Source organism: Salminus brasiliensis, chromosome 20 (genome assembly GCF_030463535.1).
Source record: "Salminus brasiliensis chromosome 20, fSalBra1.hap2, whole genome shotgun sequence".
NCBI classification, from domain to species: Eukaryota; Metazoa; Chordata; class Actinopteri; order Characiformes; family Bryconidae; genus Salminus; species Salminus brasiliensis.
Genome location: NC_132897.1, coordinates 6,011,764 through 6,149,820, shown reverse-complemented (window position 1 = coordinate 6,149,820; position 138,057 = coordinate 6,011,764). Strand labels below are relative to the sequence as shown.

At 41.2% G+C, this 138,057-nt stretch overlaps 7 protein-coding genes across 8 annotated transcripts in view; 4 read left to right on the top strand and 3 right to left on the bottom strand.

The window, feature by feature from the left end:
• Positions 1-9,975, bottom strand: part of gal3st1a (galactose-3-O-sulfotransferase 1a) — a 10,028-nt gene extending 53 nt beyond the window's left edge. The window contains exons 1-3 of the mRNA XM_072664369.1: positions 9,888-9,975; positions 2,360-2,492; positions 1-1,715 (exon numbers count right to left, since the gene is read on the bottom strand). The exon at positions 1-1,715 is cut by the window's left edge and continues 53 nt beyond it. Coding sequence (XP_072520470.1) covers positions 560-1,715; positions 2,360-2,487 — 1,284 coding nt within the window. The 5' untranslated portion in view covers positions 2,488-2,492; positions 9,888-9,975 and the 3' untranslated portion in view covers positions 1-559. The remainder of the gene's footprint in view (positions 1,716-2,359; positions 2,493-9,887) is intronic.
• A 6,469-nt stretch (positions 9,976-16,444) lies between these two features.
• Positions 16,445-33,991, bottom strand: pes (pescadillo). Its single transcript, XM_072665012.1, has 15 exons — positions 33,808-33,991; positions 32,354-32,433; positions 30,779-30,932; positions 30,204-30,313; positions 29,440-29,611; positions 28,226-28,315; positions 26,703-26,819; positions 25,858-25,935; positions 25,669-25,758; positions 24,836-24,966; positions 23,491-23,616; positions 21,039-21,223; positions 20,714-20,850; positions 17,242-17,409; positions 16,445-16,760 (listed from the first exon to the last, which is right to left on the bottom strand). The coding sequence occupies exons 1-15, from the start codon at positions 33,829-33,831 to the stop codon at positions 16,677-16,679; spliced, it is 1,746 nt and encodes a 581-aa protein (XP_072521113.1). The 5' UTR covers positions 33,832-33,991; the 3' UTR covers positions 16,445-16,676.
• A 1,745-nt stretch (positions 33,992-35,736) lies between these two features.
• Positions 35,737-47,659, top strand: p2rx2 (purinergic receptor P2X, ligand-gated ion channel, 2). The gene is made up of 12 exons (XM_072664831.1): positions 35,737-35,876; positions 40,323-40,458; positions 42,003-42,074; positions 42,240-42,315; positions 42,450-42,546; positions 42,655-42,735; positions 43,664-43,802; positions 44,651-44,781; positions 45,592-45,682; positions 45,793-45,858; positions 46,124-46,201; positions 47,564-47,659. The coding sequence occupies exons 1-12, from the start codon at positions 35,737-35,739 to the stop codon at positions 47,657-47,659; spliced, it is 1,203 nt and encodes a 400-aa protein (XP_072520932.1).
• Positions 47,660-53,206: 5,547 nt separating this feature from the next.
• On the bottom strand, positions 53,207-77,310 carry pole (polymerase (DNA directed), epsilon). The gene is made up of 49 exons (XM_072664494.1): positions 76,820-77,310; positions 75,870-76,005; positions 75,202-75,282; positions 75,067-75,111; positions 74,710-74,802; positions 74,017-74,171; positions 73,724-73,868; positions 73,058-73,138; positions 72,728-72,835; positions 71,923-72,033; positions 71,760-71,845; positions 71,515-71,634; positions 71,228-71,360; positions 70,924-71,037; positions 70,294-70,506; positions 69,991-70,098; positions 69,761-69,889; positions 69,408-69,510; positions 69,059-69,205; positions 68,064-68,209; positions 67,749-67,897; positions 66,836-66,928; positions 66,596-66,740; positions 66,338-66,495; positions 66,001-66,196; positions 65,657-65,871; positions 65,465-65,567; positions 65,286-65,366; positions 65,034-65,156; positions 64,575-64,778; positions 64,058-64,270; positions 63,784-63,927; positions 63,517-63,657; positions 62,728-62,881; positions 62,521-62,627; positions 61,554-61,730; positions 61,181-61,404; positions 60,241-60,461; positions 59,886-60,090; positions 59,131-59,304; positions 58,760-58,885; positions 57,770-57,902; positions 57,371-57,575; positions 56,579-56,710; positions 56,073-56,266; positions 55,733-55,933; positions 54,752-54,877; positions 54,361-54,450; positions 53,207-53,612 (listed from the first exon to the last, which is right to left on the bottom strand). Exons 1-49 carry the CDS (start codon positions 76,882-76,884, stop codon positions 53,511-53,513), a joined length of 6,855 nt encoding a protein of 2,284 aa, XP_072520595.1. The 5' UTR covers positions 76,885-77,310; the 3' UTR covers positions 53,207-53,510.
• Positions 77,311-79,348: 2,038 nt separating this feature from the next.
• lztr1 (leucine zipper like post translational regulator 1) lies at positions 79,349-89,987 on the top strand. Its single transcript, XM_072665051.1, has 20 exons — positions 79,349-80,003; positions 81,289-81,351; positions 81,437-81,493; positions 81,595-81,674; positions 83,185-83,293; positions 83,397-83,477; positions 83,586-83,643; positions 84,050-84,189; positions 84,384-84,585; positions 84,981-85,091; positions 85,293-85,385; positions 85,514-85,609; positions 85,775-85,964; positions 86,709-86,878; positions 87,030-87,186; positions 87,283-87,409; positions 87,608-87,757; positions 88,150-88,255; positions 88,454-88,534; positions 89,038-89,987. The coding sequence occupies exons 1-20, from the start codon at positions 79,834-79,836 to the stop codon at positions 89,152-89,154; spliced, it is 2,358 nt and encodes a 785-aa protein (XP_072521152.1). The 5' UTR covers positions 79,349-79,833; the 3' UTR covers positions 89,155-89,987.
• Positions 89,988-96,276: 6,289 nt separating this feature from the next.
• cldn26 (claudin 26) lies at positions 96,277-96,939 on the top strand. The gene has a single exon (XM_072665177.1). It carries the CDS (start codon positions 96,277-96,279, stop codon positions 96,937-96,939), a length of 663 nt encoding a protein of 220 aa, XP_072521278.1.
• An 8,405-nt stretch (positions 96,940-105,344) lies between these two features.
• The window catches only part of aifm3 (AIF family member 3), a 37,044-nt gene continuing 4,331 nt past the window's right edge, over positions 105,345-138,057 (top strand). For both annotated transcript variants that reach the window (XM_072664493.1, XM_072664492.1), the window contains exons 1-16: positions 105,345-105,883; positions 120,742-120,939; positions 123,838-124,051; positions 125,642-125,751; positions 126,193-126,302; positions 127,019-127,063; positions 127,165-127,261; positions 128,703-128,815; positions 129,457-129,543; positions 130,208-130,299; positions 130,767-130,897; positions 131,831-131,946; positions 135,187-135,258; positions 136,498-136,561; positions 136,651-136,727; positions 137,290-137,407. In XM_072664493.1, the coding sequence (XP_072520594.1) occupies positions 120,909-120,939; positions 123,838-124,051; positions 125,642-125,751; positions 126,193-126,302; positions 127,019-127,063; positions 127,165-127,261; positions 128,703-128,815; positions 129,457-129,543; positions 130,208-130,299; positions 130,767-130,897; positions 131,831-131,946; positions 135,187-135,258; positions 136,498-136,561; positions 136,651-136,727; positions 137,290-137,407 (1,477 nt within the window). In that variant the 5' untranslated portion in view covers positions 105,345-105,883; positions 120,742-120,908. The remainder of the gene's footprint in view (positions 105,884-120,741; positions 120,940-123,837; positions 124,052-125,641; positions 125,752-126,192; positions 126,303-127,018; positions 127,064-127,164; positions 127,262-128,702; positions 128,816-129,456; positions 129,544-130,207; positions 130,300-130,766; positions 130,898-131,830; positions 131,947-135,186; positions 135,259-136,497; positions 136,562-136,650; positions 136,728-137,289; positions 137,408-138,057) is intronic.

Here is a 138,057-nt window from a genome sequence, read left to right as displayed (position 1 = left end):
TGTGCCTCCTAAGAACATGTGACTCCTCATTCCCTCTGCTCAGAGCTCTACTGCACCTTCTACAGACTTCAGTGCAGCTTTGCTCTTTGGGTGTAATCACTGAGTATACTAACAATGGCTGCTGATACGACCAACACAACAGGAATACACGGTATCCCAGTGCCCCCACAGTCCACTTTCAGCCCAGCCAATGAGAGTCAGTGAGAGAACTTTACTGATACGGTATTGGCAGCGTGCAAAAAAGAAGGCCAGGAAAAGGAACAGACTTCAGATAAGAACATGAGGTCGTGTAGCAAGTGTCACTGATTTGGTTTTCATGATTGACTCGAGCACCAGTTCACAATTCCGTCCACACTGCTGTGCTGTGGCTTTATGAAGGCCAAACCTGACCATCTGAAACGACAGCTACAGCAGCTGGACTGTGACATTAAAGATGCTTAACCACTCAAATCCCCTTTCAGTGAAGTCTCTGCCCTTTTCGAACTCAGGAAGAGGTTTCAGTTTGAGGTCAGTGGTCATCTCTAGTGTCTAGTTTACATCGGAGGTCAAAGGTCTTCCTCTACCAGTGAAGAATGTCCCTCACATGACCCCACAGTCTAGTGATCCACAGGTTGACCCCTAAGTCCGTTAAGTACTGCAGCTCTGGCGTCAGCATCTTTCTGCACAGTTTCCTGTGCGCTTTGTCCACGTTATTTTTAAGATTGTATCCCATAATAGACTTCTCGCCTATGGGTTGCCACGGCTGCATGGCAGTCTCGTGGATGCTGCCAGCATCCACAGCATGGCCCCCTTCGATGCAGATGGTGGCCATTTCCTCATTTCTGCGCTGCAGCTCAGCAACGTCCTTTGCCATTCGCTCCAGGCCGTAGGCTTCCACCTTCTTCCAGAAGGTGGCGTTGAAGTGCTGGTAAAGCTTCCAGTCAATGGAGTTCCACTCTAAGGCTTTGGCCCTGAGCTCCGGGGTCAGTTTGGAGACAGTGGAGCCCTTCCGGGCGTTGAGCTTGAAGAACAGCAGGTCCTCCATGTCCCAGCAAAGGGCGTCCTTGAGCAGGATCAGCGACTCCTCGAAGTGCTCAACGAGCATGACCAGCTCGAAGCGCTGGGCGATCGCCCGGATGCCCTCTTCCACCCTCGGGTCGTCTGCCGGGAAATTGTTATCCTGCCCAAAGTCGAAGAAAAGCAAATTCTTGAGGTAGAAGGAATTGAAGCCCTCAGGGTCGTAATAAAGCTCAGGCTCTCTCAGGAACTCTCCCAGCTTGTCGTCCCCAGAGATCTTCCACGTGAAGGGCACCAGGCGGCCGAAATAGTGGAAAGAAGACTCAAAAAGCTCTGCTGGGTCTCGCAGGATGGTGATGTAGCTTGTGTCTGCTGGAAGCACCTTGGCCACCTCGGCCTCGTTGAAGCGCATGTGATTGCAGATGATGTTGAAGCACACGCCGGGCCTGTAGTCCTTGACCTGAGAGCGGTGGAAAGGAGAAGGGTAGAAGAAGTCGTTTCGGCTGCTGGGGAAGGCGAACTTCAGGCGATGCTTCTCCCCGAAGCGGAACAAGATGTTGAGGATGGTGCTGCTGGCTGTTTTGTGGGTTTTTAAGAACACAATGTCGACCTTCGGCGTGCAGCTTGGCTCCTGCCCTGAGCTTCGATGGGCGTGGTTGGGGGCAGCATTAGAGTGGACAGGAGGTGGACGATGGGCACATGAGTAAGGCACAGGAACACTAGGAGGGAAACAGCAAAATATGAGCAAGGAGCCATGCCATGAAAACAGAGCTGAAGACCAGAAGAAATTTATCATTTTTATTACCCACTATATGTCCAAATGTTTGTGGACACCCCTTCTAATGAATGCTCATTCAGCTACTTTAAGTTGCACCCATTGCTGACACAGATGTGCAAATGCGCACACAGCCTGTCTAGTCCCTGTAGGCAAGTATTGCTAATAGAACAGGACCTTCTGGAGCAGATAAGCATTAAACTTTTGGCACAATGCTGCCTTATTCCAGATGTGGGCTAGAGGGGTATAAAGCCCCCCAGCACTGAGCTGTGGAGCAGTGGAGAAACTATGTTCCATTAAATGACGGTTAATGCTCCATCTAATACTTTTGGGATGAGTTGGGGTGGTGATCATCATCCAACATCCTGACCTCACTAACACTCTTGTTGCTAAATCCTTTCCTGGTCAGTAGGTACAGTTACTCAGGATCAGATATTTTTTTTAAAATACCCTTAACTTCAAAATAACCAATGAATGAGCAGGTGTCCCAATACTTTTGTCCATTTAGTGTACATGCTGTGGTTTTTGAGAAAAAAGCAGTGCAACCAATGTCTTCAGTACTGAAACATAGGGTGTGGTAAGACTCACTCTGGCAGGCTGAACTGCACCTCTGGAGCAGACAGGCAGTAAAGCAGAATCATGCAGCTGGTCAGGAGGGTCCCCAGAATCAGGCCCTTACACACGGACCTCCACTGCTTCCCCTGCTTCCCAACCATCCTACCTGCAAAAGACAGCAGTCAGACAACAGTCAGAATTCAACATCTGTAGTGTTCTGGCAAAACTGATATACAGGTACTGTTGGCGTTCTTCGGCGTTATTGCCGCACCTCAACTTAAAGTAGCTGAATGCATTCATTTGACAAAAATATTTGGACATATAGTGCATGTCATGGTCGCAAGTCTCAATACTTCGGTCTCTCAGTATCAGTCGGCCCACCTCTAATCATTACAGCTTTAGTTTATCAGTCCCACAGTGAAGTATGTCCTTTTCTGTTCTTCGTCATTGTCTTCGTCCTGCTCAGAGAGATGTTCGTCATCATTCCCCTCCTGTGTACAATTAATTAAGAGACGTTTCCTGACGTTCATTCAATCATCATTCCCTCGGGAGCCCTTAGACACAGCAGGGGGTAATTAGACCCAGCCAGGACTCAGAAAACTGTTGGTAAAGCAGATCTCACACAGTTCTGGGATGTTAGCAAGTTCTGCGGTGTTGCTGAACATCGATAGCTAATGTTTTGTGTCTAATGCATTCAGGCCACCATGTCCCTTTTCTATTGTGCTAGAATAAGTCAAGCTGAAAACATCACGTTATGAGGAGACAATACAAGGCTGAAGAGACAGAGAGAGAGAGTAAAATGATACACAAAACAGACATGTTCTCGCCAAACCCTTTATCAGTGATCTAGCCAAGTTCTCCTTTTAGTAGAAGCACACCAGTGAGTCTGAGGCAGTGAGTTTACACCCTAAATGCAGGCCGGTCCTCTGTGCTCAGTCCTATTACAGAAGAATAACTGACAGTGTATAAATGGATGAATGAATGAATGAATAAATGTGATAATTGCAGCAAATCAGATTTTGTCAGTAATCTGATCAATGCATTTATATGCAACTGAGTAATCAGATAGTGGCGAGCTCTGGGCCACCTGAGCCAGGCAGTAATGTGAGTTCTGCCTTGCAACCAGCCAATAGTCTAACAGAATAAGATGTTACGTAAGCGTAAACGTCACGTAAAACCAAAACTTCAAGCTGTGGCTTTTTTTTTTATACACAATGAGCCACAATATGAACAAACATCACCCAGAAGATTCAATTTTGCTGCTTTCTTCTGGTATCACAACTGAGAAATCCAAAAGAACTCCAATTTAAGAGTAAACAAGCACCGAAATAAAAACCAGATCTCTGGGCCCTCAGTGGCTCAGCAGACTAAGACGCTGACACTACAGCCGAGGATCACAGGATCACAAGTCCTGGATCATGCTGCTGAAGCCAGCAGCAGCTTTGCTATCAGCAGACGGAGCCTGAGAGAGCACAACTGACGTAGGGATGAGAGCTGGGGTTCCCAGTGTCCAGTGATGCTGCATTGGCGGCAGTTCGAAAAGAGGTGGTGACTGACTTCACAGCTGTGTGTGTAGAGACGTATTACCAATAGAATAGGACTCTCTGGACCAGATAAACATGAATCTGTTGGCACCATGCCTAATGGTGTAGGCTAAAGGGGTGTAAAGCCCCCCAGCATTGAGCTGTGGAGCAGTGGAACTAACTGTGTTCTCTGGAATGAAGGTTGGTGCTCCATCCAGTACTTTTGAGATGAGGTGGGGTAGTGATCTCCAACATCCCGACCTCTCGTCACTGAATGCAATCAAATCCTCACAGCATCGCTCCTCCAAAGTCTAGTAGACAGCCTTCTTCCCTGGACAGTAGAGGAGTAGAGTTACTCCAACAAAAGCAGGATAAACTCTTTTTTTTTTCATTCTCATGGATTTCGGAAGAAACAATGCATGAGCAGGTGTCCCAATACTTTTGTCCATATAGTGTATCTTGTATGTAACAGATTTTAAAGTGAAGTCTTAAGTAAAAATATTGCACATAAAGCCTGAGTCTAAAGCTAAACGCCAGACTGTAGCACATGTAGCTTCTGCATTATGTCTGTCCAGACCAGACCACTGAACTAAATGGTCTTATTTCTGTCTACCTATTTAATAAAATATAAAATAGCCTACAAAATATAGGCTAAAACTCAAAATCTGTTTTCAACAAAAGCCTAAAACTATGACTACATTAAAAAGACACAAAAACATTAACGCTAGTTACTGAATCCCGAGCCTTTAAGAGGTTAATAAGACCCAAAATACTCACAGTGCAAGCAGCTGAACAATGCTCACCTGTTCCTGCAGTCTGCACATGCTACTGTGAGACTGCACCATGAGACTCAGTGTAAGCCCCCACCCCCACCCCACCCCCTCCATCCAGTCACCTGCTCTCTGGATAAATTATGCATTCAGATAGAAAGTGATCCTGCGTAGATCAGGGCATCTGTCTCACCACCACACACTGAAATCAGATATCTACTGCCCGGCTCTGCAGCTCTGCGTAACAGTACAATGCTGCTGTACCGCTATGCTAGCACCAAGCATCTGACAAAAGGTCGCCAGAGGTCAATGTGGAAGATCAGTGACAGAGACCAAACCCTCAAGGCTTGAAGGAGCTCATTGTGTTGGCTTTTTCTTTCTGGGCTGCAAAACCTACCCCTACATTTTTCGTATTCGTGAACAACAACGGCATTGTTGCGCCACGGCAACACAAAGTTTATCTAAGTGGCCGTACATCTAGAGCAGTGTATTGGCAAGCCCTGTTGGCTTTTCTTGCTTGGACCTTTTCTCACCTTGTGAACCCAGTTGCCATCTGTGCTTCCATAAAGAACTGTTCTTCACACACATCTTTTCATCTAAAATGGTTCTTTATGGCATCCCTGAAAGCACCTATTGTAGCACCTTCATTTTTAAAGAGTGTAGTGTAGTGAATTAATGGCTGTGTCTCCATCCAGCATTTGAATTGGTCTTGGTTATTGGTCTCGAGTGCAACTTTGGCCTGAGGGTCGCGGGTACGAATCCCAAACCATGCTGCTTTGCCATCAGCGACCGGAGTCAGAGAGAGCACAATCGGCACTCTCTCCGCTGGCACGCCGGCACAATCCTTTATTAGCTGGTGCGGTGGAGTTAGGGCAGAGTCGGTTTATGGAGAGTCTGGCCACTTCCTGTTTCCCCCAGTTGTATTGGACAATGACAGCAAAACACCAGAGGGAGCCCATGAGTGAAAGGGGGCGAAAACTTAATGGCCGACAACTAAAATAAGTTATATGTGTCCATTAAACTTCTTTAATTTTGGAAAGTAGAATAATAACTTACTCGAGAGTTGGCGGTTGGTGCGATGCAACAGATAACAGATAAAACCACAACCTGCCAGTGCGCCACCACACCATGTGGGAGACCAGGGTTCGATTCCTGGTCTGGGTGACTATGCAGTGCTACACCAATACGAGTCCTTGGGCAAGGCTCCTGACATTATACTTGCCCACCTCTGTAATACGAGTAACCTTGTAAGTTGCTCTGAATAAGGGTGTCAGCTAATGGCCATCAATGTAAATAAGCGTGTCGGCTGCTGAGCGATGCCACAACAGCGGTAGTTTGAAAAGAGGCGGAGTCTGGCTTTGCTTACCCTGTTAGTGTTGGGAACATTGCTAGCATTGCTAATGCTAGTTCTGAACAGGTGGGTTAACTGGCAATACCAAATTGGGCAGAAAAAAAGGGAAAAATCTTGGTTGTTACCTTTAAATTTCATTCCAGAACAAATGCCTCTACTGTATGTGTGTTTATGTGTGTATGCTGTTTGTACAGCAAATGTACAGTACTGGGACAGAGGTCAGAGATCACTCTGGGTTTCATTTCCAGTCCAAATAGTACTTAAAGTAAAGAAGATTACTCATAAGATAACAGAACAATGGCCTGGCCTCCCTAGTTGAGTCCAGACCTCGATATCATTTAATGTTTGACGTAATCTGAATCTGGCAGCTGAGCTTCGCATTTTGTCCAAAGTTTCATAAAGACCAACAGAAATGCTCCAGCATGACTAGGAACGAAATCTTTGACGCTGACTTCCACTTTGAAGATTATGAAGGTTTTTGAAGTCCAGATTTCACTTGCCCATTTTTCCCGGCTTGTGCTTCATTAGTGAGACCTCTCACCTGAGCAGCATTTGCGAGACGAGCTGTATACCCACAGAGACCAATCATTAACTACAGATTATTTCCTCAGGCATTCGATTCAATGGCATGGTTTAATGCATGGTAGGCAGCTGCTTACTTTAAATGGATTCTCTTTTTAAGAGCATGCACACCTTTGCTGGCTTTGCTCTTCCTGTTGTCATTTTCCCATTACATTTACATTTACATTTACATTTACGGCATTTAGCAGACGCTCTTATCCAGAGCGACTTACAAAGTGCTTTGCTATTTACCCAAGAAAGAAACCTTAGCTAGTTAGAATAGACTAATAATTCAAAGATCCCTCTAAGCTTTAGACATTACTAAACACAAGACAATATGAAGACCATAGTACTCTATTCGCCCAAGTACTCTCGGAAGAGGTGGGTCTTCAGTCTGCGTTTGAAGACAGCGAGCGACTCTGCCGTTCGGACACCCAGGGGAAGCTAGTTCCACCACTTTGGTGCCAGGACAGAAAAGAGCCTGGATGCTTGTCTTCCGTGGATTTTGAGGGATGGCGGGTCGAGCCCATTGATTTATCATACATGATCATATTAACCCATGAGGCATTAATGATGTTCTGGGGTGTAGTCTCACATGTAATCAGTTTAATGTATTAACTCATTACTGCAGCAGCTAATAAATAAATCCTTGCTTGAATTCTAACTGTGGTCATTGCTTAACAGCAGCCTTGCTGTCTCTGCCATGCCAGACTCACCTGCAGAATCAGACTTTGGCTACTACTTTATACTACAGGCTGATTTTGGCACATGTGGGCTCATATTTGTTATTCTGCCAAATTCTTTACAATTGTTATTGTAATTATTATCCTTTAGTTACCAAGATCTCCCTGTTTCATAGACTTGGCTTCATCTCCTTTACATGGTTGTTTACATGCTGGCCACAGTAGAATGGATCAGCAGCTCTATTTCTGTCACTGGATAAAAGAAGCTCCTTGCTGCCTTTATTGTTGGATGCACTGTCATAGCGTATGTGGCACTGGGCCACACGGCTAGAACACACTTCACTACAGCTCTATCACTATGGAAAATGTATTGTTGGTTATTTGGCCACAGTTAGTTCCAACCTTGCAATATGATTGACCTAGCCTTTAACCTAGCAACAACCAGGATGTCATCTAATGTCAAAAAGTAGTGGTCAATTTTAGTTCATTCAGATTGAAGCCAGTTCGAAGCCCGGTAACTAACTGGTCAGTGCACTAAATGGGGGTAATATCAATCTGCTCTGTTAGATGAGCCTCAGGACTGCTTTGCTGTTGCTCACACCTCTCATTTTGGAGCTTAGCTTTTTATTATAGACTAAAGAGGTCCCAAAAAAGCAGAAAACAGCATCCTTATGCTAATAGATGCTGCATGTACTAAGTTACACTGCAGTTCTTTAAGTTACTCAGTAGCTAAATCATTTTTTGGCCCGATGCTTTTGTCCTTATTTGTAACTGAACTAACACTAATCACTTTTAGTTGAGAATAGGTTTAAGCTCCAGGACTGTATGTACTGGCCACACAAGGGCAGTCATGAGTAGTCATGAGAATCTCCACCATTAATACAGTACACTGGAAATGGGGATATCTGATACCATTACTGACACCGTAGGAAGAGAGGACCTCCAGTAATTGCCACTCTCATCCACATATTTGAAGCAACATGCCATACACAAGCATCAGAGCTTTAAAAGAGACTAAATTAAAGTTCAGGTCAGATTAGAGATGGTAGAAGATCAAACACACCTATTGTCCCATCAACTTTAGTATTTTGGTCAATTTAGTAAAGTATTTGGACACTTTATCCAAACAGTCTACCCACTGGTAAACTTTAGTGAAGATCTTCTGAAGCTAAAATGCACCAGCTGTCTTACGCAATGAACTTACGGTAATATACAGCACAACATGCCCAGATTCTAGCAATAATTAATGTAGACACCCTGACACACCTTGTCTCAATTACAAGGTGTCTATACTGACATACATAACATGGATAGTATTATTATCGTGGAAAATTGACAAGTATTGATACATTATATATGGTAAAAAGTTTGTAGACATCTGCCCATCTGATGTTTCTTCCAAAGTCCCCCACACCCCCCTCTTCTGCTGGAGTATCAGCCTCTTTTTTCTAAAAGGCTTTCTATAAGCTGTGAGTATCTGATAGCATTCAGCCATGATGGGACTCATCTCAAAGGTATTGGATGGAGCTCCATCACTTCAGAGAACCAAACCACCTCAATCCAGCTGAATTTACTAATGTCCACAAATTTTTGGACATGTAGCGTATTCAGACATTCTGATCCTTCAACCTTATTTTCAGGTTGAGTTGCATCCTAATCCAACTTGTGACTCTAAGTAGACTGTAACACCACCTTCCCATGGCAGACTAGGGTTCAGTTCCTGGCTGGGCAAGCACACCAAGTTACACCAACATGCTCTGAGTGGCCCAGTGGACTAAGGCGCTGCCACTATGACCCAAGGATCGCTGGTTTGAATCCTGGGAATCCCAGATCATGCTGCCTGCCATCAGCAGCCTGAGCCTGAGTGAGCACAATTGGCCTGCTGGCTGGCGTCTGCTAGCTGCTCTCATTGGGTGCTGGCATCTGGGTACCCAGCACAGCAATGGCCTTGAGCTTGTTGGCTGCCTGGTGGCGTTGCATCAGCGGCAGTTTAAAAAGGTGGTGGCTGGTTGCACGTGTTGGAGGAGGCATGTGTTAGAAGCATGTGTCAGGGGCATTACATGAGATGGGGAAAGGGTACTAATGAGTGGGTTGGGTAGTTGGCTAAAATCTAAAATTGGGGAGGAAAACTGGGTAAAATTGTATATATAATATAGTACAGAAAAAAGAGTCCTTAGGCAAGACACCTACCTCTGCATTCTCCTACCTGTAACATAACTTTATCCTTTATCCTTTTATAACTCAAATGTAAGTCGCTCCAGATAAGCGCATCCACCAAATGCTCGAGGCCTCTTTTGAATAGTTCATGACTTGGATGGTTCATAAATACGGCTATGGATCAAATTCCAGAACCATCAGCTTTAAAACAGTCAGCTTTAGAGAGTCCTCCACTCTCCTACGGATCTCCTACGTCTTCGTTCCAATGAACCCTTTCAGAAAGTATCATTTTTTAGAGAAAGCAAACCTAATCCACCAACATGAAGCGGCTCTAATATCAAGACCTCTGTTTGTGTTCATATCAGCCGCCTCCTCAGCCTATCACTAACCCCGAGCTTATCTTAACTAAACTGAAAGTCTGATTCATGGCTTGAACAACAGCAGAACAGTCTCCAGAAAGCACCAGTATCAGCTCTCAGCGCTCACTCACAGCAAAGAGCAGAAAGACTGTAGTACCTCAGTGAGTGGACATTTTCATCCCAGCTGGACAGGCGGGTGGAAGAGGGACTCTGCAGAGGGTGAAGTTCAGAGGCATGGACTCGCATCACACACTCAGAACCACAGCTGGACCTTCCGAACCACAGCCGGACCTTCAGAATCACAGCTGGCTCTTCTGCTCATGCAGGGGAGCCCACGGTAGCCTCTATGGACACTTCGATGGTCAGTCATGCTCTCCTCTGCGGTGCAGTTAGAAGCCCGGCTGTGCACTCACTTCTCTCTCTCTCCAGCGTCTCTCTCTGAGCACCTGATGTGCTTTAAACTCCACCCCCTCTCTCTCTCTCTCTCTCTCTCTCTCTCTGAGGGTGTGTATGAAAAGAACAGAGGAGACTTAACCGCCCTCTCCCTGTGGCGGAAATTGCACTTGTCAGGCTTTGTGTGTGTATGTGTATGTGTGTGTGAGTAAGTGAGAGAGAGAGAGAGAGAGAGAGAGATGTTTCCAATAAATGCATGCATTCACACACACTCAGGGCTTGTCTAGTCCCCACAGAAAAGTATTGCCAAAAGATTAGGACTCTCTGGAGCAGATAAACATGAGCCTATTGGCACAGTGCCTCATGCCAGGCATGCACCGAGCTGTGGAGCAGTGGCACTGTGTTCTAGGATGAACTAGGGAGTTTGGGATGAGGTGGGATTGGGTGTTGTGGGGGGGGATCATCAAACCGCCAGACCTCACTAACACTCTTGTTGCATAAAACCTGAACATTACCTGATAAACTGCTCATTCAGGAGTTATTATATTATTCAGACACTAGTCTTAGACATAGAAATGGAGAGAGAGTAAGAGAGAGAGAGAGTCAGTGAAAGAAAGAGGGAGAGGGAGAAAGAAAAGAGGGAGGAGGGCCTGGGATCTATTCAGTTCTCATACAGAGCGCTATTGAGAGCCCAGTGCGGAGTCGCAGTCGGAGCTGAAAGTTGATAGATGGGCTTGTAGGCCACATGGGAGGATAAACGCAGGACGGCCGAGCAGGACCTGAACAAAGCTCTGAATTGTGTCGGATCGCTCGCTGCTACGTTTCTTTTGCTCCAGCCAAACAAGCAGAGCTCTGACTGCTTTAAACAGTGCGCTGAGAGACAGAGGTTAACCTTTTCAACAGGAGCACAAAGGAGCTGCCTGTGGGAACTCAGCAGCTCCGGTTCAAACACCTTGTGATGGTGATACTTTGTGGGAAACTGTAGCTCAGGTGACATTACTGAGCTACCTGGGTGAGATCCCCAGACTCATCTGACATGGTGCAAACTTTTGGGAGGCTGTAAAGGTGGATAATGTGAAAAAAAGGTTATTATTACACTGGTATTATCCATAACATTAATACCAGAGTGAAGTGAAAAACATTGATTATCTGACTACCTTCAATCTGTCAAGGGAGCAAACGAACAGTCCGTTCTTGAAGGTGATTAAGTGAAGTGTAAAAGCAGGAAAAAGCAGGTGGTGGCTGGACGACTGTGTCAGAACATCTCCAAATCTTCAGGCAGGTTTTGTGAGGTTTTTCTGGTACCTACCAAAAGTGCTCCCAAAAAGGACAGGGTCACGGGCACCTGCTTACTGATGTAATCCACAGAGGCCCCATCTCACAACTTCCAGAGCTTAAAGGATCTGCTGCTAACGTCTTGGTGCCAACGTCCCACAGGATGCCTTTGGAGGTCTTGAATGGTCAGATCTGTTGTGGTGGGACCTTGGGGAACCTACTCATTATTAGGCAGGCGGTGTTAAAGTTTTGGCTAGTTGGTATACAGTGATAATACCATCAAAGTATACTTAGATTATATCATGGGGTCTCTTCAGGTATCTTCTAGAGCATTAAATAAATGCCTTTCAGAAAGAGCACAAAGTGCATAGCAACAAGCATCTGATTGGATTTCAATTATTATATTATTATATTATTATATTATTAGGACTATTATTTAGATTTTTTTGAATTGTTAAAATGATCTTTTTAAGGATGTCATAGAAGGCATTTATTGAGGATTTTAAGGTTTTTTTTTAAAGTATTTTAATGATAAGTAGTAAGCATGTGACTGACTGGGGTGAAAATGCTCAGATGTCATTAAACAAGCCTGTTTACCACCCTGTTATTTGGCCTCCGAATGAAACATGGTGATTTTCCTTTTACAAAGAGGCCATTTGGCGTATCCCAGCTAGGCCTAGCATGGCTCAGAACTCTAACAAGAGTACAAACATATATTTTATAATTATTCATATTTTTATTTGCCGTACATTGCGGGACAGTGTGCGGTCAGCTAGTCAAAGAGATTGTAGCTGGTGGGCCGGTGTTAGCTTTTAGCCACTCCAAAAGCCAAAGGCTTGTAACATGTATCAGTCAGCATCAGTCAGCCCAATGTTAGCTTTTGGGCCTTTTTTAGGCTCACTTCCATATTCTCCCAAAGTAGCCACTGCGTTTAGCCACTAGCCAGCTAGTGGGCTAGGCGTAAGCAAATTTGGGGTGTAAATAAAAGGAGCCATGTTTATGCACTATGCTCCTCAGCAGTGGTCTCAAAATGAGGTGTGTTCAGGTACATTGCTATCTTGGCAGTGGAAAACAACCTAGGCAGACGTCCACAGTCAGACGTTTGTTGCTATTTTGCAGTTTGGTTTGGTGACTTTTATCAATAAATCATTTATAACTATTTCTGATCAGAGGAGAATGGGTGTCACCCTTCTGTGAGTCTTGGCTTTGGAGTTTTTCCTTGCCACTGTGGTCTTTGGCTGCTCACAGGTGGTCTTAGGTTTTTGTGTCTTGTTGATCTCTTGTCCTCTTACTGATTACTGATTCTGTAAAGCTGCTGTTTTTTATATTTATCAGATTTTTCACCCATTTCCTTCCCAATTTGGACCACCAACCCTTACGTAACCCCCCCCCCACACACACACACACACACACACCACCCCCATTGCACATGATTGCCCCGACACTAGTGAGGGCAGCGGACCAACACATCAATGGGGAACCAACATGCCTGGAGGGAAGCACTACATACCCTGGACCAACACACCAGCCTGCAGACGCCCGTGACAGTCCACTTGGGGCCTGTAAAGCTGCTTTGTGACTTTAAAAAGCGTTATTCAAATAAATCTGATTTGATTTAAATAATAAAACTGTTATTTACTTTACATATCTAATAAGCTTTCAATAATTCTGTGCAGAAAAAACACCAAAACTACTTACAAAAATTACTGAATGCAAAAAGAAAGAGTGTTATGTCTGTTACAGAGCACATAAGCTGTCAGCAGACACGGACGATGTCCCTATGGAGAAAGCCTCTCCCCACTACCACCCTAACACTGAGATGCCACTGAATGCTTAACCCAATCACTGTATCCTTCATTTGGCTGGACTGGAACACTAAGCCCATTGTCAGAGCGACCCCATGCACACGCGCACACACACACAAACACAAACACACACAAAGGGCCACCCCTGTGCCAGGCAGGGCGAGAGCGAGAGGCAGGGAGCATGGCTGGAATGTAGAAGGGGCAAACTGGCGAGTGAGAGTGTGTATGTGTGTGTGTGTGTGTGAGAGAGCAGGGGACTGGGTGTGTGTGATGGAGTGATAAAAAAAAAAAAGTAGAGAAGGCATAATTCGCCTGGCCCTCGGCCCACCGGGGTTACGCAGCTTGTTGAGGGTCAGGAGGTGAAGAATGACGTCATTACTGCCCACTACTGATGCAGTATGATTTGCACGCACGCACACGCACACACAGTTCTCTAACAGAAAGCTGACCACAGCTTTGGAACCTCATTATAAGCACAAAATACTTGACAGTACATTTGCATAAACACACAGAGCCTTTAGTGGCCACTTTAGTAGAAACACTTACTTTTACACAACTGCAGCTGAAGACACCCCCCCCCCCCTTTATAGTTTTACAATACAGGTGTGCATATAATATACATATGATCCCCCTCGTGCCATCAAAACAGCTCTGACATACTGAGGCATGGCCTTCAAAAGGCATCCCAGGCGTTAGCAGCAGACCCTTTATAGCAGTCTTGGGTCCTCTACGGATTGCATCCATGACCCAGAATACCAGACAGACCCCACAAGGCCAGCCTGATTCCTACACATCACCTCACCTTCAGGAACTGACTGTTCGCTCACTGCCTAATATGTAGATCCCGCCCCCTGACAAGTGTCACTAAACCAGATCAGTGCTTTTAATGTTAGGGCTGATGGGTGTATTAAAGTGAGGGGATGCAGAAGTTGCTTTATTATGGTTGTAGGGGGGTGACCTGCTGTTACACCACCCAAAAGAGCCTCGCTCACCACAAAAACAGGTATTTTTTACAGTGGAGAAACAGTGTGTCCCAAAATCCAATCCAATTGGGCATGACCTGTTTCCAAATCTAGCTCAAGTGTGCAAGTACTTGCAGTTTGTGGTTTTGCTCAAGTGCAAACAGTAGACAAGACAAGACGAGACGACCTTATTCACCATTACTGTTGGACACAGATATAATCAGGCCTCCACCTTTAACCCATCTGTGCACATACACACTAGTAAAACACAGTGACACAGTGTGAGTACACACACCCAGAGCGGTGGGCAGCTTTGGCATTGCTCAATCTGGGGCCTTTGCTGAAGGTCCCAACAGTGACAGCTTGCCGAGCCCGGGTATCGAACCCACAACCCAGGTCATCAACAGCCCAGAGCTCTAACTGCTGAACCACCACTGCCCCAAACACTTCACCAAATACCAGCATGACCTTCAGCTGTTGCAGACTTTCAGTCTCTAAGCCGAACTTGTGCATCCTGAGCTGATTTCTGCTCAGAGCGTTTATCTGAGTTACTGTAGCATTTCTGTCAGCTCTGGTCAGTCTGGTCATTATCTGTTGACCTCTCTCAACAACAAGGCCTTCCCATCTGCAGGAACGTGTTTCTTCATTACGCCATTCTGAGGAACTCTAGCTCTGACCTGTGTCAGTATGAGTTTATGCATCGCTCGACTGCTTTGTGGTTGGCTGATTAGATAATTGCATGAATAAGCAGGTGCACTGGTCTTCCTAATAAAGTGCTCGCTGAGTGTATACTTAGCCAAAACTGCTTAAATAATATACTTGATATGGTAATTAGAAACGTGTGTTCAGTGTGTGTTTTGGGTGGTCTTGATGAGACAAAGGAGATCTGATAGCATACGAGCCAGCATACAAAAACAGAGTGAACTTCGGGACAGGCCAAATGGATCCCAACCAATTCAGAAAATCCAGTAACAGACAGATTATAATTAATGCATCTTATAATGTGTTGCAGGCCCAGAAAACCCACCTCGCACTGTTCTGTTCTACTCAAGCAAACCCCTGTGGCATTCTTGACTCGCTAATGCAGCATAGGAGACCCTGGTCAATACTGTAAGTTTAACAATTCTCAGAGTTTGGACCGAGTTCATTTTCTTTTTTTCGTTTTGAGGCTTCATGTTGATTCCACGTCATGAAAAATCCATGACATTGAGTTTGCCTTAGTTCACGACCCAAAACGGCTCACGTTCTTCATTAAAGACTGAAATGGACACTGAGCAGCTCAACTGATCAATTATTTAGACAGATGGCCGAAACCTGGACAATCTGACTCCGTGCGCTCATGAGTAATGAGGCAACGAGGAATTCATTACAAACTCGAAACCCCCGCTGAACGATCAACGCTATCTGCACCTCTCCCACAAAGAAGAGTGAAACTCGAGTGTGTGAAATTCAATACGGTCTAATTATTAAATATGACCTACTGGTAAGTTGGTCCTAAGTTCTAAGTCATGGTAAGTGAAGGCACTCCAATAACCTGTGTTTTCATTGTCAGTAATAAAACTTTATTAGGTCATTTATTTAATGAGTTCCTTTATTAGTTCAGACTTTTTAGTATCAGTTATATATATATATTTAACTTTAACTTAATTGATCTGACACTTCTGTTGTTTTGTTGCTTAAATCTTATTTTAAACAATGAAAGCTTATTTAAGCTATTTTTTTAAATTAGGTTTTCATACTTTTTACCTTTTAAACTTATATTTATTTATTTTTTGTTTATTTATTTTAATTTCTTCTTATTGTATTGTATATTGTATTATTTGTGAAAAGAAAGGTTGATTGGTAAAGTCATTTTTAATAAATTCATAACTCTGGTGACAAAATTGGGTTGTTTTAATATTATACAGAGTAAAAGTAATTCATATTTTACATGACAGCTTATTTATTTTAAAGTTAATTAATTCACTTAAACTTTTCTGATTTACTTTTGTTTTATTTATTTCAATGTCCGCTTATTTTGTTCTCTTTCTTACTAATTAAACCATAATTTATACTCTTTTAATCCTTTATTATTGGGATTGTTTCCTCTTCTTTTTTTAAAGTTCTTCATTTCCCTTCACTGATTTTACTTTAATTAAAGTTTTTAATTTAAATACCATTTACACCCCCTCCCATCCCTATGTATTGTAAACACTCAGCTACACTGAAAATCTGTCATTCTTCATAAAAATAAAGGTTGATTGGTAATAAAGTCATTATTAATAAATTCATAACTCTGGTGACTAATACTGGTTGTTTTAATATTACAGTGAGTAAAAGTAAAATACACTGAATCCCAAACACTAAATCTGACATTGAGAAGATATATTTTTACATTCATTCACGCCAAAAAAAAAATCACTCATTTGCATAAACATTAGACAAAAGACCCACGGTTGGAGAGAATCAACAGATCATTTTTTATATAAAAAAGAAAAAGAAAAAGAAAAAGAAGGTTCTGCATTTCTGCCTCTACTGTTTCTTCTGCTTCTTCTTCTTTTTGTCAGCTTTGCTGGCCTCGTCCAGAGCTTTTCTCTTGGCTACCATTTTGTTAGCCTGAGGAGAGAGAGAGGGAGCGAGAGAGAGAGGGATGCATTAGGTTAATGAACAGTAGAAGCGTGTTGTGGGCACTGAAGCTTCAATGATGAGTTCAGTACGGGTCAAGAGCCCTAAAGGGACTCCATCAGCAACTCCACATACTTCCAGTGGAAAAGAAAACACAGGTCTTCAATCATTAACCTGACGACACTGAACAGATCTCAAAAGAATGAATTTTCACTCTCTGCTCGATTTTAAACATTGATTTCATTAAAAGCAGCATACAATTTACAGATCCATAAAAGTAACCGACCCTGACGGAAAAGCAAATAAAGCCCGGCTGGGTCTCTTAAATTCTGTTTATCTTGGCTAACGAACGAGTACAAAACACAATGTGTCACTGTATAGGACAGGCACATAAATGTCATCCATTATTAATAATCAGCCATTCTAACTAGTCAGAAGGCGCGAGAGAACTGATGTGAAGGGTTGCGCTTACCTCTCGGACGTGTCTCTTCTTGCCGAACATGATCTTGTCGTACAGGTATTTGTCCTTCTTCTTCATCATCATGATGGCCAGCCTCTTCTCCTCAGCCTTCTCCTCCTGCTCCAGTCTCTGGCGGTTATCCGCCTTGGCCTTTCCAGGGGTCACCTTCGCTGATAAGGCCTGAAGGAGACAAATCAGACACCACGCCCCAATCAGACAAACAGCTAGCATTTCCTCTTTCCTGACTGTGGGTAAATATGCTCCCACACTTACACACGTTTACAAACACGCCTCTACATTAGTGCTCGCATGTGGAATCAATGGGCCTTCCTAAGAAGTAACAGCTTCTTAAAAGGCCACTTCTGACCTTCTGCAGCGGTCTCTTACTCAGGATTTGATCCATCATTTTAAGAGCATGTAGACAAACGTTTTTCTGAAGAACAAATTCTTAGGAAGAAATTGGTGAATGAGACTCACTGTTTAACACAATAAGTCAATTAGGTTGAGGATAACTGTAGAAACATGGTTGTAATACGCTCTTCTAGCCCAAACGTACACATCCTCCGCTGTTCTGCATCACTGCACACTGCGGTTGCCGTAAAGGGGATCCAGAACGGCATACTGTGTTTATCTTGGCATAGTTGAATGATGAAAGTTCGGCACATGGAAGCGATACAAACCGTGAACTTAACACTGTTGTTCCTCCTCTAAGAGCAAATATAGATAAACAAAAGCAGAGCTGGAAATTTTGAAAACTTTAAATAAACAACTAGAGAAAGCCTAGATTCCTACAGGGAGAATGATCGCAGGTGCATCAGAGGAGGAAGGACGGCTGACAGAGGCCAGAAGCTAACACAAGCAGGGAGAATAGCTGATCAAGGGGAAAAGCTAATGCTATGCAGACCGGAAGACTAGAAGCTAACCTCCTGGAGCACCAAAGAAGGGAGACCAGAGGCTAACAGCTAAAGCTAGGTGCATCGGAGGAGGGAGGACGGCTGACCGAGGCCAGAAGTTAACACTAGCAGGGAGAATGGAAGGTCAAGGCTAAAAGCTAATGCTGTTATGCAGACCGGAGGAGACTAGACTGGATGCAGACTGAAAGACTAGAAGCTAACCTCCTGGAGCACCAAAGACGGAAGAATGGCTGACCAGAGGCTAACAGCTAAAGTTAGGTGCATCAGAGGAGGGTGGACAGCTGACAGAGGCTGGATGCTAACCCTACGCAGACAAGAGAGGGGAGAATATCTGAACGAGGCGGAACTGGAGGAGGGGAAATTGTTGCTAAAAACTAAAGCAAGGTGCATCAAATGAAAGAGAATGGCAGACTGAGGCTAAAAGCCAACGCTGGGCAGACCGGAGAAGGGAGGATCTTTGACCAGAGGCTAAAAGCTAACACTGGAATGAGTGGAGCAAGCATTACGTTCAGCTCTACATGCAGATCTTCACTCCTCACAAAGACCTTGTCTATCAAAAATGGAAACTTTACAGGAGGAGGAAAAACCTTCCTTAGTCTCAATGGAAGTCAATGGAAAAAGGAGAATTTCTATTGGTCTATTAATCATGAAATTTCTAGTTCTGATACAATGTAATGAACAACAGCCGGATTCACATTACATCAGTGAAAAATATATATAAAAAAATAAATAAAATGGAGATGTAAATGTTACTTTAGCTACTTTTTCAAGTACATTGTCAGTTGAGGTCCTACCACCTGTGTCCCAATAATGACCCACCTTTAAAACCACGTAGGTCTTCTCATCTTAATGCAGAATCACAGTTAAGCAGGTCTGCTCAGCATCGTCAGTTCACTGTATTATTAAGTATCTGCTTGGAAGCATCTGCACTCCTTAATAGTGTTTGTTTTTTTTATCTAATGATTTCTTAATATATTTACAGTCTCACATAGTGCACTTTATCTGGCTAACAGCGTCTGATATCTCAGCTGCAGGGTATTTCCTCCTCTGCTTAGTCAGGCCATCTGTTCTGATATGCAAGTGCCTTTATATTACATAACTTAAATAATCTGTTATACTAAATGATGCAGATTCTTCTTTATATAGGCACCAGATCACAACATACATACATGCACATTACGGTCACAGACCCTAAATGTGTCCCTTCATCTGGAAGTGTGGCTAATTAATTCACCTTTACCAACAAGAGGCCAATGGTTAACCCTAAAACAAACACAGTCTTGCAGGCTTGCCAAATAAGAGGCTTCATATACACTTGGCAACCTCAGGGCCTGGAGACCTAGCGCTCCGGACAGAAGAACTGACCATCTGTGACCATTTAATGGCGGTCAAACACTTGAAGGCCATTAAAGGTCTGTTTAAGTCTAGCTAAGAGCAGAGTGTGCACTAAACCGTGTGCAAGTCACAGGCCAGTCTCATGTCTTCACCTTCAAGTCTCAAGTCATGGCTCGAATAACAGTTCCCAGAACCGAGCAAGTCGAGCCAGAGCGCACAATCAGGCTGTAAAGACCAAAAAGTAATAAGACAAACACACTATATGACTATGGACAAAAGTATTGGGACATCTGTTCATTTTGTGTCTCTTTTAAAATCAAGGTTATATATATCTCTCTCTCTCTCTATATATATATATATATATATATATATATAAAATAATAATTAAAAATAAATGAGAGTAACTGTATTATCCAGGGAAGAAGGCTTTTCACTTGATTTTGAAGGAGCATTGCTGTAAGGATTTGGTTGCATTGAGCAACAAGAGTGTCATCAATCATTCCAGTGAACATAGTTCCACTGCTCCACATATTAATGCTTGGGGGGGGCGTTATACACCTCATGGCATTAGGTATGGTGCCAATAGATTCCTAATTATCTGCCTCAGAGGGTCCTATTCTATTGGCATTGTCTACAGGTGCTTAAACACTCTTATTTAAATAGCTTTATTGATTAAGGGGTTGTTGGTCACTTTAAGAGAAATCACACACACACACACACCTATAACAAACCGTATCTGCCACACCGTACATGACTGACAACAAACAAACGCAGCAAATTTGTGAACCACAACAAATCCTATGACTCCAGTCACCCCACTGTAGTCTTTATGGTGTGTAAACTGGCCTTGCACCCTCATACAGGACTGATAAGGTGTTGCCAAAGTCTAAAGGAAACTTTTGCTCTTAAATGAAAAACACTGCTGCATTACTGATACTGATCTATAATAAAATCAAATCATGACACCACCCACAACCAGTCTCCACCTTCACAGATCAGCTTGTATTTAAACGTGAAGGACTGAGGGAGACAGAGAGAGGGGTCAGCCCGTCTGATCACTTTCTATCCATAGCATTTAAGAACAGCTCAGCCATACAAGTAATGTTGGCAGAAATGAATGGACTATTAGTCCTCTAGTAGGCGACTCTTCACCTTCACCGATTGTTAGCAACACTGACTGCACCAGTCTTTTAACACACACCTGGTCTCATTCTACTCGGTTTAACACCTCTTACCTTGCCCTGAGTTTTCTTCTCTTCCATTTCCTTCAGCTTAGCCTCTTCCTCTGCCTCCTCATCCTCCTCATCTTCCTCCTCATCTTCTTCTTCCTCCTCCTCCTCTTCATCTTCCTCATCTTCTTCTTGCTCTGTGACTGGAAAAAGGAGGTTTATCACATAACTGAGTCACAGGGACACAATCTAATGGAATTACATAAGTATCATATTTGATATGAAATAAATGATATTATATTGCGTATATATATAAGAATACAGTGTGTATGTACCATTAACTTGAGCTTACAACCATCAGGCAAACCATAGCCCCATTATCGCAACTCACCAGGTCTCTCTCCTCTCTGGAGAGCGAGGAGTTTCTGCTTCTCTGGAGGAACGTAATCGCCCTCCTTCTCCTCCACAAATGGTGACAAGTGAGGGGGCAGCGTCACCCCTAGGAAGTAATCCTCCACAGGCAGAAGGATCTTTGCGTTCACCGAGTCGTACACCCACTGAGGCTGAATGTAGTACCTGCAGGACCCGAGGAATCAGTTAGTGACTAGTGCCAGAAATACAATCAATCAATTACATCAAATTAACATTACATGTGAATGTTGTGTGTAAACTAGGGTGCCCCTATTTTGATAGACACTGGGCACACAGGTAAGGATGCTGTGGCTGGTGGGCTTCAAATAGGCCAAATGTGTGTGAGAGGGTGGGAGGCAGTTAAATGCCTCTGAAACCATGCGGCTATGATCCTGAACATTAATAATTAGCAATAATAATTAACATTTACTCATTTACCAACACTAAAACAGCCTAAATGACCACACCACCTCCTTTCATATCATCTACAGTACAGTTGCGACACTTACTCAGAAGTAAAATTAATAATAAAAAAAGTTAAAATAATAAATAAATAAAAACTTACTGACCAACAGCACATCCTGACTGCAGTACTTGTGTTTACTTTATAATTATTAGATTTATTTTATACAGTTATGGTATTATACAGTGTAAAGAGGTATTATACAATGTAAAACCACCCTCTGTACCCATAGACACAGTAATGTGCATACCTTTGTGTGCGTGCGTGTAATAGACAAATCATTTTTGGTCCATTAATCATTCATTATTATGCTGTGAACAGTGGCAGTTACTGTAACAGTAACGCACTGTCCATACAGGAGGTTGCTGTACATGCATGAATGTGTGTAGGCGTGTATACTGTGTATATACTGTGACCATCTGCAGATCATGTGAATTCAAAAGCAGACATCCCACCAGACTGGCTCTGCTGAGCCGGACACATACACAGGAAACGGATAAAAGAGGGGCATTGAGAGGCAGAGGGGGAGCACGGCCTGAAAGAACGGCATTGTGCAACTCCCATCTTCGAGACTGACTCAAGGATGGGAGGGCGGACACAGGCACATACACGCACATTCAAATTTGAGCTACATTTTTACAGCCTGTATTAAAGTAGCACTTTGTTACCGGGATGCTCCTGGACAACTGCAAACTGCTGCAAGGCTCTCTGATTGGTTTGGCAATTTCAGTCCAATTGAAATCGTTTGTTAAGTATATTAATGTTAATACGCCCTTGTTTTAACTATTGGGGACCAGTAGATTTATCTAGGTTAAGAGAGAGCACGGTATTATGGAAACCAGTTTAAATGTTACTGTAATGTACACAAAGAAAACAGAAGAAATTGTGTTTAGCCCAAAACCAATAGTTGTTACCCCACCATTATCAATAATGAAATTATTAAACAGGTGCAGTCTTATAAATATCTTGGTGTAATGACTGATGCCATCTGATCATGGAAACACCACATCGACTACATCTGTAAAAGATCTATATTTTTTTTTTCTCCATCGTCTCCGATCTTTTGGAGCTACTGTGCAGATCCTCTTACTGTTTCATACGGCTGATATGCTGAGTGTTATTCACAGTTCTGCTGTATTGTAACTGGTGTGCGGTGCAGCTGCTTGTCCACATCTGTAAAGTCTAGTTTGAAACACTTGATCAAAATATGTTCAAAGATTGTGAGTCAGCCTTTAGAGGGCCTGTATGAGACCGCTTATAACACCACAGTGTGTCTGGACGACACTATAGTGTTCCAAAGTTCCTAAAGTCAGACTGAAGCGATCTTTTGTACATCAGTCAATCCTTAAATTAAACCAGCAGCTTAATCCATTAAGTATCAAAGGTGGTATAATGCAAGTAATTATATGTTGTATGGATTGTATAATGTTGTATTTATATGTGTTGTGTTCTAACAGAGCTGCTGTTCTTGCGCAAGAAATTTCAGGTCTTTGATCTGATAATAAATGATTATCTATCTCTCTATCTAAACTCGACAAATCTTTTTTGGTCTAGTAATCATTAATTATTCCCACAGAGAGAAGTTAACCGTCTCTGAAAGGACACACAGAACACAAGGAGCACAGACAGTTACTGTAACAGTAGCACACTGTCCATACAGGAGGTAGCTGTACAGTACTGTGTGTGGTTTGCAGAAGCATGCTTGTGTGTAGGCGTTTATACTGTGTATATACTGTGACCATCTGCAGATCATGTGAATTCAAAAGCAGACATCCCACCAGACTGGCTCTGCTGAGCCGGACACATACACAGGAAACGGACAAAAAAAGGGGGTACTTCTTTTATCAGAGCTGCCGTTCTTGTGCAAGACAAATTTCAGGTCTTTGATCTGATAATAAATTATTCGCTATTTCTCTATCTATTCTTCCTTGTGTTCTTTGTCTTCTTATAACTATACTGAATGACTCACCTGTTCATGTACTGTTTTTCCATGCTGGGTCTGTCCACTATGTGGTGTGTGATGGTTTCGTCGTTGGCATCATACGTGCTTCCTATACAGAGAGATTTGTCCCAGGAAACCTGTGCACCAAAACACCTGCCAGGATGTACAGAAAGAGCTTCATTCAAACAAACATGCGTTACAAGGCCTCATTTATTAATACACACACACACACACACACACACACACACACACACACACACACACGATAAACAGCACAACCCAGTACGGCTGTCATTAGAGATGTCCCGATCAGAGCCAGGCTATTTTAATAGATTGGGTATTGGCTTTTAAAGTTCTGACCCACTTCTGATCCTTATGTTTGCTGTAGTTTTGCTTTTTTTTTTTTTTTTTTTTTTTTTTTACAATTTTATTTAGGAAACCTACCCTCATCTGTGACCTTTATGCACTGAGCAAAACTAAACTGCTAACTCTCCATTCCACCTTAAATAGTGCCGCAGTTACAGCGTGTACATTCCAACAGCAGAGTGGAACTGCTGCAGTACTTAAGGTGGAACGGAGAGTTCAGTGGAGAGGAAAACTTTAGCTTACATTAAGCTCAAAGTCTTGCTGTAAACGAGACGCAGCAACAGCAGACAGCTCCCAGAGCAGCAGGTAAAGAAAGAGTTAGTTAATCTGTCTGAAGAGGAGGATCTAAACTCTTCAATCTTCCAGAAAATGTTCTGTGGTCTATTTTCAGCTGTTTTTGTCCACGCTGCCAAAAAAACCCCATCAAGTTTGGTTGTAGTTGTGCAACAGCAAAGCTATTTTAGTGTTGGAACCATTTGGGAAGCGTTCCTCTCATCCTCGTCTTTACTTAGGAATGTCGCATGTTTAAAAACCAAACTACGGTGGAAATGCTCTGTTCTACCAGCAAGAGACACACACTACTTTCTTTGGTTCTGATCCAGCTCTGAACGACTCAGTCAGAACCGAGGAGGAGGTTAATGCTAATGCTAAGGCACATTACAATGAGTTGTAAAGGAACTGGGAGCTGAATGGTCAGTCAGACTGGACTGGAAGATAGTAAACACTACAGAGTTTAAAACAGTCGTTAAAAGAAAGTTGCACCAAGCAAAGTGAATCAGTTTAGAATTTAGTCTGATTATAAAAACTGAAACCTAAGTTGAGGGGCTGTACTGTTTATAGAAACACAAAGATCGGATCAGATCGGTCGACAGTCAACATGGCGATCCTCGTATTAGATCAGGGGGTAAAAAACCTTGATCAGGACATCCCTAGATGTCACAATATTTTGAATATATTAATATATATATTTATACATTAAAGTTTTTTCTTAGCTGACGCCCCCCACCTCAGAATGAAGGCCAGTGATTCTCTGGGCACTTCTCTATTCAGGAAGAACTTCAGGCCTTCAAAGAGCTTCTTCTGTTTGTCCTGTTCGTGCTGAACCTTCACCCTCGCCTCCATCTTCTCCATATCCTCCTGAGGATAACAAACAGACAACAGTAAAGAGGAGCACCAGACTGTATTAGATAACTATGATATAGATCAGAGCCATTATGCTGTTTGTTAATAACCTGACGGGGTAACCGTGGCGACAGGTCCCCAGTGCAACACCCGTAAGTGCGGGTGTGAAATTGAGGAGAGTCCGTGAGCAATTAGCACCTGCGAGCTCTCGTTCAAAACAAAGATCTGACCCATCACTTTTGAAAGTACTGGGGTGACGCTTCACTGCGATACCCCGACTTACAGGTATGAGCAGACTGTCAAACTCTGTGGCAGAGCCGATAAAAATGAGCAGGCATTCGCTCAAGTCCGTAAAGGTGTGTGTCGCATATCTGTCGCAGCTCCCCAGTGCCAAGAGAACCACAGGGGATCAAGACATGTGTTGGGAGTATATCATAGCACTGACCTAGGATAGTTAGCAGGTGCGAGACAGTGGCTTGATGCCGTTCCACACCGTTTTACTGTTGCCTCTATACAATTATGATAGTCAGTGATTATAATAACAAAAAAAAAAATTAATAAATCTAATACTATCCTGTGTATGATTCTCCATGATGAAGATTGTGTACTTGGTTCTTTAAATAATGCATTTAGTTATTAGCAATAACTGAACTACAAGAAATGACATGATCATATTTGGTACCAAAACCATTTTCACTAAGAGTGTAATTTCCTCACTCCTTCAACAGGAAAGTAGTCCAGCTCTGCTTCCTCTTCTTCCACTGAAGAGACGACACGGGCGAGACTGGCACTCAATGCAGACAATTTCTACGAGACAACATTTCAAATGTTATTGGTGTAAATAATCAGTAAATGACAGTAATCTGTAATCAAAACAGCAGTGGACATTTGTGAAAAAGGAAGAACCTCCAAATAGCTTTCAGAGTCCAAGGCATAGTCTTCTTCGAATTCAGCTTTGAGCTCGGTCTCTCCTTTCGAGTCAAGCTACAACAAAGAGAGGGAAAACACATGATTGTGGTAGCTGAACAGATACGGCAAATAAATAAAATAAAATAAAGAAAGGGAGAAAAAGAGGTAAATAATTAAAAAAAAAATAAATAAGGCTATAAAACAAATAATGCATTACAAGACAATACATTTCAATGACCAAATGACATTTGCTTTGGATTAGAGCTTTAACTAAATAAGAAAATGTAAAAAAAAATACATATAGATTTATTTGTGGCCTGAATTTAAAAACAAGGTTTTTAATTAAAGTTTTTTTTTAATAAAATGTATTAATTGTTTAAAAAATGTATATAGCGATGATCTGTAAACAGTTTCTTCAGCAAGTCCCATTTGTTGATTCAGTGTATTTAGCTAATTAGGACTTTTTCCCCCAATTCAGTCACTGTAATTTTCTACACTCTAACCAGGACCCACCCCCGGCCCTCAAATCACAGGGTGGGTGAAATCCAGCATGGTTTTCCCCCCAAAATGTGTAAAGCCAGCTGAACAGTTGAAGAAAAACATACCATTTCTGTTTTTCTGTCAATTACGCTTTCATAGACTTCCAGATATGGATAATCAACATGAATTAATATTATTAAAAACTCCACCAAAATACCTCAATGAAATCATGGGAAACTTCAATGTTCTGTTTGTTAAAGAATTGGACAACAGTTGTAAAATAAAAAAAAAATCAATCAAATCTATATTAAATCTGCAGCCACAAGACGCATATAGAAAGTGTGTGTGGACGCAGGAGTCACCTTGGGTGGGTAGGTAAGGTTTAGGGTCTGGTAGAGTCGGAAGTTGACGAAGCCGAGCAGCGTGGTGTAGAACTCTGTAAAAGTGGCCATAACTCTGTAGTCCACGTCTGTGGGGTGCTGAACAGAAAGAAAAGAAAGTAGCAGTGTGTTTCTATAAATAGTGTGCTGGTATTAGAGACAACACCACTACTGATCCAAAATAGTCTCTTAAAAAACTAAACAAAAATATATAAAATGCATTATTGTTAAATAAAGTACTTCACTTTAAGCCATCATCCTCCTCACCACACGTATCTGGATATTTTTAAAAAGGGAGATTTCACGCTTGAATGTGCATGCTAGCTCTGTATAGGGTGACCGTACCTCATAAAGAGAGACATCAAAACACCACGATGAAGGAAGAAACCACAGCGGTTTAAACCCAAATTTCACACTAGCCCCTAAGTAGTGTACTACGCAGATCACAAAATTACAGATTCTAAATCTGAGGAGTTATATATCCCTAATAGGACAGTATTTACATTTATTTATATGCTGAAATCTGAAATCTAGTGCTACCTGCATGTATACGCTGTTTTATGCCTTATGTGGCTCACTATATAGGGAGTATAGTGATATTTGAGATTTAGCCAGAAACGTGTGTTGTGACTTCAGCGTTTCCAAAATGCTCCGTTTTCAGTTAACAAACAGGAGGCTGAAACTCAGACAAACCCTCAAAACCCAATTTGGTACATCCAATAAACTAACCCACCCGCTCGTAACTCCCCTTTGAACTAGGAATGGTCCCAACACTAGGAGGATAAGGGCTTAACACAGGTCTCCTCCGACATACGCGAAGCCAGTCACCGCAAACTGTTGCTGATGCCAGGCAGCCGACACTCTCAGAGGAAAGAGCAGTCCCCAGCTCCACCAGCTAACAGACTTCTGTGTCAGTCAACATTGCTTAATGAAGGGCGAGAGCAATGCCAATCTGATGGCAAAGCAGCATTTTTTGTATTTATTTAAATATCCAGGTACGTGTGGATGGGGCCTCAGCCTTATCCACCCGTCCTCGAAAGTCAGGCCTTCATAGTTCAAGGTGAAGATAATAAGCTGCCAGCCTCTAGATTCGACTGATTGTGGTTCACAACCCTGCCAATATTTTTTAGGCAAGACTCCTTATCTTCACTTTTAAGATAACCCTTCTCATAAAGCCTGGAGAGCAGTAAATGACCACAGCCCAAAAGCATGAGCAAGAGATGCACAGGCAATAGTAGCTATAATAACAGTATTCTTATCCAGGCCAACTCAATCTTAAATGCATTTGACAGCAACGTAAAGAGTGAACAAGGTCTCTGTGCCAGCACGTTAAATCTTTCACCAGCAACCATGCAAATATGTCACACCTTGACAAAGACTTCTCTAAAGCTGTTTTTAATAATGCGAATTACTGCTGAACATTTACCACAGACCTAAAGAACGCATGGTGTATCACAAAACCAAACACAGGCCAACAGCATCCCTCCGTACCTCTCCATACTTACGTCATGAGCAAACTGATATGGCACGAGCCAGGTGATGGTCTGTCCCAGCACTTCTGCCTGATAATAAATTCCCTTGATGGACAGAAAGACCTGCGGAAAGAAGACGAGATGGATATTAGAGGACTGACTGTTTCAGCAGCCGCAATTCCACACTCCACACTGACGGTAATGGAGAGTAAGCTCTACTAAAGCTGCTCTATGAAAGATTGTAACTCACTCAATGTAACTCACTCAAATCCCTGCGTACAGTCCAGACTGCACAATCGAAGGCCAGACGTGTACGTCAGGGTTACGCTTGGGCACGGTCAACAATGAAAACACAGCACACATGGCATCTCCATTACCAGGTTTCTTTGTTACATAAGCGTGAGATGGACTGAATAGGAATACTATCACTGCAAGGTTAGCTACATACAGAAGACCATTCAGGCATTCATACTCAGCCAGTGCCGCCAGACCGTGGTACACGGACACACTTTCAGGTTCAGTGCGATTTCCCGCAGAGACGAGATTCAAGAGTCCATTGAGATTCCATTCAATATTGAAGGTGTCCTGAGTCTACAGAGCTCGAGGTATTTATTCCACAGCTCAATCTAGCTCAGAAATTGACACATTTATTAGAAAAAGAGTACAGGGCAAACTCGTGATCTTAAGAAGTGCAACTGAGCGATAAACTACAGACAGACCGGTCAGTGTTCTCAGGAACTTTCTCGGGCAAACTTGGTAATGCATCTTCGTGCAGGGCTTCTGTAAAGAAATCGAGCACATTTCAAAATCTGAGCACTACGAGCACTTGCTGTCACAGCCGTGAATTCCCGTATTCCAAACTGCACACAGTGTGTCGGTACTCACGGATACTCGTGAACTGGGCTGACTCCCGAGAGCGGTATCAGGTTAGTAGTGTTACGCCTTAGCTTTACACAGTGTACACACATGCAAGTTCGAGATGTAGAAAAATAAATCAATAAAGAAACAAACAAACAAACAAACAAAGCCAGACTCACACACACACACACACACACACACACACACACACACAGGACTTCTACACTGCCTTTAATGGGGTTCCGCATTGCAGCTGAACTGATGAACTGCAGTCTCTTCGGACTTTACATATATATGTGTGTGTGTGTGTGTGTGTGTGTGTGTGTGTGTGTGTGTGTGTGTGTGTGTGCGCGCGCTTCACAGAGAGGTAGCATCTGGTCCTGGGTTACCTTCCTGAGTGAGCGAGAGGAGATGATATAGTTCATCCACTCCACACTGAGTCTACGGCACAGATGGATGGTCTGAACGTGGCACTTTCCTGTCCGGGCAAACGTAGAGAACAGGAAACACATGGACAGAGCGTCGTCAACATCTCGGAGAGCATCAGTGAATGTTGGATACCTGTGAGAAATGTTGACAATTATTCATCAGGTCATCAACCAGCTTTTTTGTGTTATTTTCCGAGCTGAAAACATCATTTAACAAAGCGCATTTCAGAAATGTCTAAATTGTCACTTCTGTGTTTACTACGTGGACAAAAGTATTGGGACACCTCATTCGCTCATTCATGGTTTCTTATGAAATCATGGGTAATAAAAATAATGAGTTTATCCAGCTGTAACTGTCTCTACTGTCCAGGGAAGACTTTTTTACTTGATTTTGGAGCATTTTGGACTCAGATTTCACCTTAACACTTTCTGGTCATCTGCTGACTGTGATTGTGCAAAGTTTGGGTACAAGCGATAAACACTTAAAATTAATGGTTGGAGTTATTGGCCATATTTTCCAGGTCGATAATAATAATTACGCTATGTTCTGTTTGCCTGCAAATAACATACTGGCCGCCGATGTATCAAGCATTCCTAGCTGCAATTTATGTCCATATCATGCAGCTCTACCCTGAAGAGCTGCGTTTTTCCAAAAATCTGGCACCCAGGTATTGAAGGCAAGTTCACCCTCTACTGTTTCGAGAAGGTACTGCAGATTGCCTCACCTCTCCTTCACGATGTGGTCCACTTTGTAGGCAGGCTTGTTTTCTCTCAGCCTCTCCACTCCCCCCCACTCAGCCTTACCGTAGGCTTTCCGCAGCTTACGCACAAATATCTGTAAGAGAAACACAATAACCACAAAACACTCAGTATTTTCACAAAATCCTGCTTTTGTTGGGGTAACTGTCTCTACTGCCCAGAGAAGAAGGCTTTCTAATACATTTTAAACAAGCATTGCTGTGGGGATTTGATTGCATTCAGCAACAAGTACATTAAAAAGCTCAGGATGTTGGATGATCAACCCCCACCTCATCCCCAATTCCCCAACTCATCCCAACAGTACTGGATGGAGCGCCATCATCATTCCTGAGAACACTGTTAGTTGCACTGCTCCATAGCTCAATGCTGGGGGCGTCATATCCCCCTAGCTCACACCTGGCATTAGGCACGGTGCCAATAGGTTGATGTTAATCTACTCCAGACTAAAGTATGAAACGATTCAGCTCACAACTAAGACACTCTCTTAATCCAGGCAAAAACTGATGTCCATTACAATGCTATTACATGTCTACACACTTACCTTGTACTCCCTGAACTTGCCGACAATGGGCTCGTGCAACAGGAAGCGGATGTCTTTTAGTAAGTAGAAGGTCCTTTGGGCAGTGGAGCCCTTATTGACCTTCTTTTTGTGCTTGGGTTCATGTGGGTATACTCCTTTCAATATGCACAATCGCCTGCAATGAGAAGAGACGGGGTTTATAGCTACTGCGCTCTACAGTGCCAGCACAGCAAAACAATAACAGATATCAAGGGTCTCATTCACACAGGCCTAAAGGAACAGCCTGAAGCTCTGAAAGCAATGAAATGTGGTTTTCTAAAGTAACTCATAGGACAAAATAAGATGTGATCCCACTGGCTTGACTAAACAGTTTAGGTCCTCAAGCTACTGTGGGGAAATAATTATGAGTTCCATAAGCAAAACACTTCAGCATTAATGTAAATCTCCAAGTACGTAAAAGATTCAACCTAGGAGTCCTATAAGGGTAGTAAGAGCCCTGGTCATTCTTCAAGCGTTCTTTAGCATTGGTAAAGGTTCTATATTAAACCATGAGAAATTAAAGAACTGTTTGAAGGCATAAATAGTCCTCTGCCTGTTAAATATTGTTTCTATACACAAGGAAAAGTCCTTGGTTCTACATTACGTCATACCTGAGTCTTTTTGCCTTAAATAGAATTTGAGTATTAAAAGTATGCTATAATGACTAGGGATGCAGCGATCCGATACTAGGATCGGATATCGGTCCCGATACTAACAAAATTAACTGGATCGGGTCTCGGATAATCAGTCTGATCCAAGGGACCGATCTAGGCTTCATAACTCAGGATCAGAGTAACTTACAGATGTGATACACAGATTACAGCAAACAGCAAGTGAGACAGTGAGAAGGGAGGAGCTGCTAGCTCCTCTTTAGTCTCACAGACTTATTATATTTATATTTTAGTGACAAATAAATAGAAATTGGGTTCATTTATATCTGTGTTATTTGTTATATTTTGTTCAACCATGGAATTGGCTCAGTATCGGATATCAGCCGATGGGCAGAAAGCTTCCTTAACATTCAAATGTCTCATTATGGGAATGTCTGTAACATCTGTTAGAGAACAGTGTGTTGCTGCTTCAATGGTATTTCTCAGGATCTAAAAGTAACACAAACATTCTGAAAGCTTGTGGATGTCTATACGAAGCATTTTGCTTAAAATCATGAACTGTAAAAAAAAACAAACAGTACTCTGGAATCCCTTATATTTCAATATTTCTTCTTCAATATGTTCTCTGCGTTTGTGTGAACAGAAGTCTGAAAACTATTTGGCTAAAACGTGATATTACATCACTTATTACATTAAATTTCAGTATTTTGATCACACTTCTTGTATGAATAAATAAAGTATGAATAAATGTGTGTAAATTACAAGCAATCAAATAAATGAAGATGCTAATTATTTGTACATCCAAGGTTTAACTACAGAAACTTCCACACCAATCAGAATGATGTATCAGTATTCTTATCGCTCTATAACTAGTTGTTAGATATGACCAGGTAAACGTATGGCAGCCAGGTAGCATCAGAAGGTGTGATCCTTGTCCAGTACTGACCTGAAATCGGCCAAGCTCAGGCAGAGCTTCTTGCGAGCCTTATTTCTGCTGATGTAGTTGGTCGCTGACCCACTTTCATACTGCAGAGAGAGAGAGAGAGAGAGAGAGAGGTTATGAACATCCACCTACTGGCCACAACGACTAACCAGATAGAACACAATATATGACAGAAATATTGGGACACCTGCTTATTTATTGTTTCTTTTGAAATCAAAGATTATATATATATATATATATATATATATATATATATATATATATATATATATAAATAAATAAATCTGCTTTTGTTGGAGTAACTGTCTCTCCAAATTGTGCTTGGTGTGGCGCAACAGAGATAACACCACTACTTCACTACATCACACCTTGTGGGACACTGGGGTTCGATTCCCGGTCTGGGTGACTATACTGCTCTACACCAATAAGAGTCCTTGGGCCAGACTCCTAACACTACCCTGACCCTCCTCTGTAACACGAGTAACCTTGTAAGTCGCTCTGGATAAGAGCGTCAGCTAAATGCCATAAATGTAAATGCTGTCCAGAGAAGAAGGCTTTCTACAAGACTTTGGAGGAACATTGCTGTGATGATTTGATTGATGCATTCAGTGACAAGAATATTAAACAACCAACTATCATTCTAGAGAACACAGTTTTCACTGCTCTGCAGCTCAATGCTGGGGGGCTTTCTACCCCTCTAGCCAATGCCATTAAGCATGGCACCAATAGGTTAATGTGCATCTGTTGCCAATATTTCTCTACAGGGACTAGGCAAGCTGTGTGAGCAATGGGTGCAACTTAGAAGGGTGTCCACAAACATTTGGAGATACAGTGCATGTACTACAGTAAGACCAGTTAACAACAGTACAACTAGCTTCTACTGTGAAAGTGTAGGTACAGTTAAAGCTCATTTACATATTTGAATTGCATATATTATTTGATTTGAAGCATTGTTCACAGTTGTGATGCTGAAGGCAGTTGTGTCATGCATTGCACCGGTCTGCACAGAGGGAGTTGGAGCTGGCATTAGTAATAAGCTTATGGCTGGTAACTTAAACAGCAAAAACCTCCAAACAGCCCTTAATGGTCCTGCAGTACTTTAACAACTAGTACCCATGTTCTCAACTCCCTTCATACTCCTAAAGCACTCTCTGACAGTGATCTAGAACCATCCTGTAGGAACATGCTGCACTGCTGCAGTTTCTGCAGCTCAGATCTTTTCCACAAGGGCCAGCTCGTGCATGTGCTCAGGCAGACCCACGCAGGGGGCTGTTAGCTGCCAGCAGGCTGGGCTAGATAAGATCCCAGGTAATTATTTCAGTGTTAAAGAAACCTAGGAAATCCAAAACCAGTCGTTAACGGGGGTTCAGTGAACTGCCTGTTGGATTGTCAGTCAGTCAGTCAGTCTGTCCGGGTCCAGTCTGAGTTTAAAGGCCGAAACAGCGCGAGCTCCTCACCTTCTTCTTCTGTAAGCCTCCCATCGCGGCACGGAGCCGAGCTGCAGAGAAGACCGCGGCTGTAAACTAGGCTAAGCCCTCAGGGCTGAGCTGGTTCTGGGTTCTGGGCTCGGGGTTCGGGTTGTTGTGGGTTTCTGGGCTTCTGGGTTTCGAGCTGCTGTGTCTCCGCTCCGCTCTCCCCACACGTGTGCAGCTGCGTGACGTCAGTCAACGGAGACTGGGGGCCTTCGTCTCTGACTGCGCGGCCGGAGCAAATGCCTGATTAAAAATCCCATTTATTTAGATTATTTCTTTCTTTAGTTTTTTTGTTCTTTTTTCATTCACTCCTACCCCCTTTTTATTTTCTTTACCTTTACCTAATAGTGTATCCTTCTTTATTTTGTTCTTTATTATTTTCTCTCTCTTTCTTTTTTTTTTACTTCCTATTTTTATTTCTCTCCGTATTTCTGTCTTCATTTATTTATTTTTTTATTCTCAGTATTTATTTCTGTCTTATTCCCCTTCTTCGCTTCTTTCTTTCTTTCTTTCTCTTTTTCTCTGTATTTATTTATTTTTATTTTTCTCTGTATTTATTTATTTTTATTTTTCTCTGTATTTATTTATTTTTATTTTTCTCTGCATTTCTTTTTTCCTCTTTTTCTCTGTATTTATTTCTTTTTTTCTCTGTATTTATTTCTTTTTATTTTTCTCTGTATTTATTTCTTTTTATTTTTCTCTGTATTCCTTTCTCCTTTACTCTGTATTTCTTTTTTCCTCTTTTTCTCTGTATTTCTTTATATTTTTCTCTGTATTTCTTTCTTCCTTCCTTCCTTTCTGTCTTACTCGTTTTCTCTGTATTTCTTATAGTTTCCCACATGAAAAGGAAATATTGACATGCATTTCTTTATATGTGAGATACATTTCAAATATATTGCACTTGCATTTGCACATATTTGTATTTGTATATTTCTGTATTCACTGCCTTGTGTCCATAGTCCTTGCACTATTCAGGTCAAATCAGGGTTATTGTCACATCACATTACACAGGTGTAAAAACTGCGTAGTCCTTATGCTGGTTGAAACACAGACATTTACAAAATAGAAATCCAGAACATACTCAGAGCATATACACATTAGCTCTATACACACACTGTACATACTCCCTGTGTATCAAGTGCTGCCTATTCTGCACCGGAAACTTGTGCAGCCTGACAGTGTTTTATTGTACTGTACAAGCCTGTGTTAGTATAAGGACAATTAAGTTGAGCTGAATGGAACTGAAAAAAAAAAACATTTTATGCCCATTTTATACACTTTCATACATTTCTTTTCTTTTCTTCTTACTTTTGTTTCAGTTTTTCTTTACATTCTTTTTCTTTTTATTATTTAAATTAATAAACATAAACATTGAAGTTATTTCTAAGTTTCTACACATGCAGATTTCTAAAAATCTCTCTGTTTGATATCAGATAATTTTATTCATCCTCATTCATTCCTCTGATGTGTCTGTCAGCATAAACACTTAATACATAAATACAAAATGCAGATTAGACAAAATCCTCTATAGCTACACACCCCAAAAGATGCACAGTGTTATATAGACATTGTGTACAGTTATAAAGTAAAGCTTGAGTACACTGTGTGTGTGTGTGTGTGTGTGTGTGTGTGTATTCAGAGCAAATGAAATAATATGGAAGGAGATCTTCATAATTTTATTTTAAGTCTCTTGTGTTGACTGTCCCACAGTTGTTTCCTGAGTATGGCATTAATGACCAACACGGATGTGCAGAGGAACCGCATAATGAGATGAAGGGTTTCATGGGAGCTGGAGAGAGAGAGAGAGACAGACGGGAGCCTTTCAGCAGCCTTCCAGATCAGCTACTTGAGGTGCGCAAGAAGATAAAGGAGATCAGTATCTGCTGTGTAGGAATATTGGCGTCTGTGTTCAATATGGGACTGAAGGAGTTCTTCAGGGAGTTTTTCCTGGGTTTCTGGGACTATGAGACTCCAAAGATAATGGTAGTGAAGAACAGGACACTGGGCGTCATTTACAGAATTGTACAGTTTCTGGTAATTACGTATTTCATTTGGTAGGTATTTGCATGTCTATCTATTAAACTGTTAACAAGCTGTTACTAGCTGTAATTACTATTCATTGGAAATACTGCTGTATATCTATATTGCTGTAGTATGTTGTATAAATATTACTATTGACAAGGAAATTATGACTTTTAGTGAAAGTATTTGGATACATTACAGTAGAAACTACCAGCAGAACCAAAAAATTGTCTATAATGATGTGTAATATTTCTATAATAGCTACAAACAGTGATTCTATAGTAAGATGCTGTATTGCTGAATTGTATAGAAATTGCTGTAGCACTACTATACATCTTTTTTAGTTGTTAAATTTCTATTTTTTTGGTTCTATCCCTCAGAAAACAATGCCTATGAGCAGAATGCCAGCTTGAGGGCATTTACATTTACGTTGAGTGAATTGTGTAGAAACCACAACCTTTCTTACTTGTATCTTATTTACATTTGGGAGGAAAATGTAATTGGACAACAGACACTTCTGTTGTTTTTTAGATGGTGGTGGTGGTGCTGGAGCTGCTCATGGTTTAAAGCAATTCTATGAAATGTGGTGGTGTAGGAAGTTGCTGGTGTGCCTGCAGTTTAACAGAATCACTTGTCCTCTAACTTGTTGTTAGGGATGAAACTGCGTCATCCGTCTTTACATGATGATGCCGTCGGATCATGATGAAGTCATTGCTGAAAAGATGAATTCAGGAGTGAACATAGATATCGGATCTGCTCATATCCAGTCTAACACCTCAAAATCCAGTGAGCACTGCTTCACTTTGAGGCAGTACAATGACCCAAAAGCAACCATGGCTTTTTTTTCCAGAGCCTGAACATGAGCCTGAGAGTGTTTTTGACTGGAAAAGTCATAAGGGGGTTTCCTAAAGTCCATCCTGAGGACACAGACACTATTTATCAAGTGGAAAATAGATGCAATTACACAAATTACAGGCCTAGCAGGCAACCTCAAGAAAGATACCCAACATATAGTGATGATTATTATTCTTAGGCTTTAGGAATCCACTGACTGCAAATAATTAAAATCCCTAAACTAGAATTGCCCAATTATTTACATTCTCCAGAAATGGGGGACCAGATTTATTATATATCGTCACTATCATGCAAAAACCTTGTATATTATAAATTGCCTTTATGACAAATTTTTAAAACATTATTCTTAACAATGTGTCCAAATTTCATAATGAATGGACCAATAGAAATGCACCAAAATGGCTTGGAATAAAACCTTTTCCCACTGACTTCCATTAAAAGTTAAGAAGGTCTTTCCATCCTCCTGTAAAGTCGCCATTTCGGACATCATTCGATCTACAGAATCTTTTTTCAGCCAAATTACCCATCCCACTTGTTAGTACTCTGCCCTATCACATGTAATGCTCCTCACACTGAGAGGGTGACGACTGACACAAGCCTCCTCCATCACATGCGTAACCAGCCACTGCCTCTTTCCCAACTCATCATCATGCATCCAATGCACTCGGAGGAAAGTCCCGGATGCCCAGATGCCCGGATGCCCGATGCAGCATCTTAGTCCAGGATTCGAACCAGCGATCCTCAAGTTAAAGTGGCAGCACCTTAGTCCAGGATTCGAACCAGCGATCCTCAAGTTAAAGTGGCAGCACCTTAGTCCAGGATTCGAACCAGCGATCCTCAAGTTAAAGTGGCAGCACCTTAGTCCAGGATTCGAACCAGCGATCCTCAAGTTAAAATGGCAGCACCTTAGTCCAGGATTTGAACCAGCGATCCTCAAGTTAAAGTCGCAGCATTTTAGTCCAGGATTCGAACCAGCGATCCTCAAGTTAAAGTGTCAGCACCTTAGTCCAGGATTTGAACCAGCGATCCTCGGGTTAAAGTGTCAGCACCTTAGTCCAGGATTCGAACCAGCGATCCTCAAGTTAAAGTGTCAGCACCTTAGTCCAGGATTCAAACCAGCGATCCTTGGGATTTCAACCAGTGATCCCTGGGTCAAAGTGGCAAATTGACCACACCAAGCCTACGATATACAGACTAACAAGTTATAATGTAGCCCATCATTACTCCTAACCTGCATCTATGTAGATCTGGATCTCCAAGTAAAAGCTACTTGGAAAATGGATCAAGCTGATGTCTGAATACTCTGACTAGACTGAGACGTTGCCAGTGAAACCATGATTGGCTACGCTGAGTATAAGATCATACAATGAGACAAATTAGTTGAATTTACAATAAAATTGTGCTACTTTTTAAAATAATTGTAGCATTTCATTAAGGCTGTATACTGTACAGTAACCATGACTGCCATAATACCACTGAAATACCATAAGAGGGCATATACTTATTACTTATTTCAAGCTGAAACGATTAAGGTCACCCAAGGACAGCCTCGCTTGTTAAGTACTGTCATCCAAACGTACTCTAAAAGAGCACTGATATATTAAAGTCTGGCAGTGCTTTAAATAGGAGTTCAGACAATGTTCAGTGCTGCTGTGATGGATGAAGGAAAGGGGTTCTGGGAGAGCAATTTGATGGATTAATTCAGTTACAGTGGAGATCTTCTGACAGCCATTAGTCTGAGAGTAAGTGAGCTTATATAGCTCAGCTCTGGCTCTAAAGTGTCTCAAATGCATTGATATGTGTAAAGTTCCTTGGGTTAAAGATGTACATCGATTAGCCATAACATTAAAACCACCCGCCTAGTGTTGTGTAGGTCCCCTTTATACTGCCAAGACAGCTCTGACTCCACCAGACCTCTGAAGGCATCCTCTGGAATCTGGCACCAATATAGACCACATCTATATCTCTATGATGTAGTCACCAGTTCACCAGTTATCCTTCATTGGACCACTTTTGGTAGTCAGGAAGACCTGACAAGACCTGCCTGATGTTCTGGAGATGCTCTGACACAGTCCTCTAGCCATCGCAAGGCCTTGGGCCTGGTCAAAGTGGCTCAGATCCTTATACTTTAAGAACTGATGGCAAATGTAGAGCTTATCCTCTATTGCTGGGGTCTCGTCGCTTCTTGGGAAGCCTTTATGTTAAAAGCATTGTGACAGAGGTTTGCCTCCTTTAAGCCACAAGAGCATCAGTGAGGTCAGGAATTCATTAGACAGGTTTGAGGTCAGAGCTCCATGCAGGCCAGTCTAGTTCTTCCTCATTAACTATGTTGTATGGGTCATGTTTTGTGGACAATAAACAGTTACCACAAAGTAAAAGGACCATCATTCCCTAGGACAGTGGTCACCAATGCCTGCTCTTGGAGATCTACTTTCCTGCAGATGTTAGGTCCATCGCTAACCAACCCTACCTTTACCTAACCCCAATCATTTACAGACGCCATAATAACGAGATGAATGATTATCTGCACACATGGTGCAGTAGTGTCTGTGCCTGCTAACTGACCTCCATCTCAACCTGTGGGCTCCTCTGCAGAGCAAACACACATTTCCTACATTTTAGAAGAACATGGCGTAGAACTAACACTCCCTTTATTGGAACTAAGGGCCCAAACCATGAAAACACCTCTAGATCATTACTCCTCCTCCATTAAGCATTCAGTCGTGGTAATATTCTCCTGGCATCCGGCAAACCCAGAACACGCCTTCGCTGCTGTGGATTCCACTGGGAAGTGTGCTTTACACCACTCAAGCCAAAGCTTGATATTGGTGATGTTAGGCCTGCATGCAGCTACTTGACCATGGAAACCTAATCCAATGAGCTCCTGATGAACGTTGCCTCCAGAGGCAGTTTAGAACTCAGTAATGAGGATAGATGATTTTTACTAGTACTAGCAGCCCCACTTGGTAAGCTTCTGTGACCAATAACCGTGTAAAAAGGGTTATTTGAACCCCTTTAAAAGGTTCTGCATAGAACCATCTACAATATACAGGGGCTTTCAACAATGGGAAGGACCATTGTTAGCATTTAAGAGGTTCTTTGAGTTGTCATGGTTCTATACAGCACCAAGGCCTTTGCTACAGAACCCTTAAAGAGCAGTTGTTGTTGCCTCTAGATGCTTCCACTTCACAATAAAAGGATTTGGATTGGGCAAGTCAGTTCATTGATGACCCGTGGCTATGAACTTGATTTTATGCACCCCTTAGCAATGGAAGTGTTTGAAATAGCCTAAACCACCAGTTAGAAGGGTTGTCCACATTTGCATGCGCTTTATAAGTGTCACTATTAGAACTATCAACAGACACTATTAGACCAGCCCAACTAGACTAGCTGTTTTTTGCAAATACATAGCAAACCTCTGAACTTTTGACTACTGATATCTTTATTACAACAGTTGCATTAGAAATTTGAACCTTATAAGACATCTGTCATTAGAGGTTCTTGTGTAATTTATTCACAATGGCAGACTGGCACTGTTCTCCTAGTATAAGATGCACATGCCCTACTGTGTGTTAACATTACTTCAGGATCATCTGATTTGATATGTCTTTCCTCTCGGGTAGGTATGTGTTTATCAGTCAGAAGGCGTATCAGGACATCGAGACACGGCCAGAGAGTTCGATCTACACCGAGATGAGAGGGGTGGGCATTCTGGGGGACAGCATACGGGACACCACAGAGTATGTCAGACCATCTGAGGTGAGAAAGGAGGAAACTCACTAAATACAGCACTGTGAAATAAACTGTAAAAGAAGCAATATAAATAACAATGAATCATTAAGAATGTCTGTTTTAGGTCTCAAGTCAAGTCATAAGTCAGACAGATCAGAAGTCAACTTCTGAGTCAGTACAGGCAGGTCTCAAGTGAAGTTTTGAGTCAGTACAGGCAGGTCTCAAGTCAAGTCCAGAGTCAGTACAGGCAGATCTCAAGTCATGTCCTGAGTCAGTACAGGCAGGTCTCAAGTTAAGTCCTGAGTTAGTACAGGCAGGTCTCAAGTCAAGTCCTGAGTCAGTACAGGCAGGTCTCAAGTCATGTCCTGAGTCAGTACAGGCAGGTCTCAAGTCAAGTCCTGAGTCAGTACAGGCAGGTCTCAAGTCAAGTCCTGAGTCAGTACAGGCAGGTCTCAAGTCATGTCCTGAGTTAGTACAGGCAGGTCTCAAGTCAAGTCCAGAGTCAGTACAGGCAGGTCTCAAGTCATGTCCTGAGTCAGTACAGGCAGGTCTCAAGTCATGTCCTGAGTCAGTACAGGCAGGTCTCAAGTCATGTCCTGAGTTAGTACAGGCAGGTCTCAAGTCAAGTCCAGAGTCAGTACAGGCAGGTCTCAAGTCATGTCCTGAGTCAGTGAAGGCAGGTCTCAAGTCATGTCCTGAGTCAGTGAAGGCAGGTCTCAAGTCATGTCCTGAGTCAGTACAGGCAGGTCTCAAGTCATGTCCTGAGTTAGTACAGGCAGGTCTCAAGTCAAGTCCTGAGTTAGTACAGGCAGGTCTCAAGTCATGTCCTGAGTTAGTACAGGCAGGTCTCAAGTCAAGTCCAGAGTCAGTACAGGCAGGTCTCAAGTCATGTCCTGAGTCAGTACAGGCAGGTCTCAAGTCAAGTCCTGAGTCAGTACAGGCAGGATCAAGTCATGTCCTGAGTCAGTACAGGCAGGTCTCAAGTCAAGTTCTGAGTCTGTCCAGGCAAATCTCAAGTTAAGTCCTGAGTCAGTACAGGCAGGTCTCAAGTCATGTCCTGAGTCAGTACAGGCAGGTCTCAAGTCAAGTCTTGAGTCAGTATAGGCAAGTCTCAAAGCCATGTCCCAAGTCAGTACAGGCAATTTCAAGTCCTGAGTCAATACAGGCAAGTCCTAAAGCTGTGTTGTAAGTCAGTACAGACAGTCCTAAGACCTGAGTCAATACAGCCAAGTCCCAAAGCTGTGTTGTAAGTCAGTACAGACAGTCCTAAGACCTGAGTCAATACAGGCAAGTCCCAAGGCAAGTACCAAGGCAAGTCCTGAGTCAATACAGGCAAGTCCCAAAGTCATGTTGTAAGTCAGTACAGGCAGTCCTAAGTCCTGAGTCAGTTCAGACAGATCTTAAGTCTTGAGTCAGTACCAGCTATTCTCAGGCCAAGTGCCAAATCAGGCCAAGTGCCAAGAGTCAGTACAGACAATCACTAGATTTGCCTTACACTGGACATTTTGGAGGCCAGCAACTCCCAAATACCTCTATCTCCCCTCTCACACATCTCTGTGCTCAATTCCCAGGGTGGAGATGTCATCAGCACGATACTGAGGAGAGAGGTTACATACAACCAGAGACAGGACACGTGTGCTGAGGTCAGTCCACACACACAAGCAGATGCATCACACAGAAAAAGAGTACCGGCCAAATCTCTTACATGATCTTCAAATATTGCTATAGCAATCTCGAAGCGAGAAACATCAAACATGTTCAGCAGTTTCATTTGCCAAGTGTGTGTGTGTGTGTGTGTGTTTGTTCAGCATTATAGTGTGCCCAGCGCAAACTGCACAACAGATGATGACTGCGTTGAGGGCGAGATGGACTTTGATGGCCATGGTAAGGACCTGAGTGCAACCTAATAAAAAGTAAATGAGGAAAGCAAGCAGACTCTGGGAAGTTTAAATTGTTGACTGGCTGAGGTGAACAGCACTGAATGTAATGCAGTGTAAAACTGACTGTTTCTGTAACAGGACAGAAAACAGGGCGGTGTGTGCCTTACTACAACCACACCTTCAAAACCTGCGAGATCAAAAGCTGGTGCCCCATAGAGGAGTTTGCAGCAGTGAGGTGATTGAAACCACATGAGCTGGTTATGGTTGAAGGTTCTGCTTGTTGTTGAAGACTGCATTCAGAATACCTCCGTTTCATCCTGAGCCCGGTCTCTGTTTCCTACAGGGAGCCACCGCTGGTACAAGCCATCAACTTCACGGTCTTCATAAAGAATGCCATCCACTTCCCAAAGTTTAAAGTCCTCAGGTGAGTCAGTGACCTCAGATGTCAGAAGAACTGTATGTTAGTACAAAAAAAGATGTACACTGAATGTCCAAATGTTTGTGGACACCCCTTCTAAGAAATGCATTCAGCTATTTTACATTGCCCCCCATTGCGAACATAGATGTAGACATAAATGCACACATGCACACACACACACAGCTGGTCTAGTCCTTGTAGAGAAGCACTGCCAATAGAACAGGACTCTCTGCAGCAGATAAACATGCACCTGTTGGCACCATGCCTAATGCCAGGTGTGGACTAGAGGGGTATAAAGCCCCCCAGCATACAGTGGAACTACTATCTTTTCTGGAATGATGAATAGTGCTCTATCCAATACTTTTGGAATGAGCTGGGGAGCTCATTCCAAACAATGAGCTGGGGATCATCCAACATCCTCAGGACCTCACTAATGCACGGAATGCAATCAAATCCTCACAGTAATGCTGCACAGTATAGTATGACGCCATTTCTGGACAGTGGAAACAGTTAATTCAACAAAAGCAGGATTAACATTTTAATACCCTTGATTGGTTTTTTTTTAGAAGAAACAATGAATGAGCAGGTGTCCCAATACTTTTGTCCATGTTGTGTCCATCTTCCTATACTCTTCCCCTGCCTTACAGGCATCCATTCTGTTTGCTTTCAGATCTTGAGACAGTTGCTTAGAGGAGCCCATGTTTGCTGAAATGTTAGCACAAGGTTTAAACAGTTTGGACATCTGATCCAGTCCATAGTCCCTAACTGGTGACATGCCTCAGGCCTAATCTGCTAATTAAGCTCTGAGCCTTCTGCATATTTTAGAGCATCGCCTAGACTACATGTTCTAGTGGCCACTCCAGTCTATTAAATGACAACTGTAAATTATTCCTAGAATGGCTCACTGAAACGTGTTCTCTGTCTCTCATTCGAGGGGGAACATCAAGCCAAGAAAGCCAAAGAAGCTCCTGAAATGTCATTATCACCCAGAGACCAACCCCTACTGCCCTGTGTTCAGACTGGGCTACATCGCTGAGCATGCCCGAGAGAAGTTCAGTGAACTCTGCGAGACTGTGAGTCCTTTAACCCTGTATGTGTTTAGCTGTAGAGGTAGATGTTTCTAATAAAGTGGCCAGTGTGAAAGCATTAAGGTAGGTGTTTCTAATAAAGTGGGCAGTGTGAAAGCATTAAGATAGGTGTTTCTAATAAAGTGGGCAGTGTGAAAGCATTAAGATAGGTGTTTCTAATAAAGTGGCCAGTGTGAAAGCATTAAGGTAGGTGTTTCTAATAAAGTGGCCAGTGTGAAAGTATTAAGGTAGGTGTTTCTAATAAAGTGGCCAGTGTGAAAGCATTAAGGTAGGTGTTTCTAATAAAGTGGCCAGTGTGAAAGCATTAAGGTAGGTGTTTCTAATAAAGTGGCCAGTGTGAAAGTATTAAGGTAGATGTTTCTAATAAAGTGGCCAGTGTGAAAGTATTAAGGTAGATGTTTGTAATAAAGTAGCCAGTGAGTGGAAGTACAAAGTAGGTGTTTCTAATAAAGTGGCCAGTGAGTGGAAGTACAAGGTAGGTGTTTCTAATAAAGTGGCCAGTGAGTGGAAGTACAAAGTAGGTGTTTCTAATAAAGTGGCCAGTGAGTGGAAGTACAAGATGAATGTTTCTAATAAAGTGTGAAAGCATTAAGATAGATGTTTCCAATAAGGTGGCCAATGAGTGGAAGTACAAGGTAGGTGTTTCTAATAAAGTGGCCAATGAGTGGAAGTACAAGGTATGAGTTTCTAATAGTGGCCAGTGAATGGAATACAAAGTGGGTGTTTCTAATAAAGTGGCCAGCGAGTGAAAACATTAAGGTGGGTGTTTCTAATAAAGTGGCCAGTGAGTGTGTACCTCCAGAGTAAAAACAGTTTGAATGACTGTTTCTCAGGGTGGAGTGATTGGAGTGTTCATCAATTGGAAATGTGACTTTGATGTGGACCCATCAGAATGCATTCCCAGTTATTCCTTCAGGAGGCTGGACCTCAGGAAAAATCTGCCCAGCTCTGGGTATCACTACAGGTAGGGAGGATTTGCACTGTCTGTACGCTCCGTAAAACCAGTAACCACAGCCTGGCTAAATTTAAATATACTGTATATATATGTCTCCAGGGGTAATTGGTAATTATTCTAATATACTTAGAGGTAATTTTTCTAAACCTAATTATTCTATAAGCAAAGGTACTGATGGATTTGTATTTTCCTGAGCATTTTTATGGTTACAGGTTTTTATTGGTTACATCTATTAGTTTAGAAGTTTAGCATTACTTCACTGCTGTATTTACGAAACAAGGAGAAGTTCTGCTGCAGGTACAGAAGTAGTAATCAGTAACTCAAATAGCACTATCACACTACTCTACTTCTATATATCTAACCTACACACCTATATAAAACTATACATAAGTACAATATAACATAATGGACATTATATGGACAAAAGTATTGGGACACCTACACCTACAGGAGCTTTAATGACATCCCATTCTAAATCCATAGTTATTAATATGGAGCTGGTCCCCCTTTGCAGCTCTAACAGCAGCAGGTCTGAAGTCAGCAGAGCGTTGGAGACTTTTCAATAATACCACTCACAGCTGATGGTGGAAGATCTAGGAGGGAAGAAATTTCACCATTCTTTCAGTAATGTGTGGAAAGGCGGACTGCATGGCTAGGTGCTTGGTATTCTACACCTGTGGCAGCGGGACTAAAGAAAACACCTGAATTCAGAGACAGTACTTTTGTCCATATAGTGTATTTGTAACATACTGCTGTGGACATGTAGTTCATTCATGCCATGTAGAGCAATTTGTGCTCAGTTTGACATTTTGTTATTAGGTTTGCCAAGTACTACCATAAGGACGGCCACGAGTACAGATCACTTATAAAAGCTTATGGGATTCGTCTGGATATTATTGTACACGGACAGGTGAGATCCTGGTGAAAATTAATGCTAATAATTGAGACACATGTTCATTGTCTTTACCTGCAGTGCAGTTCTGTTCAAGTAAACAGATTTTTGGTGTGTGATTTTTTCAGGCAGGAAAATTTAGCCTCATCCCAACCATCATCAATACTGTCACAGCAATGACATCGGTAGGAATAGTAAGTATAGATTATATCATCACTGTTGCACAAAAACCTTGTATCTTCAAAACTGCTCTTTTTAATGGACGTCAGTGTAAAAAGACTTTATTCCAAGTCATTTGGGAGCATTTCTATTGGTCTATTCATCATGAAATAGCTCTGATACTCAGATTCACATTAAGAAAGTGAACAATGAGCGTTTTTGCGTGACAGTGAACTATAGACTTGTTTGTTTGGTGATGATGATTTTTAAGACGTTAACCGTTCTTCCTCTCTCCATCAGTGCTCTATTATCTGTGACTGGATCATGCTAACATTTATCGACAAGAACGAAGTCTACAGTGAGAGGAAGTTTGATGATGTGAGTGAAATCCGTACAGAAGTATAATTAAATATGCAGAGATTAAGGCAAGCGTGTTAAGATGTAGGTGTATAGTCTGCACCGTGCTAACGGCCTCCTAACTTCAGACACTCAACATGTCTTGGTTGATCAACTACATTTAAGATAAAGGAGACATTCTGTCAATTCGATTTTGGCACTACATGACTAATACACATCGACCTCATTTGCACCTGGTCACTTCATCCGTCTTGAGTTTTGCGATTATATCCGGATAAGGTCAAGCCACATGAAAACGTACCCAGGACGCATATAAACAACATCTGACAACCAAACCCCTCCCAGTACAACCTAAACTCCATCCTATGGAGTGCATCACTGCTGATCATTAATCAGTCTAAACAGCTGTTTTCTCGTCTGTATGGGTCTCCAAAGCTTAGCCAAAAAACACAAGACGGCATGTAAAAGTCGGAATTTCGACTCAGCGACAAATGTTTAGCACAGCACAGGAAGAGGCTGAACGGATAAACAACTGCTTGCTGTGTAACGAGTGGATTTGCATATTCCGTCCCACACAGGAATAGACGGTATGCATTGAAGTCACGTCCCTGCTGGAACACGTCCCCTTTAGTCGGACTAAGTGGCAAAACATTCTGCAACCAAATTACCATTGAACCAATGCAGGTCCCTAAACATCCATGTGTATCCAGGAACATACAGCTAAATGCTCAAATCACACCTGTTTAGAGGGTAAAACCTCATATCTCAGGAACATTTAGTAGACTGCTTCATCCAGGTTTGCTTGCTTTCCTTTGTAATCGAACTTAGCATGTTGCTAAATTCGCAACAAAGACAGGCTTGGTTTTCAGAGCGTTAATTCACTAATCAGTGGGCTTCCACTCGTTTCTGAGCCTGGATTCCAAGAATTGCAGCAATTCACTTGCGACTCTTTTCTTGAGCTTTCGTCAGTCTGAAAAAGGAAGCTCCGAATTGTTGCTGAGTCTGTTGGTACAGTCAGTCAAACAACAGCTCTTTCCAATTCATCCCGAATGCTACTGCTACCGCTGCAGTAACTCCCGCTGCCGGTGATGTCACATGCATACCCTGACTATGCTGACCAGGCTGTAAATGCATGTGGCTAAAATCTTATCAGAATCACAACACAGATACCAGTCACATGAAGTGAGCAGGTGTAAACAGGGCCATACATTACTAATCAATGGCTGTTTCATAAAAACAGTGCTTATTAGATGACCTTGGATGGAATATACAGTGTAATCATGTACATATAGTAACTCATCATACAGTAAATATGCACTGGGATCATCTTAGGGGCCTAAAGTCGTCACTAATTTTTTTTTTTATTCTTACCTTAAAATGCAGGCATCCAAGCAGCCAAGCCAACCAACAGTGACAGAGATCACCCTCACAAGCTTTGGCTCCACCCACTCTGACCTCTCCGATGGTGTCCCACTCTGAGGCTCCACCGCTGTTTGTTCGGAGTAATCATGCTGCTGACTGATCCCATGTCAGATGTCCTGACAGTGACGAAAGAAACAACCATGAAGAATATTTTTTATGCGAACAGCCAACAAAAATGACTGAATTATTACCCTCTGAATAAACGAATGGACATGGAGCCCAGTCTGCACCCACGGCTGATACAGCAGCGTCCTGAGAAAACAAGCTTCTGCTCATTCTGGCTTCAACCTACAGCATCCAACCCTACATTTCAGTTAATCGTAACGCTAATAAACAAGACATATTGGCAATATATTGATCACATTGTTGCATGTATGACTCCAACCGCCAACCAACAAGGGAGCTATTTTGGCTCACGTGAGCTATATGCCTGCTGGCCAATTTATTGGAAACATTTATTTAACTTAGCTCAGGAATGGTTAGAGTTGGACTACACATCATCTAGCCCTTCATTAGCGATCAGTTTCTAACCACAGGGTCACTGTTTTCAACCAAGTAACACTCCTGTCTGGGAAGCGGTGGTCCCTTCTCATCGACGGACAAGGTTGAGAACCTACAAAGTGCACCTGTGGTCTCTTCTGAAAGTGTTGGGACAGCAAAGACATTTTTTTTTGTTTTTGAGATGGTTTCAAATGATGATCAAGAAATGATAGATGAGAATTTCAGCTTTCTCGATAGTTTACCTGTAGATATAGCGCTAGACTATGGCATTTTGGTGGTAGACCACCCAGTTTTTAGCAAAAGCAAAAGTATAGGAACAGATTGCCATAACAGAAATAAATGTAAATAACACAGTGTTTGACTGAATACCTCTCGCTTGCTCCGTCAAGCTGGCGACGTGCTGACACCTTTAAACTGTTGCTTTGTTTTTGTGATATGTTCAGTTGATTTGGTGGGTTTCTCCCTTCAGTCTACTCTTCAGGAGTCTCCTTAATTGGGTTAAGGTCTGGTGATTCAGTAGGCCAGTCTAAAACTTCCAGTTGGCCTTCAATAAAGTCCTTGGGTGTGTTGGCAGGGTGTTTTGGGTCATTGTCGCCATAAAATAGCTCCACACTGCAGACTCTCAACTCTTTTATTTACTTGCTGAGAATGTCCAAACTGTTGCCAGCTGGGCTGTAATGTCTGTTAATGGTGTCTTGAGGACCGTGGTCAAACTGAACTAACAGGACAGGGGTTAAAATAGCCAATACCCATTTCATTAAAATGCAGCAGGACCGGCTCTGATTCCAGTCCACTGGATCTGATAGAGACGACCTTATTTCACAGCCATTAACTGACCTCAAACATGAATGTCTGGCCTTGCCGTTCCAATACTCGACTTGATCCACAAACCATGTGTAAGCCGAAATGGGTCCCCACATGTTCCAGTTCTCGCTAAACACTTTAAGTGAGTTCTGGACCTAAAAAAGGCAACAGTGATATTAAGCCCCAGTCATTTTCCCCCACAAGCATTGTTCTTTTCCGAGAACCACTGTCATTGAAAGGAAGATAAAAGATAAGGCTTCTCATTGGAGATCCACTCTCTGAAGCATAATGTGATAATGACGACTCTTCCTGTGAGATTGGCTTTCATAATGAGATTGAGGGGGAAGGAGGCTGCATCCACCCAGGCCTTCCTTACTGTGATTAATAGCAACCAATCGATTTCTCCAGCTCACACTTTTGAAGTTTATGGATCAGCCTCCGAAGAGATTGCTTTAAAACCGCACCTCTTGAGACATGCCTAGAGACTGAAACCAGATCGGTGCTTTCTGCAGAGCATGTTTATGAGCCTGGCTACAGTTTCTGGAGTCGTGTTTGACGTTTATATACCAGCTGTAAATGTGGAAAAGTAAGAAAATCAAAAATTTTGATGGACTTGCACTGTATATGGACAAAAGTATTGGGACAGCAACATATTACACTTATGATATCCCGTTCTAAATCCATTGGGAATTTCCCCACTGCGGGACTAATAAAGGACTATCTTATCTTATCTTATCTTATAAGGCATTAATATGGAGTTGGTCCCCCTTTTCTAGCTCTGCAGTTATTTAGTCAGCAGACCGCTGGAGACTTTTCTGCACTATGCTCGGAGCTCAGCGCCCTGCTCTGTAACTTTGCATGAGCTGACATTTCATGGCTGAGTTGTGGTTCCTAAATTCTTCCACTTTTCAATAATACCACTCACAGCCTGCATGGATAGGTGCCTTATTTCAGTGTTTCTCAACCCTGAACACACCTAAATCCACTAATCAGCTCAGTAACAAGCTCTTACAGAATTGCAGGGGTGTGGTAAAGCAGGGAGTCTAAAATGTGCTGGGCAGAGTGCCTCCACAACCAGGGTTGAAAAACACTCACTTAATTGATTAAGAGGCGTGCCCCAAAACTTTAGTCCATATAGTGTCTATTGGGGTTGTACAATTCACATACAATTAGCAAAAAGGTCAATTAAAAATGTTTAATGGCATTAATCACAACAATATTCTGAAGGTAATTCTGATTAATCATAAATTAAAAAGCTAGCTAGCATGTCATTGAATTTTGGGCAGGAGAACAAATAAAATGTGTGGTATACCTAATAAACTGAATCCGAATCCTTATAATATCTCAGTGTAGTTTTGAAGCTCAGACACAGAAACTTTAATAGAGAAAAGGCTTCAATAACTTTTAGATATATAAATGGATGATCAGTCATTGGACTGGTTTAAGCTAAGAGCTAAGAGAGGAGCAGCTGTGTGTGTGTAAGTGTAGGAGAGTGAGACTTAGTTATGAAATTGAATCCATATTTCAGCATAAATAAAGTGTAATACATCACTAGTCCCAGCAAAGAGAGTGACCTAGTTTGCTTTATATACAAAAAAAAATAAAAAAACATGCATGGGTTAAAGCATTAACGTTGACAGCACTAGTTAAAATTCTACAGTACTCCAATTACCCACACCATATAGTAAACTCACTGCATTACGCTGCCCAAAATAACCCCCAAAAATCCCAGCCTAAATACATTAGAACTGACTTGAAAAAAGGCCCAGTCGTCTGACTATGACTGCATGACTAATATAAGCCCCTGCCTTTTCTTGCCCATTTTACTCTGACAGGATGCTCCCAGATGGCTCGCTGGCAGTGGCTTCCAGGAAATATGATACATGAGAGACCCTCAGAAGAGACAGAGAGCCTACCAGCGGCGGTCATAATAAATAATATTTCAATCTTGAAACCCTGCTTGAAAAACTATTTGTTACTTATAAAAATGGGTACGCCCTGTATGTCCAAGCCAACAGCCATCTAGGAACCTTTAGCCTTAAGAGTGCAACAGCATTTAGGCTCACAAAACCTCACTAAACTCTACTGTTATTTTTTTTATGAATTTACACAATGTCCAATAGTTTGTGGACATCCCTTCTAATTAGTGCATTCAGCGACTTACCTAAGTTGCATGTATCACTGACACAGATATGCAAATGCACACACATACAGCTTGTCTAGTCCCTGTAGAGACATACTGTCAATAGAATGAAACTAATGCCAGGCGTGGGCTAGAGGGGTATAAACCCCCAGCATTGAGCTGTGGAGCAGTGGAAGAACTGTGTCTCTGGAATGATGGATGGTGCTTAATCAATACTTTTGGACAGAGTTGGGGATGGGTTGGGGTGGTGATCATCCATCAAACTCCCTGACCTCACAAAGGCTCTTGTCGCTGAATGCAATCTAATCCTCACAGCAATGCGCCTCCAAAATCTAGTAGAAAGTCTTCTTCCCTGGGCAGTAGAGACAGTTACTCCAACAAAAGCAGAATCTTTTTTTTTTTCTTACTTAAATAATCTTGATTTTAGTAGAAACAATGAATGAGCAGGTGTCCCAAAACTTTTGTCCTATAGTGTTTTAACGATGTGGAAAATGAGTGTTGCACCTTTTTTTCTAGTAAATGTGGAAAAACACGCTGCAGAGCTGTTCAGCACCACGCCACCTCTCACACCTGAAAACAAAATATACCATGGAGGGCAAAGCTGATGCCTACGTGAAATAAAACTTCTCTTACAGGTTATACTACTCACATTACTCTCAAGTAGATCCATCAGTGAAACCTAGAGCATCACTCATCTTGTGGCAGCACTCTCATCTGGGGGAAAACAAGGTTATCTTGGGAGTGAAAGGCTGGATCATTGTGGGACTGATTCACACAGATAGGCTTCAAGTTCTGTACGTTGTGTGTACTGATGCCTTTCAGACAGCTAAAACCAAACCCTTTAAGATGCTTTGAAATTAACTACTAATATGATAATGGGAAAAGTGGCTATCATGCTGAGTAGGTCTAATTAGCTGATTGTTGCAAAAGGATATTGGTGATTGCTGAAATGGCACAACACAGGAGTTGGTCATAAATTTACAATCGCTCAGAAACTGAAGATATAAATGTGAATTAGAAGTGTGATTTACTGCAGGAAGAGGAGAGTGCTAAAGGCATCAGGAGCACTGCACTAGACAATGCTTTTTACTCTCCAAACAAGTAAGGGTGAAAGAAAATATTGATGTAATCAAAGTATCATTAATAACAGTGTTTTTTAACTGTTTCTTGTTTATAATGTTTAATACATATACTACAATGTTTTATATAGAGTGTAAATTAATATAAATGTATAGTATACATTAAAGAGGGGCTTATATATAGAGCATAAATGAATATATAGATCATGTCAATATAAAATATGCATAATATAAATTAATATAACGATAAAGCATAAATAAAAAGGGGCCTAGAGTGTAAATCAATATACACAGCTCAAAAGTTTAGGATCACTTGCAAATTTCCCTCATTTACATTTTCATGCATCTCACAAACAATATTGTCCATTCCACAATTAATTTAAGTGTATCAGATGATTTTTAAAGAATAAAAAGTTTGTATTAAAGCCTATTTTTGTATAGAGGCTTATTTTGCATATAGTCCTATTATCAGCAATTCTCACACCCTATTGAGCTGTTGGGGGAGCAGCTTGACCGTATGGTTCGGAGGAAGACTGCATCAAGCCAATCCATGTTGTGGGAGATGCTACAGGAAGCATGGGGTGAAATCACACACATTACAGCTAGAATGCCTAGAGTCTGCCAGGCTGTAACTGCTGCAAAAGGTGGCTTCTTTGATGAAGGCAAAATTTGAAGTACACAGACATCATTTTCATTAAAATCAATATTTCTTTCTCTGACAACGTCGGCATGTCCTGTTGATTTGCTTTATTTCATTATCTTAAGTGTGTTGAAAAGAAAAATTTACTTGAAAAATTTAATGTAAATTAATATAACCATATACATTGTAAATGAATGTAAACCTATATATAGAGTAAATAAAGGGGCTTATATATAGTGTAAGAGTATAAAATGTATAATGTAAATATAGATGTACATGTTATATTGTGATCATATTCAAATAACTGGGCTTTTATAAGTTAATAATAATTTCTTTCTTTCTGTATCGAGCTGTGTCGTATCGTCAGGTTCAACACAACCCATACAACCCCACAAACAAGTCCTATTCCCTTAACTGTAACTTATTACAGCCTTTATTTTGTAAGAAATTATGAAAAATACTTATTTATTTCAAATATACATTAATCACATCAATAGTTAGTTTAGATGCACACCATTGTGTCCCCAACACATCCTGGCGCACCGTGTTTACAAAAAATTATGCCGTATCAACATTTGTACAAAAATCTTTAAGCACATTATTTCAAGCACAACAATAATTATAATAACAATAATAATAAACACCCTAAATACAGTTTGAGCAATTCTGATTAAAAACCAAACCAAAACAAAACAAAACAAAAAAGATATTTTACACACAAACACACATACACATACAGTCTTAAGTGTTCATCCTCAGGATCCAGTCGATGGTCTCCAGCAGGAAGTTCATGTTATAGTGGGCAGCAATGTTGCGGAAAACGGTGACCTGCTCTGTGAAGTTCTGAGAACAGAAAACAATTATTCAGATTATAAAAGACTGTTAACCCCTTAAACAGCCTATGACTTGCAGGCAGGCTGAAAGTGTTATTACAGACATTTATGACCAAAGAATAGCCCCACCAGTTTGTGCAGAACTACCTGCAGTTAAGACACCTTAGTGTGTAATAACCCTTTCTGTGTTAATGGGTTAAACAGAGCCTTGGCTACTGCAGAGCATCAAATAGTACATCAGCAGATAAGTTTGTAAATCTTTTTTTCAGAGCATCATAAAATCTCAGGTTTTCTCCATGATTTGCTGCAATTTGATTGTTTTAGCATGATTTAGTATATAATATAATTAGAGGGTTTCTTAGAGTAGGCAAATATGGATAATATTTTTTTACAGCAGCATTATGTAGCAAGTTGAACCTTAAAATAACATCTTAAAAAATCAATTTCCTGCTTCACTGACTAACAGAATGGCATCTCAGTCATTCCCACTCTGGCAAACGGTCAAAAGGTGCATGTTTATAGTGGCCTATGAAGGGATATTTTTAGTATTTATGGCATATTATTATTATTATTAATAAAGCACATTTTACACTGCAATACGGTACACAAAGGAGGGGGGGTAATGCTGCTTTAAAATAAAACACATTTTACTTAGCTAATATTCTTATATAGGATTCTAATGTTATGAAATCAGTGTAACTAAATTACCATCGCTGATCCCAATTCATCATCATCAACAGATAATGTGGTAAACAGACCTTTGTAGAGAAGGTGAGTTTGAAGTCTCCTGCACAGTTGCAGTACAGAGGCATGTTGGCTTCCTTCACCCCTTGGCACTTGGCGCACTCCTGTAACAAGAATAAAAGCATGTCACTTCATGACTACACTTTGAGTAGCAGTTTCAGTTACCTGACAGTTCAGCATCCACCCCCCCCCACCCCCATTTACTTTCCAAACAACCTTACATACAGTAATAACATACTCTCATTTAAAAGGTACTACTGTAGATAAGCACGACATACTACAGGGATCATGCAGCTCTGAAAAAGAAAGCTGAGAGGTACCTGACTGAGTAGTGCAACATAATTATATTTATTACAGCACTCTTGGTCTCAGAACTAACTGCACATGTGGATTCATGTCTCTCACCAGGTCCTGCAGAGTGTAACTCATGAGTTTCTTCTGTAGAGCCTCCACTAGAGCCATTTCTATCAAGTCAGTGTCGTACTGGGCTTGGCAGTTAGAGCAGAACCACTGAGGCAGGACCGAACCATCCTACAGCAGAAGAGTGGGGTGCAGAGGCGCAGGGTAAATGAGGGTTAGTTGGACGAGCTGCAATAAACACGCTGCATAATAAAGGTTCATATTTCTTTACAGTACAGAATTTTTTTAAAATAAATAAATAAATAAATAAATAGTGTACAGCCACTTGACAAGATTGGTCATCAGCCCCACTCATTCGCCATCTTTCAGTAAATAAAATTAGCATCCTGTACATTTTTGTAATAGCTACTGATTAATTGCATTTTTTTTTTTTAAGGTACAAAAACAAACAAACAAAGAAAAAGCATTAAATAAATACAGACAAATATCCAGATCAGCCAAAATTTTAGCACCAGCTGTTTAATACTAAGGTCCTCCTTGCGCCACCACAACAGATCTGTCCATTTAAGGCATGGACAAGACATTGAAGGTGTCCTGTGGTATCTGACACCAAGACGTTAGCAGCAGATCCTTTAAGTCACATGGATTGTGAGATGGGGCCTCCATGAATATCAATGAACCATAGGTGCATATGAGCCTGTCGCCGGTTCACTGGTTACCCTTCCTTGAAGCACTTTTGGTCAGTACTGCCCAACAGGAAAACCCCACAAGACATGACTGATGTTTTGGAGTCGTCCAGCCATTTTAAAGTGTCTCAGATTCTTATGTTTAATCATTTTTCCTTCCTTTAACACGTCACCTTCAAGAACTGACCGCCAGATGCCACTGTAAATGAAGATAATCAACATTTTCACTTCACCTGTCAGATGTGCTAATGTTCTGGCTGATTGGCGTGGATTCTTAGTCCCCTGTAATTGTAGGTTTGTGGTGAACTTTTAAATTAACAAATGTTTTTTGTGAACTAACCTGTGCTACGGATGGGTCTTTGCAAAGGTCAAGGTCACGGCAGAAGTTGCAGTGGTGGCAAATGACCTCGGGCAAGATGTAAGAGTTGCAGGGGTCTCGAAACTGAGCGTCTTCGGAAAATTCCCCAACATCCACCAAACGAAGAAGGTCCCGTTTCAACTTATTCACTTGGTTTACAATGTTCCCGTCCAAGGAGAGGACCTGACCACCCAAAAAAAGGAAGATACACCATACTAGCGTAAACATGTTTCATACATCCCTTAAACAAATGCTGACCCTATTAGGAAAAGTTATTGTGTGTGGTAAAATTCCCCAAGCCATCACACCATGATGATCTCACCTGGCAGACGTATTTGATAAACTCTAGGGCAGGGTTGTTGAGGGGCAGGTGTGATCCAGGTAGCACTGGGAACATTTCAGACGGCAGATTCACACTGCGTGTTCCAGACACTTTCTTCTGGATCTTCTGGGTGATGGTGAAGAAGTTCTGGGTGAGCTCACTAGAAACATACTCCTGAGAGAATGTAATCATGCCTGCAAACACAGCAACATAGAGAAATAAGTTCAACCTGTAAGATTATAAAGAGCTTTGTCTAAGGATTTAACTCTTTGAAACCAAGGCTTCTTGCAGTTTTAATTTTAAGGCCTTTCATTTAGTGACTACTACAAACTATTTCAGCAAGCAGTATTGAGTAACTCCTGTGAATCACAGGTCTTATGAGGAACATGAGGTGCTGGGCATTTAGGTTTTAAAGGGTTAAATAATTATACACATTTACAATGAATCAAAAATAATCATTCAGAGAAAACAAATGAGGTTTTTAATAAGAATTATTCACTTCTTACCAGGTAGTGCGCTGACATCACCAGCAGGCTGTTGGGTCATTTGGCTCCCTCCCCGCCTCTTTATAGGCGTGGCTCCAGGAGCATTTCGTCGGAGCTCCTCCTTCATGCTGTGATACACAGCAGCTATATAAGCTGTAGAGAGACAGGAGTAAAAACCACCATGAGAAATAGAGAAATTGTGATAGACATTAGAAAACATGCTGAAAGTTCTACAAGAAGCATCAGTGGGAAGAGACAAGGTTATTAACCCATAAGAGTGCAGACACAGTTTTGGATATTGTTCAAAATAAATAACAGTTAGAATAATGGAACAGATAATTAGTGTTTTCTCTTATTATAACAAAGAGGTCACATGACTTTTACTGTAAATATTTAAGGGTAAAATCTACATGCAACATTGTGTGTCACAATTCCATAACTTGTATTTCATCATTTTGTTGCAGAAATGGGGTCAGAACTGGTTTTATGGAATATCTGACATTTCATTAAAGCGTTTGAATTGTTAAATGGCCCAGAGCAGACCAGAAGTAAAAATACACTTGAGGGTTAGGGCTGTAAGGACCTGTAAGGATGTATGATAAACAGCTTTTTGTCTGTAACATATCACCATGGGCTCTTATGGATTAAGAAATAGGGCCGTCTAATTTCTTTAAAATAATAGACTAGATTGTTTTGACTGAACATGAGTGTTTGAGGAAGCACCTCAAAGCAAATCATTTAACACTAATCGAAGTACACTACTACTCCAAGTTTACTATTTTATTCATAGTATTTTATTGATGTAAAAAATACCTGAGATGATCATGAGAAAGTATTTCTGACAGGAAGCTGCCTGAGGCAGATACTGCATGATGTTCCAGCTGCTCTCAATCATGTCCTCAACTTCATCTCCATCTGGCTCTTCGACTTCTTGTTCATCAGCCTCTTCATCTTCTTCATCCTCACTACCCTCCTCATCTCCTTCTTTCTTTCCTTTCCTTTTCTTCTCCAAACCATTCTTGTTTCAAAAAAACAGAAGAAAAAAAAAATTAAATAAATAAATAAATAAATAAATAGAAAAAACATACATGCACACACTTTTCTACATGGTCCATCCACAGTAGATGTGAAAATAGGCTGTTTATCTGTCCAGTTACTTGAAAGACTATGTAGTGCATGTCAAATGTAGTCTAAAGTAGCCTTATGACTTACCTCTCCATACACGACACTGGAAGGCAGTTTCCCTTTCACTCCTCCGTAGTTGGCAGGATCCATCCACAGCAGAAACTCCCAGCATCGTGAGAAAGTGATGGACAGAGAGTGGAAGATCTCCCTTGAATGGATACTGCACCCAAAATAGAATGAAATTACACACAGAGCTCATTATACCTTTAACAGTTTGCTACTTAAAACCTTATGAAGCCACACAAGAGCTTTCAGCATTAAGGATTAATCAATTGTAGACTCTGTACAAACAGCTGACAATGGATAAATTAAGGCTGGGTTCAGACTGTTAGAGCAACAATGCCTGGCCTTTTAATGACCATTTATGAGATGTAAACCTGGACACATAATGCCAAATATCATTCAATTAGTTATAATAATTATTTTTTTTACTCATTATGCAGGGGCAGTGGTGGGCAGTGGTGGCTCAGCGGTTAGAGCTCCGGGCTGTCGATAACAGGGTTGTGGGTTCGATTCCCGGGCTCGGCAAGCTGCCACCGTTGGGCCCTTGAGCAAGGCCCTTTACCCTTTCTGCTCCCCGGGCGCTGGAGTTGGCTGCCCACCGCTCTGTGTGTGTGTGTGTACTCACTGCCCCTAACACATGTGTGTGTGTGTGAGTGTGTGTTCACTACCAGATGGGTTAAATGCGGAGGACACATTTCGCTGTACACTGTACAGTGACAAATACGTGCACCTTTACCTTTTTACCTTTAACTTTTATTATCCTCCTAAGTCCATTAGGACCTAAACCAGGTACAATATATGGCCAAAAGTATTGGAACACACCTTATAATCATTAAATTCCTGTGTTTCGTTCATGGGAAGTCATTAAAGCTCCTGTAGGTGTAATGTGTAGGTGTTCCAATACGTTTGCCCATTTAGTGTATTTTAGAGAAAGAAAAACACAAATGTAGGAAGTAGAAGGAGAACCATGGGCTATGTAAATTCTTTCCATATGAGGGGAGACGGAGATCTGACCTGTTGGTGATGTACTCCACATATGCAATCGCATCTTCAATACGCCGCTTCTTGGTACTGAGGATAATGCGGTTAAAGTTCCCATAGAGCACGGATGAACCAAGACGCTTAAACTCAGCAACCAACCTAAGTGGAAAAACAAAGGTAAATTTTCAAGCAAATTAAGGCATAAACCGAAGTCTCGATTCAGATGAGAAATTAATTAACCAAAACTGCAGATAAAGAAATGAAGGGCGAGTACTGAAGCATCTAAGGCAAGTCTGTAAAATTCCTGCTTGGCATTATTATAGTGAAAAACTGCCAAGAAAGAATATTAACCTCAGCTTGCATCTCACACAAACATTTCTTTTGGTCTGGATTCTGTCACTTACTGCAAAAACAGCTTCTTCATCATATTGAGAAGTGTGCGGTGCAGTGCTGGGTCGTACAGCAGAGAGCTGGGGGAGCGCAGCCATCGGTAGAAGTGCATCACTTGGTTATCTGCATAAACGTTATGGTACTGCGTGATCTCCCGCACCCAGCCAACCACCATACTCTTCAGGATCCTACACACATACACACAATATTTCAAGGTTTCAAGGCCTGCAACATCTTTTTTTCTTTGTTAGAAAAGTAAAATTATACCACTTTGAACATTTATTAAGTACATAAAACATGTTAAACCAAGTAAATCAATAAACAACAAAGAGCAGCATTAAATTGAATTACAATTTAATGAATTACATCTCATTTTGTTAGAGCAACTGTCTCTACAAACTGGTGGAAGCGAAAAGAGCATTAATGAGGTCAGGATGTTGTATGATCACCACCCCACCTCATTCCCAATTCAAAAGTATTGAATGGAGCATCATTCCAGAGAACACAGTTCCACAGCCCAGTGATGGGGGGGCTTTATATCCCTCTAGCCCATACCTGGCATTAGGCACGGTGCTAATAGGTTCATGGTCATCTGCTCCAAAGAGTCCTATTCTATTGGCAGTACTTCTCTACAGGGATAAAAGAAGCTGCAGGTGTGTGCATTTACACATCTCATGTCAGCAATGGGTGCAACTTAAGCATGTTTGGCAGCATGTTTTTATTAGAAGGGGTGTCCACAAATATTTAGACATACGGTGTACATACACACCTGAATGTATTGGAGCAGAGGGCAGTCTCATCATAGCTCGCCACAGAATTTGCTCCCTGGTTCCCAGACATCATTTCCTCCAGAGATGCATGCTGGATGACATCAAAGCTCACACCCAAGCTGGCCCCACCCTCCATGTCATTCACATGCTGAGACTGAAGGATAGTGTTCACTGCCAAGCTCTGAATGTCCAACTCCACACACACTGAAAAAAAAAAAAAAAAAGACACAAAAGCAGGTACAAATGGTGCACGAATACAGTAAAATCCACCTTTTTATTTCCATCCTATTCTCATCAGCAGAAGAATAACAGGTGCTGCTCAACCATATTGTGTCCCATCTTGAGGCTATGTACCTGTGGAGTAGCAGCCTTGTGTGTTGATCTCCACTGAACCACGCTCATCACTCTCCATCACCAGACGACTGTCATCGGCCTCCTTGCCCCCAAGGTCAGGCCTTGCTGTGGGAGAAAGCCACAACAGGTGGTTGTGCTTCCTTAGGTGACGAGCCAAAAATAGGTCTGAGCCGAAGATGGAGATGTCCTCAGGCAGGTTCCCCACAGGCAGGTGATAATATCTGCAGCATTGGAGGAAAAATTAGTGGAGTAGTGGAAAACATCTGGGCATAAAACATGACAGATGCCATAAAACACAGAAAGAAATGCATTTACAGGACAATACCAATGGCATATGCAGAAACAGCAACCATGAGGGTATATGTTGCCTTGAGGACCTTCCTCTCAAGCAGTGATTTGGTCCAATTTATAATATAAACAAAAAAAGAAATTGCTTATTACCTTTGGAACATTTGACATGGATTCTGGTTGTGCTATCTTGTCTAAGCCTGCTATTATAGTGTGTATTTATAGGCAAAGCTGCCTTAATAATACAGTAGGTAGAGTATTTCAATAGACAAAAGCACCACATACAAAAATGCTCCCAGGTAGGATATTTGAATAGACTAAATCACTGTATCAGAGAGTAAAGATAATGTAATAGAGGTGATAAATCATTTATTTGACTGACCATTAAGGCTTTTATACCACTTAAGTAAATAACAGCCAGCTAAGATTGTACAACACCCCCAAGGAGAACATGAACACATGAAAACATTAAAATGTTGGGTATGTGCATGAGCAGAGCTGCCAAGTAGCACATAGAACACTGGAATTTACTTGCAACATTAGGATCCTCTACCCTTTAGATTGCCAAAATACCTATTTAAACACTTTCAAACGTAGAGAAGTTACTATAAAAAGAGCCCTATAAATCACTGTCTATTGGTGGTGTGTCTACCTGGCCATGTCAAACGCCTGAGAAAGACAGCTGTCCAGGTTCAGGTAGTGTTTGATCATGCGACGGGCACCATGCCGCTGCCAGTCCAGCACGTTGTAGCTGATCTCGTCAGTCACATGGACTGGGACCACTGGAAACTCCTCCAGTACAGCCATGCCTGCCGCAAGCCTCCGTAGGTCCCAGTTAGACTGCACAGCAATAAGAGTTGGACCACGTCGCTCCTCCTACACACACAAAATTATTTCTCAGGTCATCTTCAGCATCACTATATTAAAAACACATTTAAAGCACTGATTACTCACAGACTTTACACAGTAATTACAGTGATTGAAGTGTGAGAGTGCAAAGCTCTTGATGTGTTGGGTGTGTGTACCTTATAGCTTAGCAGGATGCGTTGCAGGGCACGATAGATGGCCTTTATATCATTCTCAGCACGCACTTCAAACAGGTGCTTCTCTGGCGGCAGCAGCTCCTCAGAAGTTTTCTCCAACAGGGCGGTGCGCTCTGCTCCATACAATGCACTTAAATTTGGCATTTGGTTACTCCGTACCTAACCACATGCAGATTAGAAGGAAAAATGAGTGGAAAGAATTTTTAAAACAATCTTTAGAAACAATAAATTAAAAAAAAAAACCAACGTTTTCACTTCATGTCCGCCCCCAGGAATGATTCTGGGCTTGTTTGGGGGAGGGGTTCATGATAACTGGTTTGCTTTCACACAAATCTGAAATAAATCATGGATTGATTCTGGATTGGTTCTGTGAGAATGTTTGGGGAACAGTAGGGTGTAGGTACTCTTTTTGACAGTTTATTGATTTCCAGTATTTTCCTGGAATATAAACAATCAAACACTGTCTGGAGTCATGGCATCACAGTGCAGGAATATCTGCACGCCATTCTCATAGATGGTTTTTAGCCATGTGGGCAATAAGTAGAAGCAGTCACATAAATAAAACGAACCAATCATGCAACCCCACACATTGTGCCAGGAGCAGTTAGCTTCCACACCTACAGTGGGCCACACCAAAGTCCGCTTGAAGCAAACCACAGACAGCAGATTATAAAAGGGGCAGAAATCTGTGCTCTGGACTGCTTCCATGCTCGAAAACAGCTTTTGACCAAATGCACCAAACTCACAGCGCAAGTAGACCTGTGTCTGGAAAAAAGCTCTGTGAAAACGGCCTAAATGCATACTGTACATTGATGTATCACAAAACAGAGCATAACAAAGGCTCAATATTTCCCAGGTGTGCACAGAATACAATATGACAATTTACCTTCAAAGGCTTTAGAAACAGGTAACGGTCTTAAAAAAGTCAAAAGCCAGCGGTGGAACTAACCGTATCGAGGACAAAGATGTTTGCTTTGCGCTGAGAAGGGATGAAGAGGCCAAACAGAGCCTTGTGGCCCTGACTGTGATGGTACAGGTACATGTGCCTTACACTTCCTGCAATACAAGACATTCAGCGAGTTCTTAACAGGACAGAACAAAAGCACCTATATAAATTCAGACATGTGTGATGTAGGACCATAGGTGCAGGTACTACCTGGCTCCAGGTAGCTGAACTGTGCAAGAGACCTCATGTCCAGGTGCTCCAGATCAAAAGTATCTGCCTCCCGCCCAGCCAGCTCCCTCACCACCTGCTTATTGACCATACACACGCAGCCCAGCTGCGCTAATGCCCGAAACAGCAGCGGCACCTGCGGGACGGACAGAGACGCAAACAGGCCCAGTCAGTTGGAGAGTTCAAGGGATTAGGTGAAGCCTGTGTCTACTACAAACATTACACGCACTGAAAATGAATCTCAAAAGCATTACTTGGGCAGTACTTTAAAAGACAGCAATTCACAATTTTAAGAGAAGGTTAAAAGGCAGCTGAAATATCAGGGACATTTTTTAAAGCTAAATTTACAGGCATTATTTACTTATTTAAAAAAGGAAAGTCAAAATCATTCTCCTTTATCTATTTCCCACAGAAAAACAAAGACGAGTCTATTTATCTGTTTTCTTTGTTCTCAAAATAATGGATCATCAGATGCTTTAAATTAAGCCTCAAATACAAATGAAGTTGGAAATACTGCCATTTTGCTAATAAACACATTTAACATCACCTTACATGATAAAGATGAATTTAATCTCAATGAATTTCTCAAAGAAAACAATTACAATTCTAAATAGTCTTTTTTTTTTATCAGGGGAATGATGATAGTGACAGCAACAACAGCAATCCATAAATTAAGCATTTACATGTATTATCCTGTGATATTTAATAATTCATAGGGTGCAAACAACAAGGCTTAGGAATCTGAAAAGTCTCCAGTCCACATTTTGTTACCTGTGTCTCATAGACGCCTTCTATGTCCGGTGCAGAGAGGTCTGCATTAATTTCATTGATGTGTTCCTGATACATGTCCTCAGGCACAGAGTACTGGTACAGGTAATACATCATGTTAGAGCGGGGCAAAATCCGGTTCACCTGCACAGAAGAATAACTCCAATTAAAAGACATGTACGTTCACAAACACAGCAGTTTATTGTGGATATTCATTTGTAAAAGGAACTGCATATAAAGACTAATGGGAGCATTTTACTAATGACAGACCTTCTTGTAAGTGGCCCCTTCTTCTTGTTTGGGCACTCTTTGATTGACGTAGAACACTCTCGGAATATTGAGCTTCATGCAGTGAAGGTCACTGCCAATCACTGCCCACAGCTTATACAAGCCTGGGTGACTGGTCTCAGCAATCTAGTGTCAGGGGTAACACAAATAAATAAATAAATCAAACAAAAACCATTTAAAAACCATATTAGGGAGTCCTCAGATTGGGAGACACCATAAAACTGGCACTGAAACCTAACCCTAACTGCAGTCCCACCTGCACTATTTGCCAGGGCATGTCCAGAATGCTCCTGGCCGTCTTGCGCAGGAAGCTCCCTAGTCCTGTGGTTGGCCCGTCCCTGATCACACCACCTCCGGTAGGCTGAGCTTCTCCATCGATCAAGCGACGCTTCTTCCTACGCTCCTTTCTCTGGCGGATCTGCAACTCCCATTTCTTCTTATGGTAGCGCAGCCAGACCAACCGTTCCTCCTAAAACACAAACAAGTGAAAGATTTTACCAAAAGCATTTATTCTGACTGAGCTCCACCAGACTAAAGCACTGGCATTTACCATTGACCTAGCTGAGGAAATAGTGGTGCATGCTGAAACATGGTCTGTGCTTAAATAGTGGTGCATGCCGAAACATAGTCTGTGCTTAAATACTGAAGGCTCCTTTTTATCATTACACATTTGTGACTAATTAAGCATCCCATTTACTGTCTCAGAACATTAAAATAACCTAGGGTCTTTGAAATGCCATTTATGAACTGTTAAAGCAATATTTTTGCAGTACCTTTGTTGTCCCCCTAGATGGTGGAGGTCCCAGTATCTCTCTCCAGGACTGAGTAAGCTCCAGCTCCTGAGACTCAGCCTGGCTGTCCTCACCCTGAGATGCTCGCTTCCTTTTGGTGCTAATGAGGATAGCAGGCTGCAGAGGGCGCTGCGGAACCCCAAAATCCTCCATATCTGGAGCCTCATCCAGTTTCTGTTGGATCACCTGAAGGAGAAAGAAAGATCAAGTTTCAAATTAAAGTACATGTAGGTGTGAAAAAGACTGACAGCAAAGGCCTAGCTGTGTATTCAGGGCCCGGTTTGTGAGGAGATGCAAGGGTCACCACCTGTTTTTCATATTTCTGTCTTAAATGTTGTGTAAAATAAATGAATATGCTTTAAGATGCTTACTGATATTTGTCCTGCACTTAAATATATAAATATAGCTAACTTAGCATAACAATGAAGCAACTGTGTGTACCTGTCTCTTTCCTTCACTGGTGAACAGCTCACTGATTTTCTTCTGTTTGTAGATGTCATTCTTTTCCAAAAGCTTCTTATGCAGCCAGTCCGGATGGCGTACTCTGGGCACAGGGTTTTTAACCTGGAAAAAAAAAAACTGAGTTTCAGCAGGCTCATATAATAAGACAAAAATACAATTTAAAAAGACATATAAACATACGATTTCAGTTCAGGACTGAGATATGGGTCATCAGTATGAGTGTAACTTCACCTGCTGTAATGCTGCTGGAATTGTAATAATCTTCTGTATAGCACTACCGAGCCTCTCAATGTAGTAACCCCAGTCCAGGATCTGACACAAAAGACAATAATCAATGCAATTCAAGGGATTTATTGCTGACCTGAAGCTGGAGAAATAAAATTTGTATGCATAAGCTCTACTAGACATACTGATCTAATGTCCAAGTCATGGAGACTAGGCATCTTGAGCCATTTGCGCAGGAAATGCTTCTTTACGCCTGCTTCGGCCTGGAATATAGCCAGAGGAATAGCCCTTCAAGGAAGAAAGCAAGAAAAAAAACATTTCAGTGGTTTTGTAACCACATGAGATGTAACCACAGAGACTCAAACTGGTTTTCGTACCTTTCAGTAACAGGCGAGCCCTCAGGTTTGCGGGAGATGACGTAGCGACAGCTCAGGCCTGCATCTTTTACCATCTGGTCACCAAGAAACTCAGCAAGACGCTTGGCTGTGCTGATAGAAGTGGACTTCTGATCGCCGTAGTCTTCTAGCTTCCGGGACATAGATCGGTTCTCTGAGATCAGCTCAAAGAGCTCTGCATCTGGCATGTTGGCTGCCTGTGGTCAGGACACAGTACAGTGAGGACACAGCACAGTGTACAAGTGCAGATCTGATCAAGCTTTCAGTTCCTCAAAAAACAAAAACAAAAATCCACAAATAAAGAAAATCCTTTAATCACATCCTACCTTGCTGTAAAGCACATCCAGCCAGTAGTCTGCCACTTTGGCGACAGAGGCGTAGACCTCCTCCAGAGTGGTGCCCTTAAGGAAGGCCTCGAACACAGAGGACTGAAAGATTTTAATGAGCTGGAGCTCTCCTCTCCTCTTTACCTCAAAACCTTTTAGCTCAGCCAGAGAGCCGTCTTCATTAAACACAGCATACCTTGTAGTAAAAGAAACACACATAGAGAAACATCTGAATTAATCCATATCTCACACAAACTGTTATGAATAGCTTGCCAAAAATCACCAAGGAAGAAGCAGCATTTTTCCAGAAATAGAACTAAGTGGGCTGTTTCCTCACCTTTTCTTCAGCTTTTTGCCCTCCTCTTTGGAAGCAGGCAGGATCATGGCCAAGTATGGCCCATCCACCTCAAAAAAGATGCTGTTCTCTGCCCTTGTCTCATATGTCAGGGTGGCTGGATCCACTAGCTCTTGATACTGGTGATTGGTGAAACCTTCCTGCACAAAATAACAAAAAAAACAAACAAACAAAAAAGTATTAGCAGTCAGTCATACTGGCATATCAGCTCAACACTGGACACAGAGGGAGTTAACTTGCCTTGACCATGATGTTCAGCATGGCTCCAGGGTAACTTATGGTCACTTTGGGTTTCTTCTCATTGGAGGACTTGATGACAAAGTTCTCAGGGAAGGTGTTGGGGAGGACACACCAGATACCATCAGTGTCCAACTCCAAAGGTCTCCTGTCCAAACAAGTAAGTAAACAGACAGTCAGGGGGAGACAAAAATCAGTAAACAACTGTTTTCAGATGGTTGAGTGTGAGAACAGAAGCCTTACCCAATCTGCTCGATTAGTTCTCTGGCCTGGGTGATTATGTTGGCTCCTGTGTGACACACAATACCAGCCATTTCCATGGAGTACCACCGTGCTCTACAGACACAGAAAAGGTTTCAAATATCGATCAACCTAAAACAAAAATCTGCATTTTACATCAACCACCACCTCCTCTTTTCTTCACTCACTGTCCATTCAATCAGCTCCACTTCCCATTTAGGAGCACTGTGTAGTTCTATAGTTACAGACTGTAGACGATCTGTTCTTCTGCATACATAGTTAGCCTCCTCTCACCCTGTTTGTTCCTCAGTGATCTGGACTCCACAGGACTGACCACCACAGGGCAGGTAGTATTTCGATGGTGTGTCATTCTCAGCACTGCAGTGACACTGACATGATGATGGCATGATGGTGCGTGTTGTGCAGTTTCAAGTGGATCAGACACTACAGTATTGCTGGAGTTTTTAAACACCCCAGTTTCACTGCTGGACCTAGACTAGTCCACTAAACAGAAACATACAGCCAAAAGTCCTGACTATTAAATAACAGTGAAAGGAGGCTAACAAAATATGCAGAGAAACGGATGGTTTAAAGAGTAATTTTAAAATTACAAAATGTTCCTGCATGATGGATTGAGCTGATAATTGTCAATGTGTGTTGAAACGATGATTGTGGTTGTAATGAAATGGCTGGTCAGTGCATTATGGCTATTATTTACTTAACTGTGCAAAATCAGAGAGGTTTCAGAGAAAGCATACACTGAAACCTGCAGGAAATCTATAACCATGGACAGAAAACAAGCAAACGCAGTATGTCTTTGAGCAGATCGTTTAGGTTATGGTTGATTTATTGACCATATGGTTATGGACAGTTGAAACTCTACATAAGAGAAGTCACTGTGCTGTGTGATGCGCACCCTTTCCTCATGACGTATCCATAGAAGGAGTTGAGGATGCACTTGTGTGCGAGCTGTAGAGACTCATAGAGAATCTCCATGTTTTTACAGCGCTTCACTTCAGCTGCATCACCGTTCTCCTGAGCCGCAGACAGCTTTTTCTTCCACACCTAGTGAGAAAGATGAGAGAATTGTGTAGAAAAGTGTAGAATAAATATGGTTGCAATAATTAAAGTAACCATACAGTACATTAATAAAATACAAAAACCTAAAATAAATATATTCAGCCTAGGTTCTGTGGACTGACTTGGCCACTTTTGAGCTCAAACCCAGTACCTTGTGTAGTCCCTTAAATTCGTAACGACGATCACGGAAAGCTCGAACCGTGTCGACATAGAAGGAATTCTCTCTCTGACAGATCGTCGTCACTCTCTCCTCCAGCCTGGTCAAATGCACCTTCTTATAGGCCTTCCTACAATAGTCTGTGAAATAAGAGAAATTTAAATCTTACCTTAATTGATCAAATGTCTAAGATTTTGATTTAACGGCATGAATTTGAGAAGTGGTTATAGATTCTAGGTATGGATGTTGGTTTATTTACACACAAGTGACTAGGGTTGCAAAGGGGTGGAAAGCTAAGATAATTTTTTGTAAATTACAGGTATCATTCCATGGGAACTTTAGCTTAGGAACTTGGTAAATAATCCAAAATGTAAACAATCCAAAATGAAATAATATACACCATTATCAATTTACCAGGTTTTTTTTTGGTCAACAGCAGACATGAAGGCACAACAATACAAATACATATAAATTAAACACACAAAATGGGAATATTTGAAGCCAAAGGTAAGAAACTTCAGATGCTTTCTAGAAACCTGACACTGAAAGCAGAAATTTGGACCAAAAGACTCTTACCAGGACTAGCTACCTATATTTTTGTTTTTGTAGCCAAGAATTAACCCTTTATTATTAATTAATCACATTAAAGCAAATAAAGTATATTTTCCCACAAGTTAGTGGTGAGCGTCAGGTTTCTAGAAATCATCTGGACATATGATGTACATGTGATGGAGGAAAACAGTGAAGGCAGGGGCTGTGGTCTCAATATGCCCTTCAGTGTGTAATGTGCCATGTGCCTGGGATTGAGGAGCAGTTTTGCTATTCAACTGTTTTGCCATCATATCCAATTATTTTAGCCAAGATTTTGCTTCAGTGTATTTGTTACCAACTATATGCAAGTTGCTCACCTTTAGCTTTGAATATTCCCATGGGAAATTTCAGAACTTTGAAAATACCCAGAATATCGCAACCCTACAAGTGACGCTCACCTCCCAGACGTTTCTTCTCATGGCGAGCCTGCTCCTCCCTGTTGAGCTCGTGGAAGGCACGAGGCCTCCCGTTAGGAAAAAAAGGGGGGAACTTTTCAGACTCCAACTGCTGCTGAATACGATGGAACTCGCTACGACTGGCAGGCACTGCAAGGGTCAAGAAAAGATGAATATACTTGAGAAAAGATGAATATACTATAAAGATGAATATATGAAATACTTTGAAGATACTGCTTAACACCGAACACTTTAAAATCTAGTGCAAATAACAGAATGAACTCTGAAGGCTTGATCATTACTATGCCCAGCATATCTGAATACATCGTGTGCACTCAGTCAATCAACTCACTGATCTCTCCCCTCCACTGCCAGGCCATTCTCCGCTGGCAGTTTGCGCCAGGCTTATTAAAATCACACGCAGCACACGTTGCCTCATCGACCATGGCAGAAGGCTAAAAAGAATAAACACAGAAAACAGGCATATGTGAATACATTCTATGACTAAAGCTATGAGGCCAGAGATAAGCAGAGTTAAATCAGGAAATGTGTTAGGGCGGTGCAGTACATCATATCTGTGGGACTAGGGTCAAGTATTAATTTTATTAATTATATATTTATAAAGTAAAAAGTAAAGTAAAAAAAAACAAACAAACAAAAAAACACTACTAAGCCCATTATTACTTTTAGTCTAATATAACTTGCCTGCAGTCTGTTGGTAAGAATGATGTTGGGGTACATGGCCCCAACGTCCAGATGGTAAATAAGCGGACACTCAATCCTGTTTGGCACTTCCTTCAGAGATATCAGCTTCTGTTTGATCTCATCACAAACCTGAAAAGATTGAATTGAGCAGAAATGACATACTCCGCTGTATTTAACGACTGGATCCAGATCCTTCATTTTTCTCCTTAATATTGTGTTATCACACACACCTCGTTGAAATTTGTGACCTGGTCCAGTGGAATCTTCTCCTCTTCCTCAATCGCATGGCGAAGAGTCCTCTCCACCCTCTGAAGCAGGAAGTCAAAGGCTGCAGGGTTCTGTTGACACAGACATTGAAATCAAACTCAAGGATACTGAACAGATGCAAAAGCAGCTGCAAAAATGTTCAGGTTTCGTATTTTATAGAACCGCGCCTCTAATTCAAGTCTGATTCTCAAACAGAAAGAGTTAAAGGTTTAAATGTTCATGCCATGCATTAAAGTAACAGAACACAGACAGCAGTGGAAGTGTACCATTTTGAAACGGCAGGGGATGTCACTGCGAAAGACTCCAGACTCCAGGGCCTCAACGTGACCACCTACATAGGTCTCGGAGTCTAGAACATGACCGTCATCTGTGAGCTTATTGAACACTTGCTCCTGCTTGTTGGGGAAAACAATGTTGGCATGGAAAGCCTGAACCATCAACAGCGCTTCACACAGTGTCCCTGAACCTTTGCGTAACACCTGGGAGAAATCAAACACACAACATACCAAACACACACACACACACACACAGAACTATTAAGTATTACTACTTATTATTATTACTATTATTTACAATTACAACAACAATAAGGTAACAAGCCTAGAGTACAAAACAATCTTGCCTCACCAGTATAAAACATTACACATTATATAAGAACAGAAACAAGAATGCTCACTAATTAAAGAGATGCATCCCCCCTCCCAAAAAGAATCCCACCCAAAACAGCAATTTTTAATAATTACTTTACTCATTGAAATAAATATATATATATATATATATATATATATATATATATATATATATATATATATATATATATATATATATATATATATATATATTTTTTTTTTTTTTTAATAATCTGATTTGCTGTTTGTGGATTATTGGTACAACACCTCATCAGGCTCCATGGGAATGATGGTGCACAAGGCAAAGATGAAGGGATGTACATATTTCATATAGAGGTAGTAGGTGGCAACCGCATCTGACACAGAGTAGGTGGCCAATGTCTGGAGGTAGGTGAGAAATTAAAATATATAAATAACATACAATAAAATCAAACCAATAATCATACATAGTTAAAAAGAAAAGTACATTTAGTAAGTTAATTAAACAGCATGTGTATTAATTAGAAACAGTGTGTATGACTACGCTTGTATGGCTGCAGGATGAACACATCATTGCAAGCATGGAGCGTACCTGTGGTTCTTCAGTAGCCATACGACACATCTCCTCTGGGTCCAACTCCACAGGGTCATAACTCAGTTTGGCCTTTGCTGCTGCTTTAAGGTTATGGCTACCTACTGGCAGGTAACTGTCTCTTTTTACCCACCTAAGTGTGTGAGAAGTAAAATAATGAGTGATCAGTCAGAGTACATACTACTACTCTGTAAGGGTGGTCATACAACACTCAACACCTTTGCACGAACTCTGCCATCACGCTTTGGCGATACAAGCTGACCATCTCACTGTCTGGCTGCTCTTACCTTAGACAGTCCATGTGAATGGCCTGGCTGGCTTTGTACTCGCCCTGGTTGTCCTTCTGAAAGCCGATCTCCTGGTGCATGCTGAGGCCATGGTGGGCTGCACGTGTCTCCACAAATGGCCTAACAGAAGAGCAAGTGAGCACAAGTACTATTCACATATTCCAACCATCAGGACAAAACTGAGGTTGTTCAGAAACCTTCTGAGCACACTTCAATAGATGTCACTTTCATACGTTTGGGCTTACCAGTCGAAAAAGTCACCGTTGTAGGTGACAAAGATGTTGGGTTTGGTTTCATGGACGTGCTCAAACCATCTCTGAATAAGTGCAGCCTGAAGATTTAAAACAGTTACCTTGTCAGTAAATGATCTAAAGGTTTAGACATTTAGACTGCTTTTCTCTCACTTGCCTCATCAGGTTCATTGAACACTGTGAAGGGTCCCTCATACTCTGGCTTAGGGGTGAACTCAAAATCCTCAATATCCTCAGAGACGATCTCCCTGTTTGTGATCAGGAATCCCTAAATAAAAAAAATAAAATAAAATAAAAAAAAGACAGAAAGAGGAAATGAGACACTTAATCCTGCATGAGCTGAGGGTTTACTAATGGCTTCTACACAAACTACACGACATGCAGAGATGTCAGGTCACTGTACTGTCTCTTGTAATCGTCAATGTTTATGTCGTTGTGGTTTGCACATTACACAACTGTTCAACGACAGCAGGTCACACATTACACGACTGTTCCAACAAAAAAATCGCAGACAACTGGATCTGCTCTCTTTTTTGTCATGAAAACACACACGAGAAGTGATGGAGGATGACAATATTGTGCATTACAAAAAATAAAGATGTGAACGTCCGCCAGAAGAATGGATTTATGGGTCCTTCTTCGCTTCGGCTTTCCTCTCTCTTTGCTTTCTCATTGGCTGGAGCGCAACAACGCTTTCACTGCCAGTCATAACCTGGTCATGACACTTTGCTAGATATTTTAATGAATTTGCGGTCGGCTCTCTTCTTTGAACAGTTCACACATGGCGATCTAGAGCAGATTTTTGAGCCCCGAGCAAACACCGGTTTGCCTCTGAACTGATGTTTTTCTTGACGGCTTCCAAAATGGACGGTGAACGGAAAATCAGGGCTAAATTCGTGTAGTGTGAACTCAGCATAAGTAGAAATTGTTTGTTTACTCAAGTGTTACTGAAGAAAACTAACCTGCCCATCAATCATGTACGAGATCATCATAATCTGGTCTGTTTCTGCATCAGGGAACTTCAGAGGGAGCTTTGTGGTCTCAATATCAAATGCTAATACAACAGGATCCTGTAAAAGACAGCACACAAAGTCAATACATAAAACGCATGCACCTGGAGTTGCTGAATTAGGTATCTTAAGTATGGGTGACTGTTCTGAACTAATAACACAAATACCACATTTGGTTTAATCAGTCAAGTCAATGTAATTCAGATGGGATTATTTACATAAAAAAGCACACTAACATCACATGAAAGTAAAGGTAAAGTGCTTTGTCATACATGTACTTACAGGTCTTTCCACGAGGTCATCCCTACGCACAATCTCAGGGGGATATGCACTGCCTCTGTACCGCACGTTATACCAATGAGCCTGAAATTAGATAAGGAGAGTTTAATTCAATGCTGGAGACGTATCATGCTGCAGCATAACGCACCAATTGGTATTTTAGATATATTTAGGTTTATTTAGAACATCTTATTCACAACTATATCACATCTGGATTATATCTATACATTTTGTTTAGTTTGATCTTTTTTCTACTTGATATTTCTGTAATATCTTTATTACTACTATTAGCAATTTTCATTTATTTGGATTTTCATTTATTTGGATTTTCATTTATTTGAATATTTTTGGATTTTTCATTTGTTTGTGTTTTTATCTCTTTGCCTTGCTGTTTTGTTTATTTTGTATTACCTTATGTTGTGAAGCACTTTGAGATGCATTGTGTGTATAAAAAGTGCCATATAAATAGTTATTATTATATAATATAATTATTATTATTAATAATAATAATAATAATAATAATAATGTCAGTGTACCATCAACAGGATTTTGGTACAGTTGCCACATAATGGGGCTTTAAGTTAACTCCTTAATATATTTTAGTACAAAATCATCACTGTGTTACAAAACTTGAAACACATGAAAACCATTTGTGCAGTGTGTCCTTACCACATGAATCTTGAGGTCAATGGACAGTCGAACATGGTAAGGCACATCATACTCTCTCATATCCACAATGTTGTCCAGCTGGTCAGCCATTTTCTTAGACGTACCATCTTCATCAGTGGTCATCACATTTCCACCAGCAAGTGCACTACAATACACACCCCAGGACATGAAGAATTAAATCATAACACAGTGTTTAATGTGTAATATTATTTATATTTATAAATTCACAACATGACACATACTACAATTGTACAAAGCCGCAATACCCTTTTTTTTTTTTACGTAAAAAATACCTGGACAGCATGTTAGTGTAGGCATCATTAGATTTCTCCCTGTCCCTGTTCTTTTTAACAGCGGGTGAAATCTCTCGCTTTACTCTGATTAGGTCATCCACTGTGTTGAAGGACAGTTTGATGTAGCTCCTCTTCAGACCCACCAGGTGGTTTGGCTGGAATGCAGAATTAAATAGTGAAACTGAAGTGCAAAACAAATTCATGGCAATATGAAAGAAAACAACCAGGTGAGAAATATGTGGATTTACAATAAGGCTGGGCGATACGGTAAAAACATTTTTCATGATACATAATATTTAATCACCATACATATAAGCAAACACTAAATAAATCAGTAGCACAGATACTCTCAGACATCCAGATACATGCAGTTTGACAATAAAGCTGACTTTGGCTCTCCTGTACTAAACACATCTGCTGCTCTTCATCTAATTAAACCAGTCTAATTCCACTGTTCGTAATGAAATGTGTTTAGTTGATTAGTGTTTATTAAGCACAAACAATATCCTCGATATGCTTAGAAAAGCATTTTGTTTAACACAAACAGAATTTATCATGATACGAAACAATATAGTCATATTCACAAGCACAAGTGAGTGCATGTCAGACACCATTAAATAGAAGGTAAAACCAAGTGAAGAAATAAACCAACTGAGTAACAATGGGACAACAGAAAACACAGCGTCTCATTACCAGATCAAGATCTTCTTTAGGGACAATCTCTAGCTTCGCCACCTTTCCTTGGAACTTCTTTGACAAAAAGGAGATGACCTCTCGCTCACAGTTCTACAGAAAAGACAAACAGATGTCACTGCATATATCCAACTACACTGCTTAACACAAAATACTTAACACATTGGACCAGGGATGGCCAACGGGGGCCGGACTCCAGCACAGTTCGCTGATTTCCCTGCTCTAACAGACCTACCAAACCAGGCAATAGAACAGGTAAGTAAGTTGATTCAGGTGTGCTTGAGCAGGAAAAGAACAAAACTGAGCAGGAATTGGACCCCCCATGACCAGAACTGCACATCCTTGCTTTGGACTCACCTTTCTAGTGGCTATGTAGAAGTATGGCTTAAAGGGTAAAGCAACCTATGAAAACAAACAGAGTTATGTGATGCTGTAGAGGTGTAAAAATCAAATCCCATCATGAACTGCTGGTTCATTACTCTTCTTCCTCACCTTAAATCTGTTGCCGTCCTCTTGAATGAAGTAATAATCCACAGCACTGATCATCCTCTTGTCATCATCCAGAATCTCTGTCTGCAAGGTGCAAGATATCACAGGAGTAGGATATAACTAGGGATGCACCGATCCTACTTTTTCTGTTTCAATACCAATACATAAACATTGGCGATCCGATACCACAGTTGAATGAATAAACCAGATACCTCCCCATGTGGAAGAGACTTCAGGCAGCACGATAAAACCTTCTCAGTTCTCCATATATGGAAGACCAGCTGTAGCAGTGAACTTATTACCCCCTCTCCCTTACTCTCGGCCGTTCCCCATTACAGCTAGTAATGCATGTCTGCAGGTTACTCTGATTCTGAGTTGTGAAGCTTAGAATACAGTCTGTGCAGGAATCAGGTTCAGTGAATGGATCGGTCCTGTGGACCAGCCTAATTATCCAATACCTCACCCAGCTAATTTTGTCAGTATCGGTACCGATCCTATCCAATCCTAGTATCGGATCGATGCATCCCTAGATATAACACTTTCTACAGATCACATGATCAGGTTCTAGGTGTTGCATTCAGTGCAGATGCTTTGGTGCATCTTTCCTCTCCATTTGGATCAACAGAACAGATCAAATTATTAGTGTGGGCTTGACCCACTTGACCACATACCGGATGCATGTTGATCAGCCATCCAGTTTTTTCTCCAGGCTCCTTCATCCGCTCGAAGCCAAAGCGTGTGTCCATCCCATCAGTAAACTGACTACGCTCAAGCCGCTTGACGGCAGACAGTCCAGGCCCATCATCCCTACGAGGAAACACAAATTTAGTATCTCAGTTGCTGTTCGTCACGCAAAACCCTGTATCTACAAAATAACTTTACAGGAGGAGGAAAAAGGTCAACTTCCAGTGGAAGGCAATGTAACACGGTTTATTTTCTGTCTTTACATAATCCTAAATGTACAGAACATTTGAATATTGGTAGACCTGGCAGATCTAAATTAATTTAACATATCTGACTTTAACAGCGTTCAGTCTTTTTACTTTTCTGAGTATTTTCACATGACTATTACTATACTTTTACCTCTGCTCAGGTAAGTGTGTAAATGTGTGAGCCCAGGAATCTACTTACACTCCAGTCATGCATATTTAGGTATGGTCACCTATTTTAAAGTTCAACTAAATTTAGGAGAGGAAACTTCCTTCACTTTCTGCTCATTTCAACTTTTTTGGGTACAATTTAATTTACTTCCAAGTTTTTAAAGGTTTTATTAGTATTACAATGATCTAAAATGGTAGGAGGAGTAGAGAGTGTCTTTAGCACGATGCTCGCTTGCTCGCTTGCTTGCTTGCTTGCTTGACCCTTTGGACAATCAGGCTTTTAGGAGATCCAGCACTGTACAGCTACAGACAGTCCCCACAGTCTCACTATAAAGCTTTGGGGGTTCATTTCGGACCAGAATGATCCCAAATTGAGGAGAAAGGCGTCTGGCAAACATTAATAAGCTCGACTTCAGTTCTGTAGGCAAGTCAGCAACTTTTCACTGCTGATTTGTCTCATGTTCACGCTGTGTTTTGGTCAGCATCCTCGTCCTGCTGCTGTCAGCGCTGTGAGAACTTACTGCTGGTTGTCCTGATCTCCTCCATCACGGTCGGCTCGATATCGTCCGCTGTTCTGCAAAACCATCCTGGACTAAGAAGCGGACACTGTTAGGACAGAGGCTGGACAGAGGCTGGACAGAGGCTGGACAGAGGCTGGACAGAGGCTCAGAGGAGGACGCAGCTCTGCTTGCGGGTCTGGTGAAGCTAAACACCGCTGCGACTCCTGTCAACTACCGCTAGCCTAGCGTTAGCTAGCTAATGCTAATGCTAATGCTAGCTACATACATATAACATGACTTAGCCACAAATTCTCTCAATTTTCCAACTTTCAATCATCCAACACAGCTGTAAATCGCGTCCCCTTATCCACAAAGTGCTTATGTTGGTATTAAAGTTCATATAAAGTTAAATTCATTCTAGTATTTGCTGCTATTTGCTGCTGTTGTCTGGTTGTTTCCCCTGCAGTCCGAATTTGGCGCGTTTTGCTCTGTTTGCCGCGAGCGCCCCTTGGCTTCCCCCTTGGCTCCGCCCCTCGATGCCTGTGGGCCAATCGGAGCGCAGTTAGACACTCGGGCACTTTAAAACGTCATTAGTTCGGGCCACAACAAGGGGCGCTTCTCAAATGGCTTCATGCTCCCTATGTAGTGCGCCATGAAATACCAGCTCCGGCTCGCAGGTAGTGAACTGTATGTCTAACAGAAGACTACTTAGACAATACAACTCCCTAATTCGCACTAATACACGCAATATTAAGGTAAATAATTCGTTGGTTTTTAATTTCGTGGTTTATGTAGCACACTATATAGGGAGTAGTAAGTTATTTGGGATTGGACCTCAGTCACCAGTGTTATGTCATTGTTTACACTGTAAAGGCAATATTTTAGCAAGAAGACTAATACCTCAAACATCTGGATTATGATAATATATTTTAATACATCCTGTACATCTGCACTCCTCAACACTATTGCCACTTTTTGTTTATTCAGTATTGGCATTTATCTGCTGATAAGATAAGATAAGAAATTCTCAGTGTCACAGCAGAAAGGGATAGCAAGACACTCAGTTACAAAAATGTAGATAAATAATTTACACTATACACACAATATAAATAAGAATTTTTAAAAAAGCAATAACAATATTATTTACAGCAAATGACTCCCTAATTGCACATGGGGGGGGAGGATATTGCACATAGTATTTTTTTATATACACGCTCCTCCTGTACATATTCATTCTTTATTCTTCATTACTGCACTGCCTTTCATCTCCGACTAGGATCAAACACATATATATATATATTTTTTTACATATATTAATGGTATTACTGTGCTGTATTGCGTAACTGCTTCTAGATGCTAAATTGCCTTCAGGATCAATAAAGTATCTATCTAAACCTGTTGTATTCTTATTATTTAGAAATTATTCTATATCATTATATATATATCATTACTTTTTTTCAATAGTTTTTGTTTTTATATGTTTATATTTTTTAATTTGTTGAACATTTTATTTATGTTTGCCTTATTTTGCTGCTTATTGTATTAATTAATTACATAACTTAACCATGCACCCACTGTAGTGATGTAAGTTTTTCTGAATAATTATATTAATTATTATATTTGAATTAAATTATAACTTATATTTTACAAAAAGCATTGTTTCTTATCTTATTGGGATGTAATTGTCTGACAAACTGAAACATGCTCTTTTGTAAAATCCCTTAAGTCAGAGAAAACACTGTGAAAACAAAATCCTCAAATACGGAGCTCCCTATGAATATGCAGCTGAAAGGTTTTGGAATATCCATCATTTCTAAGAGATGAAATTTGTTCTCCAATTTGTTTTTTTTTTTTGTTTTTTTTTTTTTTTTACATTTTCAGATACTTAAAATTAATTAAATAAAAAAGTACAAAAAATGCATAAATAAAATCTTTTGGGAGGAGAAAAGATAAAAGATATTCCATTCCATTAGATTCTGAGTTGTTTTTATTAGGTATATACCCAGAAGATCACAATTATAACAAATATGAAATTATACTGATGGACCTCACTTTCCTAATATGGAAAATGAACAGTAGTGTTTTTGGGGGGAAAAAACATAGACCAAATATTTAACATTGGAGATGACATTGCTAAACCTCCCAGTAAAAAGAAAAACATATATACTGAAAAAGAAGCAAAGTATATATTGGGGTACTCTTTATGAATTATATACAAAGTTTAGATGTTTACAGGTTGTAAACAGTACAGACTCTAAAAACTGTTTTAATATACCAGTATATTATTTAATAACAAAATGCTCTGCCTGTTTATTGATTTGTAAAATTGTGAGGTACAGTTTTAAAGGGAGCTATTTATTTATTTATTTATTTATTTATTTATTTAATAGATTTTCTTTCTTTTCTGTTTAATTGACTTATTCTTATTAATTGATTTCTTTTTGTGTAAATAAATAAAATAAGAGAAAAATAAAACCGCATGAATCTGTGAAGTGAGTGAGTCCACCAATCAGAAACGTGGAAATCGCGCACGGCAACTGCGGGGGAGACTCCGCCCATAGGAGGGATGAGGACAGTGGCTAGCTGGCTAGCTGGCCCAGTCGTCTGTGTTCCTGCAGCCGGACGGCCTTAAATACCACACCTGCCCCTTATCTTTCAGCCTCTGTTGCTTTTAAAGCTTTCCTGTTACATAAAGCGACCTTTAGACACGACCTAAGACTCGTGGACTTGAAGAAGGCCAGTAGTAACGGTAGTGCTAGCTAGCTAACCTAGCTAGCAGAGTGGAATGGTGAGAGCAGGTAACTATGACAACTTGTTAGCCAGTAGCTGTTTCCGGATAAAGGAAGGGTCAGTATGCTGGCTAGCTGAACACAGAGGGCAGTAAGCTCGTATGAGCTTCCGAGCTTTAAAAGGTCTGCGCTATCTGGTCTGGTCTGTTGGTCTTAGCTAGTGCTAGCAGCCCGCCCACACAGGCCGAGCTGCCTGGCTGCTTCTCCCCGTGGCCGCCAGACAGCGCCGGGTCGAGCTCAGACTGAATGTCATGGTTTCCTGGAGCCATGTCTTGTAAGTCCAAAGTGGCACCGAGTGTCGACTTCGACCACAGCTGCTCGGACAGCGTTGAGTATTTGACGCTCAACTTTGGTCCCTTCGAGACCGTCCATCGCTGGAGGCGCCTCCCCCCCTGCGACGAGTTTGTAGGTGCAAGGTAAGGTTTGTAGGTTCACCTGTGTGTAACACTGGATAGTGCAGTATACAAACACCTGCTTCACCTGGGGACAATTTTAAGAAGCTAGAATTGAAGAATATGAAGTCCCAGATTCTGCATTTTCTTGTATTTGCCTATATAACGTTTTTTTTTATCATTAAACATTAAACACACACATGCCACACACACACACACACACACACACACACACACCAGTGAAATACGCACCATGAACCGTGAACACACATGCCCAGAGCGGTGGGCAGCTATTGCTGCGGTGCCCAGGGAGCAGAGAGGGTGTAGGGCGTAGGGCCTTGCTCAAGGGTCCAACAGTGGCGGCCTGCCGAGCCCGGGTATCGATCCCACAACCCTGTCATCTATACATTTTCATAATTACTGTACGCTTAGTAACTACTGTAAAATATTCATTAACGACTGTATATTATCCAGTAAATACTAATTATTATGGAGATACTAATTATTATGGAGACTACTATTCTAATTATTCAGTAGCTGCTGTATATTATTCAGTGACTAGTAGTTAATTGGATATTCTTGTATATTATTAAGTATTACCTGTAAATTGAGTAACTACTGATTATTTGAAAAGCAGTAATTCAGTAGCTACTGGGCGTAGGGCCTTGCTCAAGGGTCCAACAGTGGCAGCCTGCCAAGCCCGGGTGTAGAACCCACAACCCTGTCATCTATACATTTTCATAATTACTGTACGCTTAGTAACTACTGTAAAATATTCATTAACGACTGTATATTATCCAGTAAATACTAATTATTTGGAGATACTAATTATTATGGAGACTACTATTCTAATTATTCAGTAGCTGCTGTATATTATTCAGTGACTAGTAGTTAATTGGATATTCTTGTATATTATTAAGTAACACCTGTAAATTGAGTAACTACTGATTATTTGAAAACCAGTAATTCAGTAGCTACTGTAAATGATTCAGTTACTGCTCATTATTTGGTGACTACTATAACTCATTCACTAACTACTATTAACTTTGGTACTTTTTTTGTATGGAACTGGATACTTAAATAACTTAAACACATGCTCACATACTGTGGATTTCAATAGTTTAAAAGAGTTGGCTATATGTAAATTACATCACAAAAACTGACCAGTGTGAATGCAGCTGAGTAAAACTATAGGCATATTCAAGCTTAGGTCAGAGCAATTGATTTGTAGTTAGTCAATTACGTATTGCTAGTATTGACAGTATTTGGTAAATGATGGGTGATTTGAGTGATCTCTGTTCCCTCATAGACGCAGCAAGCACACCGTAGTGGCATACAGGGATGCCATATATGTGTTTGGAGGAGATAATGGGTAAGAAACTGGACGCTGTTGTTACTCATGATGCATACAACTGGATGAAGCAGCTGCTGAAGTCTCACTTCTGTCATTCTTGCAGGAAAAACATGCTTAATGACCTGTTGCGCTTCGATGTGAAAGACTGCTCATGGTGTCGGTGGGTATAATGACTTTGGGTGAATGTTTTTAAGAAACAGGGTTTTTTGCTCAACAGTGACTGTTTGTTTACTGAATATTTCTGTTTTTACATTGGAACAGGGCCTTTACCACTGGTACCCCACCTGCACCCAGATATCACCACTCTGCAGTAGTGTATGGCAGCAGCATGTTCGTGTTTGGTAGGTGTTTTTATTTAATCCTGGTACTAAGAGCTTTTGTGTAGAGCTCTGTTCTTGTAGACTCATTTGATGCCATCTTCTACTGCACAAGTTCAGTTCTAGTACCCAAGAATGCAAGTACACACAAACAATTACAACACCAGTGCACAGTGTTCTTGATCCAAGACAAGACAACCATAGTCACAATTTGTGTTGGATGTTTGGCCTCAGCCTTTGACCCATCTGTGCAGTGAATGCACACATACACACTAGTGATCGAACACACACCGTGACAGTGCTGTTCCTTCATTGCTTGTACTGCACTCTTATGTATGGAGTTTGCTCACGACAGAGAGCACATGAGTGGACAGAACAGCACAGCTGGCTAAAATATTGATGATGCTCATTCATATATAAACAGACACGCAAAGTAAACACAGTGGACAATATGGAGATCAGCAAAAAATGAGGTCTGGAAATTTCCGAAACACTTTGTGTCCAGCAGGTGGTACTGGTGACCAGCTATGGCTCAGAGACATTCATGTTGGTTTTGTTTTTTTGTTTTTTTTGTTATTTATTTTTTCATCCTCACTTAGTTGGGGTGCTCAGATTCTCTTTTGTCTTTTTGTTGATGGACACTAGGCCTGTCATGATAACTATTTTTTGTTGGACAATATATTGGCCCAGAAATAATTGCAACAAACTATATTATTGTAATTTTAAGACCATTTCACATAATGAGAACATAATAGTATAATAATGCAATAATACCCATTTAAAGATCAACATACTATTAAGAATTATTAGAAATGTATAGTGGAATATAATAAAATATAATAAACATATTTAATGACAGTGTAGATATTTTTTGTTGTGGTTTGTTTCCTGTCAAAATATATAATATATAATTTACATAATTTAGTTTCATTACAGCATGTGTTTGGCTATAACGAGTTTGTGCTGTCCTGTTTATATTTACACTGTCAAGCAAAAGCATCCATAATAGCCAACCATTATGGAAAGCCCTTTAGAAAACATGTGGGGCGGGGGTGTTTAGAAGAGCTGTTGAGTTTGTTGTGTTGCCACTTTTTTGCACTGTAAACGACAAAGTCGACATCCTGGATCGGTTATGTTGATTACATTCACGCTGTAATCGCTCATTCACCATAAAGCAAACATGTTCCCACACTGGAGCTGTAAAATGTGGCTTTGAAACCTTGAAATGCATTGGGACTCTTTCAAACGCCTTGGCTGGAGTTATGCAGTCTTTGAGGAAAGAAAAACCCTTTTTCAGCCTGTTGCATGAAGGCACTGCTATTGCTTTACTGTCAATCATCAACATCAGCAATCAAGATCAGCAAAAATGATTGAGGTCCATATATTGTACGAGAAGCTGATAGCATAATTACTGGACACATTAGTTAGTTTGTGTACATACTGTATACAGTGTATATTTTGGATGTATGTGGTTGAGCTTTTTATCTAAGCATCCTAAGCTGTGGATTGTAAGTTACTCTCTGTGATGTTTCAGGTGGCTACACAGGAGATATCTACTCAAACTCAAACCTGAAAAACAAAAATGATCTGTTTGAGTACAAGTTCGCCACCGGCCAGTGGACAGAGTGGAAGGTGGAGGGCAGGTAAGGTATAGTTTGCTGGTGATGATATTTGGTATGCATGTGAAATTTACTGTAGAGATGCAGATGCTGTTTATCTGCAGGTTCTTTAATATGTGTCTTTCAGGTTAGTAGCCAGATCTGCCCATGGTGCCACTGTCTATAATGACAAACTATGGATTTTTGCTGGTTATGATGGAAATGCAAGGTACGTTTATGACAACTAACAAAGTTCTCTGTCCTTAAAGAGACTGAATGTATTAAAGGATCTAAAGTTCTATTAAAAAGTGTTTCTAATTTGTGTTTCTGTCCATAGGCTGAATGACATGTGGACCATTGGCCTTCAGGATCGTGAGCAGGCTTGTTGGGAAGAGGTGAGTATGGCTTTTGAGGCTACTTTTTACGAATTTGGACTAAAATTATTAAATATATTAAAATATATTAAAACTAATATAAGGCAAAAATACATGAAATTATAGCATCCTGCAAAAGATAAGAAGATAATTACTTAAATGAGACTCTGTGTGATACAAATGGAGGCATGATTTAGTGCTGGTTCCTAAAACCTAGCCTATATAATTTCTAAAATTTCTGTTATTATTATTATTATTATTAATTATTTTTTTAAGCAGCATTATGAACAAATTGGTATTTTTAATTGTGTAATTACTCCAAATGTTGCAAACAAACTGTTAATTTTGGACCCTATATAAAAGGATTCAGCACTATAAAATGTTTGACACTAAATTATTTTTATTCCCCTCTTCTGTTGCCCTCCAGATTGAACAGAGTGGTGAGATTCCTCCCTCCTGCTGTAACTTTCCAGTAGCTGTGTGTCGGGACAAGATGTTTGTCTTCTCTGGCCAAAGTGGCGCCAAGATCACCAACAACCTTTTTCAGTTTGAGTTTAAAGGTCACATGTAAGTATAAGATATGTTGTATAATCAGCTCTTCTTGTATCTTTCCTATATTACATCAGTTGTGTCGTCCGTGAATTCTACATCTGGAAAAATGAAAACAACTATAGAAATGTGTTAATGAGAACAGAAACGGACCCGTCGAGTTCTGGATCAAACTCGACTGTATTTTGAGACGTTCTGCATGCTTCCCACAGATGGACACGTATCCCGACTGAGCACTTACTGAGAGGATCGCCACCACCGCCCCAGAGGCGCTATGGCCACACCATGGTAGCGTTCGACCGCCACCTTTATGTGTTTGGAGGTGCAGCGGACAACACCCTGCCCAATGAGCTCCACTGCTATGATGTGGACTCGCAGACATGGGAGGTGATTCAGCCCAGCACAGACAGCGAGGTAATATGCCTACATGTTATTTACCAGTAATGGGAACATTTTATAGTATGGCCACTGCTATACATACTGGAATCTAGATAAGATCATCTCTTCTAAATACATGGGAGAGCCTGGCATTTCTTTTTGGTTTTGTCCTTTTTTTAGTGTAAACGTTACAACTAACTTGCCATCAATTGCTACAGATAGAACATGTCATAGACATGTAAAAGTTATACATTTAAAATATACAGTCTTGCGATCACAGCACTTCATACATGCATTATGAACATTTATATAAAATACTAACAATAATTTCTACCCCATGCATGTATTTTGTACACAATTGTGTATAAAATCTGTAAAATAGAAAAGACTTTCATTTCACTTAGTCTAATGGCACTGATATCTACTCTCAGATGCCAAGTGGGAGGCTGTTCCATGCAGCAGCAGTAATCCATGATGCCATGTACATCTTTGGAGGAACAGTCGACAACAATGTTCGCAGTGGAGAGATGTACAGGTTTCAGGTGAGCAGTTTATCTGACTAACCTGCCTTTTAATGAAGACCCTTTGTTTCCTAATAATCCCATTAATTACAGTCATTGGTTGTCAAATTGTGTTTGACCAAATGTAACACATGCTGGAATTGGTTAATCATTCCGCCTGAGCTGATCTTTTAAAAGGACACAAATAATGGCTTAATTTTCTCATCGTTTCCCTTCGCTTAGTTCTCTTGTTACCCAAAATGCACCCTTCATGAAGACTACGGCAAGCTTTGGGAGAACCGACAATTTTGTGATGTGGAGTTCATCCTAGGAGAGGTTGGTTTTAATAAAAATTAAAGCACAAGGTCGGTCACAGAGTAAAGAACTAATAAAAAGTAAAGAACAATAGAAAATAACAGCTTACCATCTACATTTAAGTGAGCTCTCTTACTTGCTGACCCTAGAGAGAAGAGAGGGTTCTGGGTCATATTGCGATAGTAACAGCACGCTGCCAGTGGTTGCGGAAGAAGATTCTCCAGGCCAGAGATCGACAGAAACAGGTTAGATTAAGCCTACAATGGGTTTTCTTTTATACCTTATAGATTACATAAATATTGCAGACGTTTTGCTGTTTCTAGCATTTGTACTCCTGCATGCTAAGTGTGTTTGAATGACATTTTAAGTGAAAGGGATTTAGTGCTCTAAAATTCTATATCTCTTTGTAGAAAAGTAAGCAGGAAGCAGGTGAGGAGAGCGAGGAGTCCTTAGTGGCCAAACAGAAGGACAGCCCCAGCACTGGCAGGTCTGCAGGAAGTCCTCCTCTGTTGGAGGTTTCTATCAGGGAGGCGGAGGCTCAGCCGTTTGAGGTGCTGATGCAGTTCCTGTACACGGATAAGATCCAGTATCCTCGCAGAGGTAGGCTATCACTATCCACTCTTTCTGAAGGGCGCAGAACTTAGGCAGGCTATAGCTAATGATGTAGTTATTGATCTGTAAATAGCTTGATGTAAAAAAAAATTGGTCTGAATGTGGCGATTTGACACAAGATAAAATCCTTGTGTTGGTGGTGCATTGTTTGTTTTGTGGGGATGCATTTCCATTGTATCTCATTGCTAAATTGTATGTGACTTACATCCAGAGTTACTAAGTATTGAGAAAGGGTCAAGATACCTGTCTCTGCCTTTCCTCGTGTCTAATTGGTGGATTTGTGTGTCCATAGTCTGCCTTTCATCTGTTATTGCTGGATTCGTAAATCCCCCAGTTTTGTGTTAAACTGTCCAATAGACACTCAGAAATTTGTCTTGTTGTTTATATACTATAATATTCATACATTCCACTGGTTTTGTGAAGCTGAGACTCTGGTTAATCCATTTCAAGCACCAAAACAATGCGTCCACATGAGTAAAGGCATGTTTTCACATTAAATATAACAAAATTCTCAGAGTACTTCAGGTTTAGGGTCAGAGAATCTCGTCGCCACTGCTCTAGGTCACATGGGGTCTCACAGTAGAAAGAGCTGAGATTGTTCTGATCTTGAATGGTTTCTTCAGTCACTTGTGTATTCTGTGTATATTAACTATTGCCACTAGTCCTGCGTTCACTGAATGGTTCAATAAACACATTGCACCACTAAATTATCTCTTTCCTACTATCCAATAGGTCACGTTCAGGACGTCCTGTTGATTATGGACGTGTATAAACTTGCTCTGAGTTTCAAGCTTTCCCGGCTGGAGCAGCTGTGTGTGCAGTACATCGAAGCCTCAGTCGACCTGCAAAATGTGCTCAGTGTGTGTGAGAATGCAAATAAGCTTCAGCTGGACCAGCTCAAGGTAAGAAAGAAGGCAAAGTTAAGTAAACTGAATTAGAGTAGACAGTGAGGGTACCGATGCTTCCTTCCTAATAGAGTAGACAACAAATCCATAATAACCATACATTCACACTCCCTTTGTCATTCCTATGTATCTGTATTTGTCTCTGCAGGAGCATTGCCTTAACTTTGTGGTAAAGGAAACCCACTTTAACCAGGTGATTATGACCAAGGAGTTTGAGCACCTTTCCACTCCTCTCATCGTAGAAATAGTAAGAAGAAAACAGCAGCCGCCTCCCAGAGTGTATTCTGACCAGCCAGTGGATATAGGTACGAGCGTACGAGCACACCCCTGCACCTATTTTCAGACCTAAACACCATCCTGTAAACATGCCTATGACCTATTTTTTCTGATTTGCTTTTCAGGCACATCTCTAGTGCAAGACATGAAGGCTTATCTAGAAGGGGCAGGGCGAGAATTCTGTGATATCATCCTGTTGCTGGACGGACATCCTCGACCAGCTCATAAAGCCATACTGGCCGCTCGTTCCAGGTATAACACACTATGCAGAAGAGACAAATTAAGGAGCCGTATCAGACACTGTCACTATTTTGCATTTGACGTAAGACAGAATTCTAGAAAAAGACAAAGCTTTGAGTACTACAGTATATCTTCTGGTCCAGGGTGTTTTTTTTTTTTTTTAACAGTAATGGTTTATCAGTTGTCGTAATTGGTTGTATCTTTTGACAGCTATTTTGAGGCAATGTTTCGCTCATTCATGCCTGAAGATGGACAGGTGAACATCTCCATAGGAGAAATGGTGCCCAGCAAACAGGCCTTCGAGTCCATGCTGCGCTATATTTATTATGGAGACGTCAATATGCCTCCAGAGGACTCCCTGTATCCTTCCAAATGATGGAAAATTCGTGATTGTCATTATTATCTACTGTATACAGTGTATGCATAGCCTTGTGACTAGTCAGTGACTATTCGGGTAAGTGGGAACTTGCATGATTATAATTTTTGGGAGCTCTGTAGACGCATGAAACCCTGTAGACACAGTTGCCCTTTTCAGATACGATTGGACACCCCTGCCATAAAGTTACATTAGCTAGCCTAAATAATGTAGGAGGTGTATATAAATGAGTTTAATGATGGTTGATGGTCTTAATGTTTGAATATGTTCAGTATAGAAATATTTGTAGTGGTTAGTACTTGTGGTTAGTACTCTCATCCTTCTCTGTCAGTCTTTATAAAGGTGCTTATTAGTTTAGTCCTTAACCCAAGGACAGGTACCTGTTTGCAGCTCCATATTATTATGGCTTCTCCAACAACAGACTGCAGGCCTACTGCAAGCAGAACCTGGAGATGAACGTCACTGTGGAGAATGTCTTGCAGGTATGGGTTGCTCACAAACTTCAAATAAATGTAAATATAATAACTTGCATCTGCTAAAAATAAATAAACAAATAAATAAATATTAGTGGATCAGTGGTGCTGGTTAAACACATGCACGTACATCTTTTATACTTCTTCTTGCATAATGCTGCTGTGATTGTCTTTTTCACTTGTGTGTGTCCTCCGTCTTGTTTTCAGATACTGGAGGCAGCTGATAAGACTCAGGCTCTAGACATGAAGAAGCACTGCCTCCATATTATAGTGCACCAGTTTATCAAGGTGGGTGTGTTGCTGACCGCTGCTCTGAGGGTGTGCTGGCTACCTGGCCCCGGCTAACGCGTCTGGTCACCACCATCGGTTCTAATCAATGCAGTTATTAATCTGATTAGCAGAAGCAGATGCCTAATCCTTTAAAGAATTCAGATTGTCAGAGGTCAGCTTTGAATATCAGTGACATTAACATACTTGAAGGCAGGCACTGTGATCAACATGGAGAGAAATGCTGTTCTTTGTGCTTGAACGTATGTGGTACATGCAGCTGTATATCGTACAAGTGTTTGCATGGAGCATGAAACTGCCACCAATGCAAAAGTGCCATAGTCCAGATTCTTCTTCTTTTTATTATTTTATTTTATTTTATTTTATTTTATTTTATTTTATTTATTTATTTATTTATGGATCTGTTTGATTGCTTACATGTCTGTTGGTTGCTTAGCTCTCCTGTTTGGCTTGTATTGTTTTGTTTACTGTTTGTTTATTTGTTTTGCTCTCCTTCCCCAAAGGTGTCCAAGCTCCCCAACCTGCGATCACTAAGCCAGCCGCTGCTGTTGGACATCATAGAGTCTCTGGCATCACACATATCAGATAAACAGTGTGCCGAGATGAGCTCCGACATATAGTTCACCTTTTTTCTTCTCTTCTCTCCTTTTCTCCTTTCTTCTCAGCTCTTCTCATCTCCTCAACCCTTTCCAGCTCTTCTCTTCTCTTCTTTTTTCTTATCACCTTAAGTCTCCTGAGCTTTTCCTAGTACTTCTCTTTTCTACTCCGCTTTTTCTCTTCTCATCTTGTTGTCCTCTCAACTCTTCTCACCTGTTTATTTATTCAGCCATGTCCTGTATTGTATCATTTATATCCCTGTTTCCATGCCTGTTCCCTGTATAGCCTGCTTCTCATCAATTCCTGTAGATCTTGAAAACGGTCAGGATGGTCTAATAATGTAGGCTTTGTCCGGACTCTGTAGTGACGTACAGGTGGAATTTGGGAGAAGTAATGCTTTAACGACTGGCACGTCCGTGCTGATAAGTGAAGAATGTACATTGCCTGAAATGCAACCAACCGCAACCAAATCTATCTGTTATTTGTCTGCATATTTTAGGATTACAGAAACTAATTCCAATACATTTAACATGTTCATTCAATAATCTTCTAACACACAGAACAATAATAATTCATGATTATGTGAACAAGGGTATTTGACAAATAAACTAACTGTTGCTAATCACTGTTTATACTAAAGCCATAATTAACTGGTCATATTATGTTGACTGAATTGTATGTTATGCTTTCAGCCTCTTTTTCCTCATGCACTGTACCATGTAAATATGAAATGCTCAGATCTATTTATTCCTGAAACCTTTATTGTTTGACCTTCTTGTCATCAGTAACTGGTTTTGCTATCACTATGCAGTTAAATGACTGACTGTAACTCAAATAAAATATGTACAGCCTCACAGATCTGTGCTACTGTATGATTAATGTACTGTGGCTGCAGAGAGAAAGGTGATTTACAAATACGTGCACCTAAAGATTACATATGTGAGGACTACATCTATTGCTTATTAATAAACAGCTTGCCTCTGTAGTCCTTTACAGCACTTGTTAAAGACACATCTCCTTTTAGGTGCCCTAGTAAATCTAGTCTATATTTGGACGGTTAGGAGCTGAAAGTGCGTTTTTCTTGTAATACAACTCTGAAAAAGTTTTGTCTGAGCGATGGCCATCTTTCTACCTCTACCTCTGCGTGATCTCTGCTGACCCCGGGGATAGAGAGGATGAAACGGAAGACGGAACGAAGGCGAGGTTTTGGACAGCAACACAAAGAAGCTCATTTAGTTTAGAGGCAGGCACTCCCAAACCTCCCTGCCAGGAAGTGCAACTGGACCTGGGGGGGCATTTAGGCCACCCAAAGCCTTTGGGCCACAGTACGGATTTAGCATTGGCAAACATCACTTCCAATCTGAAGCTGAGAGAAACAGCACAGGGGAATGTACTGGCCTCTCAAGTGAGATTGTTTCCTGAAATTAAGAAGTAGTTTTGAGTAAGTTTTAAGATTTGAGTAACTCCATACCTATGCTATATGTAGAAAGGGGGGGGGTGGGGGAGGTTAGGACAGTTTTAAGGCCCTGTGACTGACAGAGGCCCTAAAACTTATTAACTAAGTATTTGGGCAGAATTGTTAAAGTTCTGTGGGGCCCAGTGTAATATCTTTTCATGAGGCCCAAAATTCCTAGCAGTGCCCCTGCCCACCCACCTATCCAGCCAACAGCAGTTTCGTCCCCCCAGTCATGCTGAGGTTATTAATGCTTGTTCCAGGCAGCACTCTTCTAAGGCTCAACCTTCATCAATTTCCAGTCAAATCTGCCATTCAGTACAAATTCCACTCCAAATATCAACAGGATACTTCAACAGCAAATCTAATATCTGATCCTTCAGTATTTAGAGCGTCCACTCTTTACCTTCATTACAGCTTCCATTCTTTTCAGGAGACTCCCTTTCAGTGCTGCGGCAGAAAGTTCAGACTTCAGTTCAGTTTCTCAAACACATTCAATGATACTGAGGTCTGGACTCTGGGATGGTCAGTCCGTCCTGCTGAGAACACTAGCAGCTTCGGCACTTAAATTGAGAGCTGACCAAGAGCTTCAGCTTCAGATCTGAAGTGAGAGTAGAGCACTGCCTCCTCCTCCTCCTCTCTCTTTCTCTCTCTCTCTCTCTAAAGTGTGGTTAATCTAAAGAGGCCGTTTGTATCATATCCTCAGTATTTTCACCAAGTCTTCACTTGCCGATCCCCTTCTTAATGCAAGTGGATTATCTTATATGGTATAACATCTCCAGTGCTGTACTACAAAGAGCTGTACTGTGCAACCACTGTGTTCCCCGGAGTCTGTGATTACTAGCTATTTGACAATTGTAACAGATGACAGCATGTGAGATACACTGTCTGAAAGTTTACTTACATATTTAATGAAATGGATGCAAGTGTTGTACAGCTTCCAAGCTCTCGACTTGTTAGCCACATTAGCCCTGTTTAGACATCAGACGTACAGTCTCTTGGTTAATCGTGGCTAATATTTGGGGTAGGTAGTGTAGTGTATATACACTGGCTCTGCGGGTGTTCATAGATCTGAAGCAATGGTATGGAGTTGAGAGATAATATGGTGAGGCCCATGGGTTAGACTTGAGAAAGGAGAACGAGATCCATTCCCAGGCCTAACTTGGTAAAGCCATACATGAACTGAACAATCATAGGAGCTGGTTTAGGGTGAACATACTTTCCATAGTATGTGACGGTTGATTTACACCCCTCGTGGAGTTAGACAGTGACACCCCATATATGGAAATAGTGCAACAACACATGACCTGTAGAAGGGTATGAAATGTGAGGTGTTCCTCTGTCTGGAGAGAGAGCAGAGGGGCACCCTGAATTGGCAGGCTCTCTCCACACTGATACTTTTGATTGGAATAAAATGTTTCATCATTGCAACTGAAGGACAGTGGTCACGAGTCTCCTGTCAAGAGAAGTCCTTCCAAAAACACCTCAGTAGAATCTGAAGAATGTAAATGTAGTTAACTGTAGAGACTGTAGTTGTAAACCAGCAGATTGAACCAGATAAGCCCTAAATCTCATCATTAACATTACTTTTAAAAATGAGTGAATCTAGCAGAAAGCAGCAACAGGGCATGAGAGCCCACCCCTGATGGCCTCCTACAGCAACAGCGAGTGATCACAGGACCTGCCTGATGAAAGAAACCTCCAGCCCGGTCCTGGTTTATTTTGATCGGACAACAGTTTTGGTAGATAATGGGGCTTTAACTGTTGGAAAGTGGAGGCACCCCTGATTCTGGATCAGTGCATGAATGAACACAGAGCCTCCTGCTCGAAACACTACTACTATCTTATCACTGACCTTTGCCCACTCATTTTACCCTTCACCTTCCTTGCAGATTCAATTACCTCAGATTTAACCAAGATAAGCCAAAACAAAGGTCCTCTCTGTGTGTGTAAGGGGCCAAAGAGTAGCCTATAGCAAGGTCAGTAAAATGACTGTTGCTCATATGGAACTTTCAGACAGAGGCTTTGAGAAGGAGAAGGACGCGTGGGAGGTTGGGGGGGGGGGGGGGGGCAGTTTTCAGAAATTAGACGCAACCAAACAGAAAGAGCCATTCAGACACCTGACTTAGACAGAGCTTCCTGTAGCAACTTTACCTTTACTTTACCTGACAGCAGACAGGTAGATAAGGTGGCGTGCAAAAGTTTGGACACCTCTGGTCAAAAGTTCTGTTATTGTGGATAGCTAAGCAATAAGCAAAGATGATCCAAACAGCATAACGTTGAACTTTTAAACATTCCTGAAATATTTTAAGATAGATTACTTATTTTATTTGCGTCTTTCACAGTAAGGAAAATCACCCGAAGCAAATCCTTGGGCACTCTGCATGGGCAAGATATCTGAGGAGTATCACAGTTTGCACCTTGATGCTTTCTGTAGCAGTTAAGGGTCCTAAGAGTCTTTCAGTTCCTGTTTGGGGGATTCTCACATATTCCTCATTGCCTAAGGCTTCTAGTTCTGGGAGATTCTTCATTCGTAATTGTAAAGGTAAAGTGTACACTGTACAGCGAAATGTGTCCTCCGCATTTAACCCATCTGTTAGTGAACACACACTCACACACACACGTTAGGGCAGTGAGTACACACACACACACACACACCCAGAGCGGTGGGCAGCCAACTCCAGCGCCCGGGGAGCAGAGAGGGGAAAGGGCCTTGCTCAAGGGCCCAACAGTGGCAGCTTGCCGAGCGCGGGAATCGAACCCACAACCCTGTTATCGATATCCCGACGCTCTAAACGCTGAGCCACCACTCAGCTACAAACTGAGGAACTGAGGAAACTGCCACCTTTGCTGTCTTCTTATAGCCTTCTGCTGCTTTGTGGGCATCCAGTCTTTTAATGTTCAGAGTACTCGGCAGCTGCTTAGAAGAGCCCATGGCTGCTGATTGTTGGGACGTGATTTGAGGAGCTTTGAGGCTTTGTAACCATGACTGTGAACAAGCCAGAGCCCTAACAAGCTTAAGAACTTTGTAAGGCCTTTGTTTTAAGGCCTTTGTATCTGATAGCCCAATTACTTTAGGGTGCTGAGATGTTTGCATGGTTCTCCTTTACTTCTTTCCACACCTGATAAACTAATCTTGCTTTAAATGTCTTCTGGAGATCAATTCATCTTTTACTCACCTAACTATTCACAGCAACAGACATTTTGAACTTTTGCATGCCACAATATGTTGTGAGATTTACCCTCAAAAAACCCTTTGGACCATAAAAGTAACTACTTTTTTCATTGTCAGTGTGTTTGATTACTGCCTTGTTTACAGCCAGTCACAGAATTCACTCCTGTACTATTTCAGTCTGCTTCTTGGCATCATACTGAAGCTGAACTCAGTGCTGCAGCAGTTGCAACTACAGGGTTACAACTAGCTCTGCCAGAGTAAAGGGAGGAGTCTATATCCTCCCAGTTACACTCGAAACAGTTTATTTATACGCATATTCATCAGAAACGTACCATAAATATCATGTAAATAAGCCATATTTCAATCTAATTGTATTGATAATGGCTGTTTTAATTTTGTTGACATTAATAAATGTGCCAGTGTTCGATTACCAGTGTTTTTGGATGCAAATATTTTTAGTTGTTATTGTTTCAAACTAATCAAAAATCTAATCACGTTTAATCACATCACATTAACACGGGTTATATTATTTTATATTATTATACTATTTCAGTGGTGTAAAGCGTGTGGGGGGTGTACGAGCGCCGGGCTGCACACGCCTGTGTTGACAGTTCACTACCAAGAAAAGCAACGAGCGTCTGACTGCTGACGTCTGCCTAGGTTGTTTTCAGTCAGTGGAGCTCCTCCTGTGTTTTCCATTGCCAAGATTGCAATACGCCAGAAATCTACCTGAACACCCCTCATTTCGAGACCACCGCGCCCATCGGCGTAGATATATTCACAAACAGCGCTGCTGCTGTTTAAACAAGGCAGGCGGAAGGTGTGAAAATAGACTGTTGGCAGGGCGGAAGATAGCAATGAGCATCGTGTCGCGCCTTGCACAGGGTGTAAGATAAGGCTCTATATCTTCAAAATGTCACATGACAAGAAAGAAAACTTTTTTTTTTTCATTTTGGAGCATTCCTATTGGTCCATTCACTGTGTAACATTCACACCATGTGAAGAACCATTGCTAGATTCAAATGTTAAAAAAGTGAACAAATGAGATTCATGGGGAAAATAGTGGCCCATTGGTCTGTTGGTCTATTGATGAAAGTAGATGCTATGTGAGGAACAACTGCCAGTTTTACATCATGTGAAAAATGGCAAAACACTTGTCCTGACAGTGACAATATACACTATAAAAATACTGAATATATCACTGCTGTCCAATGAAAACCATGCATCTCCATTTTTAGTTTTCTCCATCCATTAAAGCCTGTAGCTGCTTCTGTACACTGTGTAAATAATTCAGGAGGAATGGACCAATAGAAATGCTCCAAATTGACTTGGAATCAAATCTTTTTACATGGACTTCTACTGAAGGTTCAATAGGTTTTTTTCCTTGTCATGTTTCAGTGCTGTGGCAAAAGTCTTAGAATCCTTCAAGCATCCAAGTCAATGATATTGAGGTCTGGACTCTGGGGTGGTCAGTCCATCCAGTTGAGAACATCAGCTACTCCAGCAGTTAAATTTGGAGCATGTTTTTCTTTGGACAGCAACAATATATCCCTCATTACCTATATTATTGCACTGATCCAAATATACTAGCTATTCATAGAAGTTACTAGATATACAGATGTATTTACATGTAGGTGATGATCAGTGATAGTTTCTCTCCTCAGCCTAAACTGTGTAGGTTCTCTCCTCAACCCATCGACTCAACACTCACAAGTTCAGAATCTTTTAAAATGCAAAATGCATAGTTTGCCTTCACATGCATTATGCATAAGCAGGTAGAGAAGGCTATCCATATTACATTTTCAAGGGCAAGCTGTGAGGAAGCATCAGGCCTGTTAGTGGAGACAGGTTGTCTGAAAATCCATTAAGATCCATTTCTCCAGAGCTTTAAAGAGAACCGCTTCAGCGCTGCGTTTATTAGGGTTCCCATTCTGTTAAAACACAGCACTGATAGTCACATCTCTTGGCACGCCATTAGAATTTCTCCAAAATTGTCCCTGTTTGCATGAAATTGCTGCAACTGTTGCTTAAACACAGCAATTCTCATGAAGTAATTTGTAGTAAGGCTCAGAATGGGACCCCTTTCAGAGCTCTTCTGGAGTTTCTCTCTGAAGCTCTCCTGCCTTCGCTTTGTGCTGCTTGTGCCTTCATCCTCGACCTGCTCATGTTTCACCCCTGCGGCGGCTCCTCGCGTTGGACTCAAAACTGGACCATATCTGATTTCCCCCCTTTTAAAAAGCCCTTATTGTCCTCTACGATGATATTCATCACTTTGAGTGAACAGAACGGCTCTTGTGGAGAACCGAATGCTTGGGGATTACCTGGAGGTGAATGGGTGCTTTGGTTATTAAAGTAGTTGACCATGAGGAGGACTGCCTGAGCTGGGCTGGGCTGGGCTGGGCTGGGCTGGGTTGGGCTGGGTTGAGCCTGCTGGAGCTTCTAGGTAGGAGGGACTTTTTGAAGGACTGGACCGTCAGTCCTAGGTGGACAGACACAAGCAACTAGTGGAGCGCAAGGATGGTGCTGTTGACAGCCAAGCTCATGCAGAGGGCATCGCTCTTTGTGTCTTTTGGAGGTCTGGTCACCACATTCGTCACCACCTTCTTGCCACTGTGGAAAACGATGAACTCGGACTTAAACGAAATGGAGAACTGGTATGAAGGCCTCTGGCACACTTGCATCTTCACAGAAGAAGTGGGTCTGCACTGCAAAGCCTTCGAGTCTTTGCTAGCCTTGCCCCCAATAACCCTAGCATCACGCATACTTATGTGTCTGTCCATCGCCACCGGCATCCTCGGTGTGGCAGCAACCTTTTTCGGCCTGGAGGGTGTGGAGATCGGTCAGGGCCGTGAGAAAATTAAGAGGGCGCTCCTCATCCTCGGCGGTGTCCTGATCTGGGTTTCGGGGATCACTACCTTAGCCCCCGTCTCTCTGATTGCCTATGTGATGGTGGTGGAGTTCTGGGACGAGTCGCTGCCAGACGTGATGCCACGCTGGGAGTATGGAGAGGCCATGTTCTCCGCCTGGTTCTCTGGACTTCTTCTGGTTATTGGAGGATCGTTCATCTTCGTGGCCGTGTGTATGGGCGACCACGAGGCCAAACAGAGAAGCAAAGTATTCACACAAGCCCCGGGACAGAAACCAAGGACTCAGAACTATCTAAAGACTGAGGTTTTATAGTTTCTTCATTTTTGTATGGTATTAGATTAGTTCCTTAGAGAGACATGTGTAACAGCTGTCTCCTGTTATGATGCAAAATCATAGTTTTTTTATATTATTTCAAAGAAACGCACATTTCTGATGCTTTTTTAATCTCAATCTTGCTTTGTGAGCCATATTTGTCCTTGCTAATTAAAACTAAGAAGAAAACAGACTCTTTTTAATATCTGAATTTTGCTTTCTTTCAAAGTTCATTAACTCAGAGAATAGGACAGATACACTTTTGCCTATTTTTTGGTATCTCCATCTTTTCTCCTTCCATTTTTTTCTTTTAATATTTCTGGAGAGCTTTTTTTCCAGGTATCCACTGCCTTTTACAACAGGCTTGAGATTTACTTACTCTATTAATTAAATTTAATCAGATATTGTGGTGTTTAGACAGATAGCAGCACAGATTTGCCCACAGACAAACAGTACGTCCAGTTTTTGTTTAGGAGGCTTTTAAAAAAATGTGCCGTAGCCTGGATGTCAGTAAGCAGAGTTGTTCTGTGCAAGCTTCTCCAAATGTTCTTTTCCTGCCAGAAACTATTCTTCATCAGCCTAAAAAGACAACCGGCAGCAGCTTCAGACACCCGGCTTCTTCAGCGGCTCTGCATCAGTTCTGTTAAGACAAATCTCAGAGAAGAATAAAGTCCCGAAGACTCACAGAACATCTTGCTACTCTGTCACGGCTTGGCTTATTGGTTTTCTGACAGTAAGAAGGCAAATGAGCACAATTTCTTTGACTCAGAGTCAGGAAACTTCTCTGACACTTTAAAAACACCTGCAGAGGGAGGGAATATCAGCGGAGACAAGCGATGTTGTCTGTGTAGCACCTTCAGTTGTTCTGGAATATGTAATAAAAAAAAGTTTCACGTGAAAGATTGGGCCTGATCTGAACTGCATTTACCATGCTAATGAAATATCAATGACCAAAATTATTAAGAATGATTCAACTATGAGGATCTTTTCAGAACACCAGTATTTTCTGGCTTGATAAATTGTGTAGTACCTAATTGTGGTTTATTGTTAAACACAGCATCAGAACATTTAACAGTGGTCTTAATTATGCTTACAAAGAAATGTAGGCAGTATTTGTGCAAATTACGAGTATATTCCGGTAAATTAAATTTGCCATAATTATACAACATTGCTTTTTCTCATCAGATTTTAAGGGTCATTTAAATTGGAAATTGCCCTTTGCACTGCGTGAAGGCTTTAGGCACCTTAGCCCATTATTTAAAGCCTTTCTTTCAACTTTTTAACTGTGTTTAACTGTTGAAACTCCAGATCTCATTAGAACAGATGCAGGTGAACATAAATAAATCCAGTAAAAAGGAGCTTCTCATTCTGAAGAAAGTAGTGAGATCTTCTGAGCTAGTCTGAAGAACAGAGCTCGGTTCCAGGTTTCTCCCGAGCCAGCACAGCGTGGATGTGTTCAATTCCAACAGCAGCTCACCTGATTTACCATCACTAAGCACTGATTTACCAAACCAGGAGTTGATATGAGGAGAACTCTAAATAATACTAGACTCCATGAAGAGAACTCTGGAGATGTTCTAATGATGAACACAGTGATGGAAAACCACCACCACTTTCTGCAGGAATGTTATTAGTATTTATTCTAATATCTGGGTTTTACTGTCCAGATAAGCCGTTATTTCAGTCTAATTTGAACAGGGGACTAAAACCTTTGCACAGTACTGTGTTACACCATCTGTTAATGAATGAAATCTGATCAGTTCATATTTTAAAAAATGTATTAATTTCATATGTAAATATATGTAACACAGATGAGTGGAATCAGCAGTTCTCTTAAAAATAAGGTGCTTTGAGTGATACCACAGAAGAACCACTTTTGGTTCCTTAAAAAAACAAATATGTTTAGAATAGAGATATACAAATGTGAAGAACCTTTTGATGTAAAGGTTCTCTATTAGAAAATCAGCTCTTTATGAAACCAGCTGTGGTTCTTTATAGTTTCTTTTTAGAAAAAATGCTCATTTACACTGCCTTTTTCCCCTGGCTTCCTTTTCTTATTATTTCGGGAGACATATTCATCATTGTTTAATCTGCCAACAAAGCAGCTGCTCACCTGACTGCTTGTTGGTATCTCAATGTTGTTAATATTAGCTGATCTTACTGTTTTTATCAGTGTAGCACCTTCAGCTGTTTGTGAAATACTTCACATAAAAGATTGGACCTGATCTTAACTGCATTCTGGTGTTAATAAAATATGAAGGGCTTGAAATGATTGGATCTTATTAAAAAAAACAGTGGCTGTGTTCCAATTGTGCACTACAGACTCATACTATAAGGTATATACTACATACTAATCTTAACAGTGCGGGTTTGGCAGACTAGTGCACAAAATATTAACATACTAACCCATTTTGTACTAAAAGGAAGTGACGAAGCATTACTATGCCAACATACATCACTGCAAGTTCTCAGCCCACCGTCACAGTTATTGCCATTTTTCCTAATGAGTCAATTCTTCCAGATGTAAGTAGCTCCTCCCTCTGCATTTTGCATTGCACTGAGGGATAACAGTGTCCATCATAAAAACTGACTGGTTCTGAATATGCATTGTGAATATCTGAATATATGCATTTTAATAACATAAATCTGTCCCAATTAGACAACATTGATTTTTCTTATTACAATGTCTATTTAATTGGAAATTGCACTTATACTGGAATCTGAACAGCTAATATTGTTGAAAATGTATTATTCTACTTAAAATGTATGTTTGTTTCATAAAAAAAAAGTATTTTAAAAGGTTCTTTAAGTAATGCCTTAAAAGAACCCCATTTGGTTCCTTAAAGAACCATATTTGTAATAAAGACGTTTTAAAATGGGACCTTTTTTCACCAAGTGACTCAAGTTACTTTAGCCATTTTTAAGCCATCTCAGTTACAAACATGGGTCCTTGGAGTGTATGGAAGCAAAGCAGAAATCTGTCTGAACCCTTTCAGTGTCTGTGTTTCAGAGTGGAGGAGAGTGTGTGTTCGTGAGCGGACTGAAAAATTCTTTAATGGACGTGTTGGCTGCTCTGAGAGGGATACCGAAACTACGCTTAAAAGGAAAAGAGGGAGAAAGATAGCACAGTCGAGTAACAGTGAATGTCTCTTTCTTCCGAGCCTGGATAGGCATGGGGGATAACTCCGCTGATGGGAAAGAGAGAAACAAAGAGAGAGAGTATCAGTCTAGTGTTGCCACAGGTTCCACAGGGTCACTGAGGACAAGTAAAGCACAGGTGTGCATTTGGTTTACAATTAGAGCTTAACCTCAACCGTTAGAGACGTCAGAGCACAAAAAACTGAGACCTTTATCCATTAACAGTTTGGGAGTGAGGACCATTTGTGGACCATGCAGCTGTACAGGTGCATGGTCCAGCTAAACAGGTGTTTATAAAGCCCTTTTTCCATTAATTTGTCCATTTTAGAGCCAAGAAAACAGGCGGCTCTTCTGAATTACAGGCAAAGTTACAAGACTACTCAGTTTCAGAGGACGCTGTGGTCTTCATCAGCAAGTTTTGTACGACTGAATGGTCCATACTGTATTAGTATCTAGTGTATATATTATTAGTACATACTGTATTAATATATTACTATTACTATTATTATTATTATTAGTAGTAGTAGTATACCACTAAACAATGATCAGCCATAGCATTATTGATTAGTGATTAGTAGTACCTGGTGTGTGGTAAAGTGGCATCTGTCAAGGGTGGATATAGTAGGCAGCAAGTGAACCAGGCAGTTCTTGAAGGGTATGTGTTAAAAGCAAGGCACTGTGGGCCACTATGACCCAAAAGTCGCTGGTTCGACTCCTAGATTATGTTGCCTGCCATCAGCAGCTGGAACCTGAGAGAGCACAACTCGCCCTGCTCTTTTTTTGGGGGGGGGGGGGGTAGATGTCTCTTTCTCCCCACATCACTTGCATCCCTTGAGGAGTGATTCTGGCCAGCATGGGTGTCTGCTACCCGGTGCATCAGAGCTGGATACCCATAACGAGGCGGTGGCTGGGTTTGTATGTGTCAAAGGAGGCGTTACGTGTGATGGAGGAGATAACTACTACTCTGAGCCACTTGGTCAAAACATCTCCAAAGCATCAGGCAGGGTGACAGGGTCATGGGCACCTAAGGCTCACTGATGTGATCCATGGAGCCCCCATCTCAGAACTTACAGGTACTACTTCTTACGTTAGTCTTACCACAGGATGCCTTCAGAGGTCTTGTGCAGTCCATTCCTCAAATGGGATACATTCCAAAAAGGGGGGTACACTTATGATTGATCAGTGTATTTTTGTTAAATTTGTTTTTTTTTGTTTGTTTGTTTCCTTAAAAACCTTGATTTCAGAAGAAACAACGAAGGAGCTGGTGTCCCAATACTTTTGCCTCTATACTGTATAATCAAAATATAAACCAAAGAAAACCATTGCCAGTTAAATAATCAGAAATCTTAACGATGAGCTGGAGGAATCTAGAACTAATCACCCAACGTCAGTAAACTGACCTCATTAATGCTTTTGTGGCTGAACACAATCAAACCCTCACTGCGGTGTTCCAACATCTAGTGTAAAGCCTTCCAGGAAGAGTCGAAAGAGGCCCTGATTTCAGTAAAAACATTGGATGAGCAGGTGTCTACTAGTTCATATAACTCCCATAACGGCTGCATCAGTAGCCATGAATTATTTTCCGTTATTGACAGTCTTCCTCTTTGGGGGTGAGGAGGGTGGGGCTTCAATGCAGGGTACCAGCATTAACATGCAAGAGCTGATAAAGCCAATCCATTATTCAAGACTGCACTTCTTAGCTTTAGTATTTGTTTATGGCCCTCGTGATGGAGGGTGAGGCAGTAAACAGGGCAGCGAGTGATTGAATTAAAGCGACTGATGTCTACCATGGTGCAGCGGGTTTGTCCTTTTATCCTTGAAGAGCGAGCGGATTAGTCCACTGCTGTGGTATCTGTCACTGCTCTATCTGCTGCTGCTGCTGGAGCTACTGAAGTCAGCATGGTGCTGATCTTAGCACCACCACTAGGAGGCACTGGGAACAGGGGTCACTACTGTTCTACTGATGTATGCCATTGCTGAGATGGCTTTGTAGAACTGTGCCTACCAACCACTTCTGATATAGTGGAAGACACTATAACAGATCTCTTCCATAGATAGACACCAATGATCTATTAAAAACAGACGTACTAGAAAGGTCATTGTTGGCTGAAACGTAAAGTAACCGAATGCATTCATTAGAAGGGGTGTGTGTCCACAAATATGCGGACATACAGTGTAAAGAGGGCATCTCTGTAGGTCTTAGTGATAACCTCATGAGGAACCTTGCTAGCAATGATATTTTATGGCTTATGATGAACCTAATTAGATGCCTTGATTAGTTTCTCATTCACAATAAACAAGCTTTATGAAGACTCTCGACTGAACACAACAACGGTAAACGGTCCATATCTCAGACTTTCTGCTTATTCTCTTTGTTACTGTGTCTGCTGTGACCATAAACGATCTCTGTAACGATTGGCCGTCTTCTATTGTGCCTCATTCAAACAGCCGTCCAGGACGAAACACTCCACTCAGCAAAAAAATGGGAGGTTTTATATGATATGGGCCGTAATTTAACCATAACATTAAAACCACTGACAGGTGAAGTGGCATCTGTCATGGGTGGATATATTGTGCAGCAAATGAACAGTCAGCTCTTGAAGGTGATGTTCATTAGCTGGTAACAGTGGCATCTGAGCCACTTTGACATGAGCCAGACTGTGACGGCTAGACCACTGGTTCAGAACATGTCCAAAACATCGGGGGGGGGGGTGTTTCTGGTGTGCGATGGTCATTACCTACCAAAAGTGGCCCTGAGACAGTCCCACTGTCATGAATGCATGAAGCTCACTGATGTGATCCATGAAGGTCCACCTCACAACTTATGGGATCTGCTAAAGTCTTGGTGCCAGACACCACAGGACGCCTTCATAGGTCTCGTGGAGGTGTTCTGGTGGCACGAGAGGGATCTACATAATATCACGCAGCTGGTTTTAATGTTAAGGCTGATCTGCTGCCGTCCTGTTTACACTGTGTCGAATTAATTGAGCTCCAGAGGAGCTGAATGCGTAGGTGACACCGGCCTTCTGCACTGTAATATGTGTTTTCTTCACTTTACATTAAAAGAGACTGCATTTCAATGTGACCTTCACTTCAGGTGTGCTGTGGTCGCTCAATTCTGACAGCTCAAAGGGAAAAGAGTGGCTGAAATTTGAGATCAGTGTGCTAAAAGTGCTAATGCAGTCAGAGTGATGCCCTGGAAGTGGGCCTACCTTCAGTGAGAAAAGAGCTACCTGTTTACGGTGTAGTTCCTTAGTGTTCAGTGGGTCACAAGTGTCATTTGTCACATGAGCTTGGGCCTGGCCACCAGCATGGACGGTTCATCTGACCTGTGGTGACCTCAGCCTCCTGATGAGATGTTATCAGAGCAAGAAGATCTAGAAAGAGCTTCAACTCAAAACAAATGCTCACTCTCTCTCTCTCTCACACACACACTCACACACCTTTTTTCTTCTTCAACTGTCTTTGTCTGTTTGTGGTCATCACCACTTCACCCTGCAGAGCTTCTCTAAATGCCTTCAAGAGGTGCTCAATGTAACATACTGAGCTCCGTCTTGGTTCCTTTCAAGGTTCAGCATGCTCGTAGAGTTTGTCCTTAGCACCCTAGGAACTGGGGGTCTGTCCCTGCATTTCTGAGGAGCTACTGTTGGTAAATTAGCTGTTCTTAAATTCAACTGATTAATGAGCTTTGATGAGTTCAACTGAAATAAACTGAACCTAACCCAAGAGAGCAAAACTGAAGACCTGGTTTAGTGGTGCTGACAGGGAGAAGAGGGGGAGAGAGAGAGAGAGAGAGAGAGAGAGAGAGAGAGGGGATGAAGTCATAGATAACACATGAAGTGGTCAGTTGCATTGTGCAGTGGTAGACCGCAGCACAGGGAGACAGGAGAGTGGTCAGACAGGCAGGCAAGCACACTCTTAAAAATATAGGTGCTTCCAATGGTTCTTTGAGCGAGAACCATGTGTGAGTGTGCAGAACCTGTAAATCAGCAAATAACCCTTTACATTTTACTTTACTTTAGACCTTTAAAATGATTCTGTAAACAGAATCTGGTCAAAGTAAGTCCAGATACTAACACTTATGCAGTGCAAGGTGTAAACAGACTCCTGCTGTCTAGTTTATAATATAAAAAAAAATCTACATTTTCTATACACTGTATTTTTTTTGTCAGAGAGAGACAAAAACATCAAGCTGCAATTTTGGTTAATTAACACCAAATGACTTTAAACCCACTACATATCAGTGCTGAACATTAGAACTGTGTGCTGTGTGGACAGTAACATTATGAAGTTTAGCAGATGTTGGGTTTTGGTCTCCACACCTCCCAGCTAAAATGTTCTCCCTTTATGTCAATACTGACAACAAAATATCATCAAATATCAGCTTCTTTCTTTTTTTATTAAATGATTTCTAAGTATTTTGAGATGATTTCTCAACTTTGTGGATGAACTCATTTTTTAGATAATTTCTCAAATCTTTGGATTTATTATTATTTTGAGATGTTCTCAATATTTCTAGATTTTTTTTTATGTTTTATTTTGAGATATTTTCTCAATATTTTAAACTGTTTTCAATTTTTTTAGATGATGTTTTATTATTTTGAAATACTTTCAATATTTTGAGATGATTTCTCAAATGTTTTAGATGTTTTTTATTTGAAACTTTATTATTTTGAGATACTTTCACAATATTTTGTTTTATTATTGTTTTCTTGATATGTAGATGTGATTTCTCATTATTTTGATATTATTTCTCATTGTTATTTTGTTGATATTTAGAGATGATTTTAAAAAAGTTTGACAATTTCTCACATTTACTTAGACAATTCCGTTATTTTGAGATTATTTTCTTTATATTTTGAGGTGATTTATCATTATTTGAAATCCTTCCTTTGTATTTTGGAAGGCCTTACGCTATAGAGAGAGATAGAGAGTGTGTGTGTGTGTGTGTGTGTGAAAGAGAGAAAAAGAAAGCAAGAAATAATGTGACTTAGACAAAGTATTGAGCTGAGAAAGGAGGAGAAGGTGGGGTAAAGGGGTGAGAGAAAAGGAGGAGGAGGAGGGAAGGGAGAGCTCTGAGCGGAGGGAGGGGAGAAAGTGGAGCTCTGGGAGAATTCATGCTGTGTTAGCATCCCCCGAGCAACTCCATCAATACTGCATACAGCTGAACTGCTGGCAGAAGACCTGCTACTGCAGCCCACAAGCTCTGCTATAGAGAGAGAGAGAGAGAGACAGAGAGGGAGGGAGAGGAGGGCAAAGGACAAGCAAGACTGAGAAAGCAGGAGGGAGAGAGAGAGAGAGAGAGTGTGTGTGTGTATGTGTGTCTGTCTGTGTGTGTGTGTTAGAAGCATTAGAATAAGCAGTAGCAAAAGACAGAGAAGGAGAGAGCAAGCCAGTGCTTCTTTCTGTCGCCTCTGCTTTCTGCCCACTGCTGCTGCTTTGTGTGTGTGTGTGTGTGAGAGAGAGAGAGAGCGAGAGATAGAGTAAGCGTCTGTGTGTGTGTGTGTGTGAGAGAGAGAGAGAGAGAGAGCGAGAGATAGAGTAAGCGTCTGTGTGTGTGTGTGTGTGAGAGAGAGAGAGAGAGAGAGAGCGAGAGATAGAGTAAGCGTCTGTGTGTGTGTGTGTGTGTGTGTGTGAGAGAGAGGCTCGCAGTGGGACCGTGCCTGGATCCTGGGTTACTGCAGTAAAAAGCAGTGCAGGACAGAACGCGGCACTCCAGGAGGCTGGAGACTTTGCAGTAGAATGCTGCGTCCATCTGCAAAACTGGCCATCCACTGACCGCACCTGCTTCACACGGGACTCTCAGGTGAGTACTGCTCACTACCTGTACTGGCTCAGGTGGATTACACAGGCTCGGGTTTGGGATGAGGAGGACTTAACCCCTTTAACCCTTTCAATACATGTGTGTCCTATTATTATTATTATTTTTTTTTTTTATTAATTAATTTTTGTACCTTAAAAAATATATAAATAATAACACATATCTAATAAGTTAATAATGAATACTTTGTGACATAAATAAGACAATACAAATCAGAATCACATGTTTTCAGCTCCCTGATTTATTATCTGTGCACTGCATGCACCAGAAAACTACACACAGATGTATACTATATGTCCAAATGTTTGTGGACACCCTTTCTAATGAATAGGTTCAGCTACTTGCAGTTGCACCCATTGCTGACACAGATGTGCCAATGCATGCGCATAGTTCATCTAGTCCCTGTAGAGAAGTTCTGCTAATAGTGCTACTCTCTGGGGCAGATAAACATGAACCTATTGGCAAAATGCTGCCTAATGTCAGGTTTGGGCTAGAGGGGTATAAAGCCCCCCAGCAGTGGAACTGTGGAGCAGTGGAAATACTGTGTTCTCTGGAATGATGAATGGTGCTTCAGCCAAAACTTTTGGGATGAGTTAGAGAGTTGGGGATGAGGAAGGTGATCATCCAACATCCAACATAAGGCTATCTTGACGCCGAATGCAATCAAATCCTCACAGCAATGGTTCAATATCTAGTAGAAAGCTTTCTTACCAGGACAGTAGAGACAGTTACTCCAAATAAAAGCAGGATAAACTCTTTTTTAATGCCATTGATTTTAGAAGAAACAGTGAATGAGCAGGTGTCCCAATACTTTTGTCTGTATAGCGGTATATGTGCAGAAGCTTTACACTGGTGAAGTGAAGGCCTTTAAAAGGGTCAGTATTTGGGATTTGGGATTTTGGGATTTGGGAGGACAGTGGGATTCGTCAAGAACAACTCGAAGAAAGTTCTTAGGAAGATTAGGCCTAGGGTTCTTTATGGAACCAAAAAAGGTTCTTCTATGGCACCAGTAAAGGAACCCTGTGCAGCAGCTTTATTTTTAAAAGATTATGAACTGAACCAGTCTATGATGTATGAAGTTCTGAGAGTGAGGAACTGAAGTGAGAACATCCTAAGAGGTCTTCAGAGTTTAAGGAGTTCAGAAGGCAGAGATGGAGCCGATGAACGAAGTGACGAGGAGCTGCCTGGGGGGAGGCGTTGGCTCTTTTGGGGGGCATTTGCGGTGAACAGATTAGTAGCAGAGAAGCAGCATAAGCTGCAGTGAGACTGACGTGGATGGATTCTAGCATTCTCTGTACCTCTCTCGCTCTCTTTCTCTCTCTCTCTCTCCTCAGCCATTTGTAACTGAGCAGGCTCAACAACAAACAGGAACATGAGTGTCAGACCTCCAATCCGCATATTAATGAGATTAATTAGAGATGATTAATGATGCTGTAATGCATAATATGTAATGTACCGTTTGTCCAAATGTTTGTGGACACCCCTTCTAATGAGTGCATTCAGCCACTTTAAGTTGCACCCGCTGCTGATACTGCTGATACAGCTTGTATGTCCCTGTAGAGAAGTACTGCCAATAGAATAGGACTCTCTGGAGCAGATAAACATCATGAACCTATTCACACCATGCTGCCTAATGCCAGGCATGGGCTAGAGGGGGAATAAAGCCCCCCAGTATTGAGCTGTGGAGCAGTGGAACTACTGTGTTATCTGGAATGATGGATGGTGCTCCATTCAATACTTTTAGGATGAGTTGGGGATGATGAGGTGGGGTGGTGATCATCTGACATCCCAACCTCACTAATGCTCCTGTCGCTGAATGCAATTAAATCCTCTCAGCAATGCTCCTCCAAAATCTATGATAAAAAGCCTTCTTAACTGGGCAAGATCAACTCTTTTTAATACACTTGATTTGGGAAGAAACATTGAATGAGCAGGTGTCCCAATACTTTTGTCCATATAGTCTATCAGTACTGACAGATAACTGTTTAAAGCATCTCCTGTCATCTTCTGGTCCCTAGGAAGAGATGAATGTTCAGGCAGTGCTGATCTACTGTGCAAAAATGATTGTAGTACATCATATTAATATAGTATTACTAATATTTCTATGAATACCATAAATAAATAAATAGAATTACATATTTCTGTGTAATTCTAATCTCATGCTTATGTATTGGAGTCAGCCGAGGGTTACCGTAAAAATGTCTAATACCATCAGCCCATGATTCCCAAATCACTGCATCCTTATTATTAATGATAACCGTTAATATTAAAATCTATAATGAATAATAGAAATCCCAAACCCCCACCACCTTTTGTCTCTTGCTCAAACTAATGATAAATGATTGAACTTTTCTTTTATTCTCCCTCAGGCCTACCTCTCCCCTGAACACACACACACACACACACACACACACACACTGACATTTTGCACAAAGTAGATCTTAATATGTGAAATATCTGAGTTGACAGAGGTGCAGCTATGCAGGTCTTTGCAGTAAGCAAAGCTCCTTTGGTTGGTGCAGTAACAACCCCCCTCCCTCTGCAGTGGAGCTCTGCTGGATATATGCACGATGGATGAAGAATGTATATGATAATGCTGGTTATGATGGCTGGTTAAGACGTTCCTAAGATGTTTGATCAGGCTGTCCACTTTAACAGAAACAGCAAAAAAAAACACAGGCCCTCAGAAACACAGGAATGCTGTAGTAAACCCATACTTTACTGGAGCCTACAGGCATGTGCTCTGTGCCATGACCCTGCAGTGTACTACAGCTCAGAATCCGAATTCCACAACAAGATCAACTCTGAACTTTAGTGCCCTTTATATACTTATAGCCCGAGATTCAGAGAGGCTGGTGTGGTGTGCAGGAACTCTGCAATTCAGCTGGTTTTCAGGAGACAGTACAGCAGCATTAATAGAGCATATATATATATATTTACATATTTACACATGCAATAACATTACCATTTTTAATAACAGTAAAATATTTTGTAGGACCCATTGATGCTTCTGCACAGGACTTGCAGAACTTAAGGCTTAAAAGATCTGCTGCTAACATCTTGGTTCCAGATACAACAGGACACTATCAGGTGTACAGGTGTACTCTTATAGAAAACATATTATTAATACAGTATTAACAATATTATATTAATACTAAAAAAAACAATATTTAAAAAATATGTTTATATGTCTGTGTAATGCTAATCCAGGTAGAAAAAGGGAAATTCTTCATAATTTCTTGATGATCAACACAAAGACAAGCGTAGACGCGGTTTCACCATTAAAAAGATGTGCATCCAGTTTTCAGCTTAAAGAAACACTTAGTATCAGTATTTTCACCTGTGGGTCATTTCTGGAGAAGAAATGTCAGGATGGGAAGTGTCCATATATCAATATCAATCCACTCCACCCTAATCGCAGGAACTTCCGAGGATGACTTAAAGGCACCATAAATACTTGTCTCTGACAATGAGCCCAGACTTCAGGGTTGCCAGGTTCGTGGATTTCCTGCCAAACTGGGCTTACTTAAAAATGCAGTCGAGGGTAGGGTGGCTATATTTTAGCTTTCAAACAGAGGCAGCTATGATAATGAATATTAATATATAAACATTTACTTATTTACCTTTACTTTATGAAATAATCTTAGAAGCCAATACGACCAAATCATCTCCTTTCATTTCTGAGTTTTACAAAAAAAACATTTTAATAACTTTTTTCATATCTATATAAACCAGTATTGCAATTTTTCAACAACATTTCATCAATGAAATAAAGTCAGTTGGCATAAAAAAAACACTATTAGACTGGACACTGTTTAGTCCTGGTGTGTCTAACAGGATATAATAACTGTGTATGTGACTGATTTGATCACTGATTTGAAACTCCCCCACATTTTTCTATATATTTCTAGAATTGATATGTGTGTATGTGCATTTGCGTTTAGACATTTGAAGGCTGTGATCAATCATCTGTGGTCAGTCGGCTGTAGTGGATGCATGTAGTTTGACCAATGGGTAGTTCCACCAGTGAGAAGGTGGGGCTAAACCCTTTCTATCATAAGTTAATGATTCAGTTATCAATCCTAAAACAAAAACTATTGTATAGTCGTTTAGTTTATTAGATTTTGTGGCGTGCCACAAGGTTCTATTTTAGGGCCTATTCTTTAAGGTGATGTTAGATTCTAATAGTAATAAAGTTTGGGCCTACATACAGAGTTTAAAAGGGTTACTAGAAGAAAAACGCTAACGTGAAATCAGTGTGTAATCACAGACATTGTAAGCATTTAGAAAAAATGTCCAACTGCGTTTTTTTAGTACCAGGGTCTCCAAAAAGATTAGATATTTGGAAGGTTTCATACTTTGAGAGTAAACATGGAGCCTTTTGGAAGTTAAAGTCTGTATCTCCATTTTTTCATCAGTTGACTTTTGTACATATTTGAATCTTTTATATTTTACAGACCAATAGAAATGCTCCAAAATTACTTGGAATAAAATATTTTTACATTGACTTCCATTGAAAGTTCAGAAGGTATCATGTTTCAGTGCTGCTGCAGAAAGTTCAGTCTTAGAACTTCTTCTAACCATCCAAGTCATCTTAAACACATTCAACAATACTGAGGTCTGGACTCTGGGGTGGTCAGTCCTTTTTGCTGAGAACTCCAGCAGCTTCAGCAGTTAAATGTGGGGCTTATCAAGTGCTTCCTGACTTTTTCCCCCTCTTCTGTAAAGTTGCTGTTTTAAAGATACAAGCTTTTTGTCTGACAGCAATGACTTGCTTGTTTATTTGTTTACTTTAACAAACACTGATTGTACTGTATGCGCATGTGTATATGGAACAGGGCTGTCAATGCAACCCTATTACTCACTGATTCACAAATCACTTCATTTTTAGAACATATGACCTCATTATATTCCTCTTAGGTGCCATTAAGGCCATTGGTTACACTGCTGGAATCAGATTTAAAGATGTGCTGTATCTGTATCAGCGATATGATGCTGTTAGTGCAATGCAAATTAGCGTGTTGCTAGCTTCTGAACAGCATCTCAACAAATAACAGCCCATCTTCTTCTGCCTAGACAGTACACAGCGTACCTGACGGTGTCTAAAGGGTCGTGCAGGTCACAGGTCGCCCTGTGCTTCTCTGTTGGGCTAAACACACTCACACCATCCAAAGGCTTGACCTGTATTTCTTCTCCATGTTTTGCCAGCAGTGGAGATGCAGTGTAAGGAAAGTGCTTTGTTGTGAGTGACACTTACCTATCTCCTCTAGATCTGTGAGAAAAGGCTAATGATTAACCATTGGCCATTTTTGCGTGCGGGAATGGTGCGGGCAAAGTTCCAACAATCAACACTCCGCTTGACGCTTCAGGCAAGGCGTAGGGGAACTTGTAGAACTGTACAAGAGAGAAGACCTCATAAAACAGTGGCCCGTCAAAAGTCCAGCATCTTCCATAAATAGAACCTTTATTAATACCAAAGGAAACTGCCATAAAATCAAACTCCAGCGAGCTGCAGTACTCGTGACAGGTTGGTTTTAAGGTGGATTGGGAGAATTTGGACTGAAATTAAAAATGATGGTTCTACCAAGGGTTCTTTGAGCAATGCCATAGAAGAACTACTTTTGGTTGTTTGTAAAGATGTTGAATGTGAAGAGCGTTTATTGGTAGAGAACCTTTAAGCATGAAACAAAGGATCTTTAAGCTTTTAAAAAAATCTTCACCATCAAAGAGCTCTTGGGGTCTTTTCTTTATGAGCCTAAAAGTGGTTCTTCTATTGCTCCAAGAACTCAGTGGCGTACACTGTTCAAAGTATAAGATCCTTGAGGAACCTTTGGAGGTTCTTCAGTTTGAAACTGCAAAGGAACTTAAGGTGCTTTGAGGAGCCTTCAAGGAACCTTTTTCTTCTAAAACCTTTTCTTGAAGGTTCCTCAAGGCACCTTAAGATGTTCCTCCAAAGTTTCAAATCGAAGAACCTCCTAAATGTCCTCAAGAATCTTAGACAGTTAACAGTTAACAGTGCGCTGCAGCTTTGATACAATCACTACCAGCTGACTGGCCCGACTGTACTGAGACCCATCAACGTCTCTTATGTTCCTACAGTTCCTGAAGACCAGATGGGATTTTGTGTTCCCTTTGTACTCTTGAGTCTCAGTCAGAGTCCATCTCAGCTGATAAACCGTGTGTTTGAGTGTGTAGTACGTGTAAGAGCTAGCGCGTTGAGTCTCGTGAGCCCGGTGTGGAGCAGCACTGTGCGGTAGGCCTTCATGAACCACAGCTCAGGGAAAAAGCACTGGTCACTAACTGGACGAGATCAGGAATCAGAGGTATGTCAGAACCAAAGGAATGAGATTACGGAAAGTTTGGTGTTTTGGAGTCATGCTGTCGACTTCAGCAGAAGAGGAGTGTAAGCAGGGCGATTTACGCCAGGAGATGAGGTATGGAGCCCTGAAAGAGTCAGAAATGATGAACTGCTGTCACTGGGCATTTCTCCACAGCTCAGAAGCTGGCTTTTATCTCAATTGGTTTGGAGTGGAGTGAACAGTGAACAGTGATTGTTTGGGGGTGATCAACAGTGCTGATGTTAAAGTGGAGAGTTCCTGCAGTGGCCTGCTGGTTTTGTGAAGTCTTTGAGATGTTTGACTGAAGTTCTGCATGTTCTCTACTTATACTTCCTATGTACTGTATTTCTCTTTCATTATGACCGTAACCTCTTAAACTGCACAGGCCTAGGTGTGGATCCATAATCCACTTCCTCAAGTATTAGTCTAATAGTAGCTATCAAGTGTTTTATAGTAGTTTGTGAATAATTAAGCTTAAGATTAAGACCTGCAGTTTACCCTTTAGAGGCCTTAGTTATCGCTGTAAAAAACAAAACGACACATGCTGTAATTCAGTATTCATTACTGAATGTATGATGTTGAAAGAAGCCAATCTATTGGACATTGATATCATATCTGATCTCATTTTTTATGCTTTAAATTTGATGGGAAGTTGGTGACCATGGTCTTTATTACTGTAGTTTTATCATTTTGACCATTTTGACAATTTTTCCACTGAAACAAAAAGGAAATGTGGACTTGAACTTGACTTGAACTAAAACAGAGAGTAAAACACATGTAAATGTAATGTTCTATATAGTTACACTATACTATATAGCTCTATAGTCTTACACATACCCATAAAGACATTTCGGAGCATTTCTATTGGTCCAGTCATCAAGAAATTCTGGCACAATATAAAAAACAACTGCCAGATTCAGATCACGTATAAAGTCAAAAATGGCAAAAACATTGTTTTTTTTATACATTATATGTCTAAATGTTTGTGGACACAAAACACACAGCTTGTCTAGTCCCTGTAGAGAAGTACTGCCAATAGAAAAGGACCCTCTGGAGCAGATCAACATGAACTTATTGGCACCATGCTGCCTAGTGGCAGCATTGAGGCATGGGCTAGAGGGGTATAAAGCCCCCAGCATTGAGCTGTGGAGCAGTGGAAGAACTGTGTTCTCTGGAATGATGATGGGAGTTGGAGATGAGTGGTGACCTCATTAACACGCTTGTCTGTGAATGCAATCATATTCTCACAGCAATGCTCCACAATCTAATAGAAAGCCTTCTTCCCTGGACTGTAGAGACAGATACTCCAACAAAACTCTTAACAAAACTCTTATTAATACCCTTGATTTTGGAAAAAAAACAATTAATAAACAGGTGTCCCGATACTTCTGTCCATATAGTGTATATGATGCTGATAATGGTAAAATTGTAGTAAGTTCTTGGGTATCACTGTATTTAAAAAAAGGGTTCAGGCCAAAATCTAGAAAACAATGTCTCAACATATTTGGGAAATTATTTTATGAGGCAATAATAAAATACTGAGGTCTGGAGTGGTGCGATTACCCCCCCCCCCCCACCCCCACACACACATTTCTACATTTCTACTGACATAATGTTACCTTTTGTACTGAGTCACCCCTTGTGATGTAACCCTCAGTTTAACCACCGACAACCAGCGCTGACCCAGACTGAGAGGGCTGGGTGCCATGCACCTGCATTCCAGCTCATTGCTCTCCGTGCAGCTTGTGAGAATGACAGCATGTTTGTAAAAAAGACTATTAGCCATGTTTGTTGGCAGGCCTTCCCGCAAGCGAACCAGCGACTCCATCTGTGTCATATGCTGTGAAGCCTGGAAATCGTCTTAACCTACTTTGGGTTGGAAAAGAGAAATTTGCAGTTGCCCCAGCGAATTCGCTCAGCAGCGGCTTACAAACGCAAGAGAAACCTGGCAGAATGTTGGAAACTGAAGAGCAAGAATACACGCTTAGCTCAATGACGCTGTTTGCTGTTTGTTTCCAAGATTGGTGCTTTAGCGAGGCATGAGGTTTATCTCCAGCATGGTTTGTTTAGGGGTTTTTTCATGCATGACCCAAAAAACGTAGTACTATGTAAAGAGTGTGTAGGAAGAGATGCACAGTTGCTATGGAGATTGTCATAAATTCTGCAGGAATAACAGTAGTGGCCCCCTTCTGCCAAGACGACAAGGCTTATGTGTGTGTGGCTTATGTATATATGAATATGCATGTATCGTCCTTTGTTACAATGCTGTATTATAATTATGTTTATTATAATGCGATCAGCCATAACATTAAAACCACTGACCACCATGAAGTCAATAACCTTTATCTGACTCCATTGGCTGATGATTTCTATCAGGGGGGGTGGATATACATATTAGATGAGCAAGTGAAGGGCCAGTTGTTGAAGGTAATGTGTTGGAAGCAGGAAACGTAGAAATCATCATGCCATGTGTAGAAATCTGAGCCACTTCAACAAGAGCCAAACTGTGATGGCTAGACAGGGACGCTGTAATGAAGGGGAAACTAGGGGGCCTGTGACTGACTATGGGTCCCAAAAAATGTACGAATTGAGTATTTCGGCAGAATTGTTACGGGTTGAGGAGTTTTGGGGCCCAGTATCTTTTCATGGGGTCCAAAACCCCTGGCAGCGCCCCTGTGGCTAGACGACTGGGTCTTGTGGGAGGTTTTCTGGTATGCAGTGATCAGTACCTACCATTAATGGGCACACTTATTAGGCCGATGGAGGCCACACCTCACAACTTACAGGACTTCAAGGACCTGCTGCTAACGTCTCGGTGATCCGCATACCACAGGACGCCTTCTGAGGTCTTGTGGAGTCCATGCCTCAACGCCTTAGAGCTGCTTTTTTAGCACAGTATATAACAACAACAGATATAGCATAATATAGAGAGTCAATATACAGAAATACCACAGTGCACAACTGCAGTAGCCTAGATATGACACCAACAGAACCTCAAACCAACAGAACATAGCCAGTAGAACCAAGCCACACATGGCCCTGTAGGACAGTACAAGGGCTGCAAACAACTTGCCTTGATTTCATGCTATCAAACATAAAGAGGGTCTTGCTACAGGGAGCGTTAAAGTTTCAGATGCCTCAGCACTTTAGCCGTGGGCTTGTTTCCGTTCCTGTGCGCTCTGTGGGATACACTGGACCTCTCCCTCATTAAGGAGCACTATTGTTCTTTCCACTCGCCACTTCAAGGACCTTTGGGTGTGATGTGAATATCAATTGCTCCTTTTACTCGAGTCCCTGAAAAGCTGTCTGAGCATTTAAATGTTGTGCTTGAGCTCAACACCAGAACTTCTTGCTATTGTGACTGTATAGCTTACCAATGGCTTGTGTGCTTTACCCAACATCAATTATTTCCTCCACTTTTTCATCACAGCAGTGCTTCAGCTTGGTCACGGCTAAGCTTTGCCTTTCTTTGCTTAGTTTAAGTGAGTTTACTTGGTGGAAATTCTCTTATCCTCATTAAATGGAGAACCTAGAGGTTCCTGTGTAGCACAGCAGCAGCAATAGTAATTACACATAATTACATTACATAATACCAGTTAATGGTATTTACAAGGCTTCTACTTTACTGGTGTATCTAAACTTCTTCCAGTAGAGAGTGACTGACAGTTTAACTGCTCATTGGCTGGAGTGGAGCTGAATAGCTGAAGGATTTCTGGCTCTGGACAGATTCTCTCTTGTATAAGGAGACTTTTACACCCCTGTTCCCATCACCGTGGATACAATAACATGGTCTCATTCACACGTTCCCAAAGACAGCACAGAAACATTCACTTAGAGGAGATAAAGTAAACAAGCCTATGTCCTCCTGCCAGTTCACATACAGTAATACTAGGTAGGGCCTCATTTTGCTCTCAAAACAGCCTCAGCTCTTAATGGCATGGACCCCACAAGGTATTGGAGGCATTCCTTTTGAGATTCTGGTCCATGTTGGCATTCCTGCATCATGCAATTCCTGCACATTTTTCAGAAGCACGTTCATGCTGTGAATCCCCCGTTCTACCACAGCCCAAAGGCGTTCTACGAGATTCAGATTCAGGGCCGGCCCAAGCCTTTATGGGACCATAAGCAGATTTTCATTTGGGGCCCTCCCATACTACCATCTCAACACCAGATGCTTCATCATTCCATATGGAGACACAGGCTACACTGTGTGTGTGTAACGTACCCATCATTAGCATTATTTGTAATTAGCTGACATCATACTGGTGTCATTCTGGATCCTGTTTTTAACCTTACAGGAGTAGCAAACTTACAAAAATGTTGTGTAAATTTTAGTTTTAAGTTTTAAACAGATGTGCATATGGGATTTTTTACATTTTCTTGGAGCGATTTGCTGAGAGAGAGATATTGTGCAATATGCTAAAGCGCCTGGGCCTTTATCAACCTAGTATTGGTGTCCCAACAATGAAAATAAATGTATATAAAATTCTGAAGTTTTATTATTCAATGGTATTTTTAAAATATATATACATTTTTCATTATAGCTCGGTGCTCTTGGGGGCCCCCTGGTGGCGCTGGGGCCCTAAGTGGCTGCGTAATTCGAGTAAAGGTAAAAAAAAGGTGCAGGTGCATGTATTTGTCACTGTACAGTGTGCACTGTACAGCGAAATGTGTCCTCCGCATTTAACCCATCTGGTAGTGAACACACACTCACACACACACGTGTTAGGGGCAGTGAGTACATACACACACCCAGAGCGGTGGGCAGCCAACTCCAGCGCCCGGGGAGCAGAGAGGGTAAAGGGCCTTGCTCAAGGGCCCAACAGTGGCAGCTTGCCGAGCCCAGGAATCGAACCCACAACCTTGGACCAGCTCTGTTCAGTTTGACTTGGCAGGCCACTGAAGAGCAGTGAACTCATTGTCATGTTCATGAAGCCACTTTAAGAGGACTTCTGCTTTGTGACATGGTGCATCGTCATGCTGGAGTTAGACGTTAGAAGATGGGTCAGTTGTGATCATGAAGGGATGCATATGGTCAGCAGCAATACTCAAGTAGCCTGTACCAAGTAAACATTCCCTACACCATTACACCAAACAACATGCCTAACATATGGATGCCCACCAGGGTCAGGGATGGGACCAGGAGGGGTTGAATATGAGCCCCATCTGGGTTATACACTGCACATGGAGCCTATATGGGACCCATGTGAGATTAAGGTGGGGTGTAATGATGGGGTCCATTTGCAAAGTCCAAATGAGTCTCAGTAACAACACATTTACAAACCTGCTCAGAGCCCATGCCCATCTCGAACCCATCTAGCCCACATTCCACCTATGTGAGCCCATTGTTGGCTGAGACAGCAGCTCCACCAGCCTGTACCGTTGACACAGTGCCAGTAAAATCCATGGATTCGGGCTGTTGTCACCCAATTCTGACCCTACCTCAGCAGAAATGGAGACTCGTCAGACCAGGCCATGTTTTTCCAGTCTTGTCTGTCCAGTGTTTTGGTGCTGGTGAGCCTGGGCCCACTGCAGCCTCAGCTTTCTGATCTTGTTTGACAAACGAGGAACCCGATGTGGTTTTCTGCTGTCGTGCATTCTCACATGCTTTTCTGCAGATCTGAGTTAGATAACCAATCTGTAACAAGAGCCCTTCGAGCTTCAAGTATGAAACTTTAAGATCCTTTAAGATCCACGGAAGACAAGCGTCCAGGCTTTTTTCCTGTCCTGGCACTGAAGCGGTGGAATGAACTTCTCCTGGGTGTCGGAACGGCAGAGTCGCTCGCTGTCTCCAATAGCTGACTAAAGTACTTGGGCGAAGTGTAGTGTCGAGTTTACTGCCTCCATACTGGCTTTTGTGTTCAGTAGTCTCTAAGATTCTTCTATCTAAGGATCTTTGGAGTCTGCATAAAGTAGACTCCGTAGAGCAGCGGTGGCTCAGCGGTTAGAGCGCCAGGATATTGATAACAAGGTTGTGGGTTCGATTCCCGGGCTCGGCAAGCTGCCACTGTTGGGCCCTTGAGCAAAACCCTTTACCCTCTCTGGAGTTGGCTGCCCACCGCTCTGGGTGTGTGTGTGTACTCACTGCCCCTAACACATGCCACCATCACCAAATTATCCCTCTCTAAGAAAAAGGTTCTGACTTTTAAACAAACATCCAAGAAAAACAAAATCACCACTGTTAGCTTGATGCTAATGTAACAGGCAAATCTCCATTATGCAGCTAGTGGAGATTAGCATCTTAATGGGGCTAATCAAAAGCTGATTTCAAAGCGAATTACAGGGTTTGTATACAAACTCTGTCAGCTCACGCTCGTGATTTAGTGTCTCCATCTGGTCTTTTACTGTTAACAAGCTTAAAAAAACTGTAGGCCTGTCTCTGTGGTAGCCATACTGACTTACAAAGCCACACACCCTTTCCCATCCCTTCCTCTGAGACAGCCAGTGAGAGCAGTGGCCATTAATATACAAAATTAACACCCTAGAAATGAGCTGAGGAATAAATGACAGGGTCAATGTAGGCTGGACTGAAGTGTTATTGGTTTGACACTTTTCCCGGTTATCTTTTAAAGGACACAGGGAACTGTAGCAAACTGGGAATCAAGAGTCAAGTTGGTCTCCTGTAAGATGATAAGCATGGGGGCCAGGCTGGGTATTAATCAGCGTTTGCTGGCCCAAATGAAATGTTTTTATTCAGCAGCTTTGAGCTGTTTTCTTCTGTTTTGGCTCCTAATTATGTAATCTGAAAGCAGACAGACCAGACGAATATAACATCTGGTGTATTTGCATGTGATTACTGCTGGCACCTGTGTGATGTGATTAATGTGATTAATAATTCTCCAGTAGGTTAGGTGACCTTTCCCAGCATAGCTGTTTATCTAATCTATCAGTCTATCTATCCAACCATTCAGTCATCCATCCATCTACCTACCTAAATTGCATTGACAAAAGTATTTGGACGTCTGATCTTTCATTGTTTTTTTCCCCCTACCGAAATCAGAGGTACTTAAAAAAAGTGTCCAGGAAAGAAGGCTTTCTGCTAGATTTTGGAGGAGCACTGCTGTGAGGATTTGATTGCATTCAGCAGTGAGAGGAGAGTATTAGTTAGGGCAGGATGTTGGACGATCACCATCCCACCTCCACCATCACCAAATGATCCCAAAAGTACTGGATAAGGCACCCATCATCATTCCAGAGTAGTACCACTGCTCCACAGCTCAATACTGGGGGGTCTTATACTCCTCTAGCCCACCCCTGGCATTAGGCAGCATGGTGCCAATTTGTTTATATTTATCTGCTGCAGAGAGTGCTATTCTACTGACAGTATTTGTTTTTGTCTACAGGGACTAGGTAAGCCATGTGTGCAATGGGTGCAACTTAAAGTAGCTGAATACATTCGTTAGAAGGGGTGTCCACAAACATTTGGACATTTAATGTACCTACCTTTCTAAATAGTGTGGTAATAGGGCTACAGTCTCTAATTGCATATTAGCATGGTGGTGCTATAAGATATGGATATCTAAAATTAATTGGCTTGAGTGTTCTGTATACAGTGGTATGCGAAAGTTTGGACACCCTTTGCCTAACAACATTTTTTTTTCCAACTGAACATTTGTAAAGTTGTAGCATCTATCTATCTATCTATCTATCTATATATATATATATATATATATATATATATATATATATATATATTATTAGCAACTGCTAATGCACAATTACAGTCTTTCAATGCATAAAAATATTAGGAAATCAAAAGTTTGGCACCAGTATTTAGTAACACCAACTTTGGCAGAAACCATGGCTTGCTCTGATGCTTTTTGTAGCATCTACATTATTTTAGTTTTTTCTCACTGAAAGCCTTTAGTTATGAGATACTCTTGGGTGAGCTAGTTTAAAGTCTATTCACACATTCTCTATGACATTTAGGTCAGGGTTCATTCCTTCAGTCAAAGGCCATTCCGAAAACTTCAGTTTGGGTGTTTTCAGATAGTCCATGGTGGAATTTGAGGTTTGTTTTGGATCATTATCCCATTGTTTTTGCTTCAGCTTTATAACAAGTGGTTTGACATTTGCTTTCAGTACTTGCTGGTCTTTTTTTGGCATTTTCCTGGAGATTTTTTAGGACTTATGGACCTCCTAAGATTGGTTTGGTTCCCCATTTATACAGTTCTGAACTTGTGTCACAGCTGACAGGAAGGCAGTTATATATATATATATATATATATATATATATATATATATATATATATATATAGTCAAGGAAGAACTATCCATAAATGTTTCCATGAAGAGATTTGTCAGTGAAAAACCTTTAACAGGTCAAAAGAACTCAATGTAATGGTCCTTAACCACTTTACAGGTTCAGCTTTTTTAGGAAAAGGACTCTTTACGGAGCCAAAAGTGGTTATCCTATGGCATCAACCCTTTGTAGTGCCTTTATTTTTAAGTGTATTTGTTGGTTCTTCAGAGTAGGTTTCTAGCCCTGTTGTCCTCCCTCCTCAGGCTATGTGCAGTGGCTGATTTCTGATATGGCCAAGCGGGCCAGGCAGGCCCGAACTTCGCTACTGCAGCGCCGGGTCCACCCGTAGACTCTACAGTCCACCCTGAACGTCTGATTCTGCCCTGGGCTTCCCACTCACCAGGCCTCCTGGCTTCACTCTGGGCCCACCATGGGAGGATGCCTCTCCAAACCCAAACCAGGTGACACACACACACACACACACATACATACAGACGCATTCTGCCGTACACCCCCACCCACGCCCTCAAATCCTGTAATAATTGGCACTTGTTTCTCCATCTATATATAGGTCAGTCCAACCTGCCCCCTGACTGCCTTTGTGGCATGGCTTTCTTTTGGCGCTACAGGAATTTTAATGCTCTCAGTTGCTCTCTGTGTTCACGGGGATTAGACAGTGAAAAATGAGTGTTGAGCGCGTTCGAATGTTTCACAATGTATCGCTGTTTCCTTTCCTACTTCTCAAAGACAAAGTGGTGCTGAAGGGCAGAAATATGACTTGGTCTTTCAATGGGCCCACTTGTTGGACTGTGAGTGGGCACTGGCTTTTGGAAGCCAGTGAGATTTGAATAGATTGAACCTACATTGTGAGACTGTGGGCTTTTTATCACGCTCAGCCCAGAAAAACAAGCGCATGAATTAGATACGGCACTGCAAACCAACTCACACAAGACGTTTTTAGCCCAAATGTTAGCTGTCTTAGACTATTATACTATTCAGGGTTTAGTTCTCTGATCAGATTCTTACTTAGAAATAAGTACTTAGACATCAGAGGATTCATTAGATTATGATATTCTGGGCCAGGTTCCCAGACCCAGATTATGCCTAAGCCTAGACTAAAAAGGGATTTCTAATGTTGAACCACCATTAGCAATGTAATGAAGTTACAATAGACCAGGGCAGATTACACTTAATACATGCCCAGGGGCTCACCCTCTGTTTAATTAGGATAACAATAAGACACCCCATAAAAGCTTTTGTCTTTTTAAACATATTTAAATTTGATACTTAAAATTTGAATATGAAATATTTTTAATACTTTGATGAATTTTGCCCAATGGAACTAACTGGGGATATGGTGGGATGGTGATTTTTCAACATCCTGACCTCAATAATGCTCGTCGCTGAATGCAATCAAATTCTTACAGCAGTGCTCTTCAAAATCTAGTAGAAAGCCTTCTACCCTGGACAGTAGAGACAGTTACTCCAACAAAAGCAGGATAAACTTTTTTTTGAGTACCTTTGCTTTTGAAAGAAACAATTAGCAGGTGTCCCAATACTTTTGTCCATATAGTGTATATTAAAAATGAAATGGTTTTATGGTGTGTCCCATTTTTTCACATGCCTATGTTGTGGATTGTGATAAACTGACAAATTGTATTATCCAACAGATCACTTTCTAGATCAGTGCTCTAGAAAGCCTGACTGCACCCGTCTACTTTCTGGAATTGCTGTGTGTGTGTTTGTGTGTGTGAAAGGGAGAGAGACACTGAAACAGATAGAGAGTGAAGGAAGGGAGAAAGGGAGGGGAAAAGAGAGATTAGGTGTGTGTGCCAGTCAGAAAGGGAGGGAGAGTGTGAGGAGTATAAATGGAAGTGGACAAAAGTCAGCTCTTACTCTACTCTGCAACCAGCTGGTTGACTTGCCCAGTTAGGGTAATTCTAGGCATGAACCGACAACTCTATTACAGAACAGTCACTGTCATAAAATAAAACTAGAATATAATTAAGTCTACTGTGCTCAATAAAACATGGACACGTGTCCATCCCTCATATACATGTTAGAGTAAAATGCAATGTTTGTAGCTAACTCCCTATCTAGACAGCTGTAGCTATAGCTGTTCAATGCACTGTGTTCTTCGAGGAGGCTCAGCTAACATGGTTACGTCAGAAATAATGAGCGCTACTAGCTCATATCTTATTAGGTAAAGAGTAAATGGATTTGAGATCTGCCAATCTAAAGGTAAAATACAAAAAAAAAATCTAATCTAAAAGTCTAGCAGAAAAACTGGCGATATGATTGTGTGCTATGTTTATGCTGAGCTAATGTTAGTATGCCATTCTGTTTACCCTAACTGGACAACTCAACCGAGCGGTTACACACTTTTTATTATCACGTTTTAGGGGATGTAGAACATGAAATGTTCTGGGTTGTTGGGTTGTTACATCAACTATCAGTGTAGTTCGAAGAGAATGTCTAAAGAGCTGCGCCATGCTAAAACACTAAAACAATGTTTAATTCTTAGCTTTCAAACAAAGATATCATTTACGACATCATCACCCACGGTACCACGCTGGCATTCACTCCTGAGAACGACCCATTCTTTCACAAATGTGTGTAGAAGCAGTCTGCATGCCTAGGTGCTTGGTTTTGTACACCTGTGACCATGGATTTGATTAGAACACCTGAATTCAATGAATACTTTTGGCAATATAGTGTAAATCTACTGTGTGATGACATGCATAATGAAACACACATCCATGACCTATTCTTCAGCCGACCCAGGATACAAACTACATCCGAACATCTACTGAAGACCCAGCCCTCACTTCGAATCTCCTTCTTTTCAGTGCAGTGTCACTAATAATCAAGCATCTGGAGCGCACCGCGCGCTGCCGGCGTTCTTTCTTCTCCACCACTGGCCTTGGTCGTCTCTTATGATTTTCCATTGATTTTAATTAAGCTTCGCTCAGCAGGTGAGAATTCTCTCTGAGATTAAAGCATTAGACCCGGGTTCTCAGCACATTTTTCCAGCCGTAGAGAGAGAGAGAGAGCAGGTTCCGTGCTCGCTGTGGTGGAACTGCATTACACAACCACCACCTTCTTCGCATAGAGAAACTTGCAAATGGAAAATAAGGCATTGCTAATTGCTCTTAGTACGGATCTACTCTACCGGTCCAAAGAAATCCACTGACCTCAAACAGTACAAAAGTAAGCCAGTGGACTACAGAAAACATTGGGGGTGTTCTACATGACCAATTGCCTGTTCATTGTTGGATATCATTGGAAAAGTTCACTGTCATTAGTTTCTGATTAAGTCTGGTATGTGTGATGTGACCTTTGTCTCTTGGTCTTTGCAGTTGAGGTCAAAGTTGAGCTCACTCTCCTGGAGAAGGAGAAGGAAGCAGACCTGATGTCCCCGAATGGAAAGGCCAGCCCCTTTTCCGAGTGCCGCCCCAATGGCTCCTTGGGACACTGCCCGGACGAGGACTCCGCCGCCTTGCGGCCCTCTCACAAACACAGAGACTACATAGAAGCCACGGTGTGCCATGTCAAAGATCTGGAGAACGGACAGTGAGTTGAACAGTGATGGACAGTGAGGCCAGCTGGTTTATGTCTGAGCCACATTACAGGCCGAAAGTTGTCAATGTTAATAATATCAAATTCATGTGTGTATAATAAGTAAGCCAGGAAGTTTTGAGGTGTGTCCATATTAACAACAATGGTGTGGATTATTCTACAATATCTAAGAAAGCTACAAACATCAAGAATAATATATATAAGTAGTTTGTATTTCTAAGACATTTTTATATATATAGTTAGAGGCAGATAACTTAAAAAAAATGAAAATAGTCACTGTAGGAACTTTGATGTAAGCTAATGTAAAATTATTGAATTCCCAACAGCTTTTGAACAATTCTACTGGTGTATTCACTATTAAATTTAATAAAAGAAATAGCCAGCTGCTATTTTCATGTATTTAAAATGATTTATCAAAACTTATGATTTGTTAATTATAAAGTTTATGTTGTGACAATGAGTTTTTTCGCAGGACTTGTCCTGCATACTTATACAGTCATAACTCCAGATTTGCCATATTTAGGCTTGTATACCGCTTTTGCTCGGACATATGGTTTTGCTATGGACCGCCGGCGGGCCAAAAGTGTTATTACAACAGATTAGATAGACAGATAGATTCAACTTTATTGTCATTGCTCTGTATAAGAACAAGACAACGAAATGCAGAACTGCAAACAGCAGCATTGTGCAATGACACATATGGTGCAAAGATGGCAGTATTGGGCAATATAATATAGTGTACAAATATCAGTACTGAGCATACATGGAACAGAGCCAAGAGTAAATGATAATAAATAAGAAACTACTGACATAGTGACATAAAAGCAGTGCATCATAAGTATAATGAGTGGTATAGCCAGTGTGGGGTGGAGTTTAGTGCAGTGTTAATGGCCCCACCAGTTTGTACAGGGGTCCCTGCAGTTGCTGAGTAAAACGCCTTAGTGTGTAATGAGCCTTTCTGCAATTAGGAGTTAAGAATAAACGGGGTGCAAAAGTTGGTGCACCCTTCTTCATGGAGTTAGTTTACGCAAACGTAATGATTATACAAATACATTGGTCAAACCCAACCAATCACATAGGGTACCACAGCAACCACCTGAAACATCTCAGCAACCACCTAAAATTCCATAGCAACCAGTCTAGCAACCAACAAGAGACACCTTAGCAACATCGTGGTGCCCATTAAACAACACTGGGGGCACCTTTGCAACCACCTGCAATACCATTGCAACCACTCCATAGCAATAACATAGTTACCACTTAAGGAAATTAACTTTTTTCAGTTTGTCATTTAATATTTTTAACAATTTTAATACTGAACAGATCATTTTAATACCTTTTGAGTATTAAATATTTAAATGGTGGAATATCAAATCACAGGAAAATATTATTATGAGTAATAAACCTCTTAAGTGCTTTGAAGAAGTTTGTTTAGTGTATAATAAAGTGCATGTGGGATTTTAGCATGTGATCCCTGTTGAGATTGTAAGGAATTCTGTATCTGACCTAAGCCCTGCTGTCATACCCATCCCTGTCCGTATTACAGCACATCCCTGGTAACTGTGTATGTTTTCTCTGTGGCAGAATGCGTGAGGTGGACTTGGGCACAGGCAGAGCTCTTCTCATTAAGGAACATGGAGAATTCTCTGCCATGGGTCACAAATGCCCACACTACGGGGCACCACTGGTTAAGGGTGAGGCACGTCTTCCGCGGTGTGTTTCTGCTGAATTCATCAGGAGACTTTGTCCAGTCTGGCTGCTTCAGTACAGCTTAAATGCAACAAGTGCTGTCTGACAGTTTCTTATCCTAAGACAATTTCCTGGATGTCTTATCAGAACATGAACCAGCCTATCTGGACTGTATAGGACAGGCATTAGGATAATAAAAGTAAACGAGCAGACTGATGTTAAAGAGAAGAAAGCCTAACACAGCTTTATGCTAGACGTTATAGTGGGGGGGGGGGGGAATCACAGTAAGAGGTGTGTCTGGCACACTTACGGCAGATGAGGCAGAATCAATAAACGAATGCTTTGAAGGAACAAATGAACATAAGGAGTCACTGTTCACTTTTCTGGCTATAATACTGCATATCTCAGCAGTGCTCCGAGTTAAATGTGTGTTATCCTCTCTGCAGGAGTCCTATCTAAAGGTCACGTTCGATGTCCATGGCACGGAGCCTGTTTCAATATCGCAACTGGTGACATTGAAGATTTCCCTGGACTGGACAGCCTTCCCACCTTTCAGGTATATATCCACACAGCTCCAACTCAAATCAACAGATTGTTCGGTCTGATGTTGTGTGATGTGGACTTGGATACAGCTTTTTGATTGGACAGGCGGTTTCTGCTTAGCAACAGACTGTTGCTGATTTTTTTTTCCCACCATAGGAATGAATAGGGTGCAAAAGCTTAAATGTAATCATGACACAAATGAACTAGTAACACCCAACACATGGGGCACAACCAATTGGCAACACCTGAGCAACCACCTAGTAACCGCTAAGTAACATGATAGATACCACCTGGGATTCAATATCGCCATAGCAACCACATGGGATACCACAGTGACCACCTAGCAACACTATGGCAACCACCCAGGATACCATGGCATCAACTTAGCAACATCATAGCAACCAGCCATGGAATAGGATAGAATACAATACCTGAGCAACCACTTTAGCTGTGCAACCTGCAATCTACAGTGAGGAATTGTAGTTCCCTCACACTGTTAGAACTAATTGCTTTAATTTGGATGGGGGGGTGCATAATTACCCCCGTAATGATCAAGGATCTTATACTTTTAATAGTGTATGGCATCACTCAAAGAACGCCTTGTAGCTCCTAGAGAGTGTTGAGAGGTTGGAGGCCGACCTGGTCGGCGAAGGTTAATGAGGAAGACAAGAGAACACACTGTGTGACGTGACGGCGCTACAGACTACTGACATTTATCTCTTGCCGCAGGTCAGAGTGGAAAAGGACAAGGTGATTATACGGGCAAACAAGCAGGTAAAATTAACTACCTATACTTCTCAGGGCTGCATGGGTCGGGAGGTGTGGCTAAGGTGTGGAGTGTAAAGTTTACAAATGGTTTCTCTGGTTTCTCACAGGCTCTCCAGACCCAGAGGAGGACTAAGGCTATGGCAAAGTGCTCCGCTGTCATCAACTCCAGCACAAGCTTTAGCCATGTTCTCATCATCGGATCAGGTTAGAGCCTCCTACACCTGGTCAGACATAGGCAGCGTAGTTTAGCTGTATCCATATGATGTGATATTTTAAAGCATTTGACATAAAATCTAATGTCGGTGGACACCCATTGCTGACACAGATGTGCAAATGCACACACACAGCTTGTCTAGTCCCTGTAAAGAAGAACTGTCAATAGGATAGGACTCTCTGGAGCAGATAAACATGAACTTATTCGCACTATGCTTCCTAATACCAGGGGTGAGCTAGAGCAGTCTAAAGCCCCCATCATTGAGCTGTGGAGCAGTGGAACTGCTGTGTTCTCTGAAATGATGATGGTGCTCCTTCATCCAATAGTTTTGGGATGAGTTGGGGAAAATGAGGTGGGATGGTGATCATGCAACATCCTGACCTCACTAATGCTCTGGTCACTGAATGCAAGCAGATCCTCCCAGCAGTACCCCTCCAAAATCTAGTAGAAAGCCGTCTTACCAAGACAGCAGAGACAGTTACCACAACAAATGCAGACTAAACTCTATTTAATCCCCTTTGATTTCAGAAGAAACAATGAATGAATGAGCATGTGTCCCAAAACCTTTGTCCATATAGTGTATTTGAGAGGGTGTTGAACTCCAGAACATCTAGTGCACCATGAACCAGGTCCAGATTTACTGAACAGCAGTTTTGTTGGAGTAAACATTAAGACTGTTAGATCTCTCTGGGATTCCCGAGATGCCGGGAATCCCAGAGAGCAAAACTGGCCTCGCTCTCTCAGGGAGGGTGGAAGAGCTAGGCCCTCACTCAGCGCAATGCAAGTTAGTCAGTGCAGATGTCTATTAGCCTATGTTACAGAATGGGTGGGTGGTTAGTGCTCTCCTCCAAGCGTGTTCAGATGTCTAATGACATTGCATTAGCAGCAGTTTGAGAGGATGTGGTTGGCTGGCTCCATGTGGCACGGGGAAAGCACAGGGTAGGATTTACCCTCCCAGCACTGGTTAATACTGGTAATACTGGTAAATTACTAAAATTGGAGTGAAAATTGTTGAAAAATAAAAATGATGAATTATAAAAAAGGAAAGAGAAAAAATGCATACAACTAATTAAATATATAAAAATCGTATTTAAAAATTAAATATTTAATTTAAATTAAATTATTTAAAATGCAGTTTTTAGAAAGTTTTTTACTTTCTAACTTAAAGTGAATCTGCAAGTTCTCATTTACGTTGTGTTACATGAGTACATGATGTACAGACCAATAGAAATGCTCCAAAATGACTTGGGGAAAAACATTTTTCCATTGACTTCCATTGAAAGTTAAGAAGGTTTTTTCCTCCTTCTGTAAAGTTGCAACTTTGGAGTTATGGGTTTTTACGTGACAGAGACGCTAAACAACATTCTGCTTCACTTCTAGTCAAACTGAATTAAGCATGCTATAAAGTTGCATTTGCCTGCTCTCTCTCAGGTCCTGCTGCCTTGGTGTGTGCTGAGACGCTGAGGCAGGAAGGCTTTACTGACCGCATCGTGATGTGCACCATGGAAAAGCACCCACCCTATGACAGGCCTAAACTGAGTAAGGTTTGTACAGAGTCCACAGACCAGGCTAGGGGCAATACAACAGCCGTTAGACCTATTTTCTCCTCTGTTTGACCCACAGTGGCTTATACGTAGCAACTAGTGTCATGCAAATTTAAGCCTTTGAGAGTTTTAGTACACTATATGTCCAAATGTATCCACACAATCCATCTATTCTTAGATGTACACATTGTTGACAAGTGTCTAATTGCACATACTTAGCTCGTAAAAGAATGGCAGTCTCTGGAGCAGCTGCATATGAGCCTAAGGCCACCATGCCTAATGCCAATCACTGACTAGAGGGTTATAAAGCCTCCCAGGTGTAGTACAGTGTATCTGTATTCTTTAGAGTGATTGAGCACCATGCAATATCTTTCAGGATGATTTGGAGTGTGTGAGATGCAGAAGTGATGATCCAACATCAGTACCTGACCTCACTAATGCTCTGGTGGCTGAATTAAATGAAAATGAATGAATGAAATCTCTCAGCAATGTTCCAACATTTACTGTAAAACCTTCTCAGGAGTGTAAAGGGTGGGACAAAGGGTCTACAAACCTTCGGACATATGGTGTATTAACTGTTTGATCAGTTTGTGACTACGTTTAAATGTAGTCAGTGTTTGATGCTTCATCCCATTTTCCAGTGTTTAGAAAGCACAGCTGAGCAGCTTCAGCTACGCTCAATGGAGTTCTTCCAGAACCATGATATAGAGCTGCTACTGGAGAAAGAAGTGAGTCTGGCACTGAGGCACACACATGGTGGAACTGTTCAAGGTCTCAACACTTAAGCCTTTTCTCTTAGCAATCTTACACTTATCATATTCTTTATGAACTAACTTCTAAACTAACTTTCACTTACAGGCCACTTAAAGGCCAACCTACATCATAGCCCATCATTCGTCATTAGCTAAATTTTGACCACTGGGCCACTGCTGAACCCCATATCACTAAGGTGTCTGCTATAACAGTGGCATTGTAATGGAATTCTTTAATATATATTATAACTTTGTTGTTTTATATACCCACCCATTCAGCCTACAACAGCTTAGACCTGTAATATCCTATAATATCTATGCAAATTGATTACATAGAAAATAAACATGCCACTTTTGGTACATAAAACTATACACAAACTTCATAATTGTAGCTCTGGGAGAAAAATAACAAACAAGAAAAATGTCCATGCTTTTTAAAACACATATTATTACACATACCCACAGTAGCACCTATTCCTGTTGTTGTTAAATTCAATGAGATTATTTTAATTAAAAATATTCAAAAATATTTAATTGTATTTTATTATATCGTTTTATTATAATTATTATTTTTATATTAATTAATAATTAAAATAATTTATTTAATTTTTTAATGTTAAAATACATGCTTCCTCTCCAGGCTGTATACATTGATGTAAAGACAAAGACGGTGACGTTTCAGGACGGCTATAAGATGGAGTACAGGAAACTCCTAATTGCGACGGGAAGCAAGTAAGGACATTTAAAAGATAACTCAATAAATTTGAACTCTATCACACCTGCCGTGTTATTTAAGCATGTACTTAGAGTGTATATTCATATGTGGACTGATTATTCCAGTAAATGTATGCATGGCATTAAAATAGCTGTTCTGGGTGATTAATTATTTAAATTAATTTCTGCACTTTCAATAGAAGTGAAAGGACATAATAATTGGTCTTTTTGGGCCATATCTTTTGGTCTCTTCATCATGACTTTTGTCATGGAAACTGGCAGATTCAAATTATGCCAAATACATTGCTACATATTGTTCCTAAAGCTGACAATGAAAAATATCTGCTAAATGTTGGATGCCTAATTAATATTAACATCTTTATTAGCACATATTAACACAGTATATAGCACTGACATTGCTGTGAGGCTAAAAAAGTCCTGAACTGAAGAAGTCTCCATCTATTCCTTTTCCTCTTACTTTGCAGACCCAAGAGCATAAACTACAAAGGCAAAGACATTGGCAATGTGTTTCACCTGAGAACTCCTGAGGATGCAAACAGCATAGCCAGACTGGCCGGCAGCAAGAACGCAGTCATCGTGGGCACCTCGTTTATTGGTGAGTGTTGTATTAAATGCTGTAATATTACAGAATCAATCTGTCTATTAATCTATGAAATGAGCCATTCTGGAGCCATTACTGTATTGCCTGAGTATCTTAAGGTATGAGTCATCTGAACTGCTCCAGTATGCAATATTCATGCTAAGCAATTTGTAAATCGTCTTGATCAATGACTGTAGAAAACATGGACAGTGCAACGTCTCTCTAAAGTGAAGCAACCACATGTCTAGCGCCTCTGCTGGCTGGTTGCAGTATGATGCGTAACTCAGCCCATTCTCATCCCCGCCCATTCATCCATCTCATTTTCCTCCTCTAAACTGTCTGTACATCTCCAGTGTCTCCCAATTCCAACAGTTAGTTTTCCCCCAGATATCAGTCATTAAAACCTTACTAACTGCTCTATCGTAAGAAGGCGGGGTTACACTTAGGAATTAAGTGATTGACAGCCTTGGCTGAAAGAGACCAGTCGTCTGCAGGACCTCAGTGGCTCCCTTTCTGTTCATTACATGGATTAGCTGAGTTGTAGAGGAACTTCCATGAGCTGCACTTTTACTGTCGAAGCTATAGACTTACCGGACAAATAGGGAATCCAGGAGAAAATCTGCGCTGTGAGCTCAATGAAGGCAATCTGAGACACTTAGGCTTGGTCTGGGAGAAGGAGGCGGGTCTACCAAATGAGCAGGCGTGTCTGGCTTCTCCTCTGGTCTCTACTGCGCAGACTCTGCTTGCAAATTTCTCAACATGCCGGACAGTTTTGGCTTCATTTCTGCAAAACAGAAAGGAATGGAATCACGGCGTTCAAGTTTTTTCTACAGTTGTTGTCATTGAGTCTCAAGTAACTCCTATCTGTTCCTATCTGCTACAACTGTTCAGGTGTGTGATGCCCTGTATTCAGGTGTGTAAGCTAAAGTGTGCTTTACCTGTGTTCAGGCATGGAGGTTGCAGCAGCTCTCACAGATAAAGCCCACTCTGTCTCAGTGATCGGAATCGAGGCTGTGCCTTTCCGCAAAGCTCTGGGGGAGAAAGTAGGGAAAGCTCTGATGAAGGTGAGAGTGCATGACTTTGCATGGATCTCTGTGTCTGTTCACTATAGTTATGGCACTGAAACAACAACAACAACAACAACAACAACAACAAAAAGACATGATACAGTGGTTAAAATGGGCAGAGCACAGTGTGCACTGCCTGCTAAACAGAACCCCTAGTGAATATTCCCTGATAACCACCTACCTGCTGCCCATATCGGTGTTCAGAGCAGGCCTCTGGCTTCTGTTTAGGATATATACTTACTAATAATATACTTACTTCAGGATATACTTCTACATCGCTGCTGTCCAATGAAAACCATGTCTCCATTTTTGTCCGTTTGTATATATGTTGGACTAATGGACCAATAGAAATGGTCTAAATCTTTTAGACTAAACTCATTACATTGACTTCCATTCAAAGTTAAGAGAAACGTAACTCACCATTCTGGAGATTTTGGATATACTTCTACATCACGGCTGTCCAATGAAAACCCTGTCTCCATTTTTGTCTGTTTGTATCCTGCAGATGCTCTTAATAATGTTGGACTAATGTTGCACTGTAAACTCACCATTCTGGAGATACATGCGTTTCATCGGACAGCAACGATATATACATATTCATTTTCCAGACACTACAATTAGGTCTTAATGTTGACTGTAATTCATCTAGAGATTATTTTGGGGGTAAAAAAAAACAAACAAACAGGGTACAGTGGTTTGAATGGGCAGGGCGCAGTGTGCACCAGCTGCTGAACAGAACCCCACCTGAATTTTTCCTCATGTTCGGAGCAGGCCTCTGATCTGATTTCTGTCCAACCCTCCGGTTAAACTGACCCACCTCAATGTTTTGGAGCATGAAACCACATTGATCGGTACAGTATACCATTCGAATCAATTTCAACAGATAAAATCTGATAAAAACATCAGAAATCTGTTGAATATTGACCTTATATTTAAAATATTTCTGATTCTGTGGCTGGACCTTTTTCCTACTTTACAACTTTTAAAGATTCTGATAATATCAGCCAAGATATTAGCAAAGAAGACTGACTGAGGTCTATTTAGCTGGCATTTTACTGTAGCTATAAAATACCAGGCCTTAACACACTCCCTCTCGTCTTCTATGGCTTTAATACAACAGTTCAACAGTCAAATATAAATATATAAAGTACAAAATAAATTAATTAAACCGTAAAAGAACCATTTAATAAATTTTAATGTTAGCAATTCCTTCCGCCAAAGTATAGTCCCCCAACAAGCTAGCTAGTGCCAACCCCACTCACTCCTTCCCCAGCTCCAGTTTCCCCACTCACGGTTATTTTTCTTGGTCCGTGTGTGTATGGATGTGTGTATATTTGTATTCTTTACTCCTTCTAGTTTCGTTTTAGCTCGTTATTGTTTACTTTAGCTCAGGGCATTTAGCATTTAGCTAGCTAGCAACGGTACTTCCTGGTTTAACGGCGTTCCGCGGAGGGATACAGCGTTTGTGGAAAATACCGCGCCGTTATGGTGCAATAGCAGCGCGGTCAGAACGCCTCTCAGCCAATCAGCTCGCAGGGCCGGAACTAACTGTTGTATGTCTCAGCAATTCAGTCCCTTTATATATTAATATGTATATATTTATACGTATTTTAGGATATATATATACATATTAATATGTATATATATATACGTATTAATATGTATATATATACATATTAATATTATTATTATTAATATAATATTATAATATTATATATAATATAATATTATAATATTATAATAATATAAAATTATTATTATTATTATTATTATTATACAGCAGTGATATAGACGTATATCCTAAAATACCTTTATATATTAATATGTATATATATATACGTATTAATATGTATATATATATACATATTAATATTATTATTATTAATATAATATTATAATATTATATATAATATAATATTATAATATTATAATAATATAAAATTATTATTATTATACAGCAGTGATATAGACGTATATCCTAAAATACCTTTATATATTAATATGTATATATATATACGTATTTTAGGATATACGTCTATATCACTGCTGTATAATAATAATAATAATAATAATAATAGTAATAATAATAAAAACACGTATCTCCATTTTTGTCCGGTTGAGCCCTGTAGATGCTCTGTACCCAGTGTAAATAATGCTGGATTAATGGACCAATAGAAATGCTCTAAATCACTGGAACTACATTATTACATTCACTTCTATTCAAACCTTTAAACTCACCATCCTGGAGATACATGTTTTTGTTTTTATTTTTATAGTGACAACATAGGTTCAGTGGTGGCTCAGCGGTTAGAGCGCAGGGTTATCGATAACAGGGTTGTTACAGGGTTCGATTCCCGGGCTCGGCAAGCTACCACAAGGCCCTTGAGCAAGGCCATTTACCTTCTCTGCTCCCCGGGCGCTGGAGTTGGCTGCCCACCACTCTGTGTGTGTGTGTGTGTGTTCTCACTGTACTCACTGCCCCTAGTTCACTAGTGTGTGTGTTTTCACTACCACAGATGGGTTAAATGCGGAGGACACATTTTGCTGTACAGTGACAAATATGTGCACCTTTATATACGTATTAATTTTCCAGACACTAAAAGGTAAAAAAAAAGGTGCACGTATTTGTCACTGTACAGCGAAATGTGTCCTCCGTATTTAACCCATCTGTGGTAGTGAAAACACACACACTAGTGAACTAGGGGCAGTGAGTACACACACACACCCAGAGCGGTGGGCATGAGCTTGCCAAGCCCGGGAATCGAACCCACAACCCTGTTATCAATAGCCCAGTGAGCCCAATAGTACAATGACAAATACGTGCACCTGCACCCTTTTTTACCTTTTAGTGTCTGGAAAATTAATAAGTATAAGTATATGTTGTCACTATAAAAATAAAAACAAAAACATGTATCTCCACAATGGTGATTTTAAAGGTTTGAATAGAAGTGAATGTAATGAATCTAATGAGTCTAACCGCTGAGCCACCACTGCCTCTTACACCACTGCAATTAGGTCTGCTTTAAAAAGGTTAAGTCAGGTCAAATTCATTGCAAATATAGCAAAGATTATTTATTTAAGCTAATTAGGAATGACTTAACTGTTCATGAATCTTTTCACAGCTTGGTTATTCTGATGAGAAAGGGCATTTATAGAGTAGCTGATGATTGTTTTTTACTGTGTGAATGGAGGTTGAGATCTGCTGTTGTGTAACCTGACTGTGCTCTGGTGTGGCAGCTGTTTGAAATGAACAGGGTGAAGTTCTACATGCTGAATGAGGTGTCGGAGATGCGAGGGCATCATGGACAGGTATCCAGAAAGTGAGAGAAACACGGGCTCAGCCTGATGGGCCCTAGGCTCCCTCTTGCTCTCTCTCTTGCTCTCTCTCTTGCTCTCTCTCTCTCTCTCTCTCTCTCTCTCTCCCCATCTCTCTTTCCTTAGAAAATCACATTTCTCTCTCGCTTCTCTCCAGATTGTTCACTCACTCACTCTAGGTTTGTCCATCTTGGTTTCATTCTGTCTGTCTCTTGAACAAATTTATAATGGAAACAGACCACTATTGTATGATTATGCCCAACAACTTTCCTTAAATTGGATTTCATTGCTGTCATTCAAACCCTTGTATCTCCAAAAAGTCATTTTTACAGGAGAAGGAAAAAACCCTTCTTACCTTTACAGTACAATACAGTACAATACAGTCATTTTGGAGCAATTGTGTAATTTTCACACCTTATTAAGAACAACTGCCAGATTATAATGTCAAAAAGGTGATATAAATTGAGATACAAGGTTTGTGCACAACAGCGACGATTGCCCATTTTCTGTCAATTTTCAATTTTTCATTTCAAGGGGAAAGTAGTGCCCCTGACACTAAAGACAAGGGGTGCGTCCCAATTGCATACTAATGAGTAATACTGACTACTTTTTGAGTGTGTAGTATGTAATATAGACAAAGCTCTCAAAGTTGACTAAACCATCCATGATTCATACTCAGAACCCGTCACACTAAATTCCCACAATGCAATGTGAAATGGAAAGGGAGGAGCCTCATCTAAAAAAAAAATTGAGTAATGCAAATGCAGCAACAGCGGTGGTAGCAAAACTCGCTATTCACTATTTGGACAAAAGTATTGGGACAGCTGCTCGTTCAAGTTGAAGTAAATGCCTCTGCTGTCCAGAAAAAGGCTTTCTACAAAATGTTGGAGCATTGCTGTGACATTTTGATTGCATTCAGTGAGGTCAGGATGTCACCTACCCCACCCCACCCCACCTCAACATCCCCAACTTTCCAACTCATCCCAAAAGTATTAGACAGAGTACTATTAATCATTCAAGAGAACACAGTTAGTTCTGCTGCTCCACAGCTCAGTGCTGGGGGGCTTTATACCCCTTGAGTCCACACCTAGAGGCATGGAATGGCATCTGCTCCAGAGAGTCCTATTCTACTGCCAGTACTTAGCCACATGCTATTACTAGAACAGTAGGTAGCTAACGGCGCTAAAGCAGAATATGCTCTCCCACTGAACTTGTCTTGTTTTGCTGTTTCAGTTAAAAGAAGTGGTCCTGAAAAGCGGCAAAGTCCTGCGGGCAGACGTGTGTGTCATTGGTGCAGGTGAGAGAGGATGATGCCAACACTATGGCACCAATACCAGCTATATTATCAAATCATTAATAGTGGAATATGCTGTGATGTCTCTTCAGGTTCAAGTCCTGCCACCGCATTTCTCAAGCAGAGTGGAGTGCACATGGACTCCAAGGGATTCATCACCGTCAACAAGGTGCAGAACAGTCGTCGCATGTTATTTATGCATGGAGGGAAGATCCTTTGAAATATGCATCACTAGGGCTGGGCTTTGATGTATAGTGCCTCTATGATACTGACAGAAATGCACAGTAGCTCAGAGTATCCCAGTTGATGTCAGTGGGCCTATATGCATGCTAATTCCAAAATAAGGGAGGAGAGGGCACTGTTTTCTGGCCTCTCCCACCTTTTCTGCCAGACCAGGGGATTGAGCCGGTGACCTTCCAGTCCCAGGCCAACTTTCTCTACCCATTAGGCCCTGGCTGGCCCTAATTAACTGGAGGTTTGTCCCCCTTTGCTGTAGTAACAGCCTTTATCTTTCGAAGAAAGCTTTACTCTAGATGTTGTACCATTGCTGTGAGGATTTGATGCCATTCAGCCTTAAGAGTGATAAAAGTGATGAGTTAGAGATTAGAGATGCGGTTAGCCATATTTGTACATTAATTGTATGTACATCCCGAGTGTATGTGTCTCCAACAGTGTTAAACAGTATTACCATGCCAAAATGTTAAATCTTCCTGTTCACCTTTCTATTTCAGATGATGCAGACTAATGTGGATGGGGTCTTTGCTGGTGGTGATGTGGTAACGTTTCCGCTAGCGTTACGAGGCAATAAGAAGGTGAACATTCCCCACTGGCAGATGGCTCATGTCCATGGTATGTTCTACAGCCAACCAGCACCTGTCAGACTTTCTGTCATTCACTGTAAGGTCTTTATAATGAGACCCCAGTTGTGAACTGTTCCACTGTTACACTCATTCAGTCTGGAAAAGGAGCTCGGATTAGTCTGTCAAATATACAGTGCCCTAAAGTAGATACCAGACTCGGACATAGCCCGGAGACCGACTGACGCCACTGAAGTAGCTCCTTACAGCTTACAGGACTGGCCTGTCCTTCACATTACGGAGTATAGAGTTCCCATTGAAAGATGCTTAGGTGTTCCTTTCAAATTTTAGGAAACCATATCGATATGGAGTAACTAATACTTTCTAGCATATTAAAAACATGCTAAAAGCTTCATGATTATCTGCTCCAGGAAGTCCTATTCTATTGGCAATACTTCTTTACAGGGACTAGACAAGCTGTGTGTGTGTGTGTGTGCATTTGCACATCTGTGTCAGCAATGGGTGCAACTTAGAGTAGCTGAATGCCTTCATTAGAAGGGGTGTCCACAAACATTTGGACATATTAAGTAAGTTGGCAAAGCAACACCATCACATCCTGTTAGTGCAAAACGGGTACGATTAGCATATAGTGCATACCCTATACATACATAGCATTAGTGTGTAGTACGCAATTGGGATGCA

Bases quoted from the DNA above. Each gene is read 5' to 3' on its own strand.
- pes (XM_072665012.1), bottom strand. From the start codon at position 33,831: ATGGGAGGCTTACAGAAGAAGAAG. The intron at 25,936-26,702 runs GTGACTCCTGCG...TCTTTGTTGTAG, and splicing joins ACCTTACCTACCCACCCAAG to CTTGACTCGAAAGGAGAGAC. The intron at 23,617-24,835 runs GTGGGGGGCGTC...ACATCCTGGCAG, and splicing joins TCACTGGCCTTCATTCTGAG to GTGTTTTGGTGCACAGGTTT.
- p2rx2 (XM_072664831.1), top strand. From the start codon at position 35,737: ATGGGACTGAAGGAGTTCTTCAGGGAGTTTTTCCTGGGTTTCTGGGAC. The intron at 42,316-42,449 runs GTAAGGACCTGA...TTTCTGTAACAG, and splicing joins GATGGACTTTGATGGCCATG to GACAGAAAACAGGGCGGTGT. The intron at 42,547-42,654 runs GTGATTGAAACC...TGTTTCCTACAG, and splicing joins GAGGAGTTTGCAGCAGTGAG to GGAGCCACCGCTGGTACAAG.
- pole (XM_072664494.1), bottom strand. From the start codon at position 76,884: ATGGTTTTGCAGAACAGCGGACGATATCGAGCCGACCGTGATGGAGGA. The intron at 71,038-71,227 runs GTACGCTCCATG...ACCTACCTCCAG, and splicing joins TGGCTACTGAAGAACCACAG to ACATTGGCCACCTACTCTGT. The intron at 61,731-62,520 runs GTTAGTTCCACC...GCATGTGGTTAG, and splicing joins ACATCTTTGTCCTCGATACG to GTACGGAGTAACCAAATGCC.
- lztr1 (XM_072665051.1), top strand. From the start codon at position 79,834: ATGTCATGGTTTCCTGGAGCCATGTCTTGTAAGTCCAAAGTGGCACCG. The intron at 81,675-83,184 runs GTAGGTGTTTTT...GTGATGTTTCAG, and splicing joins CAGCAGCATGTTCGTGTTTG to GTGGCTACACAGGAGATATC. The intron at 87,187-87,282 runs GTACGAGCGTAC...TTTGCTTTTCAG, and splicing joins TGACCAGCCAGTGGATATAG to GCACATCTCTAGTGCAAGAC.
- cldn26 (XM_072665177.1), top strand. From the start codon at position 96,277: ATGGTGCTGTTGACAGCCAAGCTCATGCAGAGGGCATCGCTCTTTGTG.